The sequence below is a fragment of the Cucumis sativus genome, chromosome 2 (assembly GCF_000004075.3).
Source record: "Cucumis sativus cultivar 9930 chromosome 2, Cucumber_9930_V3, whole genome shotgun sequence".
Lineage (NCBI taxonomy): Eukaryota > Viridiplantae > Streptophyta > Magnoliopsida > Cucurbitales > Cucurbitaceae > Cucumis > Cucumis sativus.
This window is the reverse complement of record NC_026656.2, coordinates 3,060,706-3,182,601: the sequence shown is the minus strand read 5'-3', so window position 1 is coordinate 3,182,601 and position 121,896 is coordinate 3,060,706. Positions and strand designations below refer to the sequence as shown.

Here is a 121,896-nt window from a genome sequence, read left to right as displayed (position 1 = left end):
AGCAATGACAACGAGAAATAAACAAATGCAAAACACAATTTTCTTTTTATATAAATGACTCATTTCCCATAGTATTTTTTTACAATTAATGAATTCTAACATCTTGCTTTTTGTCACCGTGCAACTTCGCTTTGCGAATACCCAATTTATCATATTCCCAATGTGATGACCATCCTATCCCAACAAAAATAAAAGCCACAACAAATTGTGAGAACAAATGAGAAACACACTACAAAGTAGATGGTTAGAGATAAATATGATATACATTACGGTCTTTAACATGATAAGTTATAAAACGAGATGGTGTATTACGACGTAAAGAGAAAGATTATTATAGTTGATCTATACAAAATTAATAATAAGATATACTATTAAGCAAATAATATAGGCAAAAATATTTAAAATTGACTAAACTCTATTTTTGTATGAAATATAAATATTTGGTGGAAGTTCTATTTCTTAGAATCTATTTATTAATATTGAAAGTACGTGTGTTTAAATTTAACTATCCTCTTTGTTACGCATTTCTCCGATGCTCTCTATAGTTGTTTTTTCCTTTTTCGCGGAAAAAGAGAGAAAGGAAGTAAATTATGGGTGCCTGGTGACTTTGTTGGGGCAGTGGCGGGTCTTCAACACCTCGCTCCACCAACGCTTCACGGCAAAAGCCAAAATCCCCAAATTCAAAAACCCTAGTTTCTATCTCCACTTTCCTCCAAATGGATCTTCCACGATCAACTTCTGCAAACGGCGAAGACGTCGGAATTCCAGACGATTTACGTTGCAAAAGGTCTGACGGTAAACAATGGCGGTGCACCGCCATGTCTATGCCGGACAAAACAGTGTGCGAGAAGCACTATATTCAGGCGAAGAAGAGGGCGGCCAATTCTGCAATGAGAGCGCACTTGAAGAAAGCAAAGAGGAAATCGATGGAGGAAGGTGATTTGTACTTGGAAGATAAGAGTGATGATTTCGATGCGCCTATGTCGAGTGGTAGGATTGCTGAGCAATCTCATCCTGTGAAGAAGTCGTCAAAGAGTCAGGTTCGGTACTCGCCTGATACTCCACCTACTAGGAGTTTGCCTGTGCGTAATTCCTCAAAGCATGAGGATTCCCAGAGAGATTTGTCGCCGTATGAAGAGAATTGGAGGCCTTATAAGACAAATGCTGCGGATTCTTTGAGGAATTTGTCGCAGAAAAGCTTTGATGCTAATGCCACGACGGTGAGCTCTTGCATTATTCACTCTTTAGATTCGTTAACCAATTGAACTGTAAGTACAGGTCGGGGGATTATGTATCTGTATGACTATGCGGCTCCTTACTTTTCCGACTAGAGCTCATGAAATTCCAAATTGTTTCTATATTCGTACTAATAATTCGACTTCTGTGAACTCTGAGATTTAACGGTTGAAATTGTCTTGGATGGGAAACACCAATTGTTATCTTATGCGGCCTTCACGTGATGTTTGTTCCAACAATTTACAGGAGTACTCTGATGCAAGCACAAATTCCTCCGAAGAGATTGGTGGGCAGACATGCCATCAATGTCGAAGGAACGAAAGAGATGGAGTAGTATGGTGTCTCAGGTGTGATAGGAGAGGATATTGCAGCAATTGCATCTCTAAATGGTTGGTATATTTCTCCAATCGTTATTATTCACTTGGCCTCCCTTTTTCTTGAGGAGGTGTGTGCTACCCTCGTCACCATTTTGAGGGCCTTTGTTGATATCCTATAGGTACTTGGATATACCACTGGAGGAAATTCAAAAAATTTGTCCTGCGTGTAGAGGTATTTGTAACTGCAGAGCGTGTCTACGTGGTGGTAATTTGATAAAGGTATACTTGAATTGGTGGGACTTTAAACTATTGAGTTATTGAGAATCATTACCTTTTGGAGGATTGATATAATTCGGCAGAGCTAGATCTTAGTTCTTATTATTTATTGTTTAATTTGATATAGGTAAGAATAAGGGAAATTCCGGTTTTAGACAAGTTGCAATATCTCTACTGTCTATTGTCATCTGTACTACCTGTTATCAAACAGATCCACGCTCAACAATGTTTTGAAGTGGAAGTTGAAAAAAGGATCGTAGGTATGATTTTTGATAATATATCATTATCATGTTGAATTTCATACTACTGAAGGTTCTTCACTGCTATGGCGACCTTACTCTATTTGACTATATTCCAGGAGATGAGATGCTTCTTCTTAGGGCAAAGTTGAATGCAGATGAGCAGATGTGCTGGTAATATTTATTCGTATGTCTTTAATGTTTCTTCACAGCTAATTTCAGCATGTCTGCATATAATTTTTTTCCTGCAAATTTGTTGAAGAAAATATTTTGGTTAGTTATTAATTTTAATTATTTCTTTCATATCATTTTTTGGGTTGCTCAGATATTTATAATTTTATTTATTTGAAGATTAAACTAAAGATCCTCTATCTTTCAGCAACTTTTGCAGGATACCCATTATCGATTATCATCGGCATTGTCCAAACTGCTACTATGATCTATGTCTCAATTGCTGTCAAGATCTACGGGAAGCATCCACATCAGGAAATGGTGGATTAGATAATGTGAATGGTATGGTGGGCGAAGGTGATAAAACTTTGTTTGAACGACAATACAGACAGAGATTGAAATTCTCAGATAAAATTCTCTACTGGAAAGCTGATTGTGATGGCAATATACCTTGTCCTCCAAGGGAATATGGGGGCTGTGGTTATTTTCAGTTAAGCCTGAATCGGATTTTTAAAATGAACTGGGTTGCAAAATTGGTTAAAAATGTTGAGGAAATGGTTGGTGGCTGTAGGGTTCATGATTTTGGAACTTTGCCTGAAGCAGAGTCGGATGATCCCAGCCTTTTGCACTGTGCTGATCGAGATAACAGCAGCGATAATTTTTTATATTGCCCAACATCATCAGACATTAAATTCAATGGAATCAGTAATTTCAGAAAACATTGGGCTATCGGCAAACCCATTATTGTCAGACAGGTTTTTGACAATTCGTCCATTGCAAGCTGGGATCCAGAGACTATCTGGAGAGGAATTCAGGGTAAGACTGAGGAGAGAATGAAATATGAGAATCAATTGGTGAAGGCCATCAATAGCTCAGACCAGTCTGAGGTAGGCTCTTACAATTCGAGGTCATAGCCCATTAATCATCATGTTTGGATGATCATATTAGCTCCTCTGTGATGCTGAAGTGTTGATCATTTCCTTGTTTGTTAATATCTTCATTGTATTTATTGTGTTATGTTTGCTGTATTCATATTTTCCGTATTTTTTAATGGGTATTTCTTCTATTTAGGAAATCATTTATTTTTAAAGGAAAGACAGAAAACACATTTTCAGCAACATGGTCACCAATGTTGTACGATGAAATACCTTTTGTGATGGCAGGTCAATATTGAGCTTCTTCAGTTCATTGAAGGATACTTTGATGGTCGTATCTCAGAAAGTGGCAGGCCAGAAATGTTGAAGTTGAAAGACTGGCCTTCCCCAAGTGAATCTGAAGATTTTATTTTGTACCAGAGGCCTGAATTCATTGTTAAATTACCTTTACTCGAGTATATCCATTCCAAATGGGGGCTTCTTAATGTTGCAGCAAAATTGCCACATTACTCTTTACAAAATGATGTGGGACCTAAGATTTTTATATGTTATGGAGCCTTTAAGGAGCATAGTGCAGGTGATTCTGTGAATAATCTAAGTATCAACATGCGTGACATGGTTAGTTTTCTTAATTTTCCCTACATGTCTTTGTTTGTTTAGAGTCTATTTTGAGAACCATGTTACATAAACATAACTGCGTTGGGTGTTGTTTTATACTTTTGTGGATTGGAGGAGGCTGCTTCTTTGAGTTTGCATTTGTCTTTTATAATAATTATTCATACCAAGTTTGAAGTTCCTAATTATGAAATTTGAGTTTGCTGGCCAGAAATGTCCCTTCCTGTAAAGGAAGCTCCCTTTTTTGTGGGCTTGTCTTTTGGATGCCTGTGCATTGTTTCATTTTTTTATCGATGAAGGTTATTACTTTCACAAACGCACAGAAAATAGCCAAAAAAAAAAAAAAATGATAGAAAAAACTGAACACTGTATACGACCCTTATATTTTTGGCCGATTAGAATTTACCATGTTAGTGCTTGAATCACTGTGATGGATCAAAATAGATTCATACTGCTGAGCTGTGGCCAGGTATATTTATTGGTTCATAGTCATTTAGTGAAGCCCAAAGATGCTCAGGGGATTGATATTGAGTGCATGGAAAATGCCAATGTGAAATCTGTGGTGAATGAGTTGCATAGTGACGAAGAATTGTGTTCTGGTGACGGGAGATCAGCAGACATAGTAGTCCATGGTCATGGCTTGCAGGATGAGCACGAGGCTAGGAATGAAGCAGAGACAGAAGTTGAAATGTTGGGTCAGAAGATGGAATCTAATAGTGTCGATGAGCAAGCTGCAAACTCCAAAATGTCAGATATGGATGTCTCTGAAAAGAGTTCTGCAGTTATTTGGGATGTCTTTCGGCGGAAGGATGTTCCCAAATTGACTGAGTATTTAAGACTACATTGGAAGGAATTTAGGAAGCCTGTCAACATAAATGATGATCTTGTAAGTTGTTTCTCCCTTCTCCCTTGTTTTTAAATATTGTGAAAAAGTTTGTTAATGATTTATTTTTTCATTTCCTTGTGTCAGATTTTGCGGCCTCTTTATGATGGAGCATTGTACCTCGATGGACATCATAAAGGGAAATTGAAACATGACTTCGGTAAACTTCATTTGATTTTCAAAAGCTTCCTTGTGCATATGAAGAGTTTAGAATTGCATCAATTATGTTTACAATAAGTAGGCAGTGGGTTTAATTTTAAGGGGAATGAAGATAAGTTATGGATGTTGGCCATTTCTTGCATAAATCACAAGATAGCTTCTCTTCAAGAGTGTATTTTCTAAGCTTGAGCTAACCACTCGTGCTCGTGTTTTCCTCCCCCTCTTCTCTCTGCTTTGCACAGAAATGAAATCGAGCAAATGTTCCACCAATGCATCTTATCTCCTCTCCCATATAATCTTTACAAATGCATGTCTCTTTCAGGGGTAGAGCCTTGGACATTTGAGCAACGTTTGGGGGAAGCCGTTTTTGTCCCTTCAGGATGCCCTTTTCAAGTTGTGAATCTTCAGGTTCTTCATCTGTTTCTTTACCTTTTGGTTTAGTCTTAAACACTTCAAAATACGTATAGAACACATTAATTCAGTTACTACATCTTGATCCTTGAGCTCACAGTCCAACCTAACTACTTTTCCCAGGGAAAACACATTTTTTTTGGGCATGGGAAATTGGGAATGGGTGTAACTTATTTGTTTTCCAAAGAATTTTTTAGTTCTTTTGAAGCGTACAAGTCCATTTCTATTAATGAAATCAATATTTCTATATAATGAAACACCCAATGTTGAAGTCCTGAAGTTCGTATTTCCTTAAAATTTTATGGTAGGCCCCTTTGCTTTCCAAATTGCCTCTCAAGCCATCTTGACATTTTGAAATACTAGGTGATATTTACCTTCGATAGCTCATGGTTATTTGATCACTAGTCATGTCACAGAAGTAGTGTTCTCAAAATAAGATATTTCACTCTTTACACATTGTAAAGTAAAATATAAATTTTGCTTGTTTTGTAGTCATATTTCTGGGCAATAGATTGCATGAGGAGGAGGAATGTTGTTGAATCTCATATGATTTGTTTACTATATACTTTGCAGTCCAATGTTCAACTGGGTCTTGACTTCTTATCTCCTGAAAGTGTTGGTGAGGCTGCAAGAATGGCTGCAGAGGTCAGGTGCCTTCCTAATGATCATGAAGCAAAACTGCAAGTGCTGGAGGTCAGAGACAAGAACAATTTTGAATTTAATTTATGTGCCCTTTATCTTGTTTGGTCCTTTTTTTTCTCTTTTCTATATTTGTGAGTGTTTGAGGCAACCTACATGGATAAGCACCTTGATTAATTTCATGGACCAACTGCCTATCTTGCAACTCTTTTTAGTCTTCTTATTTAATATGGCTCCATATCTCATCTTGATCTATTGTTTTCCTGTGTTGTGTTCGGGTCTGTGTAGGTTGGAAAAATCTCACTTTATGCAGCAAGCTCAGTTATCAAAGAAGTACAGAAATTAGTGCTTGATCCAAAGTGAGATGCTCTCTCCTTTTAACTTCGGTTGTGGTTCTTGCTGTGCAATCCTTTGTCAATACGGGGTGAAAATAACTGTTGAAATAAACTCATGCACATAAACCTAATTGCTCAGGCCTCGTTTGGGAACCATTTCGTTTTTCATTTTTTTTGTTAAAATTAAACCTATTTCCTTTAATTTCTTGCAATAATTTGCATCTTTGTTAAAATGCACTGATTTATTTTTTAGTCAAATTCCAAAAACAAAAACAACTTTTTGAGAGTATTTTCTTTTAGTTTTTAAAATTTGACTTGTTTTTTTAAACCATTGGTAAAAGTGTGGATAACAAAGAAATAAAGCTGAGGGTGGAAGTAGTGATTATAGCCATAATTTTAGAAAACACAAAAGAATGTTACCAAATGGGGCCTCAATTTTCTCGTGAACATGAAATAAGCTATATTTCCTTATTATTCTCTGCATCTACTTGAAGTACTTCTGTTTGTCAACTCTTCCAGATTAAGTGAAGAACTTGGAGTCGGGGACCCTAATTTGACTGCTGCTGTTTCTGAGAACTTGGAGAATATGACAAAGCAAAGCCAGATAAGTTGTGCTTAGTTTTTTCATATTCAATGTATTATAGATTCAAAATAGTATATTTTCTGAAACTCACTTCTTGACCCGAAAACTTGTACATACCAATATGTGCAATAGTGAGATCTTGGTGCACATACCAATTAACAAAATATATTTTAGGCATTTAGCCTGATGTAGAAACATTGTAACATCTCCAATATAGTTTTATAGATGGCAAGATATTGAGTTTTACATTCTCCTTAATTTTATAGTAATCTCCAAAAAAAAGAAAAAAGAAAAAAAGAATTCCCAAATCCCACCCTCATAGTAATAGGACATAAAAGCCTTCAAGCTGAGAGACAAAAAGAATTGGCAATTGTCTTCATCTTTGATTTTAGACCTGCCCATTCTGATTCAGGTGCTTGGGCATTTAGTGTATATAATTTTCCCCGACGAGCACAACAAACTGCAATGTTGTGCCGCCGAAACGCCGTGCTTTCCACCTTGAATTCTAGTTCATAGTATTTGGTTAGCAAATCCTCTCTTAGAGTTGTTTGTATCAATGTTCCTTTAAGATCAGAGCGTTTGCTGGCCCTTGTGATAGTTCTGATCACAGCTTCCCCTACTTCATTTGGTCCTCCAAATGCTTCAATTCTTTGTTTCATCCAAAGAACAGTAAAAGAAAAGGAGAAAAAGAACTTTGGTTAGAATAATGTGGAAGGATGGCGGAATTTCAAATTCTCATAATATTGAAGCAATAAAGTTTTGTTGATAACTTACGAAAAATCAAGAGGTACTGGGGACACAATGACGCTAACATTGAGCTCTCCACTCGAACCTGGAGGACCAAATGCAACCACTGGCTCGTTAACATTTCGACGACGACGATCCATGGTGGAATCGGTCAAGGGTGGAGGGTCCAGTGATCGTTCATATTCCAACTTTTCAGCTGCCCGATAAAGCAATCTCTGGTCTCCTACCCAACTCGATGGGTATATGAACTCTGGACATTCTTTAAATACTTAGGCAGTGCACGATGATAATTAAGCAAAGCGTGGTTACAAAAGTCAGTTGGACCTAAATTTTAGTATTAGAATTTTTATACTTCCAAAAATTCAAATTTTAATCTATATATTCAAATGTTCCAATTTAACGTTGGTATTTTCAGTTCGCACTTTTTCAAACATCCTTTCACTGTAAATATCAGTAACATGTTAATAAAATATAATTTTTAATTTATAAATTTACAAATTATAGCAAAAATTTCTATATTTTAAATATTTTGTTGAATTTGTATTTATGATCATGTTTCTATAAATTATTATTATTATTATTTGATCCATTATAACAATAAAAAAACTTTAAAAGTACTAAACTAATTTTAAGATATAGTGGTCAGAATTATTTTTGAACCGTAATTAAATCGAGACTAGTTTATGTAAATATACTTATGTCACCATTCACAAGATAAATTTTAAGGAAAAAAAATCAAATTATCCGAAGAAAACTTATGTATGTGTGAGAAGAGAAGAAATTACTAACCAAATCCTTCATTGGGATCAATGCACCGACTGTACCCTCCAATTGGATAAACAACATCCACTCTCAACCGCCGACTGTTTTCCGGTGACAAGCCGAGCAGGAAGCTCGTCACGCCGCCGAAATTTGCGCCGATGGCTACCAAAGAAGCCGACCCGATCCCAACTATTAGCCTCCGCCGAAATGTCACTGCCAGCGGTGCGAATTCCTCCGCCGCAGATTTACCGGCAGGGTCGTCGGATGACGACTGTGCTGATATTATGTTACGTCGGAGATTAATCATTTGGCTGCCGGAAAAGCAGCAACTGAACGCCATTTCCTATGAGTTGGAGTATTCCACTTCGATTCGAAACTTGGAGAGCTACTTCTTTATATTTATCCTTTTAGTCTCCCCTTCTATCCACGAATTTGACGAACTTCTTGGACTCAAATCTTTCCACCTAATTTGTAGTAAAAAAAGAGTTGTTTTATTTTCAGCCAAATATTATTATTAATACTATTTTAAATTTCTATTTGGCATTTATGTAAGAATTTTCCTCTCTTTGTTTTATGGTTGATTAATTTAAAAACAATTATGACGATGTTAACATTTTTTTACCGAATACGTGAAAGTGAGTTTATATACTGAAAATTAAGGATAGAAATATAAATCAACCATTCACACTCTTCTAACCAAAAGTTTAGTGATGACAGGCAACCCAACTAAAAATCTGTTGAAATTTTTTTGACCAAAAAAGCTTGAAATAGGCTTAAGAATGATAAAAATAAAAAATTTTGATTTGAAAATCAATCTTTTTAATTCTTCAGAATCATTAATGTTTGAAATTGCATGTTTAAATATAATTTCTATACTATATAAACGTTTTTGAATAACTAAAAGGGGGATTTTAAAATAATTTAAGATTCTACCATAATTGCTTTTAACCCTAACAAAAACAATTAAAAAACAACCTTAGGCAAATAACTGCTCAAAGATCAGCTTTATGTGTGCCTCAATTAGTCTTTGAGGAATAGCCTTTTGGTATATGGTAACATCTCTGTTTTAGTTTTCTATTTTTTAAATTTATACTTATTTGCTCCTAATTTCTCTATTGTTACCTTTACGAATCTAAAGAGCACTTGAATTTATAATCAAAATCCTAGAAACAATAAGTTCTTGAAATCTTTGATTTCATTGGGCAAAGATTTAGTTTTTAGAAACAAACTTATAAACACTACTAACATCCATCAGTTTTTTGGTTTCGTTATCTTCTTTCTTCTTTCCATTTATGTTTTAAAAATCAAGTTAAATTTTGAAGGCTAAAAAAATAAAAAGTATGAAAAGGAACTTAAAAAACATTTTTTATTTTAGAATTTAATTAAACACTAAATTGCTTTTCTTTTTCTAGAAATATGAGAACTACAACAAAAAAATATAGGAAAAAACAAACATAAATTTTAAAAAATAGAAAACTAAAAACAAAATTATTACCACAAGGAGGCTCCATTGTTTAATTTTCAAAATTGGGTTTCATTTCTAAACATAAAAAGTTGATAATAAAACATAAAAAATGTTGAAAAAATCATGATTTTGCCTTACATAGAGAGAGTTAAGGGAAGTCATGAACTATAAAGGACGACTATGCACTTGGTTGGTTTTCAATCGTCCAAGTTAAAAATACTTCAACTTTAGTATGTTAACTTGATTAAATTTCTTTTTTATTGCTGATTTCTGTCTTCACTAAGATTAATGTTCTCGTTGGTTAGTCTTAAATAAAGATATTTGACTCGTAAATTAAGTTAAGCTCAAACTTGAATGACCCCTCGTAAACAAGAAATCCTAAAAAGAAAGGCTGAAAAGAACCCAACATTTTGGGATGATTTCCCTCAATCATGAAAACTAATCAACAAGGAAAGTTGTTTCCTAGTTGGGGAGTGGAAAAAAGTATGAGCAACCAAAAGCTTTTTCTTGTAGGTAGTTTTTCTCCATGTTAAGAATGTTTACGTAAATTCTTGTGTTTTGTTATCTCTTAATTTCTCTATTATTTTTATGCTTATTTCATGCTATAGGAGTGGAAGGTTTTTCTAACAAAAAACTCACTCCTAGAAATAGTATCTATAAATTTAATTTAATTTTTCAAGATGAATAAAGGGTTAGTAACTTGAGTGAGTGAATTCAGCTGACCGTGATGATACTTAAAAACTAGTCCCCAGTAGTTGTCCACCCTGAGTTGTTGGCAGCTCCAATTTTGCAACTATGGGGAGTTTCCTTTCTATTTCTGTATGACAAATATAGCAAAAGGGTATGTATTAAAGTCAGCAAGAACTGCGATAAGCAAATCTTAGCAAACAAATTGTTGGCTCTTTATCAACTAACAAACTAGATTCTTCAGAATTCTTACAACTATAAAGTACCTTAAATCTCTCTAAGAGCACAATTGTTCTAAAAGTCAGTCCCTTAGATAGCATAAGATCCATCTCAAAACTAATTAACTAAAATTAAAGTAGTACAACTATTTTATAAAGAGTGTGAGGTTATTTAAGTTTCCTAACATGAGATGCTCAACCGTCCTTGCTAGCCTCACATTAAATAGCTTGTACCATCCTGACAATGTCATGAAAAAGTGGATCAAATCCTAAATCTAGAAGTTCAAGTAACCTCTCAGCATCAAGTTACTTATCTATCTTCGCAGGTCAAACAAGATAAAAATTTCACAAGCAGGAGGTAGTTTCAGACACTTTGATGAAAACAAGTGACTATTGACTAATGCATACAATTATTCAACTAAGATCAGGCATAGTAAGCAGAAACAAATCATGAAACGGAATTTAAAGTCTGAATTGTTAAGTAATCCGATCGATAAAAGCTTCTATATATCCCCATCCGTCATCAACATCAGGTCCTACCCAGTAGCCAGTTAATAGTACCATATTCCTGGAACTAGAAGAAACTATGCCCCAAAAAGGTCTTGAAGTTAACCGTACAGATTGAAAGTTTTCCCAATTAATCGATATGGATTTCTTTGAATACCAGGGTAGCACAAGCTTCGAAGCTGCAATGCAATTTATATCATCAGCAATCTAAAATTTACTCAATCTAATCAAGAAAGTATATGGTGGGTACAGGATTACATTACATGGGTATAGGTACAATGCTTCATTCATTCAATCATTAACTTTTCTAGTTTTTATAAATTTTGCAGTAGTTTTCTAATTTTCAATCAATGTAATTAGTGGAGCCTGTATATTGTAAAGAAATATAGACTATTTTCGTCTCAATGTGTATGCTTTGGAATAAGGATGTTTGTCTTTTGTAACAAGTAGACGCATGGACTAATAGACGTTCATACTCAAGATGTAACTAGAAAATTTTTAAGTTGAAATGCGGGTGATCCCAGTAATAATTGACCATACAGAGAATGAGAATTAAACCTGTTCCAGCTCGCCTTGAAACTAACGTAGCTTTAGCCAGTTTTCGTGGTGGGATTTCCTGACGCATCGAAAACAAGTCAGTGTGCAATCAAAACCTTAAAATCTAGAGAAATAAACAACTCATATATCTTTAACCAGGATTAACGATTGAGCTTCAGGCAATGATTTTAGCATCTGAACTAACCTTTTTGATGATGCTGCATAGAAATTTACAGTTATGAATGGCACTACGTATGAACCATAACAAATTTGCTCGCTAATCCATCCTTACAACAAAATTAGAATAACATCCTCAATTATCCTTATATAATCTCATAAACTTAATTTTCTGACGATATGCTCTTCAGAATAACGAACTATTCAGTATTCAGCGTCTTAATCCATTTCGGCTAAAATAATCAACGAACACTTCCCAAGCATCCGTAGAAAATTGTCCAACCAAATAACAAGTTTCAGAATAGTTCCTTAAGCCCAAACGTTTCACCGGAAAGCATATATACCAAAAAAAAAAAAAGAAAAAAAAAAGAACGCAATCGTCTTCTTAAAGGTAGAAGAAAATTCAGGGAGGTGAAATATAGCAAACCTAAACAAGCTATCTCAAATGGCGATTACGTTGAACATTATGCAATAATCGCGTAGATATTCTAGCAGGTTCCGCAGCAATTACAAATGCGATAAGAGGAAAGGCGTTGAGAAGCATAATTTACCTTGAGAGTGAGCTGTGGAACGGAGAAGCTCAGAGAAACGAAGCTCGCCATGAACGCAACGCTACGAAGCTACGAAACCCCCAAGCTTTTTGGGTCAGCTTTGCCTTTGCCGCTGCTGCTCATTTTAAAAGGGCCGGCAACAGCGTTCCTCCAAGTTCTAGACTAATTCATTCACGGACGACATGTCGTTTTATATTAATTAATAGACATCCAACCAAGAGTGGATCTTTACTAAACAGAATATATGTTTTGAAATTTAGAGTTGAAATGGAAACAAAACTCAAATTAATGAATAAAATTATAGTATTTTAAAATGTAGGGACTAAACTGAAACCATACTCGAATCTTGAATTAAATAAAAACTACATCAAAAGGGTATTTTTCCTATTTAGGTGTAGAGCGGATAATTGAATTTTAGATTTCGAGGTTGATACTGTGAGTTTGTGTTTGTTGTGTTATGTTCATGTGGCCATTGTACTTTATTATTAGTGTTAAAACTTGATTTCAATAAATAAAATTTAATTTATAGAAATAAACTTAATTTTATAGATTTGTAGTATAATTGTTACCATCTCTAATTTTTATCCTTCAATTATTTTCTTTGAATGCATAAACTCTAACATTAAGCTTGAGCTTTTTGAATGATTCTACTTATCTGTTTGGATTGATCTTTAACTCGTTGATGGATTTGGGTCCAAACTTTGACTTATTAATAAGTTTTGATCAACCATCATTACTTATCGACTTAGATCTATCTTGGAAGTGAATGACAGTGACTCAATGAATTTTGAATATTTAATCATCAACATTTGATTGAATGACCCCCTCTATTTATAGAGTTTTGAAAGACCCTACACGAGCTTGAACTTGGACGTGGTTGACTCAAAACCCAAACATTTTGACATAATTGGAGCAAACTAGGTTCATTATTTTAATAAGAAGAAACATGACATTATTAGAATCCAACAAATTATTGCCATCAATTTTAATTTGCAATATACATCAACTTCTAATTAGTCCAAAATTCAATGAATTGTAATTTTATCATTAACAATGACGTGTCAAACAATTGGTTCAAAATTTTCTGTATGTCAGTTGTTTAATGTATAAGCTTTCGACTAGATCAACAACTCAAATTTTCGAATTCTAGATGAACTAAAAAATAACAAAATTAGATGTCTCTAAGTCATTCTAATGTTGCCAATTTGAGCATAGTTTAATTATTCAGTTTATATGCTCCCAACTAAGAGATTAACAACTCGAACTTCCACACTCTGCCCCTTGAATTGAAAAAAATTGTCATTCTAATGTATATCTTTCTTTTATTGTATTAGTTAGAAACAAAACTAAGATGTTAGAAAGTAAAAATGTAACATAAATCTGAATATTAAAAAAAAAAAATCAAAATAGTGGTTACTCAGGACAAGATTACAAACTATACATATGAAACAGTGAGGATCAGATTGAATTCAAGTTGGAACAATGGATAACAACTGAGTTTGGATTCTTCTCACGCAAGTTTCAATCTCTTTATAAAAATGAAGGTTTTGAGAACATCTTGGATGTAAACTTTTAACTGCTAAACCTAGAATCTGAGACACATCACTTGCGGGATATGGACGCTCGATACACGCCTGCACGTAACCATAACATTGAAGTAAGAAACTTTCATATCTCAAAAAAGAAAAAGAAAAGGTAACTTCCATAATATTATCTAGAATTAGGTATACAACTTTTTCAAAGGGATGTGAAGTGAAGAACCTAATAGCAAAGTATTGAAAGTCATATTTGGAATTCAACCATGACACCAAGAAAAACAAACTAACATTATCCAGATAGGCAGACAAGCAGACCAATTCGTTCCACATATGCAGAAACGGAATACTTAAGAATGTAAGAATATCAGGGTGCAAGAGTAAGTTGTGTGCGAGAATATTTTGACGGTGCATTAATCTTTATGCATTTTATTCTCATCACACACAAACAATGAATTAAAGTAATCATACATGTATATGTAGTAGTGGATCCAGAAATTTTATTGGTGGAAGACTTTATAGATTAGTAAAAATAATCTGAAAAACAAAATGCAAGGAGTGGAGCTTGAACCCGTTTAGAGGAAATTTGAAGACAATTTTACCACTTGGCTAACTTTTGGAATTAGTATTATTTCAATTTTTAATATATATGTAATATAAAGAGCATAAAGTTTAGGAGGACTTGAGCCCCTCTTAGACCTATGCTAAATCTATTGGTGCGTATATATATATAAATTTAAAAAATCAATGTGACAAATTGTGATTGGACAAGTTAACGGGACGTAAGTATTTTTCTATTTTGTATACAAAAGTAGGTGGGTCCTAGGATAATGCAGGACATAAGGTATGAAGTTAAAAAGCTCAAGAATGTAATCGTTCGATTTTTGTTAGATGTTTTTCTCCTTTCCGGTTGACAAAAAGAACATCCCAACTAGAATGTCTAAGCTTTGTGTAAATTGAGATGCACCCTTTCTAATTTCTAACAAATGGATTTTCAAAATCAAACTTATCCCGAATATTGAGTTTGAAAACTCAGTGTCCAAAATTCAACCTAAGTAAATCTTTATGGGCTAAAAGTGTTTTTCCCCCCTTAAAATGAAAATATCTGCCACGTATTTCCTTATAGTGTTGTCTCTATGTCTGGCAAAAGCTTTTTCTGTGGTTTTGAAATTGGCTTTTCCCAGCTCAGTTCAAGATTACCTAAATGTTTCCCTGTGTGCCCTGTTTAACTATTAAAAGGAAGGCAAAATTCCTCTCAGCAAATGCTCCTAGTGATGTTTTTTGGGAATTATGATTAAAAAGTAATAGAAGACTATCAAGATACCTAGCAAGGACAATTTGCAATTTCCTTTCAGAACATGTATTTACCACTGGAACTTAAACAAGCTTATATGTTATCTATCAAACTAACTCTAAACCATTGAAACAAACAAATTCTTGATACAAAGCAATATCTGGTTAGACACGAAATAAATCTGAAATAATTTGTCTAGATGCTTGTAATGGCAGGAAAGTAAGAATATCCCATATCAGTATTGTCATAATAAGAAAAAGAACGATCAGTTGTGTAGAAACCAACAATTACCTGTATCATGAGCAAAGTAGCAACACACGAAGTGATTAGATTTGAAGGAATTCCTCTATAATCTCTATTGAAATGTCTTGATCTCAAACTAGATAGATCAGCTGTGGAAAGGTGTTTTGACGGGAACAACTCCTTAACGTGGGCTCCCAGGCAATCTTTCATATTTTGCGACATGCTTGAAGGTTTTTGAACCTTAAATGACGAATTCTGATTATCAGAAGAATGCAACGCGCCATAAATAATTGTAAGGGGATCATCACCATCGTTCTTGCTCAACAAAACCTGAAAATAAATGGTATCATGTAATCTCACTTTCCCAACTACTTGAGCACTGGCAATCCTATTACTACACCACTAAGAAAAGAGTACAGGACCAAAAGCCTAGAATTCAAGGCAATTTCCAATCGATTTTTTAAATATCAACTTGTCAATTGAAGTTGCAAGGAAAATGACGAGATTAGAAAAGCAAAGCATCCAACACTAAACCTGAGATATTTCATGCACAAAAAGAAAATGTGATAGTAATTGAACAATATAAGCGTTCTTTTATACAACATGGATGTGATTCTTATCCAATTACACTGCATATCCATGATGTTGTGCGGGAGGAGAGGGGGTTACCTCAATAGCAACATTTACCATCATTTGTGCCTTTTCCCTTGAACCTTGGACAATATCAACTGCTCCACGTCCTGATCCTTGAGAAACATTTAAAGAACAAGGGATGCTACCAAGTGCTCTGGCATTGGCCGGAGCCAATGAGTTCCCGGAGAAAGTATTATGCTGCTTCAGGTTAAACGTGGTGGAAGGAACCTACAGATGCACATAATCAATTAAGATGTTTGCTTGAAGTCGAAGCAAATAACGCATAAATGTACATTCACGGAAGGTGCATGGAGATACCTAATAAATTGTAAAGGTACAGAGTAAGTATAAATAATTATTTCCTGGACCACGTCAAAATTCTTTATCTATAGGTGTTCTTGATTAGTTTGGTTCTCTAGTTAATTGGACAGATTTGCAACCTAAACATGCATATTATCCAACTTCAGTTTTTGAGCTCAATCTTTCGAGCATAGCTTGTTTCAAAGTCTTATTTCAAGAAATTTCTTAGATAACTGTTTGGTCATTCCTGGTGAATTTGTGGGCCAGGAAGGCCTATTCCTATATTCATGCAATTATCTCCATTATTCACTTGCCAAAGTAAGCTTATTAGCTCACAGGTTATTGGCAGTGACATTCCATTCTAGAGAATCGAGTTCGATCCCCATCCCGACAACTCTAGTGCTAAAATCTCCCTTATTCACTTTCCTATAGCATATTCTTTTCTAATTACCAATTAATGTAGGAGAACTTCAATCAATTCTCCTGAATAAAACTTTAAACCAAATGTAGGCTATTAGATATTATTTTTGCACAAAATAAAATAAACTAAAAAAATTATTTTAAAAACATCATGCTTTTAGACTTAGGCCTCAACGTAAAATGACATTCCATTTAAGTTTCATTGGTTGATAAGAGGTGCCTGTCTCTTCTACTATTAAAATGCAACAAGGCTTAACTGGGTTTAGTTTCCTGCAATAGCCAGAAACCTAGAAGAACAACACCAACAGACTGCTTCTCGTGCACGCATAAAAGCATGCTTAGATAGTTATGCAACATGGATTGTGAGAGTCTAAACTGCTTAAGCTTTAAAAACAAAAAGGCATTATTTGAATGCTGGGCAGACGTGGTGAGCTGACATGGGGGCATCAGAGGAACAAATAGTTTCACACTGATAAGTTGATGCAGTAATTGCAAAGCTAGAAATCTTTATGTATAATGCCTCTTTTTTGATGATCTATTAATGAAAATGAGAAGCCTTTTTATAGGCTGGAGATTACAAGAGTTGTTAAACTAACTTGGGGTTGAGTTAGTTTAACTTGGAGTTGAGTTAGTTTATTTATAACTAACTCAAGATACAAAATTGGCAATTCAAATAACTAATCCTAAACTATAAAAATGGTAATTCAAACCCCTCCTCTAGGATAAAACTCAAGAAACATCAAGAAGGGAGATGTTCTATATCATAGGTTTATTAATCAAACAACTTCCTTTTGTTTGTACAAAAGATAAAACTATGATAAAACCCCCATTTTATTTATAGGTAGCATGGGAAGACAGCATGGGAGGACCGAGGAAGGACGAAGGAGGGTCTAGATAATAAGAAAAATAATAGGTTGTTAAATTTTAGGCATGGAGTCCTATACTAGAAATTTTATGATGCAAGCAATGTTGTGATTATAGACATAATTTTCAGTTATAACTAAAAAATATTCTTGCGTGACTCTAGGGATGGTGTGACATTACTATTCCAGAAACCAAAGTTCTATTTAAGAAAATGAAAGACTACAAAAAAGAGAAATCTAAAAAGAAAAAGGAAACAATTCATACAAAACTAACTACAAAGATATAAAGTTACAAAAAGGGTTCCAATTGTTGAGAATAAAACATGCTAAGGATCTAAGCCACCTATTAAATGTATTGATATGGCCTTGTCAGTTGTCAAGCCAATGATCCAAATTAAAACGCACAAGAAATATGCTAATCTATCCATCAAAATAGAAAAAATGTAATTTTTATTTAAGAAATACATAGACCTATAGTGTGTTACCGATGTATCAGTGGTGAGTGGGCTGGATCTTTTCTCCAATTCTCTACTTACATTTGGATGGTTATTTCGTTGTAGCTCTTTGTATTCAAGAGGTGCTCTGTTGATGGAACAGATCTGACGTCTAAAAGTTTCTGGAAAGTTATCCATTGGATTGAAAGGCATGCATTCAAAATCCTGAAGGGGAACTTTTTTTATATCAGCAAATAAATAATGACTAGCTGAAAGACAACTTCCAGACAAATTAGATAATTTTAGCATAAAAACTTCTCACGTTTATTCTATTGATCTAACACAAAAAGTGTGTGTAACGAAAGAAAACCGACGTATGAAAAATAAAACAGATAGAAGGCTAAAAAGTAAAAAACCCCTCCATATACAAGGTAAAATACAAGAAAGAGTAACTTAATCCAAAATGCAGAAGTGTCAATTTTGGTTCACAGTTCACCGATGTTTTTAAAGCACAAGGCTCACTTTAAGGTGACAAGCTCCTTAATCGCCTTAAGGCAAGAGGTGACAAGAAAGCGTCGCCCGCCTGAAGCAAGGAGCAGTTAATAAAATAACGAATAAATGTTATTTTTGACAATTATAGATTAAAAAAATTAGAATTTTAAAATATTAAAGTATAAACAAAATTGTTAAGAAAAATTAACTAAAATAGTATTGAAAAAAATATTTCACAAAATAAATAGAAACAGAAATGCTTTCTAAAAGGGGTAAAAAATGGTTCTTTGAGTAATCGGATAGAAATTTTGCAAGGCAGTTCCGTTCGCATGGAACCAACATTACTTTAATTCTGGCAGCCAATCCTTCAATTCTCTTCTAGGAAATTTAAAAATAAAAAGAGAACATAACATCTCTTCTTCCATTTTGATTTCCATCCCCTCTTCTTCCCTTCCATCATTTTTGATAAGCAACTAATGGGTGGCTAAACAAAAAGAAGACTTCGTCCACTTTCTTCAACTAACTCTGCTATTCTTTTTCATTTCTTTGGTTTTTTATTTAATTCTTCTTGTTTAAACCTTCATAACTTCATTCTCCAGTTGAAGAATTGAAGAAAAACAGAAAACTTGAAGAATGATATAAGAAAGAAGAAAGGCAAGTGCCTGTGTCTGTTCAAGGTAACTGAGCGGCACAAAAGGTGAGTGCCTCATTGAAGGTGCTCGCCATGGGTATTTGCAAGGTGGCCACCCAATGCCTCGCCTCTCGCCTTGGTGCACCTCAACAACACTGCGGTTCACCATGAGTCAAAAGTAGGGTGTACTTGTGAGCAAGTGCAAGTGCCTACACTTCCAAAATTATTGACCACCAAACAAATTCTAGGCAGTATCTTAATCAACCATGCTAATGTGGCTCAATATTACAATGTTCAGGAATCTCCAGTCCCTTTCCAACATAACAGAATAAATAGCTCCCTACTGCTCATCTACCGAGCATGTGCTCTTTATCTTAAAACAACTTTTACTAATTAAACAAATTCAAAGTTCAAGATTATCAGTATCGTATCTGAGTTGATCTACAAGAAGAATAGGAAACCTACCATCACTGGTTTGACTCCGATCTCCTGATTGTCAAATTGAATCCTGTAGTTGTCATGTTGAAGCCTTAACACACTTCCATTGTGAACTTCTAGTCTGTATGGATATGGATGCAAAGCTATTATACGCTGCCCAACAGATAAAGGTCTTGCTAAATCTGTAGGAAGCCCTTTACAAATGCCAGCACGAAGTTTGCCATAATATTGTCTTACAGATTCCCGATAACGTTGGAGTTTCATTCTTTCTTCATGAAGAAAATTATCAGAAAACCGTCGAGGTCTACCAAGGGAACTTCATGAACAGACACATCTCAAACTTTCAGTTCACAGCATTCTCAGATGATAATTATAAAAGATTACAGAAAAATACCTTCTTATGATACCCCATTCAACACGAGTTAGCTTTGTGATGCTTCCCAGGCCAACATGATGCAAGTACTCGACAAATTCACTTCTTGCAAACCAAGGATAATCAATTGCACTATAAAACCATTCAAAGATGCACCATCTACGCACCATTGTGGATGACATGCAATTAGAAAGTTTATCCTGAATTGTCAAAGCAAAGGCAGAAACTTTAACATTGTGCTACAGTTCGCTAAGCTAAGCAGAGATATTGCCTCCAAATAAATAAGAAACTGAAGCTCTTACCTTGAGGAAGAAAGCTTTGGCCTGCACAGAGGAGGAATACTTCATGAGCTCTTTTCCCAATTTGTCATCACAGAACTTTGTCTTTTGACGGGTCAATAATTTCCAAAGCTCCATCTTACATCTACTTCGACGCCCAAGCTTAATGGGTAAAGTGGCTTGATTTTCTGCAGGAAATGGAATTAAGTGGACATATCAATTTCTTCATTTCTAATCGTTATTCAAAGAACTAATATGATGAACTATTTCCAGTATTTGACAATGCCAAAGTTGTCACAAGAAAATCATTTACCATTTTTCAATGGTTTGATACGTCCCAATGTGATCTGCAAAAAAGAAAGATACAAAAGACAATAAGAAAAAGGTGATATGCCGTAAAAGTAACTACAAAAAGTAGAACCACAGAAGTAATGCCTAAAGCCAAAAAAAGAGAGTGCAACCAGAACTAAGAAATTAGTGAAAGACAAAGCGCCATTCAAATAGTGGCATCCTGTCTCTTTTGTCCAAGATTTCTCAGCCAACACATCTCATTCTCACTAACCTATCAGAGTGATTTCCTTGTCCCAATCACTTTTTTTTTTTTATGAAAACGGCAACTTTCATTGAGAAAAGAAAATGAAAATTTACACAGGCATACTAAAAGTCAAGCCCATAAAAAGAGACCTCCCTCTATAAGAAGGGGCTCCAACTATGTAACAAAATGCCTATTGGATATTGAAGCCCAAAGAGAAACATGAAAACGGATGAGGGACTAAATAGGCAAATAGCCGTAGGGTCCCAATCCATCCCCCTAAGCACTCTCTTATTCTGTTTACCCCACAAAACCCACAAGATCACGCCCACCCCTTCACACCAACAAAAATTGTCTTTCCTCTCAAATGGCGGATTGAGGAGAAACTCTTTGATCATAGCATCGACATCTCTATGCCAAGCGATCATCAAACCAAACATTTGAAAGAATCCCGATACGAGTTGCCAAAGAATATGGTTAAAGTCTTTCTCTGCCTTCTGACAAAGAATGCAACAACAAGCGAAGGCATCTTCTTCACAAGTCTATCCAATGTGTTAGCACGTCTGTGAAGCACCTGACATATAAACCTCACCTTCCTAGAAATCTTAATCCTCCAAAGGACCAAAAAGACCAACACTCCTAAGGATCAATCAAATATTGAAAGAACAACTTACACAAGAAGTCAGAACCCTTTCAAAATATTAGGGCTCCAAAATCTACCATCACTTCTCCCTCTTCTAAAAGAATGACTTCCAAATAAAGAAACAAAAGCAACCACGTCCGTCGCTTCCCCATAAAAAAGGAACACCTAGGATAGGCTTCTCAATTAGAAGGTTTGATAGCAAAGGAACAAAGAATTTTATAAGGAATGAATTGGATATGTGGAGACGAAATCAAAATTTTGGAACCTTGTGGAGTCGTCTTTCTTCACATTAAAAACGATATCCTGTTGACTTCAAAGATTCATTATGCATCTTTTTTTTTTTCCATTCGAAACTTTGTTTATGCTAATTTAAAGAAACAGAACTTTGTTGTATGTTCAAATTTTACAAAATTCAAACAAAGCATTTCCTTCATTGGATCCTTTCTCCATTTATCTTATCATTTAGTATAGTAAGCATTTCCTTCATTTCACCCTTTCTCCATTTATCTTATCATTTAATATAGTAAGAATCTGTGAGAATTTCAGCTAAAGAATTCACTTACTGTTGTCAAATCTTCACGTAAATGAACATCCACAGGAACTTTTGTATCAGGTATCTGCAAATAACAATGAAAATTAGTAGTTTTCTGATCACTCTGTAGTCGATACATCAGATAAAAACTTGAAGAATCAAGGAGACAGCTTTCAAAAGGAGCATTTGAAATAATAATATTAACGTCGAGAATTAGAAGCTTAATGGATTGGTATGATACCACAAAATTGCGCTTTCCCTTCCTCATAGTGCCAAGATGTTCAAGCCGTTTTTTCCTTTTAGAAGCAACATCGATTGACAATCCATTTCCAGGTTTTAATTTCCCACGAACTCTATCCTCAATATTGGGCATTGCATTAACCATGACTTGCTTTCCTTTATCACTTCGGTCTGATAATGTATCTTCAGGAATATATGATTTGTCTTCCAAATTGAAAGATTCAGTTTCCTCCACAATTTGGACAGATGGTTCTAGATGCAAGATCAACAATAATTAAATATAATGGATTAAACATGTGAGGTCATAGTAACAGATAAATCACATTTAAAAACAAAATACAAAAAACAAAAAAACAAAAAACAAAAACAAACAAAAAATTGTACATTACAGAAGAAACAAGGAAGCCCTCATTCGAAGAAAGCATAAACCCAAGTTTTTAAGGATTGATCTTCTTTGTATTGTTCCAATCTTATTGCAAGTTTATGATTTGATAAATCATCATTCTGTAACAATCCTCGAGAGATTAATTCTTAGATTGCTTAACATAATACAAAATATAGTAGGCTCCTCCACACAAAAGTAGTATGTATGTCTATAACAGTACATGCCACCGTTCTAACTAGGTGAATTTCCCAAACTACTCCATCTCACAAAGTATGTATGATGGATGATCTAATACTCCTGGGAATGAAAGCTTCCTTGACCTCAAGGGAGAAAGTAGGAAATTGCACCTTGATCAACTCCAAGCTTTTCCAGGTGGTTTCATATTCCGGTAGGCCTTTCCACTAGATCCTAAGCTCTCATTCTCGTACAATCATTGAAGTGGTAGGCAGTGACATCCTTGGGGATAACTTCCCATTTAACTCCTCAATGAAATGTGGAGTTGTGGGTTCGATGGGAGTGATATTGCTTAATGCTTGTTTGAGTTCTGAGACGTAAAAAACAGGGTGAATAGAAGCAGAGGATGAAAAGGTAAGCCTATAAGCCACTGTCACAATTATCTCCTCAATATGATAAAGACCAAAATACTTAGGAGGAAGTTTTTCACTATACCTTCACGTCACTGTTTGTTGTTGGTTTAGCCGTAATTTTAAGTAAACCCAATCCTCGACCGAATACTATACTTCTCAGCGGTGACGATCCGCGTATTATATCATCCGCTCTTTGGTCTTTTCAAGTGAAATTTCAGTTCATGTAAAACCTTATCTCTCTCCATTAATCGATCGTCAAGGGTGGCATTGATGGTCTTCTGGTTCCCATAAAAAGTAATGGCGGATGGGGTACATCCAAACACTGCTTAGTAAGGAGTAAACTTCAAGGTAGCATGGTATGAGGTGTTGTACCAATGTTCGACCCAGTGTAACCAATCTATCCACCTCTTTCAACACACTTGTTCACGATCTCTGGTTGGCCATCTGTTTGGGGATGATAAGTCGTGCTTCGCGTGACATCTCACTCCAGAATTTACTGATAAAAGTTTCATCCCGATTGGACACAATAAACTTAGGAAACCCAAACAAAGACAACCTCTTTAACAAACAACCCAGCTATGGATGTTTCGTTGGCATGTGTCAGATTGAGAGATATATTGCTTAATCAGATTCTTCATACCTCGCCAATATAATTCATTGGAAATCCTCTTGTATGTCCACAAATACCCAAAATGCCCTCTGAGGACCGAATTGTGATATGTATGGAGGATGGTGGGAATCAACGAGTAATGGGCTGACAAGATTAACTTGTCCTTACATAGCAAGTTCCCCTGAACCACTGAAAAGTTCGAATGGCTGTTTGGATTAACCACCAAGTCATCACAAATCTATTGGAGATAGTCGTCGGAAGTGATCTCATTTCGCACTACTTTCACGTCTAAAATGGCTGGTGCAATGAGGCTCGCTAGATGTACTCGGGGAGGCATGTGGGAAAAGGCATTTGCTACGTTGTTTTGAGGGCCAAGTTTGTATTGAACCTCGAAGTCATAACCAAGGAGCTTTGACACCCATCTGATATTCAGGCTGGATCCACTTGTCTATGATACCAATGTAACAACCCTCTACTGAGGGTTTAATTCTTAGATTGCTTAACAAAATATAAAATACAGAGGGCTCCTTTCGAAAGGGAGTTCTCTCCAGTACAGACTACAAGATTACACGAAACATAAGTTTTCCCACCACACAAAAGTAATATATATATAGAGAGCAGTACACATCACTCCTCTAACTAGCTGAACTCCTTGAACTACCCGAATTACCCCTTCTCACATAAGTATGTATCATGGGCAGTCTAACACATTCTCACACTGAGGACTAAGGAGGCAGATAAAAGTATTTAGACAAGAATTGCAACTGCCTAATGAGTATGCATAGCTTCATTCATACAATTTTCCTTTTACTACCAATCTTTCTTTGAGGGTTGTTTCTCAAAGGATCCAATGAATTTTTTTCCTTTTCCAATCTATTTACAGAATATTCTTAAGACTTATGCTCAACTGGGAATATATTTATTTCTCCAGTTTAGTTACCGTGTATTATTCTATCTATTGCTCTAAGAGTACTTGGCAGGTTCTTTTTTCTTTTTTAATTTTTTATTTTCCTTGTAATTTGAGCATTAATCATTTTTCCTTTAGAAAAAAAAAGAGTTAAGTTTTGTGTCTATACTACAAGCAGGACATTTAATTGCCCAACCAAGAATGAGCGTGAACAAATTTATTATGAGTATCAAATGATCATATCACACTCCAAAACGAAGATAAATTAGAACAAACAAAAACGCACTTACCTGATTTCATAGTAGTAAATGGAATCATGGAAGATACATCTGCTAAAATCTGCAAAGCATCTAAAGTAGTGTTCTCGTCTGTTCAGAAAAATAGTGCATTAGAAACTTTTTTTTGATGAAAAAATCAGAATGAGCTCCGAACATTATTATAATTTTGTTGTGCCAATGACAATCTTGAAATGATCAACCACAACTTGAGAAAGTTAGCAACCATGGAAATTGGATGGTTGACTGGACTCTTCCATCAACTAAGATGTAAAACACAAATAACAAAGAAGACTACAGAATGAAACTAGAGCAACAAAATTACCTCCATGTGGTAGCTTCCTTCTTTTCTTTCTTTGAACTAGAGAAGATGATAGCACACATACTGCATTTGAACTTTTGGAATCAACCTTTCCCTCTAGAACACTGAGGCTGGAAAAGTCATCCATATTAGATTATGCTTCAGGTATATTTTTTGTATAATTGAAATTTTGATGAAACCACCTGTTTTGATTGTCTAGAACTTTCTCCTTTCTGTACCGTTTCTTCATCTTGTGGTGAGTTTTCTCTGTCCCTACACATTCTGTAGCTACTGGGGAACTGAGATCATAGTCATATGTTTCATTTGGTCTTCCTTTATGCCCTCCACTGACCTGAAACCAGTAGTCCTAGTTCAAGTTAACACCACAAAGCTTGACAACTATCTTCAAATTAACATCACAAAGCTTAACATCACCCCCTAGTTGGCAACCAGGTCCCTCTGACCTCATACGAGAATTTCATGTTCTCTTTTATTTTGGAAGGAATAAATGTTGCAGAAGAGTCTATCCTTTGTGAGGCTTCAGCTAAAGCTGATGCAGCACCATGAGCAACTTCATCACTTATAACATCAAATTCTGACTTCTGTGAACATTTATTTCCAGAAGCATGATTTTCCCCTTTATCTCTTTCCTCTAAATATGAAATCGGAACACGTGGTGTCCTCTTCCCCACAACACGAAGTCGGTTACCTATATGAAGTTGATAACACAAACCGTCACAGCCAGGGTTTAAGAAAAAGTAGGTCCTATTAATCTAGTTATAGGAGCATTGTGAAAACATTTCAGCAACGTTTTTATTGGCAATCAAACATTTATCATAATGAATATTTCAACTTAACAACAATGATGACAATTTCCAAAAAAAGAAGTAAACAAACAAAACATGGCACAAAAAAGAGCACTATTATATCTATCATAAACATTAACAAAAATAGTTCGTGCTCAAACTAATTTCATGTTTTTGGGTGAGGTTTTTGCTTTTTAACCAGATAAGAAACTTTTTGTTCATAAATGAGAAAAGACTATGCTCAAAGGATACAAAGGACACTCCCATAAGAAATGCGGTAAAAGAAGGCAACAAATGATGGAACAGAAACACAATGAAATTGCCAAAATATTGAGAAGGATTTAAATATCTAAGGGGTCGTTTGACGACTAGCCTCTTTCTCAGCTAAATTCGTCAAATAGTTGGCTTCCTTGCTACTCACACTAAATGGAGAGCCAAAATCTGAAACACACTTCTCTTTAGATATAGAGATCGGAGTTTGGCTAGGAGAACCTCTAAAAAACTTTACCTTTGAATTAGGCAAAGAGAAAACAAAGTAATTAAAATGGGGATGGATTGACTCTAACGACCCAACTTGCATGAAAGAGATGAAGCTTGAATTTGTGATTTAGCCTCTAAAAAATCAGGATCTGATCTTCAAACAACTTTGTCTGTACAAATTTCTTTTATGAGTCCTCCTTCATCCTTTTCCTTCTAACAAAGTGCTTTGGGAATGGCTCAAAGAGATGTGGGATTATCCTTGATTTTGGATGTTTTTTTTTTTGGACTTAGCTCTTGACTCAGATTTGGCCGGAAGATAGGGAAGAAGAAGAAATCAAAAAGGAGGAGGAGAAAGTACTTGGAACGAACATTGTCGGTTGGGACATAGGAAAATACTGAAGCGGAACTAGAAGACGGAACCAAAAGCTTTAATGAGGCAAGGGGAGCTACCTGCTATTGGAAGAAAGTGGATCGACAAAAGATGGGCCACAAACCTGTTGAAATGACTTCACATTTGTGAAAGAAGGCACAACCGAAATTTTCACTTTCTTCCTTAAGAGCTCATCTTCAACAGGACTATGTTTCCTTTCAAAACTGAAATTCTTATTCTCTCTCCTCCTTAAGTATGGCTCTTAGGATATCTTAGGATGTCTTAGGAGCTCTTGTAGGAGTATGGGAAAGCATGATTTTCCAAGCCTCCATGATGCCAATTGTCAATAAAAGAAGAAAAAGAAAACATCGAAAACAACCCCTCACGCATAATAGCATTTTAATTTTGTCTTACCATATAAACTCCTAAGCGAAGACAAGCATCCACCACTTGCTGCAACAGAACGAGTAGAAAAATGGCCTTCATTTGAGATACTCAATTGAACTTGTACTTGATTAGTCTTCGGAAGTTCTTGAAAACCTGAAGCATCATAATTCTCACGTTCACTATCATTACCTCCCTGTCAATTTATAAATTGACTATATTAAAAATTCTAAGCAAATGAATTGGGAGAAAAAGAAAGAGAGAGGAAAAGAAAGAAAAGAAAGTGAACAAAGTGTTGTTGTATTGCAGCTTGTAAACAAAAATCATATCATAATTTTTTTAAACATGAAATTAAATGTTTCATAGAGAAAATAAAAGGAGACTAAGGCTTTGGAAAAGAGCACATCAAGAAGAACACAACCTTCTTATCAGTACATGTACATATCACTGTTTTTTTATTTCTTGCATTTATGATGAAGTATTATTAGTGGTGAATAATAAGATGAAATCCTGGAAATCTTTGCCAGAATTCCACCTGAAGTCCCCAACTTCCTTTTCCATGCAACCTCCTTGTAAGAAGTTTAGAAGAGAAAGGTAATGTGTGGAGGTTCAAGACCAAATTGAGAAGGCATTCAAAAAAGGAATGAATGCATCAAATTTGCAGAGTTCCAATGACAACTTGGTACAGTGGGATATCTAGAATAGTTAAAGTTGAAAGAAATGTGTGAGTGTTTGATTATTGTTCAGCAAATAAAAAAAGAAATGTAGAAGTGCAACATTAATCTAGTACAATAAATACAGAGATGGAGATTGAACCTCCAATCAAAATGCCAGTTACCATGAGACTAAGCTTACTTTGGCAATGTAAAAGTAAATGCAACCCTGTTGATGGGAATATTCAAGTTATTACAACATTAATGATCTAGAACTATCTTGAGATCAAAGAAAACATTCAAACTATTCAAGAAATATCTTGAACTCTAGAGATGTCCTCTTGAGCTCCAGTGAGAATCTCTAGTCTTCATACTCTTGAAGAAATCTATTTGGGCCTCTCAGTAGAAGAAATATAAATCTGTCTCTTTTTACTTGATGTTAGGAATTGTTTCCAATAAATAGAAGTTCACTTTCTCGGTTGAGCTTGAGATTAATGACACTATGGTAAAAGTGCACTAGAGAATAGTCTCAATGTGTCTATCCTTTTACTTTACAAATAGATGATTGCTTTGATAGTTGGACTTATTTAACGGAATCAGACACAAACTATGAATCAAAAAAACAAAACCAGACACTTAAAAGAGACACAAACAAATCACAATTCAGATATTCCATTTCAATTTATGTTTCTAATAATAATAATAAATAAATAAATAAATAAACACATAGTACACTCTCACCATAACATTATAGTAATCTGTCATCAGCGCTATAAGACCAACAACAGAAGCAGTTCCCTCTGGTAAGGATAGATATGCCTGGAAAGAAAAGGGCATAACAAAATCAAAAGATAGCATTCAAAAGAAAAAAAATCTGTGTGAACTTGAAAGCATAGAAGGACTAAACATACCTTGTTCATATTGTAAAGAGTCTCTACCATTTCAGTTGACCTTTGATGCATAGAAGAAGCCACCTGAGACGGTAAAGAGAAAAATAATCACAACAAAATTATCATTACATTTATTGAGACATATGGTGCATGACATAATACAAAGTATTGAAAGGGCTAGTTGAAGTGGTAAAGGGACGTGCCTTCTTCCAGTCTTGACCGTATTTTCTATAAGCTTCATAAAAACTCTCTATTTCTTCCTTGCTCCATTGAGGTCCTAACTTATCAGACAACTTCTTCGTCTGTCAGGAGGTTACAACAGACAACGTGACAATCAGGTACACATGAGATTTGTAAACTTTGAAGTATATAAATATGATGAAGACCCTTTATGGGACAACTTTTTAGGGAAAGTTCACACGCACACCGCCACCATCAAAAAGCAAAAAAGAATCCTGGCATTTTCATGAAGCACCGTGTGACGTCAATTCAATGTTCTTATACACACCTAAAAATTAGTAAAATACTGACTGATACTCTCTGGGGATGTCCTGAAATTCAACTGCTGACGTCATAATTGAAATAGACAGTCTGCAAAGAAACTACACTAACGCATTCTTCCCTATATTCTATTTCCATACTTAATCTTGAGCAAGTAACTAATAAAAATTCACATTCACAGCTAAAAAGACAGCTGATATCAAGTACAAAAACAAGAAACATTCAGAACCCAGCACTGTGCATTTCAGATCATAGAAGAGAAGGGACAGCATTACTCGTTTCTTGCTTGTTTGCGAGCTCCTATAATTTTCCTCAGCCGATGGGTCATTTGAACGAAGAGGCCTTTTCTTCAAGCTTTTGAGATTTTTTGGAGGCGCCATTGGATTTTATCCGTAACTCCTTCAAAAACCAACAGGTGAAAACAAGATTCGCAGTGCAGCTTCCGTAAAGAAAAAAAGAAAGGAAGATGAAGAAGAAAAAACCAAGATCGAACATAGTGGAAAAACCTCGGCTGTTCGTCGATTCACTCGTTAGGCCCACATATTCAAATGGGTGTGCGAAAATGGAGCATTGGGAATTTTGTACTGGAGGATGACGAAGGTCCGTGGCCTTTTCAGCAATGGATGAAAGGAAGACCGCCGAATTTTGAATTGTCTTTTGAAAGAGAGTAAATAATACGTAGAATTGTAATTTTAATTTGTAAATACGTAATGACAAAGGAAGAAGACTAATATTGTGTGCTTTTTATTCCTTTTTTAAAAAATAAGTGTGAATATATATAATTAATAAATGAAAATTTGTCCATAATAAAATATTTTATAAAATATTTACCTTTATAAAAGAAATATAAACAATTTTCTAAAATAGTAAAATAAATTAAAACATTTATCAACTATACTAAAATTTTAAATTATATCAATTGATAGACTTCTATCACTCGATTGTCATATGAGTGGTTATTTATGTATGTTATAGATAGAATTTGAAAATTTTGTTATATGTGTTTGTAAATATTTTGTCAATTTTGTAATTTTTGACGATTTATCTAAAAATAATTGTAATAAATATTGTTTTCATTAAATAGTTTGTCTTTTTTTAAGTTCCATAATAAATATAATATACAAATATATTAGGAAGTTTTATTATATTGGTAAATTTTCTTTGTAAATTACATCTTCTTGGGAGAGAGCTACAGACTACTCACAAATTCTACTGTTTTAGTTGGATATTTTAGAAAAGAGTAAAATAAATTAAAATATTTATAAATTATAACAAAATTTTAAATTTTATATAAAAAATGATTGATTTATCTATTTATTAATACCACGATAGAAACATACAAATGTTTATCTATATTTATTATTAATATAATTAATATTTTGTCAAATTTACTATTTTAGATAATTCATTTTGAATGTATTATTTAAATATTTAAATTTTGAAGTATTTTTAAAAATAGCAAAATAAATTAAAATATTTACCAGTTATAACAAAATTTTGGATTCTATCTATCTCTAGAGCATATTAATCAAGCATATCAATCACTATCATCCATCACTATTCCTAAAATAATATTAGAGTAAAATATTTTTTACTTAATCTAAAAGTGTAAAGTTGAAGTGTATTCTCTATAAATAATAATAAAATTTTTGGTTACACACTGTGCATAAAAGTATATAATATAAAGGGGTTTAAGTGCAATTTACAAAAAGAAATTGGAAAATTTTGTAAAAGAAAATATCCTTTGTGGTGAATAGTGCAATTTGAGTTTTACTTTGGCATCAAAAGATTGTCGTGGAAGTTTCCATTATTTACACAATCCTAAAAAGGCTTCTCCACCGCGCCATTTTTCTTGCGCCAAAAAGTTCACACAAACGGAAAGCAAATTGCTCTTCGTTCTGGGACAGCAATTCACCAAAATCCACCAAACTCAAATTCACCTACTTATCATCAATGAATTTTCATTATTTCTTTATCGTTGTTAATGATTCTACATCTTTGTATTTGTTCCGGTGAATTGGAAGCAAGGCAATGGGGGATTCTCAATCAGAGTCGCGTGTCTTCAGTGTTCGGATCGTTTCCATTGATTACTATCTTGCGCCTCCAATTCCAGGCCTCGACATTTCCTACAGTAGCTTTCAAGGTAAAGTTCACTTCTCTTTCGTACTTTGTTATGCTTTGCTTAGTTTACCCACTGTCGTGTCCACAATGGGGTTCTTCTGATTTTCAATTTTGGCAATCAAGGGCAGGTTTAAAATTCTTTATGCAATTCACAGTCTTAAGTCAATGGTAAAATGATAATGGGAAGAGATTCTATACTCTGTTTTTATCTGGTCGTTCTCTATATGGCTACTAGTTGAGCTTGACCAAGGAGAGTGTAAAACATGAATGTAGATATTATTTGCTATATGTATATATTACTCCCTTTATTTTTTTATCGAGTACAAACTTAGCTCTGGGGTTTACTAATGTTTCATTTCGTATCATTTAATTTGAAGGCGGGAAGGTGAACGAGGTCCCTGTATTGAGAATATATGGTTCCACCCCAGCTGGTCAGAAAACATGCGTTCATGTTCATGGAGTAAGTCTTGTTACTGTGTCTCGAATAGGCATTTGATTATGTAAATGTAATGATAGAAAATCAAGCTTTCGTTGAGAAGAAAAGGAAGAATAAATAGCAGTTATATAATAACTATACAAAGAAAATTTGGGGGGGGGGGGGGGGGGGGAGAGGGGACCTTAGATAGTTAAACCCAACGGAAAATTACAGAAGTCTTTTGAGACTGAAGCCCAAAGAAAGGCATTGAACCTGACAAAAAAACTTCTTTTTCCAAGACCTCCCTCCCACCACTCCTCTCCAGCCAATGGCTCCCCAAATCACTTAAAGGGAAATAGGAAAAGAATTATCACAGCAACGGATCCGACCCTCATCACCAGAAGGCAAGTGTGAAAGACCTCATCTGTCAACAAGTGAGGAAGACCTCATTTGTCAACAAGTGACATCTCCAAAAATTTATTTTGAAGCAATAAACTAACTTCTCCATGTTTGATGGGTGTCATGGTTATGCTTGTCGAGGTCATGTTGGTTGTGATGTTGCTGCATGCTCATGTCAACCCCTATCTGCCATGCCTTCATTTTTTATGCTAGTTTTGTTTGCTTGCTTGTTTGTTGATGTATGAGTCCTTGCCACTTGCCATATGCTTGGGTGACACGATGAATATGCCTCAAATATCTATTATTGAAAATAAAACTGGTTGTCAATCCTCCCCACCCTGGTTGCGTGCTATCAAACTGCTACTTAGTTATATGCTTTCTAGCCTACAATTTTTTTTCCTCAAATGTTATTCAACGATTTCCAATACTTTCTTCTCTACCCCATTTTCTACAATCGTTTTCCTAGATATAGAGGTTGAGATTGTGAGTAGGCCAATTGTGGCACTGGTGTCCTGAATCTAAGTTAGGTGAGTTGCTTAAAGGTGAGAACAACTGCCACACAATTACTTTGTGAGTTCTTAAGAAGTGTGATTGTGACACTGGGCACCCTTTTGAAAAGGAGAAAAATATCCTTTGGCTGAATATCATATGGGCTCTTTTGTGGTCAACTTAGATCAGGAGAAATTATTGTATCTTCACTGAAAAAGAACTACAAACCCCTCATTTTGTCAAGTATGTACCTTTCGTGTCTTGGTGTAGTTTGAGCCCCCTTTTGTAATTGTAGTTTATCTTATCTCATAACTCAAGAACAGCTTTTTCTAAACATTTTGATTTGTTTTTTAGGTTTTACCCTATTTATATGTGCCGTGCTCAGAGATTTTATTGCCGTTGAACGACAAAGGTATGGAACTCACAAATGTGATTATAGTTTTATTTTGGTTATCAAGCCTATTTAATGAGCATGTCACTGTTATATTTCATATTATTTGTTTTTACTTTACTTTCCTGATACCAATTTAATCTATTTTGTCTGTATATAACAATAATAACATTTATTATAAATATGCTCTAAAGTTAATACTAGCATAAAGGGTAATTCTTTTAAATGGAAAAACTAGTGAAAATACTTACAAATATAGCAAAAAAAAAAAAAAAATGATGGTGGGTTTCCGGCATATGTTTGGTGTTAAATCATATATCGACCGAAGAGCTTGAGTTGATGCGTGAAGGTAAATTTAATATTATATCATCTAACACTTTCCCTCACCATGGGTTTGAAATAGATAGAAGATTCAACAAGTGGAAACCAATATTAATTAGGGAGGAAATAATATTTTAAGGGGTTGGAGGTTTAATCCTCATCCCTCATTTGTTTTATTGGAAAGAAAATCTATGACATTGTTGTGTTATGGTGCTACTGTAGCTTAAAGATTTTTATTTTGCACAGGGGAAGCTTTGGGGAATAATGTATCTCTCGCACTTGAAAAAGCCTTAAAGGTATTCTTCATGAGGACAATTAAGGCTTATGCTTTGTCTCAGTTATGTGTTTATCCCTCTTATTCTTTCATTGGCAATGACATTATTTTGGTTCTTTTTGAGCTTAGCTGAAAGGCAATTCTGGTTCAAAGAGACAGCATGTGCATGGTTATAATCTTGTTCGAGCAAAGAAGCTTTATGGTTACCATTCATCAGAAGAGTTTTTTATCAAGATATATTTGTATCCAAATGAAACTGAGCTTTTTTTTTTTTTTTTAAATTTAGATTTATTATATAAAAAATATGAATTAGTTAAGAATTGATTTATCTATCTGCTATACTGTCTTTATAGGCTTTCGTGTCCATATTAACAGTTTGCAATCTGTGATTGAATACCTTGACAATAATTTAGATATTATCCACAAGATATCACCCGTGCTGCAAATCTTCTGCTGGTATAATTTTTGAAGTTTCACTTTGCAGCCATTCATATTTCTTATTTTCCTTATGATTTACATGCTAAATTGGATGGCCAATGGTGGACATTGCAATGACATCTGTTTCTTTGTAACAGATTATGATAGTGTGAGCTGATATTTAATTAAATTCGCTTTTACCCCTAAGCTTACTTTTGGGTTAATTGGTGCTTTAAGATGACATCAGATCAGGTGACCAATGAGGTCATGTGTCCAAGTCCCTACAATGTTATTTCCTCCCCATTTAAAATTGAATTCCACTTGTTGGGCCTTTTCCATATTTCAAGCTCCTAAAAGTGAGGGGAGTGTTGGATGATATATAATAAATTTGCCTTCACCGATAAGCTTAAGCATTTGGATCAATTGGTGATTTAAGAATTTGCTTAGCGTAATGTTTTGTTGATGTATATTATATGGAGAATTTGTAGTGAAAATATGTGTCTTATGTTAGAAATTCAAATTACAAACTATATCAAGGGCTTGAACTTTTGAGATTGATGCTGTAAATGAGATGAATTTTGAGCTTAACTTTTGGTTATTTTTTAAGCCCTACTTTTAATGAAGTCTACAGCAATCTCTCTCTCTCATCATTTTCATCTGCTGTTATAATCCAAAACTAGTTATAATTAAAAGTTCTTTCATTGATGGATATTTTGTGTATTGTTTTCTACTTATTTAATAATTTTTTGTTTTCAGATTTTATTAATTGGTTGAGTTCTTAATATTTGATCTAAAACATCCAATTGATCTAAATGCACTATGAGGATTCTAGCTATATAATTTTGCACTTCTTGAGAAATATATAAATTGATTTCCAGTCTAAATACTTTTATTGTCTAAGTTTTGAGAATTCCTTTTGAGAGTTTATTTATTTTCGTATTTTAAAAAAGAATACTTTTAATAACTTTTCTACTTCCACTCCTCTCCAATTGGAAAGGTATTTTGTAATTATCATACGAGGTTTCCCTTATTATAATTTCATACTATCAATTTTCTTATTAAAAAAACAATTTTTAAGTTAAAAATTTGATTTCTAATGTTGATTTCAAGTATCTGTGTTATTTTTCTATTTAATGTTTGTTTCTGTTTCATCCAGACCTCAGGTTTGGTCCTGTCACCACACCATAACTTTAACCAAAATGTTCAATTGTACCATGTGGATGTTTTGCTTGTGCCATTTGTAGGCAGTTTGGAAAGTCTGTGTTTGGTGACTGTATTTACTCCCTTTCTTTCTCCAGAATGGTGCTGTTCTCGAGAAGAGTTTACAGCCATATGAATCCCACATACCATTTGTCCTGCAGTTCCTTGTAAGTAGCTTTATGAGTTTCAACATAATTATAAATAAGAGATACATTCAGCTACTTTGTGATTGGTAGACTAGTGGATTTCATCCAGCTTCCTGATCTAGTTGTAATTTAGTTTCTATGTTTGTTTGCCTCCCTTGTTCTCTTTCTTGTTCTTTTGGGCGTATGTGAATGTGCATCTCTTTCATGTGGTATTTGTTAACTGGTATGCTTAGTTTTTACTCCTTTTAGTTATTGTGGTGGATGTGGATGTCATCGTGGATAATCCACTGGAGGTATAAGCTCACCGTCAATTCAATTTTACCATTGGTTTTATTGTCTTGGTCTCATTAAAGCTCAATAGTGGAATTATAGCAACAATTCACTATAAAGCTAGTTGAATGAAGTCTAAGCTAGCTGTTAACTTGATTTTATATTAGCTTTTTATCTTGTTCTCATCAAGGCTGGAGAATAGTTCTATAACATAACTTAGTCAAAATTATGTTGAAGTATCAGGTACTTGACTTGCTTTTGTCTAATATTGCACCTTTCACAATTATCCTTGATTTTATTACTTACTCTAAGCACTTTGCTTATCACATATATAAAATATTATATTATGTCGGTTATTTTAAGGTACCCATCTTCAATTAGTGTATCTCCATTAGTGTGTATCTTCTATTTTGCTGTGATCATCAGGGTATTGTAAGTGGCAAAGTGACCTTGCTGCCACGATCCACTGAGATTCAGCTCTTTGTCGCTCCGATTCAAAAAATATTTTGCTGTGGTCAAAGCCATTTTTTTTTCTTGAGGCTATCATACCTGTTTTTGAAATGCAGGTTCCTACATTGCTTTTCCCTTTGTTTTGTATCATAAATATCTTCTAGTAAACAGTTAAGCATTCACTTCATTTGGTACTTTGGAAGCTTTATTTTTTTAATCTTTATTTGTGTAGCTCTAGACCTTTTGGATCTGATGTACTGTTTCTGCTAGGTTGACTATAATTTGTATGGTATGGGTCTTCTGCATCTAGTAAAATTGAAATTCCGTCATCCAGTACCAGATGCTCCGGGGAAGAAATTAGATGAGATTTTTCGGTACATGCATGAGAATCATGCAATGGACAATCCAAATTGCATGCCTTCTGATCCTCAGGTTTCCATTGTTCTTTTGCACCCCCCCACCCACTCAAAAAAAAAAGTATAACAAGATGCATAATTGAATGTCTTGATTAGGAAAGTAATCGGTGTTCTCTTGGACATTTCATTAGGCAGATACAAGTAATGAAGCAGCATCAACTTCACCAGTATGGATATCTTCTAAAATTCCAGCAGATTGGATGTGGAAATTTCCTACTGCGATGGATACCTTAGATGACAATGGAATCAATTTCTGTAAACGTCAGAGTGTTTGTGAACTTGAGGGAGATGTTACTGTAGAAGGTTCATTTAGCTTCTTAATATTTGACTTGAAAATACTTTTTTTTAACAGGTTGTGCTAGAAGGGTTCCTTATAACAGATTTATTTCCTTGTGATGCTAAGGCTTTTTAAAATTCTGTTCTCCAGATATTCTCAATCAACATTCTAAACTGTACACATCTTTTTCTCAAAACCATTCGGACGTGAAAATGGTTCAATCACTTGTATCAATTTGGGAGGTTTGACATTATCCTTTTTTTCCTCCTATTGTGTTATATTTATTGCATTCACGTGCAAAAACTGTATGATGGATTCTTTAGCTGTAATACGCAATTGGTACATATACATGCTTGTTCAGTGAAGTTGCTTCTTGTCTGTATCCCAGGAGTATAGAAGAACTGGCGTGCAGGAGGCACCACTGCCACCTGATCCTGGAAAACCATTGGCGAAAGAAGTTTTGGAGACTTTCTCACCTGGTATGGACTATGAGAAAAAATTGACCGAACTATATGAGAGACCAAAAAGTCCATCAGTGTTAACTCCACTTGAAAAAGATCAAAGGTTGGTGCAGTCCTTGACATCCTCAGTTAAGGAAGCAAATATAACTAGAGTAGGATGTTCTGAGGGCGAGTTTCTGAAACATGTTGAGGAGACAGGCAGAACTAATTCAGACTTGTTTTTCGCTTCTTCATTTGAAGATTATGACAAAATGCTGACTGAAGGAGAGAATGTTGTCCCGAGATTGTCTATGGATGAAGTTCAAGCAACTCCGAAGGTAGCTAATTGCTGTTGTTGTTCTCTCTCTCTTTTGCTTGGATGTCAATTGTCACGGTGATTCTGCTCTTGATATACAAATTTTTATGTTACCTTATGCTCTAACACTATGTTAAATTGTTATTTCACCTACTTTAGGGATGTGGTGTATCAAGTGTTTTTCGCAGTAATTCTCACAACCTGAGAAGGATTGATAAGTTGCTCTTAGTCTTGACTGTTTTCTTCCTTCACTACATTCAAAGGGGGGTATGGGTGTAATTTGAGGATCATTCTTCTTTCATACTCTATCTCAGTTTCTTTTCCTTTATCACATGGTCTTATCAGCCCCTTGCTCTACTTGAACAATTCTTCGATGTCTATAAAATATTTATAGAATGTTGTTGATGAGAAAGTTCTTGCATATTCCTCTTTACTTTATCCTTGGGAGTTTTTCTTTTCAATATTAATAGGCAAATTGCCAGGGTATGGATTTTTCAAATCATGTTGGTATTTTCTCTCATTTGTTTAAAAATAGTTGAAGTGCATATGATGAATTATATTAAAGACATCTACCATAGATGGAATGCTTTTTAAAACACTTGTTAGTTTGCTGTCTTGGTTTTATGTTTCTTTTTTGTATTCTGTTTTGTTTATGTTTTTGGTACAATTATGTCTCTAAGGTTTGTCTTTTTCTTTTTTTGCATCTTTTAGCAAATTATTAGCCTCTTTTCATTAGTTAATGAAAAGTTTCGGAATTCTTTAAAAAAAAAAAAAAAAAGAAAAAGAAAAAGAAAAAGAAAAAGAAAGAATAAAAAAATAGGTTTAGTAAGGTGAAATTTAGTGGGAACTGAATTCTATTTGGTTAGTGGTTGAAAAATGAGAAGATAAAAGAGTGATTGTAACAGTGGGAAAGTCCATTTCGAGTTGAACCAAACATTTGATTTTATTCCGACGTTGGTCATGTTTGGGTTTTTAAGCTTATTTTGGAATATTCATCTTTCCAGGCTGTCGACGAGGAGGCACTAGGACTCTTGAGATGGCTAGCTACTTCTCAGGCGGCACAAGATATTAATTCCGATGATGAACTTCTTTGCGAGACAATTTTGGGGCCCTTGTTGCCTGCAGCAAACATGGATCAAGTGCTAGAGAGAGCTAGCCAGGATTATGGTTCTGAGTCTCAAAAGGAGTGTCAAGACATTCTTGATTCAGTTGAAGATCTAGATGGATTTGAGGGGTTTAACAAGACAAAATGTTGTACCGATGATGAGCATTTTTTCAGGTCTTCTTCTGAAGAAACTATTCCCCAACTTGATGGTGCTGCAGATGATATGTTCTCTTCTTCTGGAGGGTCGACTGAGAACACACCTGATAGAGATCTTAATGTTGAGAATGAAAGATCTTCCAAACTTGCAATATTATTGCATGACATTGATTCAGGTTCTTGCAGTCGCAAAAAAGAGAAATCATTTTGGGGATCTTTACCTTTTCATGAGGCTGAGAAAGTGAATACAGATTCAAGATGTGTCAATTCTTGCAGGCCTGGCATATACACAAGTTCGACCAAAGATTCTGAGTTCGTTAGTTGCTTTTCAGGTGAAGATGGAGGGCAGGTGGATGTTACATTACAAAATGCAGATACAAGCACATATAACTCCAGGGAAGGCCATCTCTTCGTAGAACGTTCTGTACGTGATTTAATGAGGAGGAAGCGTAACTATCGAAGTGAGCCACTTGACTGTGGATATGGTAAAGCTAACAATTTTACTGTTGATAGCAGGCAAAAAAAAGTAGTACTGTCAAGAGACTTGGATTCTGAAGTGCTGCGGTCCAATGAGCCCAGCTTGAGATATCGGGATTCTTCTCATTTGATGCCATGTTTAACTAATCCAAAGGCAATCGTTAACGTGTTTTATGAAAATAAGCCCGGTTATTCTAATAGTTCCATGTATGGTAAACTGCCGCTTGTAGATGTGTGTGATGGCTTAGAACAGGCTAGCTCACCAAATGTAGGAGAAATCCCTGGATCTGAGACAGTTTCAGGTCCTTCACAAGTGTGCTTTGATCCTTGTCTTTCTGAGGCAGAGACCATAGGCGTAGGTCCTGTTTCTCTTGATGGTTGTGAAATCTTGGCTAGCAAGAAATCTAATTCTGGTGCGTGTAATGCTGATGCTCATGACAGCACACCTTCAATGCAATGTGCAGACAAGGATTATTTCTCTCCAAGTACAAAAAGAAGACTTCTTTTGGGTAATCAGAATAGTAATGATAGAAAACAAAAAGATGACGCTGTTTTGCCTGCGCTTAGTCAATCTATGCCTATGGTTACCAATTTTGATGGTGAGCAAATATTATCAATTGGTTTGACTACCTGCAGAAAGCCGCCAAATGCAGATTTGATGCACAAGGAACCCTTTGCTTCAACTTCGTCTACCATGTCCTGGAAACGTGCTCTTTTGAAGCAAAAAGATGTTGAAGGGGAAACAGGTTAAAATTCTATTTTCTTTATGCACGTGACGTTGGTACTTGTCTACCTTTCTAGATTAATTTTTGCATGAAGACATTTATCCTTTGGGGTAGAAATGCAGGGTTTATGATTTTTATATTTTATTTATTATTTCTGTTGGGAATTTGAAGTGTCACTGATCTTATGATTCCCTTCCTTGCAAGCGATAAATTTAAATAACAAGAACTTTGATGAACTTTTTCCTGCTGAAATGGTACTGACTAAAATAACCTTGATTTCTCCAGGGAGAGCTTTGGATGATCTTTTGCCATTTTTTCTAGACAGAGATAAGAATGATATTTTTGAGGAGCATGGTTACAGTTCTAAAGAAGCTGCCATGGGTGTTCCTATTCACTATCGAAATGATGGCTCCTTCATGTATATTTTAACACCTGTAAACTCACCTCCTTCTAAGAACAGTGTTCGTCAGTGGCTAACTAGTGGACAGGGAGGTGATAACCAGAACTCAACAGGGCATATGTTGTTTTTTTTTTTTTGTTTCTGTTATCTTGTTCCCGTGTGTTTTTGTGTGTTTTTTTTTTTTAATTTTTGCAATGTCTAGAAACACTAAGTTGACAAGTCTAATGCATGTAGATCCTTCATGATTAATTGGAAATTACTTTTTTAGCTTTATGTGGGCAGATGAACCTTTGAAGGACTTGTTAAATATTTCATTTGCAGCTCTCGGGATCAACTTAGGAAAAACATTAGTTGATGATCGGAACAAGCCTCTGCCTCAACCTGCTTCTTCATCTCATACTAATATAGTAATTCATGGAGGCCTGCCTAACTCATCTGCAGATGAAACATCTTTTCCTGAAAATTTAGAACCAGTTAAAAGTGGAGGAGTTACAGTAGAAGTAAGAGCTTGTGCAAGTTTGTCACAAGATATATCTCAAATTTCTGGCCCAGATGAGATATCAAAAGCTACTCCTCTCAGCCAAATTGGGTTTCGTGATCCTGCAAGTGTTGGAGGCATTCAGCAATTAACATTGTTGAGCGTAGAGGTATTCATTACATTATATCTCCTTTTTATTTTACGTTGGATGTTTGAAAATGTGCTTAATACAGGTAGCACCGTATATTGAAATACTGTTTGATACTGTTCATTTTATGTAATGAAACTTTAAATACCCTGTCTTTGCATGGAGTTTTGAATATCTTTTCTTCTGGAAATTCAGTCGGTCCTGATAGCCTCTTCGTTTTGATATGGTTTCTTGTACTTGTCTATTGGGATGCATTATTGAGATTTTGGCTCATGTTTTTAATAGCTTAGAAACTTGCTTGTATATGAGGATTTTTTTTCTCTATCTTTTTAAGAAATTCAAAATTTACAACTTTTTGTTATAGAGCATTTTGTTGATAAAATGAAAAATTACAACGTAGGAAACGTAGAGGTAGATCATAAATAAAGCTAACCAAAAACACCAAAATAATTCAACAATTAATGAATACCCCAAATAGCTTTGGAAAACAACTCAACCACTAACCCTGATTTCTCAGCAAGGAATTTCAAGTATAAATATCAGAGAAAGAATGATTGCTGAAACTTATAGAAAGGCCACAACCTAAATCTGCTGATAAATTGATAAAATCAAAATTTCAAATCCCTCTAAGCTTTTTTCATTGGAAGTTCTAGAGATTCTTTCACCCTCAAATGACCCACTTCATAGCTCTGATTGAGTTAATCCTACATTATTTTAGCCTTCTTACCATAGGATGAAGATCTGATCTTGCTTTGCTATAGGAACTTGTGCTTAATATGACACTTTTCATGTTTTCTTGGGACTTGAAGTTTCTGTTTTAATTCATTACCTCATCCTCATCTCTGGTTGTCAAGGTTCAAGCAGAATGTAGGGGTGATCTCAGGCCGGATCCTCAATTTGATGCTGTGAAGATGATAGCTCTCACTATTCAGACTGATAGTGGCCCCGTTTTTGAAGTTGTTTTAATTTTATGTACTAAAATTGATTCGTCTAAGAGGTATGATACTTATGGCCACAGTGAAAAATTTTGATCTCGAACCATTGCCTTCGTTGATTTTTTGAGTTTATGGAAAATTTTCCCTGGTTATCATGAGATTTTTGCTGCATACAAGGATTTTATGGAACGTTGATTTATAACAAATAGAATTCTTCAAGTATGGATATTCCAAATTTTATGCTATCTATTTGTTAAGATAGGTGCACATATGCACATCTTTTTATCCTAATTTGTTCTTGATTCGGTTTTGTATCTGTGAGACATTTTGTTCTTGTTTTTACTTTTTTGGGTGCTAGTGAGAAATTGTTTGGTGCATGCCTTGCTGTCCAGTCATTATTACTTTATGTACAAAGGTGTATTATAGTAATTAAATGTCCTAAATTATAAAATCGGCCAATTTCTAGAAGTAAAAAATAAAAATGATATAGTTTAAATGTCTTCTTTATTGACACACTTTTTTTTGGTGTGATAATGTATCATTTCTTTTCCAGAAACCGCTATGGGATAGGCTACAAACTTTTGGTTCATCATGAAGAGAAGTGTTTATTTCAAAGTTTTATGAAAATTATATATTTAACTGACCCAGATATTTTGATTGGCTGGGATATTCAAGGTAGTTCTCTTGGATATTTGGCAGAGAGAGCTTCTCAGCTTGGTATAAATCTACTAAATAAGATATCTAGGACACCAGATGAAGCCAAGATGTTGGATGGAGATTCAAAAACTCACACAGAAATTCCAGAAAACTTGGTTTCTGAGTTGGTAGATTTTGATTCTACTGTAGTAGAAGATATGATAATTGAGGATGAATGGGGTCGAACACATGCCAGTGGGATCCATATTGGTGGTAGGATTGTTCTAAATCTATGGAGGCTTATGCGCAATGAAGTTAAGCTTAATATCTACACGCTTGAAGCTGTTGCTGAAGCTGTTTTGAGACGTAAACTACCTTACATCCATCATCGGGTATTAACACAATGGTTTAACAGTGGGCCTCGACAAGCAAGATTTCGGTGCATTGAATACATGATGGAAAGAGCAAAGTTGAACCTTCAATTAATTAGTCAGCTCGATATGGTATTTTCATATTATTTTTCACAAAATATCATAGTTTTTTTGTAAACATATGGATGTAGGTTACTGTATCGGCTGGCACAAGTAACTTTTTGTGTGCATTTGAAAAGGGGTCTCTCTCAAAACAGTTCATTATATGTTCTTAACTTTCATGGATCATGTAGCATGCATGTCCTATACCATGGTGGATAACTATCCATCAAAAAGAGTTTCCATCTTTGTAACTGAAAGTGGAAATATTAGAAAAATAATTTTTCCCATTGGCAGGATAAGTTATTTTGTATTAGAAGTAGATTTGGTAGAGACCAGAGAGCACCACCTTTTAATTATTTTGCCTCTCTTCATCTTGCAATAATTTTGGTGTCTGAGTTATATGAAAATATTAATTAGCTAAACCAAAATATATTGTAAAAATAAGATTTTTAGTAAGAAAATATAATTTAAGTGCTTTATTTTTTTGAATGAGAATTTATCACTTTAGGGTAGGAGAGGGGACCCTTTTTTGTTTGTTTTTTCTTGTTTTATTTTGTCATTATATGTTAATGGATAAATCTTAGCCCCTCCTTTTGAGATTAATGGTGCTTCCTTTGGTGAATGGTTTTTCGATAATTTATGATACTTATGACTAGAATGAAATCGGAGAAGTTCTTAGTTCGTAGAAGGCAATTGGGAGAATTACAATAATCTTTCTTATTGAGTTTTTCCCTTGGGGTTTTTGCTTCTAAGATTTTTTGAGTGGATTTCTTCTTTCTTTGATTAAGAATAATTGGATCCATTTCTTAAATTAATATATGTTGCATTTATCTTTCTGGAGTTCAATGCACACTGTAAAAGATATTGGCAAAACAGGAGTCTTTTTTTATAAAGAAACTATTAGATGATATAATATTGAATTTGCCTTCACCCATTAGCTTTAGCTTTTGAGGTAGTCAGTGAACTAACAAAACTTTTGATCGACAAAATTAAAAGACACTATTGTTCAAATTAAAACAGAAGAGTGTTAAAAGTTTGGCTTTGTAGGTTGGTTTTTTGGTTTGGGTTCAGCATTATCTTTTCCTCCTTTCTTCATCCTATATACTTTCAGTTTGCATCTCTAAATTGTAATCTCTCTTATGCATCTATTTATTTACATAAGCAAATTCTTTCATTCACATGATGACTACTTTATCACAATGTGTACCTTGCAGATAAATAGAACTTCAGAACTTGCTCGTGTGTTTGGCATTGAATTTTTTTCTGTTCTATCTCGAGGCTCACAGTATCGTGTTGAATCTATGTTACTAAGATTGGCTCATAGTCAAAATTATCTGGCAGTTTCCCCCGGGAATTTGCAGGTCTGAATCAATGGTCATTTGCTCTTTCCTGAATAATTCTGATAATGTAGGAAATTGTACTACGACTTCTTTATGTTTATTTTTTCTACATTGTTAATGTTTTTATCGAAGGTGTATTTTGTGATAATTTGTTAGCATGCATCTCATCATATTACCATTTAATGATTATTTTTCACAATATATTAGTAAGAAATTAAGTTGGAGAAGACAAGATTGAAGCACCCTTCTCTCTTTTTCGTGATCGGTATACCAGATTGAGGCTGGGGGACAAATTTAATCCTGATGATATCAACCAGAGATCTGTTTTCATTTATATTCCCTACAATGAATATTAGTAAGAGAGACGGGTGCATAATTTTGTCAATTATTTTTCAATATCGGTATACTAGGTTGGGGGTAGGTGTTGTGCTTTCTTTCAAGATTATTGTGAATTTGATGTCTGTTATTGTACATAATTTTGTCAGTTATTTTTCATGATCATTACATTGTTTGCTCCGGCAAAATTGTATCTACAATCAATTTCCTAGTGTGTTTTTTTTAACTTGCTGCGAATATGGGTCTGTGTGAGTCTCCTTTTTTAGGCTGTTATGGGTCATGGGTTTATGCTACTTCTTGAGTTTATATGCATCTGCCCTGTTAAATGGCAGTTTTGCAATGGTTCTTCCTAGACATAATTGGTTGCTCAAACCGAGGACTTCAATAATATATGACTCTCTTAAAGAAAAAGTTGGAAATTTTGTATAAGAATCAATTGATTGGTAGAATATGTAAATACTGTATTTTTCTTCTTTTCTCTCTCCTTTCTTTAAAATCTTCATTCAAGGATATCAAGGTGAATTTCATTACATAATTATAACCCAAAAGTTCTTCAATGCTTAGTGGCCTTTATGCCTTTTCAGTTTATCATCTAATCTACCTTTTCGTTTTTCCTTTTGTTTATTATATTTATGATTCCATTATGATAACATTGTTTGTCATGGCATGCTTTTCTTTTGTTAGGTCGCATCTCAACCTGCAATGGAATGCCTGCCACTTGTGATGGAACCTGAGTCTGGCTTTTATGCTGATCCGGTGGTTGTTTTAGATTTCCAGTCTCTTTATCCATCCATGATAATTGCTTACAACCTTTGCTTTTGTACATGCTTGGGAAAAGTAGTGCCTTCAAAGGTCAATACACTAGGGGTTATTTCATATTCACCAGAACAACAGGTTCTCAACGAACTGAAAGATCAGATACTGTTCACTCCTAATGGTGTAATGTACGTAACACCGAAGGTAGTTCTCTGAAACTAGGTCTTTATATGATAATATGGAATATAAAGAGTGACAATATGGAAAATGAAGAATATTTCAGTGGGTTCTACAGGCCTAGCTAATATTTTTTAGCTGATAGGCAGTTTCATATATGATTACGATACCAAAATAGTTTTATGTTGTAGGTATTGATTCTATTAGCTTTTGGTTTAGTGTTTTCTTTCCTACCAAGGAGGTTATTGATAATTGTTTTTCGACCTTGGCAAGCATCTATTTTTCTTTTTTTTCCTGTTTTGTTTTTTTCCCTCTACAATGATCTTTTTTTATCACATTTACTAGACAGGAGAATGAGGAGATGTATTAATGAAGATGACATTAAATTCTTAGCATTGTGTTTACTAATATAATTTGGATTTAGAACAACGAAAACATGTATGATATTTCTAATTTTCTAGTCGACCATTAAAAGAATTTTACAGTACAGTTGTTTGGTTGTTTGTCTTTACTTTTTGCTCTTTGAGCTTTAGTCTCATTTTCCTTTATTTAGAAGCTTGTCTCCGTTTCAAAAAAAGAAGTACAGTTGTTAATTCTATTAAATTTTGGTTTAATGTCTTCCTTTCTACCATGAACGAGGTTATTGATAGAAATTCCTTTCGATGTTAGCAAACATCAATTTGTTGTTTTGTTTTATTTAATTTCTTTATGATGATATTTAAGGTCTCGTTTACTTAGTAGGTTCGGGGCTGAGCATTGTTAAGATCAACTTACAAAACCTTCGTTATCAATGTCCTGTTAATGGCTATGTATTTTTGTAATATTTAGCCCCTTTTTTATTATGGTTTTACCATATTTTTGGCTAAATGGACCACCCTTTTTGTAACTCCATTTCTGGACTGTCGGGTCTTTATCCTATCTCTTTCGTAGTATTTCACATATCAACTTTTTAATGAAAAAATGGAATAAAATTTTTAATATTGCATATACTAATATTATGTTAGAGTTGGAATAAAGATAAAAGGCATCTTATCATTATTTGTATTGTTATTGCTGCTATTTATTTATTATATTTTTTTTTTTGTTCACAAACGAGATTCGGTCTTAATTAACTATGGGACCTATTGGGTGCGAGCAAATTAAAACTAATGAACCGCATCCCATTAAAAAAGTTATGAAACCCATTACAAAAGTAATTAATTAAAGAAGGATGATAAAAGTTGTAGAAACTAAACTGTGGGATTGATGAATTTGAAAATTGGAATGAGATTAGGGGATCTCTCTCTTTTTGGATCTTGGACCTACAGATTTTATAATTATCGTTCTGATGAGTAAATCCACCCGTAGGTTTTTTGTCTTATCACTAATGGTAGAAAACACTAAAAATCCTATGGTACAGTTGTATCAAAATGATGACATCAGTGCTTTGTTCTCCATTATTTCTCAGGTTCGTAAAGGTATATTGCCTCGTCTTCTGGAGGAGATATTATTGACTAGAATCATGGTAAAACAGGAAATGAAAAAGCTGGCTCCATCACAGAAAGTTCTTCAGAGGGTACGTCTATTTCATACTACAGCAGTCTTTAATCTTTTAGTAAATCATTGCTGTTGGTAATAAGAATAATTTGCAAATGTATTGATGTCTTTGTTTTTATCACATGTTATTGATTTTTAAAAACTATTTTATCTATGAACAAGATAAGAGTTTATAGATGTTTTCGATTATATAATGCATAACATGCATTTGATTTTTCCAATATGTGATCAGTGACGTACATGAAGAACAGATGTGATTTAAAACCTTTAATTTCAGTTTTAGTTAATATTTTATGAATGTACATTTAACCTTCTTCGTTTGTGTGTTTTTACTTGAAACTGGCGTATGGAAAAGTAGCATGACTAGTTCTAGCACCGTTTCGCAGCCAATTGGTTTTTGAGTTTTGATTCCTAAAATTGAGTTTATGGTTACTATCTCTATCTATAAATTTATTTGTTTTCTTATCTATTCTCCACCAACATTTTCAACAACCAAGTCAAAATTTGAAAACTAAAAAAAAAAAAACAGTTTTCAAAAACTTGTTTTGTTTTTAGAATTTGACTAAGAATTCAAGAGTTTCTTTCTGAAATGTGAAAACCATTGTGTGAAATCTAGGAAAAAACCAACACAAATTTCAAAAACAGAAAACTAAAAACAAAGTCTTCTCCAAGTGGGGCCTTAGTAATTGAAATTACCCAAATTCATTAACATTTAACTATTACTTTGTAAAAGATTTGTAACTTAGTACTTGACACATATTGAGCGTCTTTTATTGAATAAATAATATATGACAGAATACATTAAAAAATTTCACGTCAAACAATGTTTTTAAAGATGTTTGTTGTGGATTTTCTTCTTCTTGGCCTGTGTTTTTCCTTTGTGTTTGTCTCTTATTTTTTCTGCTATTTGGAAATCTTGTATTTTGGAGCAGCATTGTCTTTTCATTATACCAATGAAATGTTTGTTTCCTAAACAAACAGTGTTTTTAAAGATTTCTGGTACCTGAAAAAGGCTTCTTTTTTTTTTCTTTGTCTCTCTATATTTTAAATATTTATTAAAAATATCCGTGTTTTTTTTTTTGTTTGTTTTGTGGTCTGCAACTAAGTTGAACATTTCCTTCGTGACATTCAGTAAAGGAAGTGTACATAAAATTCCTTGTTTCCTTGGATTACCTTATTTCATTAGTGCCTCTTGATCATTCCATGAATCACAGATTCACACTATTACTAGTGCATTGCTGAGTCTGATTTATTACGCTTCCCAGGTATTTAATGCTAGACAACTTGCTTTGAAGCTAATAGCAAACGTAACATATGGCTACACAGCGGCTGGTTTTAGTGGTCGTATGCCTTGTGCTGAGCTTGCAGATAGTATTGTTCAGTGTGGTCGCCGTACACTAGAAAGTGCAATCTCATTTGTTAATTCACAGGAGAAATGGAAGGCTAAAGTTATTTATGGGGATACTGACAGGTGTGGTATCTAATTAATTTTGACCAGTATGAGTTTAAACTGTGTTGAGCTGACAGCCTAGTAATCAATAATTTAATATTCTAAATTTCTTACCTTTGGGCATTATTTTAGAGTGGGGAAATGGGGTTTTCTTCAGGATCTTCTAGGTTTAAGTGCGTGCTTTTCCCTTCTCATGCAGCATGTTTGTTCTTCTAAAGGGGCGTACAGTCAAACAGGCTTTTGGGATTGGACAGGAGATTGCATCTGCAATCTCTGCAATGAATCCCAATCCAGTCACACTTAAGATGGAGAAAGTTTATTCTCCTTGCTTCCTTCTCACTAAGAAGCGTTATGTTGGCTACAGTTTTGAAAGCCCTGAACAAATTGAACCCACCTTTGATGCTAAAGGCATTGAGACTGTACGGAGAGATACTTGTGCAGCTGTGGCAAAGACAATGGAGCAATCATTGAGGCTTTTCTTTGAACATCAGGATATTTCGGAGGTGCTTTCTCTATCTGTCGCTTCCTTTGAAATTGGTTGTCAGATAATGTAACACTCGAGGATATAAAAAAAAGTTGTCAGATAATGTAACTACCAATCATATATATTTATAGCTTTTAAGTTTTAACTGCTGTTGAGATTTGAGGCCACTACAATGTTTGGTATGAGGGAACGGAATATCTAAAACTTCAAGCCAGCTTAGAATTACTTGTTTTGCTAATTCTTAATGTTGAATTTCTCAACTATCTGCTTGGGTGATTTAATCAGTTTTTCAATGCACAGATCAAAACATATTTGCAGCGTCAATGGAAGAGGATTCTTTCTGGAAGGGTTTCAATTCAAGATTTTGTCTTTGCAAAGGAGGTACGGCTGGGTACATATCGCTCAAGGGGTCCATCCGCACTTCCACCTGCAGCAATTGTGGCCACTAAAGCAATGAGAATTGATCCGAGGGCAGAACCACGTTATGCGGAGAGAATTCCTTATGTTGTAATTTATAGGGAGCCTGGAGCTCGCCTTGCAGATATGGTTGTTGATCCAATGGACCTTTTGGCTGTGGATTCCCCCTACAGATTGAACAGTCTATATTACATCAACAAACAAATAATACCTGCCCTGCAAAGAGCTTTTGGTCTTGTTGGAGCCAACTTAAATCAGTGGTTTTTGGAGATGCCTCGTCCTGTCAGGGAGGTTTTTTTTAAACAACCTGTATCAGCTGCAAATCCTAACCGAACCCGGATTGATTATTACTACCTATCCAAGCATTGTATACTATGTGGTGAGTTAGTCCAAACCTCTTCTAATTTATGCAACCAGTGTCTACAAAATGAGGCTGCATCTACCACTACGATAATCAGAAGAACTTCGAAGTTAGAGAGTGAAATGCAACACCTTGCTGCCGTAAGTACCATTGTAATATTCTTCCATTTTATTAGGTTTCTTGGTTTCTTTGGCTACACCAATCTGCTTTCAACAGAATTTGATGCCCTTGTAGCATGCTCTTTGATTTACTTCATTAGTTTGGTGATTACTAAAGTTTGATTGACGAACATATATGATCCATTTTATAGGAAAATTTGCAAAAATCATCCATACAATATTGCTAAGCATAAAATGTAATGTGGATTAGTGTTTGATTTTAGTTTGTTGTTGGTTGGTAGGCTGAAATCTATTGTATTGGTACACTTTTGAATCATAATAAGGATTTGTCTAGACTCTTTGATACCTGGCTGCATCACAGTTGCACCCTCAAACTACCCTTTTTAATTTTCCAAAACCATAATAACTAGATACTACCATCAAAACTCCATTTGTGGTAGGCTGCTTTACCGTTGCACCCTCAATCTTCCCTTTTAAAGTTTTAAAGCCATTATAACTGCAATCGACTTTTTTAGGAAAGTTCCTTCCCTTAAATTTTTCCTCTTGGTATTCTTTTACCCTAGGATTCAAGGGTTTTCGAATCAAGATATTAATTGTAGTTGGGAGAATTTTAATGCTCCTTATTGATATTTTAATGCTCTCTTATTTTTAACCATCCTTTGTTCTGTTACCATTACTGTTTGAATCTGTTCTTTGTATATTTTCTCTGTTAACATTCTATCTTGGAGCATTAATCTCTTTTCATTCTCTTGATAAGTTCGGTATCCTTTTCAGAAAAATGGTAACATTTAGTTAGTTTAGGAGTAGTTGTCAATTTCACATGTTAATATAGTTTTCCAATTACAATTAACAAATCCCTTATGGTATGTATGGTTTACTTGCAATGAATTAATAGGTATCATCTCTTTACAGATATGCCAGCATTGTGGAGGAGCAGATGGGATTGTGGAATTTGGTGTGAAATGTACTTCACTCGCATGTTCAGTTTTCTATGAGAGGCTTAAAGCTCAAAAAGAATTGCGTGGTCTTGTTGCTGTTGCTGCACACAAAGATCTATACCCAAAATTGCCAGTTGAGTGGTTCTGATTTCTGGCTTCTCAAAGTATGATCACAAAATCTTCCAATTTTTCAAAGTCAGTCTTTCAGCCTCAGGTACCCTACATTTGTAGGTCTCCATTCCTTAAATAACTTAGCCTTTAGAAGTAAGTGCCTACTAGTCACCACGTCGTATACACATAGCCCTAACCCTGTGTTGCGACTCTAACTTATTACACTAACCATATGAGCGAACCACTAACCATATAAGCAAACCACACTACGACAAAGAAGACTGGCTAAGGGGTGTCCTACAAACAAATCCCGCAATCCATGCACATGGGTGGGTGACCTAGACAACTCCTTGGTGCCAAGACAAAAGATTATGGTTTGGAATTAGCCCCATGTTTCCTTGTATCATATGTTGTTTACCTACTGATAAGAAAGGGATTTAATAGGTACATATATTTTTATTTCACCAAATGTATAAATCAATATAGAAAGTTCGTTTTTGATTTTGATTAGGTACATTTGCTTTTGTTAGGATCAAGTCGATTGACAAATAAAGAATTAAACTAAAAGTTCTTTACTTTGATTGAATTGATGTGAATGCAAGGTTTTGATACAAATTAGAAAGGCAGGTCTAATTGTTATATGTTAAAAGGCTAGAAATGTATTAGTAATAGGTCAGTATGTTTCATCTCCAATTAAACACTTTTATTGCAGTGAAATGATGGCAAGTTTTTCTTACATATTTAAATATATGATTTTAGGCTACAAAATGATATCTAATGGATTTAATTTCGTTGATTCACAATCTATGCTTCATCATTCATTGGTTTAATTAACATACAATTGAACATGCAATTTCTCAATACATTTATAACTTAACTCGTCATAACTTAACTCGTCAAAGCATTTCGGAACATTAGGTATTTTAGGTTGATATTGTTCATGGTATTCTTAGATAAAAAGGACTTGAGATACAATTTACGAAAAACGAAATAGTAGATTATTGGAATTAAAGTTGTTAGAAAGTTTCGATCTTCCAATACAATTTATTAAAATTCGACAATTACAACTATAACCATTTAAAACCAAAATTTCTAATTTCATCAAATTTTTTTAACCTAACTAAAAGAGCTCACTAATATTTGAAAATATGAGTGGACTTAAAAGCACTCTTATTTTTAGAATATAATGAATTTAAAGAGAGGTTTTTAAGAATATAATGACTAATTATATATGATTTAATTGCTAGGTTATACTCAAACTGTGATTTATAAATTAATTAAGTATTCTTATGTTAAGTGAAATGAAAACTAAAGAAATAGTTCTAAATATATATATATATATAAGAAAAAAGAAAAAAGAAAAAAGAAAAAAGGAAAAAATAGTTTCCTCCTCCCTCTCGTTGTTTGTTCCTTTGGGGCTTTTCAGGGTTTAAGCTCTTACCTTCTTGTTCAGTCCTCCCATGGAGGATTTTAGGATTTCATCTCTAACATAGTCCCCTCTCTTCGACAATGACTTACTCCCCCTTTTCTCTCCTCTTCCTTAAGCGTCTTCCCTTTTCCTCTAAAACCTCCAATGCTCCCCTTTCTTCCCCCCTCCTATCTCATCTCCTTGCAATCGGAACATCCAAGCGATTTTTCACCTCTCAAATCTCTTCGACTCCCTCACCACCTTCCTCTGATCCGAAACCCAATTCCCTTTCAGCACGGATGAGCTTTATCTTCGATCAAATCGATGCCATTGAAAAAGAGCGCTCTCAGAAGGACCAAACTTTGCAGAGAATTCGAGCCTGGCGTGAATCCAAAACTACCCAGAATCCTCCCCTTGGTGATAATGTTAATAATTCGGAGCCTGCTTTGGAAGTTGACGAAGGACGTAAGGTGGAAATTGTGGAAAAGAAGAAGAATGAAATTGAATTGGTGCATCCTTGGCGAGAGTGGATTGAGTTGATGGAAAGGTTAGTTCAGCAGAATTACTTTGATCATAGGAGGAAAAATGAGGGCAAGATGGTGGAGAGAATGGGATTCAGTGCCTCTGACATTGCTTTGGAAGAGGATGTTGGGTTGGATTTGTCAAAGGATTTTACGGCAGTTTACACTGCGTGCCTGAATTTTGGGAAGGACCGGTTCGACATTATGAGGTTAGTACCTCTGCATTTCGACTTCAGAATGTGAAAAAAGTTTGACAATACTTGTTTTGTGATTGTACTTGATTAATGTTGATGCTACAATAATGGTAGATGTTAATATTATCTATTTTTAGATTACATTTCGTTTTAAATTTGGATAATTTTGGATTGGTTTAGGCTTTTTGTTTTGAGTGGGATGTTGTTCAGACAGTTTCCTGGTGCATGTACCTGCTTTTGAACTGAATGTTCTGTTTTCTCTTTGAAAAATGTTGAGTTCTATGAAATATGTTTCGTCTGAAAGTGTTATTATATCATGATCTTCTGCCCTTTTCTTTTTCTTCTCTTCCCTTTTTGTGATTGTGGGTGATGATAGTTTTGCCACTTTTTTTGAATAAAAGATATTTCCAGCAGTCAAAGAAGAAAACTTAAGAGTACCATTTGTGGGTAGGATAAGTGGGATTATAGACTTTTAGTTTCTCCCCTTTTAGCTATGGTTTTCTGTGGGTTATTTGTATTCTTTCATTTGAAAGTTAGTTTCTCCTTTGAAAAATGCTGCTGAGGTTATCTAGAGCACACCTATTTTGATAGTTTTAGTAAGTTCAAATTGAACTTTCCACTTGATTTAAACTTTTTTACTCATTGATCTGCTTGTCCTTCTTAATCCGAGTGTTAATTTATCTTTGTATTCGGATTAATCAACCATACTGATAAATTTTCGTGTATAACTAATCCTTATTTTGGAACTGTGTATGTAAATTTCCTGAATAGATGAGTTTTTTATAACTATACTCGTCCAAGGTCTAAAGCTTTTATTGTAGATCGTTGTCGAAAAAAGACATTCAAATGTTGGTTGGTTTTGGGTGCCCAAGTCCAGACAAGAAGATTGTTTTCTCTGCAAAACTGTTGAGGAAGCTTGTTCATCTCGATGAAGGAGATGTGAGTACTTCTTTGCTCGTTGTATTTGTTCCTACTTCTTAGCATGTCATGAAGTAGGGGAAATGGTCATAATACTGAAAATACTTTATTTTACTTTTAACTTTATCATCTCTCTCCTTTTACAGGTTTTTGGCTTATGTAGTTTTTTGGTCACACTTTTAACTTTCAAGTTCAACTAGCTCTGTGTTGAATTCTATGTTAGGTACAAATCTTGATTAGGGTTTACAGTTGGTTATCTTTCTACATTATAATAAAAATTATTTTCTGGTAGTAACAAACTACCATAAATTTGGATAATTTTCAGATATTATTTTCCTCTTAGGGTAGCTATTAATAATAAAATAATATGATTTTTTTTTCCATATAATAACATTTAGTCTTAATATCCATTGGAGATGTTATTTTCTGCTGCTCGTTTGACCTAGCACCTACATAATCTAAATTACTTTCTTTTTTATGCTCTGGATTAATTCCGTTTTCAGGTCTGCAGTTCCTGCAGTTTAAGAAATTCTTGTGAAAGAGCATATTTGGTGACTAATAAAGAGGACGAGGCACGCACAATCGATATAATGCGAGTTTTATTTACTTATGGTTTTGATCACATGAATGGAACTGTTGTCAATGATTCCCTTCTGAAGCGGAAAACTGTTAAAGCAGTAGTTCGCAAATTGCTTCATCAGGTTGTCAGGTTGGGTTCAGTCCCAATAGATCCTACTCTCACTCCTCCTGTAATGAAAAAGCCTCCACCAAAAGTGAAAAAGCCTCCTCCTCCTCAAAGGAGGCGAGTAGGACGTGATGATGTTGAGATGAAAAAAGGGGATTGGCTTTGTCCCAAGTACGTATTTCTTCCGATCAATTTATTGTCCAAAGTATTCAACTTTTTATTGCTGGAACCATATTATGCTTTCTTTGAAGTTATGACCTTATGGAAATGGTATATTGTTCCATATGTAAAGCTCATATGGTGTACTGCTTAGAAAATTTAAACCTAGAAACTTATAATATCATAATTTTTTATACTATTATGTTATAGACATCTCTAGCGTTAAACTACTGTGTTTTTGCTTTTTGCCTTTTGTAAATGGCCTGTGCTAATGGCAGTTGCCAAAATTGTGTCATATCTGTAGTTTTCTCAGTGCCAGATTGCGTTTGATGTCTGTGATATAATGCAAATTAACAAACTACTTTCAGGTGTGACTTCATGAACTTTGCAAAAAACTCGGTGTGCTTACAGTGTGATGCCAATCGTCCCAAACGACAGCTACTTCCAGGAGAATGGGAATGCCCAGAGTAAGAATTTTCACATCTACTTAATTGTTTCTCCATTTAGATACTTGAACTGTATCTGTATAATTATTAATGGATGCCATAGTTACTCTTTCTACAGTATAACTAAATTGCTGAGAATTGGTAAGAGGGTCAGCTTTAATTGGTCTGGATAATTACACATTTTCTTGGGTTAAATCTGGGTCTGCTGGAGCGTTCTTGGACATAATTGGTGTGAGGACGAATTATTTAGGACAGATAAAAGGGAAAGATTATTACTTTATTTCCTAATTTAAGAAATAAAATTAGGAAGAAAAAGGAGGGATTGATGGAAGCATGGTTGAATGTTCAATTGTGAGCGACTTCACTTGACCTTTTGTTATCATTATTAATTTCTAGTCACTGCTTGTGCTTGCTAATATCATGCTAAAACTAGCTAGGATTTTTAGAAGAAGATGCCTGATGAGAAATAAAATATATTATAAAAAAATTGAAGTGGCTAATTCTGAAAAAACTACTTTTGAAGTAACGAAAGGCTAAGATCATAGTGAATGTGAGAGTGGATAAGAACATTCCTTGCTTCCACTGGTTTGATTGTTCAAACTTCAAACCACAGCACTTGATGATATTGTATAGAATAAAAAAATTATGATTTTGTGTAATGCTACATCAGTCAATGCCTAATTCTTTTTACCTTTTGTTATCTGTGGCAGATGCAACTTTTTAAATTATAGGAGAAATATGGCATGTTTCCATTGTGAATGCAAGCGACCAGCTGAAACATTTTTAGATAATGAAGAACAAGAAAAACCGCATGATCCGTCAAAGTTTGAAAAGATTGCTAATAGGCAGGAGGTCTCTAATGCCTGGAATTTTGACTTTGATGATGATGAGTCAGATGGGGCAGATGTTGCAGCTTTTGAGTATGCAGATTCATCAATTGCAGCCGAAGGATCTCGTTCAGATATTCAAGCAAGAGGAAGCAGAATTGGCTGGGATCTTCCGGAAAGACAGCACTCTGATGCTGGAAATAGAGGTCCAGGTGTTGGATTTGACGACTTTGTCGACGAGGAGGATGATATTGACAGTTATGAACTAGATAGCTCAGCGAACAATTCAGCAAGTCAGCTTCATTCAGTTAATTTTTCGGACATTGAAAGAGACTCGGGGTCAGAAGACGGTAATGAGGACCATAGACCTGGCGTCCGAGCTTACAATAAACGTCCAGCACGTCAACAAGCTCGCTTTTCTGGTTCTGAGGACGATGAACTTGATTTTGTCTCTGATGACGATACTTCTGTTTGGAAATCTAGTCATGTGGCTGGTCCGAGGCAGAAAAGTAGAGACAAGGGCTTGACAGGTCGATCAAGGAGGGGATTAAGCTATGGTTCTGATGAAGAATTTGGCCTTGATTCCGACCTTGATGAGGATGTAGATGAAGGTCCCCGAGCTAGATCAAGTAAAGGAAAAGATTTCGACTCAGGTAGGAAGCAATTTCAAAGGAGAGGAAGTTCTCGAATGGAAAGGGGCCTATCTTCAGGATCAGATTTTGATGATTTTGATAGAGGTATGCGTAGACAAGAATTGAGAGGGAATCAAAGAGAAAACAATAGAAGAGAAAGCAACCAGCGAGCTCGTGGGTTTCAATCTAACAATTTGAGGAATGATAGAAAGAACACATTTCAAAGAGAAAATAATAGAAGGGGAAGCGACCACCCAGCTCGTGGCAAATTCACAAAAGGGAGCGAGTTTCAATCCAACAATTTCAGGAATGGTAGAAAGAACACGTTTCATGATGACTTTGATGACAAGCCCCACCGGTCTCGTAGTGCTAATTCAAGATTTCATGGGAACAATCATGGTGGACGAGGAACTTATGGCTCAGAAGCTGACAAGCCAGACTTTCGGGGTTCCAAGGAAGGTTACAAAAAACATCGACCAGAAAGGTATAATGAATACGATACAGCCACAAATAAGGATTCTGGTCACTTTAGAAACAGTAGACGTGTTATTGAAAGATAGAGCCTAAACGAAGCTTGATTCATAACTTGGGTTCGGGTTTGGGTTCAATCTTCAGTGACCCTTTGTTAAGAGTTATATTCAACAGATTTCATATTCACATCACTGCTAACCAAAGATCTCTGGTGCCGTTGCTGTAAAATCAATCCTGTTTGATTATGTAGTGTTTTACTTAAATCACACATAATCTCTAGAGAGCAAGGCATTTGAGTTTTTGTATCAACTTTGGTTATATGATTGGGTTATTAATTCCTCACTATCTTTTTTTTTTATATGTTTTGTCTATTTGTAATCCTTTTTTTTTTATGTATTTTTTTTAAAAATTTAAATAATACGAACAAATCTTCAAAATTTGAGAATATGTAAAAGAGCTCTTAATTCTTAAGAGGCATTGCTCATGTCATTTTTCTATATTATATGAAAAATTCCAAAAACTAATGTCATTTTTCTATATTATATGAAAAATTCCAAAAACTAACCTAAAGGAGGGTAATAGTTGCAATTATGATGGAAAATGTAAATGAAGTTAGGGTTAAAGGAAGAACGTACTTTTGGAAGAACATACTTCTTCAAACATAGGTGTTAGTTGAGCTAAGCTCGTATTGGTAGCTTTTCGTTTTTTTTGTTTCCATGTTGGCAGCTTTTTGCTTTTTTTGTTTCTTGTAGTCTCCTCGCGAAGTTAAAGTGCTCATGTTGGCAGCTTTTTTTTTTTTTTCTTGTAATCTCCTCACGAAGTTAAAGTCGGACCACACTAGTGTTGACCTGCTATTCTTCTGATTTAGAACCAGTTGTGAACTCGTAAGGTGAAATTAGGAAGAAAAAAAAATCAATTTCAGATTACAAAAATTGTAAAAGTTTTTAACAATTTGAAAAAAAGAAGCTATTTATAAGCAAATTCCATGAAAAAATTCATGTAATTTGTTCATAAAATCTCAACACCTAACATTCCACTAACCATTAGTGAAACTTAGTGGGGCTATTTATAAGCAAATTCCATGAAAAAATTCATGTAATTTGTTCATAAAATCTCAACACCTAACATTCCACTAACCATTAGTGAAACTTAGTGGGCTAAATGTTTACATCTTATGTAGTCACCTACCCCAATAAGTGTTTGTGAGATTATTCAAACGGTTGGATTTTTCCACTAACTTAGTCCGAGGGCAATAAGCTAAAAGTCAACATTTTGATTTTTTACCATTTTATCCGTCTTGATTAATTTCAACCTCTCGAGCATTAATCTCATTCATTTTTCCAAAATTCAAATCACATTTGAACATAAAGTTGGTCAAAATTTGACTTTTTAAAGTCAAAAGTCAATAGTTTAACTTTTTACAACTTTGACCATTTCCATCAATTCCGAGTTTTCGTATGTATATTTGTATTCATATTTTTTTATATTTAAATCACATTTAAACATAAAGCTCTCAAACTTATAACCAACGGTTATATCACATATATTTGTCGATTTTCTCTCTTTACCTAATTCAAACAATTCGAATTATTCCAACATATTGTTCTAAGTTAATTCCATATGAGCTAGCAGAGGAACCTAATGGACTTACAAATTATGGCCTTTAACGAGGCAAGATTAATTGGCTAAACCCTTTTAGATCGAGCTAATCAGCATTCATTAACCAACAAGTTATTTCACTAAAGTCTCATAGTTGCACTCCCCTTACTATTGATATATTTTTGTCAATTTGATATAACCATGGTTAGTAAGTTAATCCTTCACAATTTATTCGTAACTTCGGTTGGGTCAAAATATCGTTTTACTTTCGAGACTACATCTTGTTCTTTAAGTTCCACTAATCCCCTATTGAACAATTGATTTTAAGGTCCAACCTATAAACCAAATCCTTCTCAGGTCAATGTGTAGGCCCCCTTGTTCAAAACTTGGATTCAATTTTTAAAAGAACAACCTATCTACTAACCCTAAAGCGGGTAGGAGATAATTTCATCTTGCACTATATGTCCCATCGCCATCCACCCGGTCTTACTCTTGAAATGAGAGGCTTATTGGGCCAGTGATGTTGAGCTGCCCTTACCTATACAGATTTAAAGATATAATTTTGTGAGAACAAAAGTTCATAATTAGCTCAGAATTAAGATTAAGTTACTGATGTCATCAATAATCGAAATAGTCAGTTTTATACAGTCAATGATGTTATAACTTAAAAGTGAATATTTCATAGCTCTAGTCTTATGTAAACTCTTTACATAGGATGTCCCCACTTCTCTGTCTTTGCATGAACGATTCAGGATCACATCATTTGTACTAACTATAAAGCGGGTCATATCTATAGTGTTCCTAGAGTTAGGTGCCCAACTAGCTTATTCATACACTATAGACAATTTGGGCTATATAATTAAACTTGATACACGTCTATACGTCTCTACATAAAATTCAAGTTTACATTAGATAGCTTTGGGATCTTAGTTTATTGGATTCAAGATTATAGTATTCTATTTTTATTAATAAGTCCCCAATAACCAATTTATCGAATAAAATATAGTTTTAAACTACAAACTACGAGTTTTAAGATACAAATTCCAACAAATTACACTATTGAACTGTCTATAACGAAAGTGGACCTAGACTCGACTAAGTTTAGCAGTTTCTAACTTATTCAGAATCAAGAAAAAACATCATTCTAATCACTTAAATTTCTCTCTAAATACATTAACAGATAGAAAAATTGTGGTCAATGTCCAAAACAAAAAATTCAATTGAAAATATGACAATCTCTTAGATTAAGCAAAATAAAAACGTGATATGGAGGGCCTATCTCCTCACTTACTTTTCCATTTTGCTTTAATAAAATCTAGTTTTAGCAAAATCTAGTTTTTTCTTTTTTTGTTTTCTAAACATAAGGTCATCATCTCATGGCTAATAATCCAAATACCTTATAAGGCCATTTTCTAAATGTTAGGTAGAAAATAATTAAATAATGTTGTAAAGTCATACAATGAATGCAACCAATGCACAATTTAAATGTGGAACCACGTACGTGATGAAAATGACTAAAACAAGAATCAAATAATTGAGAGATGAAATAATGGGTAGTAATTATACATGTAGGTTTTTGGTTTTCGAGTTTCAATTTTGAAGAAACATAAACTATACGTTTTCCTCTTTGATAATTTTAGTTTTTGGTTTTGCTTCTCGAAATTAAGTTTATGGACACACTTTCACGTCTAAATTTATCTTTCGAAATATTTTTTTTGTTTGTGACATTTGACCAAGAATTTAATTATTGTATTTAAGAAAATATACAAACCATCGTGAGAAATGTGAAAGAAGTTGACTTAATTTTAAAAAACAAAAACGAAAATAAAATGATTATCAAATGGAGTCTACAGGTTTAGATATTATTTTTTATTTGTAGTTTTTGGGAACAAAACCAAAAATATGTTTTTGAGGATTGTTTTGGTTTTTTGTTTCTAAAACAAAATATAAAAACGTGTTGGACAGTTGTGCTTTTGTTTTCCTTTTATTTTAAATGATACTTAAGATTAATAGGTGCATCAAGCACATTCAAGCATTTCCACTAGGAGGACACTCTTTTAACACTCTTATCATCCTCAGAAATATATTCAATAAAGCACCGGAGATACAAATTAGTTTAAATCCATTACAAGCGGGCTAGAGATAAGCCACAAGTAAAGAGCTAACAAAAAGCATTAATATTTGAAGCAATAGATGTTTTAGGAGAATAACTTTTGAAAAGCTTGTTTTTGAAGATCATAAACCAGTGAGGTTGCATATAATCTTCCATAGACTAACAAAGGTGTCATGGCTATTGCTGAATAGTCTTCTATTCCTTTCCAACTAGCTAGGTAACCGAATTGGTGGCCACCCAGAGATTAAAGAGAATCACACCCTTTTGAGACTTAGTATTTATAGAGCAAATGTGCTTGCATAGGTCTTTTAGGATGTTTGTATTGCTTATCCAACCTCGGTGTTCCTTAACTTTACTCCATAAAGCTGATAGAACAAAGGGATAGTAGGGGAAAAAGTGGTATTTGGTCTCACTGTTATTTTTTCACATGATGCACCAATTTGGATTGAGACAGATATTTTTAGTCTATGTTGTATCGACTCGATAGTGAGGATCCCTTTATGAGTCACAGTCCATAAGAAAAACTTGCATTTTTTAGGGAGCTTAGATTTTCATATGTGGAAGAAGAGGAAGCTCTCATCAAAAGCAGATGACCCATGGAAAGAGACAATTTTTTAAAAAAAATCAAAATACGTTTTGGAAAATTGTATTAGATGACAAAAAAATTTAGAAAAAATAGCTCTTAACACCTCCTTTTTGCATATGGTAAATTTGACAAATATGACGGTAATCAAACAGTAACCAGATAATAATCTGCTTTTAAATTTGTTATTTTTGCAATTTTAAAAATGTATGTGACATGACTCTATTATCATAATTTTTTTTTGTTATTTTATTTGCAAACTCCTTTTTTTAGTTTTATATATTTTATTTAAAATAAAATCGAGTTATTTTCACAATAATTTTCTATCTAATATAAGCATATAAAATTGTATATATATGCTTTTTTAGTACTATAATTTTTTTTAAACTTTTTTTTTCAAACTATGTATTTATAAAACTATAAATATTGAAAATGATCACAAATGAAACGAAGAAAAACAATATTGACAAAATACAAGAAAATAATGTCACTAATACTTTTAATTTATTAATACCCTTGAGGAAATACATATCATCCCATTAGGGTGATTTATACATAAACACTCTCTCATGAAAAGTTTGAATGAAATTGTTTATTTATATTTTTAAAGGTTTTTTTGTTGGCAACGGTAAGATTGACAAAAACATTTGAAAAAATTAGGTTAATTGTCCAAAGGTTTGATTTTTTTTTTTTCAAAAAAACAGCAAAATTGGATGAATTAAAATTGAAAAGTCTAAAATATCTTCATTAATCCCCGACTTACGGATAAAATTTAATTGTTATATGTGGTTGCTATTTGATTGTCATCTAAATACCTTCCATTTTTTTTCTTCCAATTTTATTTAGTTTTGTGAGATAATCATCTTCTAATTGTCATCGATTTACTTTCTACTTTTAATTTTTTTTGTTAATCAATTGATTATTTTTTTATTGTTATAGTAATTTTTTATATTGCTTGATTTTCTCTTGACTCCATCTAATTAGCTTCTATTCTTTGACACGTTTAATTGTTATTTGTTATTGATTGTTATCTAATTATGCTATCATATATTTATTTTTTTCCTCGACTTCATGTGACTAACATTGTATGTTTTTTCTCTTTTTTAGAATTTTTCATCAACAAATTGACCCAAGTTTGGTATCCTTTTTTTAAAAAAAAATTTCCTCAACAAGATAAAAACATACATGCAAAAATATGCTGCTAATATTGTCTAGAAACTCCATAATTTACCCAAAGGATTAGAGCATCATAAGTTTACATTGATATATAGTGAACAAAAATTGTAGATTCAAAACTCGCACTTTTTCAATAAAATGAAAGGGCAAAAATTAACAACCATGTTTTTTAAGTGATGTAATGCTAAAGATATGGAGACTTTATTAAGTTTAGTATAAGAATAAAAAAAGAAAAAAATGAACCCAACAGAATAATACATTTTTCCATGCTGCAATCCCCCATGATCTCCACCCCATTCTACCCCACATCTATTTTACGCCACCTGACTAAAGTATTTATACTTCAAAAACCAACGCTCCCCGTCTGTTACCTTCGTCAGTCACCGCTCTACTTGTCGTTAACAACTGCTATATTGCCGTCGGCCACTGTTGCACGTTCGGTTGCCAATCTCTCTCTTTGTTTCTTCTCTCTCTCACATGCCTTCTTTGTTTTTGTCTCTCTATCATTTGCCTTCTTTGTCTTTCTCTCCGTCACTTCTCAACTTGTCTCCAACCATCCCTCCTCAATAATTTGTTTTTAGTTAGGAATGTGAGAGTGAGAGTGACAGCTAGGGTTTTGCCTAACTGGTTTTATCGGGTGGGAGATGCATGTAACACAAAAGTAAGGTTAAAAAAGATTTAAAAGAAATAAAATGTTACTACCTATACCAATAAGGTACACTTTTCTTTTTGATGACTCGATCATAAGAACTTCAAAGTTAAGCGTGCTTAGCTTGAAACAATTCTATGTTAATAGGTGATACACGACTTTAATTGATGCTAATAAGTCTTTAACACAAGTAAGAATTATCTTGCCAGGTCACAGAGAAATGTCAGAGATCCGAATTCTAAATTCTAGTTCGAATCCTGAGCCTATCTAACGAAAATGAGAATGGATGTCTAAGTAAAATGTAAAACAAGAAAATATTTTTGATATTATTTACCATAAAGATTGTCGCTATAAAATGAAAAATAAAAGAGAAATTTTAAAAAATAGCAAATTTTACAAAATATTTACCATCTATAGCAAAAAATTTAAATTCTATCGCTGATAAGTACTAATATGCTACGATGATAGACTTCTATCACTAACTATCATTTATAGAATCTAAAATTTTGTTATAATTTGTAAATATTTTAATTTATTTTGTCATTTTAAAAAATGTTTTAAAATAAAATGAATCTAAAAAAAAGTGAAAATTGGGTGAATTGTGTACCCAAGAGTCAACACCTTTATTAAATTATTGTACAATTTCTTACTCATGTAGACCACACTGCCCACTTTAGTTTCAAAAGAACACCACAAATTAATTTTGGGGCTTAGGGTTTTGAGATAAAGGATTTTGAATTTATTTATTTATTTAATGTTGTATGACAAAATATGCAATGACTTCAAATATATACATTTTTCAAAAATTAAAATATCTCATAATGTCACGCCAACAAATAACCAATAAATTATACTATATTAAAATTTTCATTGAAAACGTCAAACAAATTTGATCCACATTTTATAAAAGCATGGAAAACTCATGTAACCTAAGTATGAAAATCTCATTTAACCTACTGATACAATAGACTATGACGTAAATGGGTGTGACAAGATCTATCACTTCAACAACTTAATTTCAAATATTTCTAAGTAGGTGTTATATATCAACCTGAAGTAGTTATTAAGTATAATTTTTTTCCTATTAAATGAATTTATATTATTATGTAATCATTGATTACATCAACCACAAACATTAAATCAATAATGCAAAAAACTAAAGAAAAATTTATGGATGGTAATAAGAAGAGAAACTTCAGGTTGAGATATATATAGGATATGAGGTGATCGTAGATGATTAATATGTGGCCATCAAATTTTCTCTATCCTCACTTAATTTTACTTTTGAGGGCATTTCATCAACTCCTCAAATTAGTATGCATTATTATTTGGCGAAGTTTAGGCCTAAGTCTTTAATCAATTGAGTTTTTAAATGCTTTAACATATATTGTGTGTTTTAAAATGTAATAAAAAAACATTATGATAAAAATCTTAGCATAAAAAATATGGATTATTCAAACAACACTTTACTTTAGGCACCATATGATTAGAGGTTTTCATAATAAACATTTTGTCTACAAATATTCACAACCATCCTCTTTTTCCTACAAACAAGAGTTTTCTATACTCTTCCAATATTGTGGATTTTCTCATTCCCAATTTTCTTTAAATTTTTAAATCTTATATATGATTTTATTTCAAATATGGTTAATTAACTTAAACAAATTAAATGGAATGAATAGTAATTTACTTCTTCTTTTCAGGTTAATTTTCATAAATATAATAATTCGGTGTATATATAGGTATAACAAAATGAAAAAATCTTACAGATTTGCTTTCCTTTTTTATCGTTTTTCTTCTCCTCTTTCGTGATTTTTTTCTTTCCATCCTTTTTTTCTATTATTAAGTTTTTTTTTCAAACCGTTATTTAGTTCAAGATCGTGTACCAAATATAAAAGATGTATTTTTTTAAAAAAAAAATTCATTACAAAGGTTGTTCCAAATATAAAAGATTGTGAAAAAAAATAGTTGAGATATTGGTTAGCTAAATCTAAATGATCGTGTACAAAGAATTTAAAAAAACACCGTTAAGATTTGTATAGCCAAATTTAAACAATCGTGTTTTAAATCTTATTCTTATATCTTTAATAAAGAGGAAGTGATGAGGATGCTACGAGGGTGTCCACCTAATGAAAATGTTCGAGTGCATTCAAGTGACCCAACATATCTTTTTTTGTAAAAAAAAAAAATATAAACGATCATTTTTCAAATATAAACGATTGTTTTCTAAATATAAACGCGTACCAAAATATCTTGAAAAAAAATTGAGATTTGAGAACCCAAATTTAAACCATGGTGTACCACAAAATTATATAAAAAAAAAAAATTAGATTTGACAACCCAAAATTAAACGATCGAATCTAAATTAAAAATTTTTGAAAAAAAATCGTTTAATTGATCGCATAAGAATTGTCAAATCTAAACAATCGTTTTCTAAATATATTATGCACGTTGAATGCCAATTAATCACATAACATTTTCTGAATTTGTGGGCTTCTCCTGTTTTCGAAATTGTTTTATCGATGTAAATATTTGATAGCTTTGTTAATATTTTTTTAAAAGATACTTAAAATTTATTAAATGAATGTCATTACTTATTTACATAAATTATTAATTAATTTGCTAACAATATTTTAAATATATTTAATCAATAATTTAGGATTAGTTAACTTGAGTATAAAAAATCATTTTTCAATTATCATAGGTTGATTATTTATTGTTAATAAAAATTAATTATGTAAAATCATTCAATATCAACATTGTCAAGCATTTTCCATATAAATCATTATTATTGACTTTTATTTTTAACATATTATATTTTGTACTCTTTTTTTATATATTAATTTTTGTATATTGTTTATTAGCATATATTTCTTTGTGTTATTTAATTCAAATAAAATTTGTAAGGAATGATATTGAAGTTTAATTAAATAAAATTAATAATTCGGTGTAATAAATAAATAAATAACCGTATACTGACTTAATTCGAATTCATTCTTAATGATAAAATATACTAAGTTAAAATAATTAAATAATTTTTTTAAAAAAATTAAAAAAAATAGAAAAATTAACCAACTATTTATAACCTACGAGAATTTGAAATTTTGTTATATTTTGTAAATATTTTATTAAATTTGACTTTTTTTATATAACTTTTCTTTTAGTATTAGAAATTTTCATTGTTTAATAGCATTCATTATTTTCATGAACAACCAAACACATCAGATATTATTTTCATACACGTTATTTTTGGATACATTTTTTCTTTCTTTAAATGTCTATAAAACCTTAAAACCGAAACGTTTCTACTCATAAGGGGTGTATTAAGTATTTTCATGAACAACCAAACACATCAGATCTTATTTTCATACATGTTATTTTTGGATTCATTTTTTTCTTTCTTTAAATGTCTATAAAACCTTAAAACCGAAACGTTTCTACTCATAAGGGGGTGTATTAAGAAACAAAAATGCTCAATTTTATTCTACCATAAAAAATAACACAAATTTTAAATTAGAAAAATTAGAAAAGCAAAAATGTTCCAACTCAAAAAAGAAAAAAAAATTAAAATGAGTAATATGAAGCCACAATGGATCCAAATGATAAAAAATCAAATCATTATTTCTCTCTTCTTTTGTTTGTTTGTTTTGTTGTTATTTATTGGACATAAGGTGGTTTCCGTATTTTATATGATCGATGGATTGAGTTTGGTTCCCTTCTCACGTGGCTCCAAAACAACAAAATCTTAAGACCCATCATTTTCATTAAATCTTAGCTAGGTTCCCATGTAGTCTATTATTATTTCTATCATAACCCACCAAATAAAACAAAATTAAAAAAAGAAAAATCTACTTGTTTCATTCCAACCCTTAGCTTTCTTTTTTCGGATAAGTTCAAAATGTTAAATATTATAATTGACTCAAAGTATCTTATAAAATATTTACAAAATCTAATAGAACATTATCGTTTATTTATAATGAAGTATGATAGATTAAGATATATTACTATTTGTATCTGTTTGTTTTGTTTTTATCATGCACGTACCATGCTGTAATAAAATTAAATTAGTGCTTATGTGTTTACCATTCTATAATGAAGATTGAATATCATGCCTCCAAATTACTAAACTTTTTATCATTCACTAATGGAGTAAAATCCACTTAAAATGTAAATTAACTTAAATTTAAATTCAATCTAAATATTTGGGATTAAGTTGAAAGGAAAAGGAAAAGAAAAATCTAACAAATCACCCAATAACAAGAAATCATATTATATTTCTATTTTCAAAACCTTAAATTAGAGGGTTCTTAAATTGGCAAATTATTAGTTTTACCTTAGAAAAATAGCAAAAATAATTTAGGGTTAAAATAGTAAAACATAAAATTTTTAAAAATAAATAAATAAAATAATCTTTTAATGTTCCTACCCAATCTAAAAAATACAATTGTTTACCTAAACCTTAAATATACTGTAATTATAATAACATATGTTACATAAAAATTTCTCCCAAAAAACATAAAGATTAGAAAACTTCAATACGCCTGCAAAAATTAAAGAAAGTTTGAAAATCCATTTGTTTATCTTTTTACCAGTTTTCTTCCGAATCACATTTGTGCAGTACCGAAAACGACAATGCACAAATCGAGCCAAAAGACGGTGTGCAAAGAAGAACTGAGTGTGGCTCAACGACTTAGGTCTAGCTTGGACTGAGGCAAGGAAGTGGCTTGGATCTGAGCGTGCAAAATGGATGGGCTCGGGCGGAGAACAAAATAGAGAAGCTAAGAGATCGAAATGTGAGCTAGGGATGACTTGATAGTCATACTCTGATACCTTATCTCTTTGATGGAATAGCCTTAACTCTACTTTAACCCAAGCCCACATTGATTATATGAAACTCAAACACGCCCTCACATTTTCAGTGCGCAACACTTTCATAATATCGTTTTATATATTTATATGTTGAGATTATCATACTACAAATTTTAAAGATGAATTGTTTTTTTTTTTTTTTCCAAAACTTGATAAATTTTATTGTAGGTTATTGTTGCTTCAAGAATAACATGGTGAAATTTACTATGAGGTTTCATGAAGTATTTAACACTCGGAAAGACGTAATTATTGAGGGACAAAACATAATTTCATGTTTTAGAGTCTTATCGTTAGTAATTTTAGTTATCTTTGTAAATTGACATAAGTGGTTTGTTGAGAGACATGAATAACCATACTACTTGTATAAATTACTGTAAATTATGTAAATTATTGTAAATAATGTACACATATGACTTACTAGTGAATGAAATTATTGTTGATTGGAGAATTTATTTTGATGTTGAATTTGTAGAGAATTTATTTTGATGTTGAATTTGTATTTATTTGAATGAATGTAATACGGAAATGGTAAATGAGAAATGTAAAAAAGTGTCTAGTATATTATTTTTACTTGACATATTAAAATAATTAAGTATATTGTCTTACTTGACATGTAAATAGAGTCAAATATACTATCATATTTGACACGAAAAAAACGTTATGTATACTATCTTACTTGACATGTAAAAAACGTCATGTATGAATATCTTAGTTGATACGAATTAAAATGACGTCAGAAAATATAATACTTGACGGTTTTTTATTGTCAAGTAATGAAACTATCATTGACAGTCGATTACTTGACATTTTTTAAAAAGCCAAAAAGTGTCAAATATAGGTTTACTTGACACTGTATCAACGTTAAAATAATCCAATTTTTGTAGTAGTGTAAGTGTGCTTAGCTTGAAACAATTTTATGTTAGATGACCTGATCTGACTTTCATTTTAATAAGTCTTTAAGACAAATGGAACGATGATGTTGTCAGGTCGCAGGGGATGCATGAGAATGTCATAGATTCAAATTCCAAAATTTGGACCAGGGGTGTCATAGGGAAATTGAACTTGAAACTTCTTAACCTCAAATACATACCTGTGTTAGTTGAGTTGAGCTCATGTGGCGAAAAATATGTAAATGAATGTCTAAAAAAAAGTGTAAAATAAGAAAATATTTTTGATATTATTTACCGTAAAGTCTCGTTATTATAAAATGGGAAATAAAATTTTTGGCAATTGTGTACCCCACCTATATTAAATTATTATACAATTCCTTACCAATGGTCCAATATAGACCACAAGGCCAACTTTAGTTTCAAAAGAATACCACCAAATAGTTTCATGGCTTAGGGTTTTGAAATATGGGTTTTCCATTTGCTAACAAAACTAAAGATATTTTTTAATTTTTTTTTATATAATGTTGACATGACAAATTATGCAATGGCTTCAAATATATTCATTTTTTTAAAATTAAAATATAACTCCTACTATGTGTTGTCAATCTCACGCAAACAATAACCAATAAAGTATATTAAAATTTTCATTGATATAATGTCAAATAAATTTGATCCACATCTTATCAAAGCATGGATAACTCATGTAACCTAAGCATGGAAAACTTAATTAACCCATAATAGACCATGACCAAAAAAAGAAATGTTTTCAAAACTATTTAAGTAAAAAGGATAGGATGAATTTTTTTGACATTTTGTGAACACATAATGCACACCATTCTTATCTAAATAATTTTGAAAACATCTCATTTTTCATTTTTTTTTTAATTAAAATCACCGTCCTTTTCCAAATAACTTCGCGTGATGGGTGTGATAACATCAATCACTTCAATAACATCGATCACTTCAACAATTGTTAATAAAAAATTATTTATGTAAAATCATTCATTATCAACATGTCAAGCATTTTCCATATATATCATTATTATTGACTTCTATTTTTAACATATTATTTTGTTATCTTTTTCTTATATTTGTTTTTGTATATCGTTTATTAACATCTATTTCTTTGTGTTATTTAATTCAAATAAAATTTGTACGGAATGATATTGAACTTTAATTAAATAAAATTCAATAATTTGTTGCAATAAATAAATAAACCTATGGAAATCAGCTATGCATATGAAATGCAAAGAAAGCAGCGAGGACATGAAACACATATTCTTGAACTGCAAAGTCACCAAAGCACTTTGGGAGAAGTTGCTCTTACAAATAGATGGAAATTTCAACTGACAATATAGCGTAAGGTCTCTTCCAATGTCCTCATGCTCTCTCAAGTAAACAGATAAATGAGAACATCGTCAAAGTCAGTGACGACAGATTCGGAAATCATACGTAGGAGAAGCACTATATATCACCAAAAACAAAATTTGGTGGTATTGAAGTATTATTTAATATATATTGTAATTTAACACTTCAAAATTAATATTAAAATACAAAATTCGAGAATGTGAGAGACACGTGCTCCTCACCCTTGATCAAAGTTAGTGAAGGAGTGACTATTCTTTAGACCATTTAGAAGGAAATAAACAATTGGATTCTAGAAAAGTGAAAAGGCACTGTAAACATTTGGGAGGACATTTGCAACTTCATCCACCTATAATATAACATACATAAACTTTTTTTTTTTTTACTACAACCCAGTTACAATCTCTTTAAACCTTTCAGTGTTATTAAAATAATGGTGTTGTACTTGGGACTTTTCTCTAGACCACGAAATACTGATACCATGCATGTAACCTGAATTCAGAGACTACAGTGTAGAAAGGGCCACGCCACTCCTTTGCACTATAACTCTATTATTTACTCTTGAGAAAAAAAAACCCATATACTGACTTAATTCATTCTTAATGATAAAATATACTAAGTTCAAGTAATTAAAGACACTTTTTAAAGAAAAATATAGTAATCAAGGACACTCAATAAAAATACTACTTGGTTGTCTCGAGGGGTTCTAAATCTAATCATTTTTTTGTTGTTTTTGTTGTAATTACACCTTTGACATATTAGTTATCTCTTTTTGTTAGGAAAAAAAGAAATTAATCGATTAATTTTAGTATTAGTTTCAAATAAAAAAATTAATTTTAACACGACGATATACTAAAATATTTACAAAATGTTGTAAAATTTTAGATTTTATCTCTAATGAAACTCTTTTAGCATCTATCAATGTCTATCATTAATAGAATATAAAATTTTGTTATATTTTGTAAATAGTTCGTGAAATTTATTATTTTTGACCATTTTTATTTTAATTTACCGTGAGTATTCACTTTTTTAATAGCACTGGTAATTGATCCTGAAATAATTTCTTTTAGTATTAGTTCATTAATATTTCTACTAATAGATCTATATATATTTTAGAATCTATGAGGTTACCAAGATTAATTTAAAAACAGATATAGATCCTAATAATAGCATTCATTATTTCCATGGACAATCAAACACACATCAATCTTACTTCCATACATATTATTCTCAAACACATATTTTCTTTTCTTCAACTATCTATAAAACCTTTAAAGTTTTTTAATTAAAAAATAATTTATATTCAATAAATTGACCAAGCACCCCCTTTGATTTTGTTTTATATACCATCAAAATCTTTATAAAGGTTGAATATAATGTTTTTGGATATCATGCAAAGGGAACCCACGGCTCTTTTTAACACATTGCAAATTTGTCTCTCTTTTCTTACCATTATTCTTTTCATCTATTCCTCCTTATCTTTTTCTTTCAAATGAGAACCACAAAGTGTATTCAAATAATTGGTACTATATTTCAAAAACTGCTATTGGTGAGTCGATACCCAACAAAAAAAAAAAATCTCGCTTATATTTCACATTGAGTTTAAATTTGTAATTTAAGCAAAAAAAAAAAAAACTTGTAAAATAAAGAAAAATAATCGACACTTGGATGTCAAATTCGAAGATGAATTCGGTTTGTTTCTTAAAATTTCACATTTTAAAACTAATTATATTTATTATTTAGGAAATTTTAAAAGAATTCATCTGACATAGATCTTTTAATACCTTGCAAAAGTGTGAGGGTTTTGTGTTTGGGAGATGAAATGAAAAGAAAAGAATGTAGCTAAATTAATTAATAAATTATTATTGAGTATTCATTATCATTTATTTTAATTCACTGTCAATATGAATAATTAATTTAAACTTAATAAATTGATTATAAATAATGACAAATTGAACCAACTATTTACCCTTCATAAAAGAAATTAAATGTCATTTAGTTAGTGTTTTTTTTCTTTTTGCCTAGTTTGTATTTCTATATTATTCTTGAAAAAATCTATAATTAAAAAGTATTCATTTATTTTTTTTATTTTATTAATTTAATAAATAATTAGTATGAATTTTCTAAAAAAATTCATCACAATCAAACTGAAATATTTTGTTCATTTTGCTGTTTTTGATAATTTTCCTTAATTATTATAACAATAAATTAATTCATGTTAATTTTAATTGATCTCTTGCATTTAAATAATTTAATTATTTTATTATATAAAGTATTGAATTGAACAAAAATATTTATATATCCAGAGATAGACGTTAAGTATTCAAAACATATATAATATAGACATTCAAATCCCAGAGGTTTATTATTCATACCCATTAAACAAGCTCTACGATTCAAAGGGCTCCTTAGATGTAACTCCTCCTCTTTATATGGCCAATAATTTGCCATGTCAATAAATCGTACACCCCAAAAATTTTGTAAATATTTAATTATGTTACATTATTCTAAAAAATTTTAAATGTTAATGCTAATAATGCATGTAGGCAAAAGTTGGAATTTCCAACAAATCTATGAAGAAAAAGAAGGTATGGGTTCCACACAAAATTGAAACACAATTTGATTGATTGAATGTTTGGGTTTCATTCAAATTACATTAGTTTGTTTCGGGTTTTGAAAACGCACCTAAACAATGCTAAATGTAATTAAATAGGTTCACTTTTCAAATTACACTAAATTTATTGCTTTACACCGTTATTAATATATATTTTATCATTTTCAAATAACTAAACATGTCTACTATTTATATTTGTGTCATTTAAGTGTTTATTTGTTGTGATTAGTGAATTTTATTTATGATATAATAAAAATATTGATTCACTCCTTCTACCGATGTTGAATTCATGAAAATGTAAATTTTAACTTAAAATTTTTGTTTTTGTTTAGGGTGTTAAAAAATTTGATGTAAACATTAAATAAATGAAAGTATTTAATTTATTTTAATATTTATGAAACTTTTCAATAGCTTAGAGGTATTTTTGAAATAAAACTTCAACGGTTTTTATCCAAAACTAGCCGTAAAAGTATTTTTTAACCATTTAAAAAAATTTAAGAACATTTTTTAAACTTTTGAAAGTTAAGAAATATTTTTTACACAAACCACAAAATTAAAAGGACATTTTTTATAATTTAGCCTAAATGAATTGTTTGAGTTAGTGGGAATTAAATGAAGATTAGTGAGGATGAGTATATAGAACAAAACAAAAGCATTACGTCAAGGGACACTTACAAAAATGACAAAATAAGTTATAATAATTAGGTGCATAGCACACACACTTTATTATTTGCGAAAATAGCAAAAATGAAGCTCAGTCCACACATCAAGAGGTAAAATGTCACAAATGCCCTCGTTACTAATATACGTTTGATACACCTTATATACGTCTGATATACCTAATACACCCATTGATACACCTAATATACTCTTTGATACATTTGATTGATACACTTGATGTACCTAATACTCTTTGGTACAACTCGATACATTTTTTATACACACCTAAATTAATACATTTATGATTAATCTATCTAGGTAGCTTCCTAGATTGATTGGTTCAATTTTCTTTAAAAAAAACGAACAAAATTGATTAAGAAGACAGAAGGAATGCTTAAATCAATTATTAAGACGTTAGAGAATTGATAAATTGATTATCAATGGTATTCTTCAATAGTGTTTTAAAGATTAATTAATATCTCTAATATAACATTTCTAATTAAATACACATATGAATCATTAAAAAAAAATCTAAAAGTGGGAAGACATCAAAGCTAAATTATTCCACTAGTTGTATAGCTTTAAATATCAATACTTTTGTGTAATGTTCACATTTGGATTGTATCGAGCTTACCTCTAGCCCGTAAAGTTGTTTTTCCCTAATTCATGTACTTATCTTTATATATTAATAAAGTGAGAATGTTGATGGTGCAACGGAGGTGTCTGCTTAGTGGAGATATACTTATGACATCTATTGACCCAACCGTTACTTTAATTCAAAAAAATATGAAACATAAAAAAAATCTCATGTATAAAATCTAAATATAAATATCAACACTATAACAATTTAACTCATATATTGGAAAGTAAAAAAAAAAAAGAAAACAAGATTACCCAACTAAATAATTTTATGAAATAGTTTCAAATATAAAAATTAGACTTAAAATATACATAATAGTATAATAGTATGTGTACTAACATTTAAAAATTGTAAATATAACAAAATTTGTTAAAGTGTATCCCTCACAGACCAATATCATTCCTAGACCATAAAGAGTCTATTAGCGAGAGAAATTCATTAGAGATAATTTTTTCTATATTTGTATTTTTTTTTAAATGTTGCTAAATGCTTTATTATTATTTCTAAATTTGCTACCCATTAAAATTATTCTAATTTTATTTAAAACATAGGTAGATATTGAATTAATAAAACAACGAGTACTTTAAGTGTCTGAAGTAATGTTTATAAGCTTAAATTTCCACTACACTTGAAATGGATACAAATAAACTATATTACAATATTCGTCTTGAAAAGAGAATAAAAGATTTAAGTATGAAAATATTTATTGACTTCAAGGATCATTTTGCAAATGAAAACAATCCAAAAAGAAGCTACAAGTGAAAGTTTCTTATTGCTTTAACGGGACGATGAATGATATCATATTAAATTGAAAAATTGCATCAAATGACAAAAATATTTTTTAAAAAATAGCCCATGACACCTATTTTTTTTGCATATTGTAAATATGAAAAGAATTAGTGATATCAGATGACTATCGGTCGGTACTCATAGGGTTATCAGAGGGCTATCAGACAGTAATCACAGTGTTATCGACTTTTAAATTTTCTACTTTTGTAATTTAGAAAATGTAGTGACATGAACATTATTATCATAAACTTTTTTATTATTTTTATAAGAATTCCTATTTAAATTTGCCTTTCATCTATGGTAGTTTAAGTTATGTATGGTAGTTTAAGTTTTTATAGGTCAATTCATAATTTAAAATAGTTGAAACTAGAGAGAGAGATACACAAATAAGAGTTATTTGTCCTTTCTCCTAACATCCCACCACAAAAGTTATGGTTCTTGTTTTTTCTCTTCACTAATATATTTTCAAGTTTCTATACACAATAATTTGTTTGTTTGTTTAAAATTTTCTTTCAGCTATAAATACATGAGGAAATTCACATCTTCAAATCATTAAATCTTTAGTCAATAAATAGAGAGAAAAAGAAATGATTGGGAAGATTATTCTAGGAGATGCCCTTAAAACCACCGGCGACGCCCTTAGAACGACTGGGGACATTGCCGGGTCCATCATAAATGCTGGAGGGAATTTTATAGACCGTGCTAGCGATATCGGCCGGCTCGGTAAGAAGACGATCAAAGGGAAGGTAATTTTGATTAGAAGCAATGTCTTGAACATCACTGGGTTTCATTCTAGTATTCTTGATGGTTTCACTGAGCTGTTGGGCAGTGGAATTGTACTGCAACTCGTGAGTGCAACTGAGATTGATAGCCATTGTAAGTTTTTCATTTTAGTAAATTGCTTTTATAATTATTGATTAAAATAATGAAACAAACCTACATTTATCTTTTTCATAATGGTATCATATATATTGAAAAAGATTGTGTGGTTTGGTACACCTGTTGACCCCTACATTTACATACCTTTTTTAGAAAAAGAAATTTATGAGCATAAAACCTATACAGCTTTGCTTTTGGAACTGTCCAAAAGTCTTCAAACCAACGAATTAGATCGTAGATAATTGCCATCAATTATACCCATGACAACTTTCTTCACTCTAACTTATGTGTGTAACACTGTAGTCCGAACAATTATTATCATTATTGATTAAACTATTACAAATACTCTTGAACTATGGATTTGAATTTCAACTATATTCCCAAACTTTTCAAAAGTCACAACTATTGAAATGTGACTTACCATTATTCTTTTCTATCCGAATAAAATGCTTAAATTTTTTGAAAAAGAAATTGGGTCTACTTTTATGGGTGTGTGAGAATGAAAATTTTCAAAGTTCGAACATATAATTATTGAAACCAATTCCATAATATGTGTATATACATGTTTTTCACTGTTATATTGTTTTGTTAATGTTTTTTAATTTTTTAGTTCATGGATATAATATTAAATTTGTCATAATTGGGTAGTGCAGGGTGTGTCCAAGTTCTAATAAAGCGATTGAGTTTGAGTATCGTCTACGGGACAAAGTACTACAATAACTTCTATACCTTATTTTATTTAGAGAACTAAACTTTAAAAATGAATTATTTAATTAAACTACTCTACTCCTAACATTGAAGCGTCGCTTCAATGATCCAAATAAAACTTATATGTCGAAGCGTCACAGTGTTGCGGCGATGCTCTCTTTCTTCTAGTAAAGCACAAGCATTCATTAAGAAACTAACTGTATTTTAACTTAAAAGTGACACACACATATATATATATTTTAGTTTTCCCACCTTCATAATTCTATCAACTTAAGCTTTTGATTTGTTTGATAATTATTTAAGGTGTTATGTTTGAATATAGCGAACGACACACGTGGGAAAGTTGGAAGGCGAGCTTATTTGGAGAAGTGGTTGACTTCATTCCCACCAATATTTGCTGAAGAGTCGGTGTTTGAAATAAACTTTGAATGGGAAGATGATTTTGGATATCCAGGAGCTTTCTTTATAAGAAATGGACATACAAGTGAATTTTTTCTCAAGTCTCTCACTCTTGAAGATGTTCCTAACTATGGAAAAGTCCATTTTGATTGCAACTCATGGGTTTATCCTCAAAGAAGATACAATAAAGATAGAGTTTTTTTTGCCAACAAGGTATATATTATATGTGGATATGTGGATATCGTCTTCGTATTGATTTTATTATTTGGGTGTGTGATGATGTTAAAGATGTGTCAACGTAATTGAGATGTCTAAATGCACCCCTTTGTGTCCTTTTTTATCCTCTAATATCTTGGTAAAAAAAATGAAGTTAGAATGATGAGGGTGTTTGAGATGTCTACTTAGTGAAAATATCTCAATGCATTTACTTACCCTGTTGTATATTTTTTAACAAAAAAAAAAAAAGAAAAAAAGGATTAATTAGGTATGATTTTTTTAAAAAAATCTTATTTATGCTTATTTTCTTTCTTGCTTTTTAATTATGATTTGAAAATTTCTTAAAAAACCACTTCAACTTCTATTCAACTTCAGCAAACAAAAAGATACTTGAACCGGAGAGACCTTCATTGTGTTATAACTTTCAAAAACTATTGTTTTAAAATTTTAGTTTAGTTTTTGAAAACATTAGTAGAGATTAAAAAGTACAATATATAGAAACCTGTGAGTGAAATGAGTGCTTGAAACTAAAACTCACATTTAGTAACCATAGTTGAGAAACGTAATAAAAAATAGTTATCAAACAATTTTCAAATTCTTTTTTTAATCTATGTTGTAGTTTATCATACTAATTTTTGTTTTGGCAGGCATATCTTCCAGATGAAACACCAAAAGCACTTCGTAAATATAGAGAAGAAGAGCTATTAAATCTAAGAGGAGATGGAAAAGGAGAGCATCAAGAATGGGACAGAATTTATGATTATGATGTTTACAATGACATTGCTGATCCTGATGCTGGTCACCAATTTGTTCGTCCTATTCTTGGAGGAACTCGTTATCCTTATCCTCGTAGAGGAAGAACAGGACGACCACGATCAAGAAGAGGTTCAAGTTAACTTAGTTTTTACGGCCCAGTTTCGTAATCATTTAGTTTTTTATTTTTAATATTTAACAGTGGAGCCTGTAAGCACTCATTAACGATCGTTGGATAGGGAAAAAAAAAGTAAAACTATTTACAAAATATAGCAAAATTTTAAATGAACTATAAAGAGTTTGATGAATTTTTCTATATTTTAAAATAGTTTCATATTTGGTTATCTTTTAATACTTTGTAAATAGTTTCGATATTGTGTTATTTTAAAAATGTCTCACACTTTTTTTATTTTTAAAATTTGATTAGAAATTGAATGCTTTACTTAGTAAAGATGCAAATCTCTGTAAAAAACAAACATTGAAAGAACATGTTTGACATTCTAAAAATAGTTGAGGGATACATTTTGAATTTTAAAATTAAGCATTTTCTCTTTTGAACAAGATACTAGAAGTATATGATTTATATATACATTTGAATATCTTAATTAGGTTGACATATCCTTAACATTTTTATTAGGTTTTGAAAACTACGCTCATAAACACGTCCACGATTTATTTTCATATACAATTTCGTCTTAATCTTAAAGTTGACCATTGACATGTATTGTTAATTATTATTACAGATGTCAACTACGAGGAGGGATTAAAAAGTGTCATAAAAAGCATTTACGTTCCTAGAGATGAATCAATCTATGGCAAGAAGAAATCCGAGATATTTGCTTATCAATTGAAATCAATTGCTCAATCTCTTCAACATAAACTTGGAGTATTTGTTAATAGATACCCCAAAGAGTTTGGATCCTTTAAAGATGTACTTAAACTCTACAATGGTGGATTTACTTTGCCAACACATTTTCTTTCAACAGTTGGGAGCTTTGTTAAAGAACCATTTCTAAAGGAACTTCTTAGAACTGATGGTGAACAGTTGCTCAAATTCCCATTGCCCCAGCTGATACAAGGTACGTAATATTGAGGCCGATCATGCATTGAAAAGATGAATAGTAAGACTTTGTAAAATCTGAATTATATGTGGATCATATATGATATCAGAGCCTATAGAGTTGATACAAAATATGAATTCCACTGTGAAAAAGTTAATTAACACTACTACAAATTTAGCTTTATTTGATGTGCAAAACATAAATGTGGGGATTTAAACCTGAGACCTCTTGTCTATAAATACTTACCGGTGTCAGTTGAGTTAAGCTCACGTTGGTAATTTCTATAGCTTTTAAAAATTTTAAAAACCCTAAATTATAAACTTTTAATTTAACTCATTAAACTTGAACACAATAACTAATTTAATTTTGATAAGGTCACTTATTTCAATACAATTATAATTACAACAGTTAACTTTTAAAAAATAATGTTGTATTATCGATAAATAGAAAGTAATAATTGAAAAAAAAAATAAAGATTCAAGAATATTATTAATGAATATACTATTTTCTGAGCCCGTTAATGAGAGTTCAAATTTCCTACCTTGTGAAAAATAGTTTTTTCTTGATGGACTGCCTATAGATATCATTTTTCTTCATGGGTGTCCATGATATTTTCCTAAATCCAAAATTATATATTTTTTTTCTAATGGACAATGCCCATAAAGATATCATCTTTCTTGATAAATCTTGTCCATGATCTTTTTTTGGTCTTTGTTCATCAAGAAAATTCTAATCCCATGAAGAAATACAAAATAAATATATTAATTTTTTTCGATGATGACCATTACAAATCAAGAAACTTCATCTCTTGATGGATCTTGTTTATCAAGAAAATCTAACTAACTTGATGAGCATTGCTAGTCAACTAATATATTATCCTTGATGCTTATTGTCCATCGAGAAACAATTTCTTGACGTTTGTGGACCATAAAAAAAATTAAGGAAACTTTGCCCATCAAGGAAATCAAGAATCCACATGTGTTTACATTTTTTTGTATTTCTTCAACGATATAAGAGAACTTTTCTTGACGTACATGACCGTCAAGACAAACATTGTTGTATCAAGAAAAATATTTTTTTGATGGTTCTTTGCCATGATCAACAATAAATCAAAATTTGCATGTCTCAAGATAAAATTTGTAGTAATATGGTGTAAACCATACTTTTACACGAAAAATATTGTATACTATGAAGGGATTGGTCAATGGACCATCTTAACTAATGTCTCAGACTCTATTCTTACTTTTTTTTTAAAAAAAATGATGCTAGGGTCTGAGGGTGATATTGAGCATTTCCACATGGGTGAATATTTTCAAAGCACCCTTCTGTCAACTCCCAAAATATATTCATTAAGCCCATACATAAACGAGTATAAGAGTTTAGAGCTAGAGATGAGCCCAACAGTAGTTACATATTACAAATTAAAGCTTGCAAGTTGATTGCAATTAATATCGGATACTTTCTTATTACTATTTAGTTTTTGAGATAGGATATGAGAGGTTCTGTTTCAAAAATCAATGGACACTAAGAAAAGTAACCTATCTATATATATCTTATTTACAAACATAGTAGGGTTATTCTTCGGTTCTTTTAGTGTGAGATCTTCGACAAATGAAATTCCATGTACATTTAATGGGTAAGTCGTTTGATTTGCAATCCGAAAAAAAAAATGATAAAATAAAGGAGTACAACACACCTTGAGACTTGAATTATATGAAGTTTCTTACCATTGCATAGATGAATTTATACATCAAAAAGGATTGTTGTTCTTAAAAAAAAAAGGATTATTGTATAGGTTGATTTCCTGGTTATGATTAATTGAAAAATTAAGTTTACTAAACTCATTTATTATGGGTAAATTAAACAGATAATTATTCAGGATGGAAGACTGATGAAGAGTTTGCTAGAGAGATGTTGGCTGGTCCAAATCCAGCAGTCATTCGTGGTCTCCAAGTAATTTTCTCACATCAAACAAATACGAAATAATTTTATTTTTTCTATCTGTGATAGACTAGTCACAAATAAAAAAAAGGAAAATTTTATTGTGTTTGTAAATAAGTATAACTTATTTTGTTATATTAATATTCTTTATTATTATTATTATTGTTTTTTTAAAAAAAATTAACTACAGGAATTCCCTCCGTCAAGCAAGTTGGACCCTAATATTTATGGAGATCAAAAGAGTAAGATAACCGAAGAACACATCATGAATAATTTGGATGGATTCACAGTACACGAGGTAAACTTTTTAAACTATAATAGAGATATCAATTTATACACTCAAATTTTAGAAGTTATATCAGTTCAAAACGTTTTGAAGTATATAAATTTATGCAATTTTTAAAATTTTGTTTCAAAAAACTACGTGGGAAACTTACCATTTATCATCTTCTAAAGTTATAAAAATGAATCGATTTAGACTCACCTGGTCATAAATGAAATTTGAGAATTGTTAGTTACCAAAATTTGAAAAAGTCTATACATGTTTGAAAATGAATGGTTAAATTATTTTTAAATAAATGTAATAAAATATTTAAATTGATATAAAAGTGTACGTTATAAATTAATATTTTTCTCTGAGTAGTAATTAAGTGTGGAAGTTTGAAAATTTTAACCTATAGCTTGGAAAGACGGTTATATGTTGTCAACTACTGCTAAACTATACTAATTTGGATTTGGATCATCAATTTTCTTTCTTAATTATGTGATAATAGGCAATGAAGCAAAACAAACTCTATATATTGGATCACCATGATTATGTGATTCCATTTCTTAGAAGAATAAACACAACAAGTTCTACCAAGATTTATGCAACAAGAACAATTCTATTCCTAAAGAAAGATGGGACATTGAAGCCTTTGGTGATTGAACTAAGTTTGCCACACCCTCAACATAACAAATATGGTGTCATTAGTAGAGTACTGTTACCAGCTACAAAAGGAGTTGCTGCCTCACTCTGGCAACTGGCTAAGGCGTATGTTGCTATCAATGATAATGGTCATCACCAACTTATCAGCCACTGGTAACTTTCTTAAATTAAAAAAATAAGCTTGAATATGTAATATGTATAATGAATGGAGCAAAGTACTTAATTATAAAAAATAATAAAATTTCAGAATCTATCTATTATAGTAAAAGATGGACAACTAAATTTCTATCTGTGTCTCTAGACAAATAGGTTAAAATTGAGTTTAACAATTCAATTTTGTTGTTGGGGGCACTTCCAAAAATATAATTGAAATTACTTTCTAAGCTTTAGAAATTAATTAAGAAACATAAGTGTACTAAAAAAGTTGTACAATAATGTTATATATATTATATTTAGAAAAAAAATCTTACATTATTTTTTAGTAAAAAAGAAAAATACTAACATTTGGTGATATATTATACACATAATTATTTATGTTGCATGAAAATAAATAGCACTTTTTAGATAATAGCTAAGTGTGTATAACACCATTTAAAAATGATGGTAAATATAAGAAAATCAATAAATAATAGACTCTATTATTGTTGATTTGACTTCCATAAGCCATATGGTCTAGAGTTGGAGATTTAAATTTAATTTTCTTTTATACTATATTTACAAATTATTTTGGATTGTGCTATACATGGGGACTTATATATATATTTATTTGTAGGCTGAATACCCATGCAGTAATCGAGCCATTTGTGATAGCAACAAACAGACAACTTAGTGTTCTTCATCCAATTCACAAATTACTTATTCCTCATTTCAAGGACACAATGAAAATCAATGCTATTGCTAGGCAATCCCTCATTAATGTTGATGGCATTATTGAGAGAACTCATTATCCAACTAAATATTCTATGGAGATGTCTTCTTTTGCTTACAAGAATTGGGTCTTCCCTGAACAAGCTCTTCCTACTGATTTAATTAAGAGGTAACAAATCAAATCTAAATACATCCCAATTTTCTTTTAATTATATTTTTTTTAGTAATTGGGTTAAGCTAAGGCTCAATTATCATTATGCTTCTTCCTTCGATTGATGGAAAGATGCTCAATATATTAGGATCTTTACATTTAATAGGAATGTATGGATTTCATAACCAACCACTGGGTAGAGTTTTATAAATTTAAATTTTCAAAACTGATCGTGATCAAATGAGGTGTGATGAGAGTGCAAAAATAAATGTTAATCTAGTTGGTCGAAATAACAAGATGCACCTTCTGATCCGATCTCGCTCTTGTGATTTGTTAAAAAAATTTGAAGACCAAATCACCATTTACAAAGCTTAACTTGCATTTGACTTAATTATGAGAAAATATTCCAATATTTCACACCTTCCTTAACCTTGAATTTGATATAGGAGGCTTCAAATGATCAAATAGCTCGGATTTAGATGAGTGTTTTATATAAACTCGATCTCTAACTCTAGAGGTGCATATGATCTATATTATGGATTCTCTTTACTAATAAAGTTATACATTGTTAGTGAACTGCGTAAATCTGGGTATTGATTATTCTCGTTAGTGAACTACATAAATTTGTGCGTAGATTCTTTATTGCTTTATGTTTTTTTGTTTTTTTTTTTTTGTTTGTCCATTTCATAACCATTAGAGATTGTGGTTTAATTTAATTTGTTTAGGGGAGTTGCAATTGAGGATTCAAATTCTCCACATGGACTCAAACTACTGATAAAGGATTATCCCTATGCTAGCGATGGACTTGAGATTTGGAGTGCAATCAAAACATGGGTAGTAGACTATTGCTCTTTCTACTACAAGGATGACAAAATGGTTTCTAATGACTCAGAGCTCCAATCATGGTGGAAAGAACTTAGAGAAAAAGGCCATGAAGACAAGAAAAATGAACATTGGTGGCCAAAAATGCAATCACTCCAAGACCTAATAGATTCTTGTACGATCATCATATGGATTTCTTCGGCTCTTCACGCTTCAGTTAACTTTGGACAATATCATTACGGTGGCTTTTTCCCTAACCGACCCTTAACGAGCAATAGATTCTTACCAGAAGAAGGAAGTATCGAATATGAAGAACTCAAATCAGATCCTGAAAAGGCTATCATGAAAACAATTCAAGTTGATCTTTCAAGTGTTGCTTTAACTGAAATCTCTTCAAGACATTCTTCTGATGAGGTCTATTTAGGGGAAAGAAACAGCAAGGAATGGACTTTGGATGAACAGCCTTTGCAATCATTTGAGAAGTTCAAGAATAAATTGGTTGAAATTGAAAAAATGTTTACGAAGAGAAACCAAGATCCTAAGTTAAAAAATAGAGTTGGGCCTGTGAATTTACCTTATACTCTTATGTTCCCAACTAGCACTGAAGGTCTTACAGGCAGAGGGATTCCTAATAGTGTTTCTATGTGAATGTGGCAAAATGTATTTGAATTATTGCCTAAGGTTGTTGTTTATTTATGTACAATTATCAATGTTTAAATGAATTTTCTTTTTTCAAAATATGTAATTTATTGACTAAAGGGTTTTTTTTTTCTTAAAAAAGGATACTATTAAATCTGCTATACATTCCTGTGATCAAAGAGACGTTATATGGAAATTGAACACAAATGGGTATTTCTCCAATGTCCTCTATTAAATCTGCTATACATTCTTGTGATCAAAGAGACATTATCAACATTGAGCGGAACATTTTCAAAAACCTTTAGAAGTCTAGCATTATAAAAAAATGTAAATTCGTTTTTTGGTCCTTCATTCATGAATGCATCAATACTACTAAACACTTACAAAGACTGCGAAACTAGAGCTTAGAGTCGTTTTGGTGTATCCTTTGTAAGAAAGGAATCTGATAAAGACATAGATCATTTGTTTATATCTTGCTCCTTCGTTAAAATGATTTGGAGAAAGCTGAGCTACTTGCTAAATTGGAATTTTAATCATATGAGTACTACCTCCCTTTGCAAACACATTTATCGCTCAAAACAAAATGGAAAAAAAAGAAGATTATCATCTTTAATTTTGTGGCTGTCACACTTTGGTCCATCTGGAAAGAATGAAAGAAATAGTAGAATTTTCAACGAGAAAGAAAAATCAGTCTATGAGGTTTGGAAAGATATTCTTGCATTAACTGGCGTATGGACAAGCAGATCTTCACAATTTATCAACTACGTACACTACTAGCTCTATTGCATTAAACATCAATACTTTTGTCTAATTACTTATGCCTTTTCGCTTTGGGTATTTGGGCTTCATTGTATTTCCTGCTTCTTGTATTTTTTCGTTTATTAATAAGAAAATCATAATAGTGCTAAAGAGTGTTTACCTAGTGAAGATGTTCCGGTGCGACTCACATATAGTATTTTTTTTTTATAAAAAAAATATTGACTAAGTTTGTTTTTCTTTTCTATGAAAAATTTATGTTTGTTTGTTCTTAATTTATTCAAATTTTAACCTTTGTTAAATTAATTCCCAACCAATTTTGTTTCAAAATTTTCCATGTAATACAATAATATCCCATGGAAAATGTTGTTTTAAATAGTAAAATTGTCGAAAATATTGTCTATCAATGATAGATAGTGATAGACTATTATCCTCTATTAGTATCTATCGGTGATAGAAGATAATAGTCTATCAACGTTTATAAGTAATAGAGAGTGGAATTTGGCTATATTTATAAATATTTTAGTATACTTAGTTATATTTGAGAAAAACTTCATTGCATTATACAGAAATTGAGTAAGCTTTATCTCCTCCTCCAGTATCTTGTAAAAAAAAGCTTCACATCCTTAGCCATGGTAGAGCAAAGCCCACGACGATGGAACTCATTAAACTACGATCATGATCTAGCTCAAACACAAAACCTAGCTCGAGGCCACAAAATCAAACAAAAGTTCACAGCCCAAAATCATCATAGAAAGTCATGGCCCAAATTCATCATGTTAGAAGAGAAATGGTGTGGATGAAACAAGTGTGGAGAAAGTGATATTTAGATTCAATTAAATATGCCTTTCTATAGACTTACAACATGTAACAATAGGATTTCAATGGTTAAGAAACCATAAACATTACTTAATTCTCATGACTTCTAAAACTTCCTAAATAACTGACTCAATGGACACAGTTTGTTATAAAAAACCAAAAGTCACAAATCAATTTAATTCCTTAAGCCTTCGAATTCTAATTAATAATATAAAACCTTTTATATTCTCAACCCATCACAGCTCTAATCACACCATTTGGCATACGTAATTTAAATCAGGCTTGGACAACGAAAATAAGATATCAGAAAAAAAGGGCCATTAAACCTTTTCATTGACTCTTAGTTAACATGTGAGCTGTAATGCACGTTAGTCTCCTATCAATTTTGGCTATGAAATCGTCTAATTGTTTCATATTCAGATTTTCTTTACCTTACTCAGGCTCCATGCTGGTCGTTCATAATGCCGGATAACAGATTAATAGCAACATTCCAACGGATAAAAAAGATGCCCATGAGATTAGGTTCTTGGTGGGTGATCGATGTCGAGTGTTGACACTTCATTTACGTCACAAGCTACATCAATGGCTTAAGAGTCTTTGACACTGAGAAATGGGTTAAGTTGCATGGGTAAAAAAATTCCACTAACCATTTTGTTGATTAATAATTAAAGAGGTTTAGTACGTAACTCATTTGAGTTTAATTCACATTCTCACCTTCTTATTTTCACGTCAACTCGTTTAATTTATTCTATAAAAGGATACTTGATGGGTTAGAAGGCGCATCCAAGCATCCCCACTAGATGGGCACTTTTTTAACGTCCCCATCATCCCAAACATCAACTCGTCTGATTATCCTGTCCTAAAATAATTACCCATTCAACTAAACTCTCCAAACCAAACGTCCCTAATGAGTTAGATATTATGCAAAGACCCCACTATATGCATATGCATATGCTATTCAACAACATATCACATTCTCATGCCTATCTATGGGAGAACATATGCAATCTCAGATACCAATGGTCCACCAAAAACAAGCTTTTCAAAAATTATTCAGCTTCTATAATTGCACAACACCTTAGTGCTTTTTGTTAGTATTTTGTATGGATTATAGTTTGGTTTATCTCTAGCCTTCCTGTAAGCTTGAACTCTTTTTTCCCGGTTGTATATTAAATATAATTATTGGGGATGATGAGGGCACTAAGAGAGTGTCACCTAGTGAGGATGTTTGGGTGCGCCTACTGACCTATCAAATCATTTTTCTAGAAAAAACATCGATTGAATTTTTATGGAAGATGTGATTGTAAGAGTTTCAACCAATTTGAACTTTTTTTAAACATCGTTTTAACATATTTTTTCTTGGGATAGAAACACTCGTATGGGGTTATATACTAGTGGAAGAAGATTTAGAAGGACGAAGAAGAGGAAGGTATTGTGAGAAAACATCAAACCAACAGAAAGAAGAAGTGGTTTGCCCAAGGATTAAAAATGCAGGTGCATGTGAGAATATCAATAAAATGTTAATGGTAAAAAATTTTAGGGAAGGATTATAATTAACGGAACATTTTGAAAAATATATATAAATCCATAAACTCATATTTTAAACTTTTTATTATTTCTAGTGATATTTTGTTGCTTATTTTTTATATTTCATGAATTTATAAGAAATTTCTAGTGGTTTGCCCAAAGATTAAAAATTATGCCAACAACTAGAAGACTTCCTAAGTTCTGATGCTGACCATCCATAAAGATTGAAGTTTCTTTAAGGATTAATTATTTTTTCCAGACTTCAACTTCAAAAAGATCAAGTGTCCCTCTTTCATATACATCAAGCGTACACATTGAATCGAGAGAGAATTAAAGAATCAAATATTAGAGATCGTCAAGCTCCATCACATCAAATCAACATGAACACAAATTCAAATCTATGAAATACATTTCTCCAAAACATTTGTTCCAACAATTACTTTGCCAAGTCTAAATTTTCTAATATACATTACATAAAACCAATTCATTTTGGGTTGGTTAGGTTTGATTGGTTGAATTTAATAGTTCATATATAGCGAAGGACACTATTCATAATTTTCCCCTTAAACTTATTAAAATATTAAAACCATATTAAATGATAGTTGAGCTAAAAAGGTTAAACAAATTTCTAGATGGTAAAAATTATGCAGACTCGTACAATTAGGTGACACAATGAATAATTGAGAATATACTAATAAAAACATAATTTAATTTTGTAGGCAACACATTTATTGTTTTTCTCCGCTAAAAATGTATTTAAAAACGATGGAAAACATTTACAAAATATAACACATCTATTTTGATTTATTGAAATTTTTCAAAAGATTAACAATTTAAAGTAATTTTCCATAAATAAAGTCTTAGTTATCATTATAAATTGGACTTTAAACTATATTTCAAAACTCAGAAACCTGATAGGAACAACTGAGAGTATCTAAGACATTCGTTTTTTAAAATTCAAAGTCATTTTTTTCACAAATTATTATTACAATACTTTTTGAAGTTGTAATTTATGCCGAGTAATTAAATTTTAAATATTTTTAATGTGAAATTCTAGAATTAATTTAAATTGTGAAACTTAATTAATTAGGAAAATTGTAATGAATGACTATTTTAGCAATAATAATTAAAAATATAGCAACATTTTAAAAAAATTGCAAATATAGCAAAACTATCATCGATAGACATGTATCGCTGATAGACTTCATATGGTATATCAGTGATAGACCAATATTTGTAACATGGTCTATTAGTGATAGACTTATATCATTGATAGAATTTGACAAATTTTGCTATATTTGCAAATTTTTTTAAAATTGTGCTATATACTTAATTAATTTGAATTTAATGGCTAAATTTGCAACTATTCCAATTAATTATAAATTTTTAATTATATTAAATTAATTAGTAGATATATATTAATATTGTTGTTGAATAAAAAATTTAGACCAATGAGAACTTGTCACATCATTTACCAAACTATTGATAAAAAAATATAAATAATGGAATCTGTAGAGACTAATTAAAAGTTGACATGTGCCAAAAATTGAAACTAAAGACATAAATTGACTAATTCTCATGATGCGACGTGTTTTCCGTTGAATTAACTATTTTAGTCAAATTAAGGTTCAATGGTTGGACTTAGGGAGCTTGATCCTAAATCAAAAAAGGCTAAGTCTATAATGCCCACGAGAGAACTTTATGAACTTTATAAATAGAGAAGTTCTTTCACTTGTGGAGGTTTAAAAAATTTTACTCTAGAGAACGTAGAAAAAATTCTGCCAACAACTAGAAGACTTCCTAAGTTCTGATGCTGACCATCCATAAAGATATTGAAGTTTCTTTAAAGATCATTCATTTTTTCAAGACTCCAACTTCAAAAAGATCATGTGTCCCTCTTTCAATACATCAAGCGTACACATTGAATCGAGAGAGAATTAAAGAATCAAATATTAGAGATCGTCAAGCTCCATCACATCAAATCAACATAAATACAACATGAACACAAATTCAAGTCTACGAAATACATTTCTCCAAAACATTTGTTCCAACAATTACTTTGCCAAGTCTAAATTTTCTAATATACATGATTACATAAAACCAATTAATTTTGGGTTGGTTAGGTTTGATTGGTTGAATTTAATAGTTCATATATAGGGAAGGACACTATTCATAATTTTCCCCTTAAACTTATTAAAATATTAAAACCATATTAAATGATAGTTGAGCTAAAAAGGTTAAACAAATTTCTAGATGGTAAAAATTATGCAGACTCGTACAATTAGGTGACACAATGAATAATTGAGAATATACTAATAAAAACATAATTTAATTTTGTAGGCAACACATTTATTGTTTTTCTCTGCTAAAAATGTATTTAAAAACGATTCAAAACATTTACAAAATATAACACAATTTTAAAATTTTATAAATGATAAATACTAACGGCCACCGATAATGTCTATTATCGATAGATTCTAAAATTTTACCATATTTTAAAAAGTATTTTAGTTTATTTCTTATATTTAAAAAAATTATAATTTAAAAGAAATTGTTTTAAACGAAAAAACTACGAAAAAAAATTATAAATAAAACAAAATATCATTGTTTATCAACAATATATGGTTACTATTATATGAGTCTCTTCCGACATGGTTGTGTTACAATGTTTATAAATATTTTAATTTATTTTGCTATATTTGAAAATATCGGACAAAAAGTTTAAATTTAAAAATAAATACTAAAAATAAAGTTGAAATAATTTAAATGGATAATATTAAAGTACTATTAAATTAAAATAAAAGCAATAAATAAATAAAACAAAAGGTGTTGTATCTTTCAACATGTCCTTTGTCTGCCTCAAATTTATTATAATGGGGATGTCCTTGAGTTAAAGCCCGAAACCAAATATGAAAATCATGTTTCTTGTTAGAACAACCATAAAATATGTATGAACTCTCCATACACACTTTTTTTTTTTTCAATAGTTCTCTTTAAATGCTTTTAGATATGGAAGTAATATATCAGATAGATTTCAATGAAAATACTTTCGTCTACGATCATTTTCTTTTAATATAATAATTATAGAGATAAAAAGAATCGATCAAACCTTACCTCTCTAGAATGATGGTTGGTTATGTTAATTCCTGGTGAGCTATGAAATACAATTTTAATCGCTCCACTTTTGAGTTTCTTCTTTCACATTGTGGATGAATCTTAAATTTAGTGAATAATAACTTGGTGTTGTCCTAACTTTGAGATTTTTTTTAAAATTGTAATCTTAATCTCTTATTGTATCTAACAAAAATATACTCTTCATTTGAGAAGAAACTTACGCTCCCTTGAGTATGATTAAAATCTCTCACAAACAATTCATTGCGCAATAGTATAGAGGGTACCTCTTGACTATTAGACACATAAAGGTAAATAATGCAACTTCACCAACACACACTAATATTGATTGACAAACCGTCACTTTTTCCTTCTTCTAAAAATAAGTACGAGAGTTAGGTAGGTTATAAACACACTCAGATATTTCAACTAGATTGATTCATTTACATTATGAAATTAGAAAACAATAACAAACACATAAAACGTGAGAAAAAAGCCACAAGCGTGTAGCACCTACTCATAATACGCTTCTACTCATAATGTTAGGAAGGTAGGAAATATGAACCAAATTCAACCAACAGATGGGGAATGAAAGAATCTAGAAAAATAAATGCTGCACACTTAATTAGAACTACATGATGCAAATAGAAATAGCATAAGGTGTGTACATTTCACGAAATATCATAGAGAACAAGATGTAGAATATGCTCACAAACATCATGTAGAACCAAAACAAATATAGCCCAACACCGATACACACTAACAATGACTATTAGAAGTGAATGAACTAAAATGGGACACTTATTCGTTTTTAGATGAATAAAAACTAATTAAAATGTACTTTTAACTCAAAAAAACTAGGATTGTTTTCTAATAAAATGAACCAAAATATTTATAAAAGTATAATAAAATGTTAGTCTACGATAGACGTGTCTGTTTTTAGACACAAATCATAATCTAGTGGTTTATCACGAATTATCGTAAATAGATTACAATTTTTATATTTAAAATATTTTTTTTTGAAAAATAGTAATATTTAGGCTCCTTGTCCTCACATATTCACCATATTTATTTAGACTTTCCTAAATACAATATTAAATAAAGAATCTTTCTTGTGATCTACGGTAGCCATAGAAATACAAAGATACTCAAGACTGATATATAAAGGTTGAGGCTTAAACAATTTGTAAGTTAAAACATTCAATAATGTACAACCATTTTAGTCACTACGATAATAAATAGCTAAAATTTGTGAAAGATTTGAATTTCTAATTCCACGGGGTGTGAAAACTATGTGATTAAATAAAAACAATAATAATAAATACATGGAATAGTATCATGACAAAATTGAATGCAAAATTTGGGTACGAAAATTATATGCCTTCACACTATCATACTTACTATGGCATTGTCTATTAAATGGGTAAGTTAAGTATATTAAACACAAAAAATGTTTTAGCGTTAAACTCGGACATTTTTTAAAATAATAAAACAAATTAAAATATTTACGAGGTATAACAAAATTTTGAATTCTATTACTAATAGTCTTCTATCGCTGTACCATATCAATTATAAGTGAATTCCGGTTGGGTTGAGTTGGAATACATTCTCAACCCAACCCATATTATTTCAACTCAACCCAACCTAGATTTTTGGGTTATTTGGGTTGGCAACCTGAATAATCCGAATTTAGTTTCTAATCCAACCCAACCCGTGTTGGGTTGGGTTATTGGGTTGTATATATAATTTTTTTAAAAAAATTTTCGTTTTCTAGTTTCTAATGGTTATAAAAGTTTGAAATTGTTACATTTAAATTTCAAACATACATAATTCAAACTTTCATACAATAAATTCAAGATTTATATACCTTTAATTTGTTTTTTATTAAAATAATATATATATATATATATATTAACTCGGGTTGGGTTGGGTTGAACCGAATTTTTCAACCCTCCAACCCGAGACCCAACCCAACCTGAAAAAATCAAATTTTTTTAATCCAACTCAATCCATATTTTAACCTAACACAACCCAACCCTTATAATATGGGTTGGGTAGTTTGGGTTATTCGGGTTCAACCCATATTTGTACACCCCTAATATCAATAACTATCGGTGATAGAATTTGCTATAGGTTGTAAATATTTTGTAAAATCTACTATTTTTAAAAATTCCTTATAAATATACTATTTAAATTGAGATATGTTTTTAGATATAGTAAAATAAAACAAAATATTTACAAAAAAAAAAATATATAATAGAATTTTATAATTTAATTTTTTTTAGAATCTATCCCTCGTTAATATTTTAAGTTGTTTATCGAAAAATTTGCATTAACTTTTTCCTTTTGGTTAGTTTAAACTATAAACAATAATTTAAAATGTTGTATATATGCCTTTTATTTTGTAATTTGACTTTAAATGGCCTACTATTAAACTTTAAATATTTTGTTTAATGAGCACATTCTTAAAAATTGATTATCCATTTTTATTAAAGTTTTCTAAAAATGCTCCCAATCAAATTTCAAGATTAAGACGCACTTGTTTTTTTTAAAAAAGAATATACGATTGTAACTTAAAAATGTTTATTATTCATATAATTTTTCTAAAAAATGATACTTTCGGTCAATAAGTGTATCGAACATCTCTAAGTAGACACCTCTTAGCATTCTTGATTCAGGTAATTTTAGCTTTCGTTTATTTTTATTTTTGAAAAGGACACTAGAGGTAGAGGTATGGATATGGAGATATTTCAAATAGGTATATCCATCCTCCATCCTCCATCCTCCATCCATCCCAACACCAAAAAAGATGCATTATCACCAGAGATATACACAAGGAAAAGCTAGAGATAAACTTAATACTTGATAAATACATTGAAAGGGACATGGCTACATTAGCAAGAAACATTATATATACAAATTAAAAGAGCATATTATATGGCACATTTTTATTTCAACCAATTAAAGAATAGTAAATTGCATTAATAATGTCACATGGTATGGGTCCACTCAAGCTATCCATTTTGATTTGATTTTTTTTTTTAAATTTCTTAGAATGATTTGTTCCTTTGGTTAAATTCATAGTGAAAGATATTTTTTTTATTTTTCAAATTTTAGCTCAATTTTTTAAAAAAACTATTGGTAGAAGAAATTAGAGATGGAACTAGTGTGTATAAACTCAATTTCTAAAAACAAAAACACAAAATTAAAATAGTTTTGTTTTTGAGTTTTTGGTTTTCAAACTTGGAGAACTCTAAATTTATAAGCATTCTTTTTATCTAAAGTTGGGTCCTGCAATCTGTTCTTTATAGGCATGTTCTCAAAATCTAACTCATGCAAATGTGATAAAATTAGTAATTATAATCTATCAAATCCAAAATAAATAACTAAATGGGTATCAAAAGGGACCATCATACATATGAACTTTAAACTTCGTAACTCAACTTAACACTCTTAACAACAACAAAATAAAAGAAAGAGAAAGATTTGTTAAGTTAGTTTAATGTAATATCAAACTCATATTTGAAAGGTTATGTGTATGCTAGAAAAATATTTTTATACATAACGAGCTAACAATTACAACGAGGGTGGTTATTTGATAGATTCACTCTTTAGTAACTCACGTGTATAGTTTAAAAAAGAAATAAAATAATTGAATGTAAAGGAAAAGACTAACATGGAATTTCTAAGTTTATACCATAACCGATTTCATTGAAGAAGTAGAAAAGTTTGTAAGTTGAAATTACAATCATTTCTTAATATATAAGGATAAGAATATTCATTGTGGATTGAATCTTTTTTATTTTGTATATTTTATTCTTTTTGTAGAGATACCAAAAGTTGTATGATAATATTTCGATTAAGAACTTTAGTAGAAATATTGTGACTAAAAAAGTTAAAATGGATCCATTTCTATCAAAGAGATTCAGCAAATAAAATAAAATAATTGCTATATCATTTTATTATTATTATTATTTTATTTTTTTGGTTTTTATTTTTCGTTTTATAAAAATAAGTTGTTTGGTACTAATTAACTCATTCAATTAGAGTTGCTATTTTTTATTTTAACAAAAATACTAAAAGAAGAAAGAGATTTATTTTTCTAAAAATCAGTTGTTTGATAATATATTTATTTTAGCGGTTTTTTTAAAAAATATAACATACCAGTAAAATATTTGCATAGAACAATTTCGAAAACGAAAAAAAGCTCATAAGTCCACAATAGAATAATACCAACAATGCTCTAGTAAACACACGATTAATTAGCTACTCGCACACGTAATTTTTCTTCTAAACAATCATGATACGTCATCGTGTAGAAAATGATACACGATCGCGTACCAAATATAACGATCTTGGTTTTTTAGATTTGATACTCTTGGATCTTGGTTGTTAGATTTGGTACACAATCGTATACCCAAATCTAAATGATCTTATACCAATATCCCAAGGATTTTTTTCATCGTGTACCAAATAAATATCCCAAATGATTTTTTTTTAAGATCGTGTATCAAATATAAATATTTTATATTTGGTATAAGATCGTTTAGATTTTGCTACACAAACGATCATGTATCCATATCTCAACGATTTTTGTTCACGATCGTGTCCAAAGATATTTTTCTTTTACATTTGGTACACAATCTTGAACCAAATAACATTTTGAAAAAAAATACAAATTTATCGTTGGTTAAAAACAAAGATCATGAGTCGAAAAAAAAAATAAAAGAAAAATTGCAAAGGAAGAGAACAAAAAGATAAAAAGGATGAACAAACCTAGAATATTTAAAAAAATATGACTGGTTTTATGGATTTTTTTATTTTGTTATACGGATGATAAATATTTTAGTGTTTTGTTATATTTATGAAAATTAACGATTTATTTTTGTCTTTTTCAACTTTTTTAGACGTGGTTTGGTGTGATTCTAGAATGATTAAAATTAGTTTAACCATTTTAAAAATTACTCTCAAACATGTTTTCAAAGGTTCCAAGTCGATTTTGATGGCATAAATTACATATAACATTGTAAATAAATATCTTATCTCTCGAATATATATCTAATTCTCTCTCATAAAATACAGTTTTTTCCCTTTATTTTTTCTCTTCTCTCTAACATATGTTTCTATGAATTCGTGTAGTTTACAAGAACTCAAGATTGCCCGGTCATTATATACGATGCTCGGAGTGCATCTCAAAAGTTTTGGATGTTCTCTTCAAAAATTAAAATAGATATTGTCTACTATGTAAGTTAGTTGGAGAACAGAAAAAATTGTAACTCTTTTTTATCAGCTAGCTCTTTCTTTATAATATTTGTATGAGGCAATAATTGCAAATTAAATATAGTTATTCAAATATTTTAAAAGAATTATAAGCATAACAAATAATGAATCTATTATCGATATATTTCTATCACTAACAGATCCTCAAAGTTTATTAGTGGTAGACTATATCGTTTGTGATCTATCATTGATAAACCATACAAGTATATTAACACAATAATAGTCTATCATCGATAGACTTTACTATATTTGTAATTTTTTTTAAAATGTTGCTATACATTTTATTATTATCTCTAAAATTATTATTCGTTATAATTACCCTATTTCTTTTAAAATTTTCTTAACTCAAAATGTTTAACTTAAGTTCAATTATATAAATTAGTTATAGTTATATCAAACACTTTAACAACTTATCTACTCCCATTCCCCAACCTAAATATTTTTATCCCTAACTAACATTTCCTCTCAAAATTTACTCCAAGGTTCTATTTGATTATGATTTTTTTAAAAAAATTTAAAAACTACTCTTTTAGTTATCCGACCTCGAGTTGCTTTTTTAAAACAGAATAAAAAATAAATAACAAAACAAAGAAATTTATGGATGAAGTTTAAAGTAGCATTTATAAGCTTAAATTTCAAACACCAAGCATAAAATACTAAATGGTATATTCAAATAAATTATTTTCAATATCCCCTCAATGAAAAAAGAGATAGAAAAGAAAAAAAATTGACATAAAAGGACAAAAAAAATTATTTTCAAACACCAAGCATAAAATACTAAATGGTATATTCAAATTTCAATATCCCCTCAATGAAAAAAGAGATAGAAAAGAAAAAAAAATTGACATAAAAGGACAAAAAAATTATTTTCAAACACCAAGCATAAAATACTAAATGGTATATTCAAATAAATTATTTTCAATATCCCCTCAATGAAAAAAGAGATAGAAAAGAAAAAAAAATTGACATAAAAGGACTGGAAGACTTTTCTCTAGCTTGAACTTACTCATTATCAACAAAGCTCGACTGAAAAAAAAAAGAAGGAAGAGAAAAAGGATCATTTCACAAATGAAACAATTCTAACACGAACAAACAATAGAATGCGTATATGACAAAGGTACTAGGAAGGTGTCAACCTAATTGAGATGTTTCGATATACCAACGGATTCCAGCCACGATATCTCTAGTAAAAAAAGAGCTAATAAAGAAATTTTCCTACAGCACTTGTATATAATATTAACGAAAGTGAATCACGCAGAGGTGGTTGCCAACTACAAAATAGAGAGCCCACAAGAATTATAGTTATTTTCGTTTCGTTTCACACAGGAATATCTTTTCAAATAATTTTCACACACAGCATTTGTTTTTTTGTTGAATATTTTTGGCTATAAATACTTGAGGAAATTCACATCTCCAAACCATCCCATTCTTCAGTTAAGTAAGAAAAAGAAAAGAGAGAAGAAAATATGATTGGTAAGATTCTAGGAGATGCTCTTAAAACTGCCGGCGATGCCCGTAGAACGACCAGGGACATTGCTGGGTCTGTCATAAATGCTGGAGGGAACTTTCTCGACCGTGCTAGCGATATTCGTCGGCTCGGGAAGAAGAAGATCAAAGGGAAGGTGGTTCTAATGAGAAGCAATGTGTTAGACTTCACTGAGTTTCATTCTACTATTCTTGATAATATCGCTGAACTGTTGGGCAGTGGAATTGTCATTAACCTCGTGAGTGCAACTGAGGTCGATCGCGATTGTAAGTTTTCTTTTCAATAATTTACTTCACTATTATTATAATTCTCGTGAATGGTTAATTAAACTAAAAATATTTATAAAATATAACAAAAATATCACAATTAATCTATGATAAACCTGAGGATAGACTACTATTGATGTCTATACGACAGTCTATCATAAATAGATAATAATATTTTGTTATATTTGTAAATATTTTCAAATGTTTTTCATTTAAAATAATCTCTCATATTAAGCCATTAAAGTACGAACTCGGACAATATCAAGATTTAACGATGATTTATTAGCGACTATTTTAACATATCATCGCATGTTGAGAGCGACGAGTTTCAATTCTCGTCTCTAACAGTGCAACAAAAGATGGATAAATCGCAATCCTGAATACTATGGGTCTCTAACAGTGCAACAAAAGATGGATAAATCGCAATCCTGAATACTATGGGTTGGTTTTGATGTACTATATATATCTTTGAAAGCCATTAAATCCATGGCCCAGAGGTTTGTGTTTGATGAAGTTTTATTTAGTAACGTTCTGTACTAGAGTATGGATATAATGTTATATTTTCGTAATCCTAACAGTGTAAGTTTTTGGATTGATCAATGAATTAACGTCACGTTTGTATATAGCGAATGACCCGCGAGGGAAAATTGGAAGGCGAGCGTTCTTGGAGAGGTGGTTGACTTCACTACCACCTGTGTTCGCTGGAGAGTCAGTATTTCAAGTAAACTTTGAATGGGAAGATGATTTTGGATATCCAGGAGCTTTCTATATAAAAAATGGACATACAAGTGAATTTTTTCTCAAGTCTCTCACACTTGAAGATGTTCCTGGCTATGGAAGAGTTCATTTTGATTGCAACTCATGGGTTTACCCTCAAAGAAGATACAGAAAAGATCGAATTTTCTTTGCCAACAAGGTAATTAATTAGTTGATTTTTTGTTTGTTTAACACTATATATCGGTGTTCATCCTTATAATTCAACACTAGAACATAGAAATATTTAAAAATGTCATATATATTGGTGTTCATTTTTGCAGTCATGGCTTCCAAGTGAGACACCGGAACCACTTCGAAAGTATAGAGAAGAAGAGCTATTGAATCTAAGAGGAGATGGAAAAGGAGAGCGTCAAGAATGGGATAGAATTTACGACTATGATGTTTACAATGACATTGCTGATCCTGATGCTGGTGATAAACTTGTTCGTCCTATTCTTGGAGGATCTCAATATCCTTATCCTCGCAGAGGAAGAACTGGAAGACCAAAAACTAGAAGAGGTTGAAACTAATACTAACATTGTTCACATCTAACTATATAAATGGATTTATTAATTTTGATCAATCGCATGATCGATGAAGCCACACTAAAAATGTGTCAACCTAGTTAAGAGATCTGGACGCACCTAAATTGATCCCTTAACCTTAATATTTCTTTTTAAAATAGTTTATAGAAATTGTTTTAACAATATTTTTTAGATAAAAATACTAAAGTAAACGAGAGTCGATCAGTCATTGGACTATCAAAACGATCTTGACACATTATTATATCCCTACCATCTTAACAAAAGGTGAAAAATTATAATTGAAAAATAAAAAAAAATGGAAATTGGTACCAAATAGTGGCCTTTGGATTTTGGTTTTTGAATTATTTCTAAATTAAGCTTGGAAACCATATACTTTGATCACTTATAAACTTATTTGATTTTTGCTATCCACTGTCTACTACCATGTTTATTTGTTTTTATTAATCACTTTTTCTAGTCATGTTTTTCAAAAAACCATCTATTGTTTCGAAAACTTCAACAATAGTTTGTGTAAATTGACCATACATTTGGTTGAAACAACCATACATTTCATATTATTTTCAAAAAACAATTATCAAACCAAACCTTAATGATTAGTAGCTTTAATTTAGAAAAAAATATATTATTTGAATTAAAAAGGTGTCACATTAACTTCCGTCGGCTAAAAAATGCTATTGAACTTAAATCTCACGGGTTAAACTGTCGAGTTGAATATTAATTACGAACCAAAATATGCTACCATAATCAAACCTCAGGGATAAAAATGTTATTTTCTTAGTGTACAAAAAAGAAAAATCAAAAGGTACATCATGATCATGACATTTTAACTAGGATTTACACACATTGATCGGTAGCACTCTCGTTCTACCCAAGGATCGAGTAGCGATGCCTATTTATATCCTTTAATGTTCGAAACTCATTAAACTCTGTCATCTGTTATTATTTTTTTGGGTGAATTTTGCAGATCCAAATTCAGAGAGGAGATTGCAATCAGTGATAGGGTTGAACATTTATGTACCAAGAGATGAAAATTTTGGACACTTGAAGATGGGAGATTTTCTTGGGTATGCATTGAAAGCACTTTCTGCAAGCGTCAAACCTGGGCTTCAAACTGTATTTGATATAACTCCAGGAGAATTTGACAATTACAAAGAAGTACATAATCTTTATGAAGGAGGATTTCCTATTCCACAAACTCTCTTTAAACATCTTTCCGATTCCCTCTCAGCACCATTGTTAAAAGAGGTTTTAAGAATTGATGGTGACAGATTCCTCAGATTTGCAGTTCCTGATGTCATCAAAGGTACGGATAATTCGTTCGATAACTTGGTTCATCTTCGTGACTCTAATTATAATAATTCGGTGTTTCTTTCCTGCAATTTACTGCGGTATTACTATTATTTCAAATCCTTCTTTGTTACAAAAATTTACGTTTACTATTCTTATTCATAGTCTCCTTTTTTTCTTTTTATAATATTTACTATTTCTTCTTTGTCGGACTTGAGATATGATGAGGGTGATAAAATGTGTCAATCTAGTGCACCTCCTAATACCTTCTATTGTATATACTGTTCAAAATAATAATAAGCATGGAGGACATTATAAATTAATTTGTTCCTTTGATTTGAACAGATGACAAAAGTGCATGGAGGACTGACGCAGAATTTGCAAGAGAAATGATAGCTGGAGTTAACCCTATTCTCATTTCTCGTCTTGAAGTATATTTTTTGTGTTTAACTTCTATTATTTAATCATTAAATTTTGCATTAGTTTCTTCTTTGTCCTATTTTTAAATAAAGTAAAATGAATAAAAATATTTAAAAAATATACCAAAACCTAAAAATCCATCTATGATAGACACTCATAGACGACACCTAATAGACTTTGATTGATGTCTATTTAGTGATAGTCTTTCAATGTTAATCAACCTCTATTATTGATAAATTTGAAATTTTCTTTATTGTCACATTTGAAATATTTTTTCTTCTAGTTATTATATATAAGTGTTTTTTTTTAATAAAAGATATGATAATTGACTCAGTAAGTACACAAAAACATCATCTACCATCGTTGAGTAAGCTTTTTTAATTTTTTTTTTATTGACAGCATTTTCCACCATTGAGTAAGCTTGATCCTAAACGTTATGGAAATCAAAATAGCACAATCACTGAAGAACAAATAAAGGATGGCTTGGAAGGACTCAGTGTTCAAGAGGTGAATTATATTCAAATTAACTTTAACATGGCATTGATGATGCATTTGTTGAAAATTTTTCCTAAAAGTGATATTTTTCATTCAAGTTGTTTACAAAAGTACAGAATTTAAATTGAAACAATAATTATTAGTTTATTTGTAATTACGATAGCTCTGCCATAGCTCTCAATTGGATGACTATCCTTAAGCATATCTCTTTTGCTTTCCTCTTCACCAACTCTTTTATAATTATTAATATATTTTTTTTGGACAATAAATCTCCTCCACTTGAGTTTGAGATGTGATGAGAGTGCTACAGTTGAGCTAACCTAGCTGATATATATATATATGGGTGCATCTATACGGACCCCTCCTTTGATCTTCCCTTGTGAACTGTTAAAAAGAAAAAAAATAGTTGAAGGTTTAAATTGATATAGCTCCGTAAAGTTTTAGGGGTATGAAATGAATATTTTTTTTCTCTAAAAAATCATACTTAAATTAAATGACTTAATTTTCTCCTAATTTTCAATGGAAATTAATAACAAATAGGATATGGTTGCTTTGATTGATGAAATAGGCAATGAAGGAGAATAAGTTATACATATTGGATCATCATGATGCATTGATGCCATATCTTAGAAAGATAAACTCAACATCAACGAAGACTTATGCCACAAGAACACTACTCTTTTTGAAAGATGATGGGACTTTGAAGCCATTGGTTATTGAGTTGAGCTTGCCACATCCTCAAGGAGATCACCTTGGTGCCATTAGCAAACTATACTTTCCAGTGGAAAAAAGTAATGTTGAAGGCTCAATTTGGCAACTAGCCAAGGCTTATGTGGCTGTTAATGATGCTGGATACCATCAACTTATTTCCCATTGGTATAATTTCTCGTGAATCTTCTACCACAATGACATTTTGATCTATCGATTTCATATTCATATGTTGTATGGGAGGTTTAAATATTTGACTTTTTAGTCTAGAGAATATAATTTATGATAATTGAGTTATGCTTACTTTGATTATTGTATTACGTTTAAGATTGATTTGCTTCTATCTATTGAAATTGTAGGTTGAATACACATGCGGTACTCGAGCCTTTTGTGATTGCGACACATCGGCAGCTAAGTGTGCTTCATCCAATTCATAAGTTACTGGATCCACATTATAAAGATACCATGTTCATAAACGCATTTGCAAGGCAAACCCTCATTAATGCTGATGGACTTCTTGAAGCAACTCATTTTCAATCAAAATTTGCTATGGAGTTGTCTTCTTACATATACAGAGATTGGAATTTCCTTGAACAAGCCTTACCCGCAGATCTCCTAAAGAGGTAATTTATATTTTTTTGAATCATAAGAAAATTCCTCTACAAACTTTGAAAATTTTTATTTGAACCCTGATGTTTGAAGGTTTTTTCTTTCTTTCAAGACAATCCTTTAAAACTTTTGTCATTAAACTTAGGATAAAAAAAATGTGTAAAGTAAACATAAATCTAAACACACCCGGGAAGCTAAGGTAAATTGAAAAAATCATAAATGAAAAAATAAAAATTAAAGAGGTGAGATTTTGGAAGAAGTAATATCCGACAACAGGTATAGTTCACAGATGTTCGTCAAGTTAATATGATTCTTCCCGAAAATATCAGTTTAGATTTGTGTTCACATAAGAAACTACAAATTCTATTTCGTCCATGATTAATTATAATAATCAAAGAGGTAATTTATATATTTTCTTTTTTCTTCCTAATTGATTTATAATAACAATCATAATGATAAAGGGTATGTACTGACAACATGCCATTCGTTTTGATATGTTTGTATAGAGGAGTAGCAATTAAGGACCCAAGTTCTCCACATGGACTCAAGTTATTGATAGAGGATTATCCATATGCTGTTGATGGACTTGAAATTTGGTCAACAATAAAAAATTGGGTGGCAGATTATTGCAATATCTACTACAGAGATGACACCGCAATCCAAAATGACATTGAACTCCAATCTTGGTGGAAAGAAGTTGTAGAGAAAGGTCATGCTGACAAGAAACATGAAGCATGGTGGCCAAAGATGCAAACTTTAAATGAATTAATAGAATCTTGCTCCATCATTATATGGATTGCTTCAGCTCTTCATGCCGCTGTTAACTTTGGACAATATGCTTACGGAGGCTTTGTTCCCAATCGTCCAACGGTAAGTCGAACATTTATGCCCGAAGTCGGTAGTAAAGAGTATAAAGAACTTGAATCTTGCCCTGAAAAAGCCTTCTTGAGAACCATTAATTCTCAACTACAATGCCTTCTTGGAATGTCACTCATTGAAATTTTATCAAGACATGCTTCTGATGAAGTTTATCTTGGGAAAAGAGGTAGCTTAGAATGGACATGTGATAGAGATGCATTAGAAGCATTTGATGATTTTGGCCAAGAGGTGAATGAAGTTGAAGAAAGGATTATGGAAAGGAATCGCAACATCAAATTCAAGAATAGAACTGGCCAAGCTAATGTTCCTTATACTTTGCTTCTTCCATCTAGCAATGAAGGAATCACTGGCAAAGGAATTCCTAATAGTATCTCTATCTAATTAAAAAAGCAATTTGGTTTGTGTGTGTTTTGATTATGTAATTTTGATTTTTCTCGCATGTTTTTATCTTTTTGATTTGATGATCAATCCAAGCCTATTTCTTAAGCTATATGAAACAAAATAAGAAATGCTTAAGGATAGATTTGGATTTGAATGTGTTTCGTTGGGTCCTTAAATTTTATGCATGTGTGCAACTCTACTATGTCTTCTTTTGGTGTGTTTGTTTAAGGAATAAAAGAATTATGCTTTGTGCTTTAATTAATTCCCATTGTAGTCTTGATTTAAAAACTATGAAAAAGTTATTATTGTTGATTTAATGACCACAAAGTAATATATAAACATGTAATCATTTCTTGTTTTTGTCTCATACAAAGTACACAAAAGAGAGGATCATTTTCCTCCATTTTTTTTTCGGTGAGAATCTTATATTGATAAAATGGAGAGTTCGCAACTTTTAAAAAAGATACATGGATTTATAGTATTTTATTTCTTTGTTGGTTTTGGAATGGACTCTAATGTTTATATCTGGTAAAAAAGTTGGAACGGTATTTAGTGATGAACTCAAAGAGACATTATTCTATAGAAGCAAGTTAAAGATTCTGATAGGAAAAGATGAAAGGATGGATTAGTTGTATGGATATGATAAGTGTGTAAAAGTATATAGTCAAGCTTTCAATGGACATTTTCCTATCAAAAGCAAATTTAATAGCTCCAAAGCTCCCTGGAATGTCATCATTAAAGGCAATGCTCATTCACTTAGCTTGGAAAATTAACAATGGTGAATTGGTTTCCTTTTAGAATGGACTCTGGAATATTAAATCTCGCCTTGCAACCTCTGTGCCTAGATTCTATGCCCTCTTAAAGAATCAACAGGGGAGTGTCAAAGATAATATTTGGAATTCGGCTTCTTCTAAATGGGAAATCCAAGCTAGCCTCCCCCTTAGAAGCCATAAATTACAAGTTTGGGACAGTGCTAAGCAACCCTCACTGCTCCAAATCCAAACAGGGGTCACGATATTCCTATGTGTAAACTTAACATAAATGGCAGGTTTGACATTGCATCCGTTGAAAAGGCTCTTCTCTTGAATGTTCCGGTTGAAGTATCTAACATCAATCCAGCCATTTTCAAGACCCTCTGGAAATCTGATATACCAAAAACAATACAAGTTCTTCATATGGACTTTGATTCATAAATGTGATAACACTGCTGAAAAGCTCCAAAGAGGCTTCCCACCTGGAATCTCAGTCCAAACTGGTGTGTTCTTTGCAAAAATCAAACGGAAGATTTGGATCACCTCTTCATTCACTGCTCTTTCTCAAAAAGTCTTTGGACAAAGTTGTTAAATATTGTGCTGAAATGGAACCATAATTTCTCCGATATGGCTGCTCTCTAGAAAGATATGTGTAGCTCCCATATAAATAATAGAAAATGGTCCATCACCTTCAACTCCATTGGTGTGACACTGTGGATCATCTTGATCGAAAGAAACAACAAAATTTTTAAGGGGACCGAAAAAGTTAGGAAAATTGCAATGGATAACCGTTTCAGCAATAAGAATATAACAAAATTTTAAAAAAATTGCAAATATAGCAAACTATTACTAATTTATTTATCCATTGCTGATAGACTTCGTATGGTCTATAAGTGATAGACCAATATTTACAACATGGTCTATCGGTGATAGACTTATATCATTGATAAATTTTGATAAATTTTGCTATATTTACAAATTTTTTAAAATGTTGCTCTATACTTAATTGCTAAATTTGCAACTATCCTAAAAAATTAATGCTGAGATTTGGGATGACATTTAGGCTACATCGGGCTTTTGGTCTATTAGATCAAAAGCTTTTTACAAACTATACCCTAGTTCTATTGCTTTAAATATTAACACTTTTGCGTAACTTTCCTGGCTTCCTATGTCTGTTGTTCGAGTGCACCCAACTGATCCTGTAGTCACTTATTTTTATCTAACACACATTTTTCTAAAAAAATAATAATATTAGTAATAATGACTAAACTTATTTATTTATTTTTAAAAAGGTAAAAAATTAGTAATAACATAATATCTCAATTTATCATTTTAGAAAATAACAATAAATCAATTTATTTTTAAAAAATATTTTAGTAACATTTATCTTATTTATATTATTTTAGAAAAAAAGAAATAAGTTTATTATAAATAAAATCTTCTAATATCAATTTTTACTTACTTATATCATTTTAAGAAAAAAAGAATATCAATTTTAAATAACAATTTTTTAATATCCATTTGATTTATTAATTTATTTTTCACAAAATCTCAAAATATCTCATTTAATTTATTTTAGAAAAATAAAAATTTATTTTATTATCGTAATATCCAATTTTGATTTTATTGTTATTAATTTTTCTGAATTTGTGGTACACATCTAGTGTATAAACAGAAACCTTTAGTATTTGAAAAGGAAAAATAAAATTGATTAGAGAAAAAATTCGAATTTGTAGAAATAAAATTTTTAGAATGAATCTCTGCTAAAAAAAATGTAGATTTTTTCTTATTATTTTCATTACCTTAATGTCTTTACTCTTTTTTTTTTTTTTACTTTATCTTAAGCGATGATAAGATAAATTTCTATCATTATAAGATAAGATATTTTCTATTTATATAAAAAAGATAAATTATATATCAGATCATGGCTCCATGTGCCAAATATTTCCATATTGATACATATTCAATATATGTTCCAACAATGTGACAAAGAATGGAGACGTATGATAAGTCTCGCTTGGGCTGCTTTAATGGTAAGTCTCGCTTGGACTCTAAAAGTACTACTAATTGAAAAATAAAACTGTATTGTTTTTTGTTTATTTTATAGATCATTATGCAAAATTTTTTTCCTTTTATTTTGAACAGTAAAAAAAAAGAGTTTGGATTATAAGTTTTAAAATAAAATCACACGTTGATATAAACTTAGTTGGAGATTGCATTTGGTATAGATTTAATATTAAGGATCTGCACCTCATACAACAAGTAATTTCTTTGGGATTCGAATTCTTGTTTTTCTTTTCTTCTCTTTTTAAAAGATAGAGAAAAAGAAAAGAATATGTAGGAAAATTTTAGTATTCATTAACTATTTTTTTTCTTTCTTTTATCATCATTCTAAAAAACATCATTTAGCATTTTTCTTCACTCTAAAAGAATACGAAGAAAGAAAACACATAATAAAAATGTTCGTTTTTTTTTATTTATCAGTATTTCATTATTTTTTCTTTAAATCCCAACTTTTAACCTTTATTTTCTTTTTCTCCAAAATATAGAGGAAAAGAACGAGGATAAAGAAAATTTCATTATTATTATTATCATTATTATATTGTTGTTATTATTATTAATTATCATTATCATTATTATTATTTTTAGGGATAATTGCAAATTTAGCAATTAAATTCAAAATAATTAGGTATATAGTAACATTTTAAAAAAATTACAAATATAGCAAAATTTGTCAAATTTTATCAATGATAGTGTCTATCACTGATAGATCATGTTGTAAAAATTGGTCTATCACCAATAGATCATACGAGTCTATCAGTGATACAAGTCTATCAGCGATAGTTTTGCTATATTTGCAATTTTTTTTAAATGTTGTTATATCCTTATTTATTATTCCTCAAATGGCAATCCATTATAATTACCCTTATTTTTATTATGATAATTATTTTTATTTCTTTTATGGAGTCACGACTTCTCTTTTTTTATTGATTTTTTTTCTTTCCTTATTTTATTTATTGTTATTATATTTCCTTTTTTTTACTTATTCACATTACTATCATAATAATTATTTTTATATGCACTTAAATGTAACTTTTTGTATTTAAAATTTTTAATGTTTTAAAATCTTTCCAATTTAAAATTCTTTATGTTTTAAAGTAAAAATTCTTTTTAATCATTTAGCAAATTTGTCTAATGTTATAATTTTTTTTTATGCTTTTCAAAACCTTCAAAAGTTTTATCTATGATTTCATAAAGTTTATCCTAAATCAATCTTTTCTAATAACTGTTTTCTTTAAATAAAATCTTATGATGAAATCTAAGAAATTTGGGAGTCCAACTTCTTAGAATTATTGAGGTGAGGGATCATATCTTTGGAAGTCCAAGACGTGATCCCAAGAAAAAAATGAATTTAATGAATATTTTAAAAAAAATCTTTATTTGAAAACTAACCTATGATAAATTTTGAGAAATTTTAATAATTTATCATTTTCTTAAAGTGGGAAATTTCCTTCAATATATAGACTAATTAATAGAACATTATTCCACTAATTTTATGAGATAATTGCTTCAAATATTGAAGTAATGAGCGATAAAATAAGACATTAGTTTTAAAATAAATTAAAAAATATTTTCAATTCAATACTTGAAATTTGGCCACTGTTTTTCTATATGGGTGTTGTGGGGTGCTAAATACTTTTCTCACACACAAATGACTCTCGAACTTAACTCTATTTTTTGCATACCATTTTTTTAAAAAATTGTTTACTTTATTTTGGTGTCCAATCACACCGTAAAAAATATTGGTGGCAAATCTTATTTTCTTTTAAAACTAACTCTTTTGAGAACGTCGATCGCTCTGCGTTGTCTCGGACACATGATGACAAATCCATTATATCTTTTATGCTAATTTGTATTGTTTTCTCGGCAGATTTTTCACAATTGCAAGGAAGAAGTTTTAAGAGATTCTTAGAGAAGCCTAAGAAGTGGTAATGATTCATACTCCTTGAAAATTAAATTCATACTTTTTATTTATTTGTGTATCATTTTCTTGTATTTGTGTTTGAAATTTCAAAAAGTTATTTTTTTTGTTTGTGTATCCAACACATGGATGATGGATGCTTTCGATTTGTAATTATTGAATTGGTTTGTGTGGGCGTGTATATATATATATATTGAGATATTTCAATTGATTGTGCAATCAGAATATATACTCATGTAGATGAGTGCATATGCACTTTTTGTATTTAATTGGAGTTTCTTTTATAGATGCTCATTTGATCTTTTAATTAGTTTGTAGATAATTTTTAGAAGTCGATCAGCTACCCAACTATCAAAACGATCTCGACACATTATTATATATCCCTAGTAGGACTTTGATGTGTACTCAATCATCCTGAGCTAATTGACCTTGATAAAGCGTTAAAAGGTATGGATTTAGATCATAATGACCACCTACCTAATATTTATTATGTGAGATTAGTTGAGGTAACCAAGTGTAAACTGGCTAGGAAAGTCATAAATATCAACGAAAAGAAAAATTAAACAATGGAAAAGTAAACCAAGTGTTTTCTTAACCAAAGGTGAAAATCATAATTGAAAATTAAAAAAAATGAAATTGGTACCAAAGACAAATGAGAGAGCTGGAATGGGACAACGATGAAAGTGATCGAAATACAAACTGAGAAGAAGAGGAAGAGGAAGAAGAAGAAACGGCAACGCTTCCATCACAATCTGTGAAACTACAGTACCCGCGGGAACTCTAGCCGGTGAGAGTTGGGCATGAACGTGGATGAAGAAAATGCTTTCCGATGGTGGCAGCGAGCAGAACGTGAAAGAGACGAGGATAGGGCAAGGGCTGAGCACAGCGAGCACGAGGGACGACGATGGTGGTAATGGCGGCGGCGACTGTTTGGAGAAGAGAGGAAAGAGTGAGATTGAGAAGAGAAGATGAAAAGTGAAATAGGGTAAGAAATGGCATTTGAGAAAGAATTGAGAAGAGAAGATGAAAAATGAAATAGGGTAAGAAATGGCATTTGAGAAAGAGCAAAGTAAGAGAGAAGTTATTGATTTTTTACAAGATTAAAAATAAGTTAAAAATGAGCTTTAGATGTTTAATGCGATTTTAATCCGACGTTAAACCTCTCTCTTTGATGTCGGTTTAAAAACGACATTAAACATTTGCTTTTTCAAAAACAACATTAAAGTTCAATTTTCATTTTTTTCACATGACATTAAAGGCCAATTTTGTTGTAGTGTGGTTAAATCATGTTTAAGCTTTCATTTTCTGTTGTCTTACTTTTGATTAAGGTAATCGAAAGCTATAAAAAGACGTATAAAAAGACGTCTATTTAGTACATTTCTCTATTATTGCCATGTTTACAGAGGTTCTTGTTTTGATTTCTTGTAAAGTGATTGAACATTTCATTTTCTAGTTGGTTGATTTCTTTGGTAAGTTTTATACTTTTTCATTTTTACTTTTGAGATGATAGTACATTTAGTACTACTTCAATGTTTTTGGGCCAATGAATCAAATATTCCTCTCTTTACATGAATCTACTGCCATTACAATGAAAAATGGAAACACAATTGAGGTATTTTTTTTCCATCTAAATAACATTGTTGCCCTTTTTGCTGTTTAGAATGTCTTTCATTGCTGTCATATTGATTCTCATATGAAAATAACAAGAAGAACGACGTTTATTATATGTTGCAATCACTCGTGTTCGACAAAAACTTTTTATATTGTATGTCTTGATGGACTCTGATGGGCAGGTTTGTTTTAGTTGAATATTTTTTATCAAACAATGGTGGAAAAATTTAGTTAATTAGCATTTTCTTTAGATACTCCAACCTTCAAGATTTCGGAAAGAAATTCCAAATCATGTCCAAGAGATACATGTTTTTTTTTTTTTTGGTAAGTTTTATCACACACTAGTAATTAGTAATCTCTAGCTAATTAGTTTGAAACTTGAATAAGCCACCATGCGCAAAATTTGTAATCGATATCTAGTATAATTATCAGTGTTAAAAGATATTGATTTATTGACTATGGTTTATTGACGTGTTTATATGCTTATAGTGGAGTGGCGTGCATAGAAGCCTTGGAGCACATATACAAAGGTAATGCTCACCTTTCCAAAGATGAAGATTATGGTTTGCATTTCTTTAAATGTATCACTGGAATAAACGTTATTTTTATGTAAGTTTCTAATTATGCTTAAGGTTTGTCATGATCTTGTTGTTTGAATATTTCTAAAGAAAGGGAACACTAGAGGGTTTCACTTCCCTTCTAGTAGTAGAAAACTATGCTTGAACTTAGAGCTTCTACCTTTTTGGTTATGTGTTATGATAGCTAAATAAGAGTTGTACTTCTAAGGACATTATTGATTCTGGTTTAGGTTTTGTCAACAACATTGGATGAATGGTTTGAAGATGAGATTGATGCAATGAATAATGATAGATTTTGCCATAATTATCTTAATCTTTAGCGTTTTAATTTCTTTTCGTTTTTACTCTGGTCATGTGATTTTAGTCTACGTATTGCATAGAACACTAACACACAACAAATTTACTTTATTTTTAATATAGTGCAATTGATTTATCAACGTACTAACAATTAATATTGAAACCTTAGAGTTTTTTGTTGTTTAGGATACTAGTCGAGCCATCCATGGATTAGATTGTCTGTTGCTTGTTTTGAATCCTGACCTGACATCATGATTTTGTTTTTGTTTAATCAAATTATATGCTTTGTCATTGAAGGGCTTGATGGTGAACACGGATGAAATCCTTAACTCGTAGACGTAGTTAAAATCTCTCCAAAGAAAAATCCAAAGCTAGAGAATGGAACTTCGGACTTGAACCCATCATGATGATGGAAAAGAATTGTACGAAAGTTTTGAAACTTACAACTATCGAGTCAGAGAAAGCTGCACTACTACCATAAATATTTTTTTTCACTTTTTATTTCATTAGGTATACAAAATTTTTGTGTTATTCTATCCGTCACTTGTGATAATTATGGATTGGAACATATACAGGAGCAAGTAAGCTCGTTAAACCGACTATGTTTTCCTATTTTTCAAGTATTATCTAGGTCATTAGTTATATGTGATGTTTCTTTTTTAATTTTGTCTAGATCATATGATGTTTCTTTTTAAATTTTTATCAAATGATTGATATAGAGACAAACAACTTGTGGTTTCATGATGTGTTTATAACTACAAAAATGTTATAGAAAGTCCATTAACATTAAAATCCATCCTCATTACGATGAATAATGCTAACAAAAATAAGAGGCTTTCATAACGTATCTAAAATAGCTATAGAACATCCTTTATAACGTTCTTTGATTGCTATAAAAACTTTTTATATTACTATTTTAAATATAATAGAATGTTTCTATAGTGCTATTAATAGCTCTACAAAAAATGCTATGACAAGTCGAATACTTTCAATAACATTGACAACGAGAGCGTGTACAAAATGCTACAAAAACAATTTTGTAGCGTTTTTCTCAATATCATTAAAATAGCTATCAAAACATTTCAATAGCATTTTTATTTATGCTATGATAAATTTTTATAGCAACAAACATCTCCATTGGTATACCATGACTCTAATACCACTTGTTAGGACACAAACCCCTCGTATATCTCCAAAATGGTATGATATTGTCCACTTTGGATATACACGTACCCGCATGGCTATACTTTTGGTTTCATCCCAAATGACCTCATATCAATTGAGATAGTTGTCTTCACTTATATACCCAAAATTATCCCCTTACCTAACTAATGTGGGACGACGTTGGTCAGATTTACATCCATAACTCTTAAAAGAGTGTAATTTGATGTGATCTTAATGCAAGCATACTTAAGCATATACTCTATAGCTTTAATTCCAAGTATTCAAAGTATTCGTCTTAATACTTTGGTCAATAAGTAATGGTTTTGAAGTATTTCGAAGTATTGTATCCATGAGACTAAGTACAGTAATAGTAAAGGGAAAGAAGGGTAAAATATAAAAAACATCAACTTTTTATTCATTCATAAATAAAGTACAAATAAGCTACTTAAGCACATACGTACTCTATAGTTTTAATTCCAAGAGTAGCTAAGCCAAGTAGCTTTTTTCACATTAAACAAAAGAGAGTGACAAATAATAGAGAACAGGGAAATGAAATATTTATAACAAACCATCTGCTCAAAGAATCCCTTCAAATAGAGATGCTGTTAGGAATTCCTCTGCCTGTGAGCCCTTCAGTACTTGATGGAAGAAGCAAAGTATATGGAACATTAACAGGTCCATTTCTATTCTTGAGATTCACATCTTTGTTCCTTTCAATGATTCTACTTTCAACTTCAAACACTTGTTTTCCAAAATTCTCAAATACTTCCAGTGCAGCTTTGTCTGAAGTCCATTCAATGCTAGCTCTTTGTCCAAGATAAACTTCGTCAGAAGCATGCCTTGATAATATTTCAATTAGTGAAACTCCAAGAAGTGTTTGCAACATTGAATTGACTGTTTTCAAGTAAGCCTTCTCAGGCTTTGATTCAAGTTCTTTGTACTCAGCACTTCCTACTTCAGGCATATGCCTACGACTTATTGTTGGTCGATTCGGCATAAAGCCTCCATAAGGATATTGTCCAAAGTTAACTGCGGCATGAAGAGCCGAAGATATCCATATGATGGTAGTACATGTTTCGACCAATTCGTTGAAATTTTGCAACTTTGGCCACCATGTTTCATTTTTCTTATCAACATGACCTTTCTCTCTAACCTCTTTCCACCAAGATTGAAGTTCAACATCATTCTGAATTGCACTATCATTTTTGTAGTATAGAGAGCAATAGTTTGTAACCCATGTTTTGATTGTTGACCAAATCTCAAGCCCATCCACAGCAAATGGATAATCCTCTATGAGTAACTTAACTCCATGTGGCGAACTTGCATCCTCAACCGCCACACCTCTACATAAATAATGTAAGGATAAGAAAATGTTCATCTTTTATGTAATATAGTTATAAGAGAACATTCGACAAACCACTTCTGAGTTATGTGACTAGTAATGATTATCACCCTAGGGGGACTAATTGCAACAAAACTCCACCAAAGGTGACTGATCAACTAATTAAAAAATCAAGGTGTGTAATTGTAAGAAACTTTTATATCTTAAGAGATTGATTGGGATAAAATTAAAAGACTAAAGGGATTAATTGGTGATTTACCTCTTGATGAGATCAACAGGGAGTGCTTGCTCAGTGAAATTCCATTCTTTATATATGTAAGAAGACAACTCCATGGTATACTTTGACTGAAAGTGGGTTCGTTCAAGAAGACCGTCACCATTAACAAGAACTTGTCTTGCAAATGCATTGATAAACATAGTGTCTTTGTAATGTGGAACAAGTAACTTATGAATTGGATGAAGCACACTCAATTGTCGATGTGTTGCAATCACAAATGGCTCTTGTACTGCATGAGTATTCAACCTACAAGAATAATTTCCGAGTGTCATTACATCATATATATATTTCAATTAATTACAACCATATATATATTATAAAACATTTTAATTTGATGAGTACTTAATTATTTGCAAACATACCAATGGCTGATAAGTTGATGGTAACCAGCATCATTGACAACCACATAAGCCTTAGCCAATTGCCATATTGACTTTTGAACTCCTTCTTCAGCTGGAAAATATTGTTTGCTATTTGCACCAAACTGATCACCTTGAGGGTGTGGCAGACTCAACTCAATAACCAATGGCTTCAAAGTTCCATCGTTTTTCAAAAGTAGCAATGTTCTTGTGGCATATGTTTTTGTTTTTGTTGAATTTATTTTTCTAAGATATGGCATTAATGCATCATGGTGATCCAATATGTATAGTCTCTTCTGATTCAATGCCTATGTATATATCGATAAGAAAAAAAAAGTTTAATTAAAATAACATAATATAATTTGAAAAAAAAAATACAAAAGTTTAGGTGTTTTTAATATTTACCTCAGCAACTGTAAGACCTTCTAAGCCAGATTTTATGTCTTCTTCGGTAATCTTGCTATGTTGATCACCATACATTTGTGGGTCAAGTTTGCTTTTTGGAGGAAATTCCTATAAATATATACATACAAAAGAAAGTATATAATTTTTTGAAAAAAATATTAATGTGTAAAGCTGAACAGAGAAAATAAAAAAGCTGAAATTTTTTACTTACCTTAAGACGACGAATGATTAGAGGGTTAACTCCAGCTAGCATTTCTCTTGCAAATTCTTCGTCTGTTTGCCATGCAAACTTGTCCTCTATTCGTAATTATTAGAGAAAAAAAAAATAGATGTATTATTTTCATAAATCTAAACACCTAAAATAGAATTTGAATTTTCTATCAAATAGGTCATAGAATGTATGTGTTAATTAAATAATGAGATGAAAATTAATGTATATATATAGTATACCTTTAACAACTTGTGTGGGGGTGAAAATTTGAGAAAGCGTTGGTCATTATCGGTCCTAAGAAGTTCTTGGAACATTGGAGGTGTGAAATCCTTAGTGAGATTTCTAAAGACATCCAATGGAACAGGAAGTCCTCCTTCATAAAGATTATGAACATCTTGGAATTTATCAAACTCTCCTGGTGTAAAATCTACTATGTTTACAAGTGCTGGCTGAACTGTTGCTACAAGTGATTTCAATGCAAATCCGAGAAAATCTGATAACTTCAAGTGTCCAAAATTTTCATCTCTTGGTACGTAAATGTTTAATCCTGATACCACTGGCAATCTACTCTCATAGTTGGAATCTGACAACAAAAGAATTCATAAATCAAGCTTTCAATTTCGCTAAGGAATACCATAATTACTTAATGGTTATCAAATGGGGTTGTAATCAATAAATCTTAATTACCTTTCCATTCTCGTGGTCGTCCAGTTCTTCCACGACGAGGGTAAGGAAATTGGCTGCCTCCAAGAATGGGACGCCCATCACCAGGTTCGGAAAGGTCATTGTAGATATCGTAGTCGTATATTCTATCCCATTCCTTACGCTCTCCAGTACCATCTCCTCTAAGAGTCAACAATTCTTCCTCTCTATACTTACGAAGAGGATTTGGTGTATCACTTGGAAGATATGTCTGTACATTACAGAAACAAATAAACAAATTATTATTAATTCGTTGCAAGAGAGGAGAGTTTGAGGTAAAACAAAGAGGGAAAAATAATTAATTCTATTTTCTTGTTTTTGAACAGATCGAGCATGATTGTTTGAGGTATTAGTGGGAAATTCAATACTTACGTTATTGGCGAAAAATATACGATCTTTCTTGTATCTTCCAGAAGGGTAAACCCATGAATTACAATCAAAATGGACATGACCAAAGCCAGGAACATCCTCTAGAGTTAGAGATTTAAGGAAGAATTCACTTATATGTCCATTTTTAATAAAGAAAGCTCCTGGAAATCCAAAACCTTCTTCCCATGTAAAGCTCACTTGAAACACTGATTCTCCAGCAAACAATGGTGGAATTGACGTTAGCCACCTCTCCAGAAATGCCTTCTTCCCAACTTTCCCTCTTGAGTCAAGTGCAGCTGTGTCAAAATTTCATAATTAGTTCACCAAATTAATTAATCATCGAACAACATCATTTAATGAACACTCGATCTAATTAAGTTACCTTCAATCGATCCTTTAGCTTTTAAGTTTTGTGTAAGTAAAGATCTCTAAATTTTAATTTATGAAAAAAATTTGTTCACTAGATTTTAGTTTACAAAGATTTTAGTTATATTAATATGTCGATACTGTCTTGACTTGTACATTTATGAAAGATCCATAAGTAAAATTCAAAGACAAAATAATATTAGTTAAAAAGGTTCAGACACACTTGTTCTATAATGTTAAATTAACATTGGACTTAATTATATCAATATTTTAACAACGTCCTTGAAGTGCTCCTCACTACACACCACAAAATCTCAAGTTTTTTTATTGTGACATTTTCGAGGTTTACAGAGCTTGCTACTAGCACAAATCTAATAATTCAAGGACATATTAGATACTGTTCGATATTGGAGGGTATACCGAGAAAAAAAAAAGTAGACTCACTAAAATAACGACAGAGATTAGGGGAAAGAGAAGTTACAAGTTTGAGTGGCACTAATGAGTTGAAGAGAAACACCACCACCCAAGAGCTCAGTGAAGTTATCAAGAAGAGATGAATGGAATTCAGTGAAATCCAAAACATTACTTCTCATAAGAATCACTTTCCCTTTGATTTTCTGTCCTCCAATATTGGAGATTTGGTCTGCAATGTTACTACCAGCATTGATAACAGAACCTGCAAGATCCCCAGTTGTATTCAAAGCTCCTTCAATGATATTCTTCCCAATCGAAAACATTTTTCTCTCTTTTTTTTTTATAATAACACTTTTCTCTCTCTTTGTTTTAATATAGCTTTAACAAGAAGCTGTTGTGAGGATGAATGAATTTTTCTCTTGTATTTATAGCAAAAGTTGATGAACTTTGGCCCTCTCTCTCTTTCATTTGACTGATAAGATCATCACCTTGGGAATTGAGTCGATAAAAATATGGGCAGCAACTTTTTATTATAATAACATATGAAAAATGAACAAGAAATTTGAATATAAAATTGATTTATTTTCTCACCTCATGAAAACGTGTTTGTTAAAATAATAATAGTAATAAGCACTTTCTGATCATCTTTCTTGAGAGTGGAATAAATAAAATAAATAAATGTATTTAGATAAACATAGTGTTTTATCATAAAATCAATTTATAAAGTGAGAAGTTGTTCATTATCTTACGAAGATGGTTAGTTTCTTCATTTTTGTGGTGAGATCTTCGACATTTTATGATACTTTAACTATTGCTTTATATTAGATAATCTTCATACGACCTCTCATATTTTGTATAATGAAGTTTTTTTGAAAGAAAAAAATATCCAAATTTATTAGCAACATGAATTTTAGAATTTTTTTCAAATGTAATATCTTCAACAGAAAGAATTGAATATGTTAAGTTTAGTCGAGATCAAACACTTGTAGCTTAATATTTTGGGATAGTTGAAAATTTAGCAATTAAATTCAAATTAATTAAGTATATAGTATAGTTTTAAAAAATTTACAAATATAGCAAAATTTGTCAAATTCTATCAATGATATAAGTCTGATAGACCATGTAGCAAATATTGGTCTATCATTAATATACCATATGAAGTCTATCAGCGATACAAGTCTATCAGTGATATTTTTGCTATATTTGTAATTTTTTAAAATATTGATATATCCTTAATTATTATTATTAAAATAGTCATCCCATGGCAATTTCTTTAATATTTTTCTATACACACATATTTGTTTCAAAAATCTACAAAACCTATGTTTCAAAGAATGCATAAAAAACTCTCAAGATGCTCTCACGATAGCATCCTCAAAATTGTCTAAGAGAACATTTGAAGCGATGACTGATTTATGATAATTCTAGTATTATATGATAGCCCTAGGGTTATAATAATCTTAATACTATGATAGTTTGCATTTGGGGTATATGTTATTGTAGTCTATTCTGATCGTCTGCCTTTGGAGTGCAGACTATCATTATCTGTGTTTTTATAAACTATACTTAGGATGCAACTATTACAATATGGATTTTTCACAACTTTTGTTTTTCTAAAATATATATTATAGATCTAATACACAAAATTTTCATAAAATGATTTTATAAAATAATTTTGATTATGATATTCGTTCAATAAATTTAACATCAATCATGATGTTTCATGATTTTTTTCATACGTATATATTGCACATCAAATTAAATAAGCTTCTAATTACGATGTTCGTAGCAATAATTTTAAGTTTCTGATCATACGTTTTCACCAATCTTTTTTTTTTCCATGCATACATATTTGTCATGTATTACAGTATTTTCTTAAAAACATTTTCCTTATTCTTCTTAATTGCTACATTCATTTCATACATTAAAATTGCTATTATTAAATCGCTATACAAACACCATTTTTTTGCATGCATAATATATGGTACATTAAATTTAAAAAAAATCTTTTTAATTACGACAATCATATCATAAGTTAGGATTTGCACTAATTTTTTTTTATGCATATATATATTATATATATATATATATATAATATATATATATATATATATATATATATATATTTCATGAAATACAAAATTTTGCTTCAAATTAATTTCTTTAATCTTCTTATATAACTACGTCATTCATTTCATAAATTTAGCTTGAATCTCTACTTTTTACTAATTTATTTTTGGGTTGGGGAACGAGTGTTGAATAATGTAAAATAGAGAAAGAAAGGATTATGCAAAACGGCCTCAAATATGAAGTGGGTTAACATTCCCTTGTAGTTTTGCATATCTTACCTTATTGCAACAAGGTGGATAATTGAGATGGTAATGATGGAAATTACAACCAAACAATAATTTATTGTAATAAAAATGAGTTTGAAATTACAAACAGACAATTATGGATTATATTTAGGATATTAATGATGGAAACCTTTTTTAATATGAAAAAACATATAATACTATTTTCTGATAAATGAAAGTAAATGAAGAACTACAAATGATGTGATCTTTTTTTTAATTATGTGAAAAATTGTATCATCTTGAGTTTAGGAAGGGAACAATGATGAACTGTTATCACATCTAAATGAGAAAGATTCAACGTAAAGGTAAGATTAAGAAAGACTTAAATAAAAGAATTAAAAGTTACTAACTTACCGCAAAGGTGCACCTTCCAGCTTTTTGGTGGCCTAATAATAGCCAACTTAACTTGAAACAATTATATATTGAATGGCGTTCTGAAAATTTTCGTATGATGCATGTGAATGGGGACAAAACATCCTGAAATGACTTTTGTTGATTTGTGAAGGATAATTTTCACTCTAATAAGTCATAAAATGACAGCAGTCTTTTCTAAATTCAAATTCTTAAAAAGTTATTTGACTTTCAAAGCTTTTTGTGAAACGAGATACGCTAATGGATTTCTATACATATTGTATTATATTTTTGTTAGGGTGTTTTTTAATTTTTTCTTATAATTTGATTAAAATGAAAATAAAATTTTGAAAGTTGAAAGGGTGTTTTTCGAAACAAAATACAAAGTATATATATATATATATGTGCATTCTATAATTTAGCCAATTTTTCTGTTTTTTGGAAAATTGATCCTCCGATTGGTAAAACGAAAGTTGATGAAGAAACTAATTATCTATGATTTTATATATAAGAACTCATATTTTTTATCAAAAAATTATTTGTATTTAATCTCATTTGATTAAAAAAATATTTAAAATAAACTTCAAAAACTATGTTTTTACTCTAATTTTTTTCCAAAACAATCTTATTTTTTAGAATTTATTCTAAACTTTAAAAAAATATAATAAATGGACATTTTTAAAAATAATAAAATAAATTAAAAAATTTAACAGCTATAGCACAATTTTAAATTTTGATTTCACACTATTTGCATATGAATGAGTGTGAATTTGCTATATAAAAATAATTCGTAAAATCTCCTATTTCTAAAAATTCTCGTGAAAATACGTTTGAAACCAAAGAAAAATAATAAAAACAATAATTGAAAAAACCATAATTTTCAATAATATTTAAGTATCCAATAATTGGTGGTTGGATCCATTACTCTTAAACTTCAACTAGTTTTTTTCCAAAAAAATTAATAAAATTAATTGTTTTCTTATTTCATTATCTGTAAGCAAATTCATTCAAGATTCTCGATCTGAAATAATACATATTTATAAATATATATATTATGCATGTGATCTTATCATTAATATATAATTGAATGGTTTATTAATTATATACATGCTTATGTGTCCTTTCGAATTCATTTTAGAAAAATATGTCCTTCAGAATTTATGATATTAATGATATAATAAAACAAATTAAACTATAAAATTGATCGTCATGCATGCAAATATGTAACAATTTGATATGTAAATAATATATCACTTAATTACCCATATTGTTGATGGGTATATAGACCTTTTAATATACAAGAAAATCTAGCTTCCACATGGAGTGCTTAACCATTTACACTGAGTATGTAATAATTCAGAGAGGTAAGAAAATGGAGCAACTCAAATGTGTCTTTAAAGTGCATATAAAAAAAAAAAAAATTTGAGATCTTAATTGAACTGTTACAAATAATCTTAAATCTTCATTTGAAGAATACTTGAGCCTAAATTTTTATTGATCCTTTGGATTGACCTTTGTGAAGTTTATGATCAACCAAATAGATTGCCTTTTATGGTTCTTGTTGATCTCGTGAATTGAGTTTATTTCTACAGTTGAGTCTATGAGTCTGACTTTTATAATTGTTGTTCTTGAGTTGATCTATTTAATTAATTTCTTTTATAGTTGATTTTGTGGGTAGAAACGGTTTCATTCCTAATGGAATAACTCACTAATGTGAATTTATTGTATAGAAAAGTTTTTATTGGTAAAGAATTATTACAAAACACATACATTATTATTTTTATTTTTATTTTTGCTAGTTTTAGTTTTATGATTTAGGTATATTCCCATCTTATATGTAATTTTTTTTATAAATATATTTATGTATTAAGTTGAAAGTCAGCTTAAGAAAATTTCATTTTTGTTTTAGCTTTATCATATGAATTTGTTGTATATAAAGGTTTTTATTGTAAAGAAAATTATTACAAAACACATACATTTTTAGTATTACTTTTGTAACAAATTATCTTATCTATCTTATATTATCTTGCTACCTAACATGGAGAATCATTTTTGAACAATTTTGTCTAAATGATAATTCTCTAATTTCAATTATGTTCTTTACTTTATTCTTGTTGATGATGTAATTAATATTTTATATTCTTA

At 31.4% G+C, this 121,896-nt stretch overlaps 7 protein-coding genes across 13 annotated transcripts; 4 read left to right on the top strand and 3 right to left on the bottom strand.

Annotated features, from left to right (window-relative positions):
• Positions 1-521: 521 nt before the first annotated feature.
• LOC101213201 (lysine-specific demethylase JMJ25) lies at positions 522-6,985 on the top strand. The gene is made up of 13 exons (XM_004144739.3): positions 522-1,220; positions 1,483-1,625; positions 1,733-1,832; positions 1,957-2,089; positions 2,188-2,242; positions 2,448-3,126; positions 3,403-3,732; positions 4,199-4,615; positions 4,700-4,772; positions 5,094-5,179; positions 5,756-5,875; positions 6,110-6,180; positions 6,676-6,985. The coding sequence occupies exons 1-13, from the start codon at positions 717-719 to the stop codon at positions 6,773-6,775; spliced, it is 2,811 nt and encodes a 936-aa protein (XP_004144787.2). The 5' UTR covers positions 522-716; the 3' UTR covers positions 6,776-6,985.
• Positions 6,940-12,573, bottom strand: LOC101213445 (psbP domain-containing protein 7, chloroplastic). 2 transcript variants are annotated; one of them, XM_031880816.1, is made up of 6 exons: positions 12,391-12,573; positions 11,684-11,741; positions 10,414-11,304; positions 8,276-8,712; positions 7,514-7,736; positions 6,940-7,387 (listed from the first exon to the last, which is right to left on the bottom strand). In XM_031880816.1, exons 4-6 carry the CDS (start codon positions 8,586-8,588, stop codon positions 7,081-7,083), a joined length of 843 nt encoding a protein of 280 aa, XP_031736676.1. In that variant the 5' UTR covers positions 8,589-8,712; positions 10,414-11,304; positions 11,684-11,741; positions 12,391-12,573; the 3' UTR covers positions 6,940-7,080. The 2 variants fall into 2 exon arrangements, with proteins under 2 accessions (XP_031736676.1, XP_004144823.1); XM_004144775.3 differs by having other exon boundaries at positions 10,437-11,304.
• Positions 12,574-13,744: 1,171 nt separating this feature from the next.
• LOC101222176 (protein ALWAYS EARLY 2) lies at positions 13,745-30,086 on the bottom strand. Of its 6 annotated transcripts, none has more exons than XM_011650532.2 (20): positions 29,927-30,086; positions 29,696-29,819; positions 29,123-29,221; positions 28,941-29,003; positions 28,771-28,848; positions 27,407-27,572; positions 25,801-26,045; positions 25,540-25,688; positions 25,361-25,467; positions 25,051-25,128; positions 22,273-22,523; positions 22,063-22,116; positions 20,638-20,671; positions 20,349-20,512; positions 20,068-20,246; positions 19,701-19,989; positions 18,164-18,337; positions 16,132-16,323; positions 15,511-15,792; positions 13,745-14,024 (listed from the first exon to the last, which is right to left on the bottom strand). In XM_011650532.2, exons 2-20 carry the CDS (start codon positions 29,798-29,800, stop codon positions 13,860-13,862), a joined length of 2,874 nt encoding a protein of 957 aa, XP_011648834.1. In that variant the 5' UTR covers positions 29,801-29,819; positions 29,927-30,086; the 3' UTR covers positions 13,745-13,859. The 6 variants fall into 6 exon arrangements, with proteins under 6 accessions (XP_011648834.1, XP_031737182.1, XP_031737183.1 ...); XM_031881322.1 differs by having other exon boundaries at positions 29,914-30,067; XM_031881323.1 differs by having other exon boundaries at positions 25,361-25,461; positions 29,696-30,067.
• A 1,148-nt stretch (positions 30,087-31,234) lies between these two features.
• LOC101222413 (DNA polymerase zeta catalytic subunit) lies at positions 31,235-57,941 on the top strand. Its single transcript, XM_011650528.2, is given in 28 exon segments — positions 31,235-31,563; positions 31,919-32,001; positions 33,199-33,256; positions 33,803-33,852; positions 33,960-34,072; positions 34,244-34,286; positions 35,546-35,614; positions 36,584-36,745; positions 36,861-37,032; positions 37,157-37,248; positions 37,395-37,784; positions 38,767-40,246; positions 40,511-40,717; positions 40,947-41,272; positions 42,106-42,248; positions 42,740-43,325; positions 44,510-44,656; positions 45,656-45,931; positions 47,352-47,459; positions 48,706-48,911; positions 49,090-49,393; positions 49,675-50,292; positions 51,184-51,338; positions 52,787-53,458; positions 54,265-54,382; positions 54,865-55,217; positions 55,574-55,672; positions 56,362-57,941. Coding segments are annotated over 28 exon segments (8,451 nt in total). The 5' UTR covers positions 31,235-31,451; the 3' UTR covers positions 57,671-57,941.
• Positions 57,942-76,072: 18,131 nt separating this feature from the next.
• Positions 76,073-84,998, top strand: LOC101222652 (probable linoleate 9S-lipoxygenase 5). Its single transcript, XM_004144778.3, has 9 exons — positions 76,073-76,404; positions 77,438-77,727; positions 78,378-78,615; positions 79,227-79,562; positions 81,412-81,497; positions 81,676-81,783; positions 82,259-82,566; positions 83,186-83,449; positions 84,157-84,998. Exons 1-9 carry the CDS (start codon positions 76,116-76,118, stop codon positions 84,899-84,901), a joined length of 2,664 nt encoding a protein of 887 aa, XP_004144826.2. The 5' UTR covers positions 76,073-76,115; the 3' UTR covers positions 84,902-84,998.
• Positions 84,999-97,786: 12,788 nt separating this feature from the next.
• On the top strand, positions 97,787-104,479 carry LOC101206327 (linoleate 9S-lipoxygenase 6). The gene is made up of 9 exons (XM_004150934.3): positions 97,787-98,137; positions 98,764-99,053; positions 99,175-99,412; positions 100,403-100,741; positions 101,071-101,156; positions 101,545-101,652; positions 102,209-102,516; positions 102,708-102,971; positions 103,464-104,479. Exons 1-9 carry the CDS (start codon positions 97,852-97,854, stop codon positions 104,215-104,217), a joined length of 2,673 nt encoding a protein of 890 aa, XP_004150982.1. The 5' UTR covers positions 97,787-97,851; the 3' UTR covers positions 104,218-104,479.
• Positions 104,480-112,988: 8,509 nt separating this feature from the next.
• LOC105434408 (linoleate 9S-lipoxygenase 6) lies at positions 112,989-117,457 on the bottom strand. The gene is made up of 9 exons (XM_031880629.1): positions 117,114-117,457; positions 116,270-116,562; positions 115,883-116,108; positions 115,435-115,778; positions 115,196-115,279; positions 114,985-115,092; positions 114,583-114,887; positions 114,203-114,466; positions 112,989-113,944 (listed from the first exon to the last, which is right to left on the bottom strand). Exons 1-9 carry the CDS (start codon positions 117,367-117,369, stop codon positions 113,191-113,193), a joined length of 2,634 nt encoding a protein of 877 aa, XP_031736489.1. The 5' UTR covers positions 117,370-117,457; the 3' UTR covers positions 112,989-113,190.
• Positions 117,458-121,896: the final 4,439 nt, after the last annotated feature.

Coding starts and splice junctions, on each gene's coding strand:
- LOC101213201 (XM_004144739.3), top strand. CDS start 717: ATGGATCTTCCACGATCAACTTCTGCAAACGGCGAAGACGTCGGAATT. Junction 2,243..2,447: donor GCAGATGAGCAGATGTGCTG/GTAATATTTATT, acceptor TCTATCTTTCAG/CAACTTTTGCAGGATACCCA. Junction 3,127..3,402: donor ATAGCTCAGACCAGTCTGAG/GTAGGCTCTTAC, acceptor TTGTGATGGCAG/GTCAATATTGAGCTTCTTCA.
- LOC101213445 (XM_031880816.1), bottom strand. CDS start 8,588: ATGGCGTTCAGTTGCTGCTTTTCCGGCAGCCAAATGATTAATCTCCGA. Junction 7,737..8,275: donor TGATCCCAATGAAGGATTTG/GTTAGTAATTTC, acceptor AAGAATGTCCAG/AGTTCATATACCCATCGAGT. Junction 7,388..7,513: donor CCAGTACCTCTTGATTTTTC/GTAAGTTATCAA, acceptor GATGAAACAAAG/AATTGAAGCATTTGGAGGAC.
- LOC101222176 (XM_011650532.2), bottom strand. CDS start 29,800: ATGGCGCCTCCAAAAAATCTCAAAAGCTTGAAGAAAAGGCCTCTTCGT. Junction 26,046..27,406: donor TTCGCTTAGGAGTTTATATG/GTAAGACAAAAT, acceptor AACTTCATATAG/GTAACCGACTTCGTGTTGTG. Junction 22,117..22,272: donor AGGGAAAGCGCAATTTTGTG/GTATCATACCAA, acceptor TGTTATTTGCAG/ATACCTGATACAAAAGTTCC.
- LOC101222652 (XM_004144778.3), top strand. CDS start 76,116: ATGATTGGGAAGATTATTCTAGGAGATGCCCTTAAAACCACCGGCGAC. Junction 81,498..81,675: donor CAGTCATTCGTGGTCTCCAA/GTAATTTTCTCA, acceptor AATTAACTACAG/GAATTCCCTCCGTCAAGCAA. Junction 83,450..84,156: donor CCTACTGATTTAATTAAGAG/GTAACAAATCAA, acceptor TAATTTGTTTAG/GGGAGTTGCAATTGAGGATT.
- LOC101206327 (XM_004150934.3), top strand. CDS start 97,852: ATGATTGGTAAGATTCTAGGAGATGCTCTTAAAACTGCCGGCGATGCC. Junction 98,138..98,763: donor AACTGAGGTCGATCGCGATT/GTAAGTTTTCTT, acceptor GTTTGTATATAG/CGAATGACCCGCGAGGGAAA. Junction 102,972..103,463: donor CCCGCAGATCTCCTAAAGAG/GTAATTTATATT, acceptor ATGTTTGTATAG/AGGAGTAGCAATTAAGGACC.
- LOC105434408 (XM_031880629.1), bottom strand. CDS start 117,369: ATGTTTTCGATTGGGAAGAATATCATTGAAGGAGCTTTGAATACAACT. Junction 116,109..116,269: donor GTATATTTTTCGCCAATAAC/GTAAGTATTGAA, acceptor TGTAATGTACAG/ACATATCTTCCAAGTGATAC. Junction 115,093..115,195: donor TAATCATTCGTCGTCTTAAG/GTAAGTAAAAAA, acceptor ATATATTTATAG/GAATTTCCTCCAAAAAGCAA.